Consider the following 144,179-nt stretch of genomic DNA (forward strand, 5'->3'; position numbering starts at 1 on the left):
TCGCACCGGGCGCAACATTGGGGGAGGGCACAAAATACCGGCGTCCGTGTCGCTCTCGCTGCCGTTTTTTTTTTTTTCCTTTGATAAAGTCGACTTCAATACAGTAGGCGGCAGCCATACAAAAGCCCTGTGATTGGCCGGACAGGGTCATGTGCGGCCGCACGCTGTGGAATTCTGGGACATGTAGTCATGATGTGAGGCTCGCATCATGAGTCATGATCCGAGCCTCGCATCATGACTACATGTCCCAGAATTCCACAGCGTACGGCCGCACATGACCCTGTTTGGCCAATCACAGGGCATTTGTGTTGCGAGCGCCCTGCAAATCATCGACGGAGGCGGAGCTGGTCACGTGTGGATGCGGCTGGTCGTGACCACTTGCTGGAGTCCCGCCTCTCGGCCTAGGGCGCTTTGTATTTCTGAGGTCTCTGTCACCATCACCCCCCGTTTAAGCCATTCTCCTCTGTCAAACCACCTCCTCTATGTCAGCCATCCTCCTCTATGTCAGGCAGCCCACACCCCCTTTGTCAGCCCACCCATCCTCTGTCAGCCCACCCCTCCTCTGTCAGCCCACCCCTCCTCTGTCAGCCCACAGCCCACCCCCTCTGTCAGCCCACCCCCCCCTTTCAGCCCACCCCCCCTCTGTCAGCACCCACCCCCTCTCAGCCCACTCCTCCTCTGCCAACACATCTCCCCTCTGTCAGCCTACCCCCCTCTGTCAGCCCACCCCCCCTCTGTCAGCACCCACACCCTCTCAGCCCACTCCTCCTCTGCCAACCCATCTCCCCTCTGTCAGCCTACCCCCCTCTGTCAGCCTACCCCCCTCTGTCAGCCCACCCCCCCTCTGTCAGCACCCACCCCCTCTCAGCCCACTCCTCCTCTGCCAACCCATCTCCCCTCTGTCAGCCTACCCTCTTCTGTCAGCACCCACCCCCTCTCAGCCCACTCCTCCTCTGCCAACCCATCTCCCCTCTGTCAGCCTACCCCCCTCTGTCAGCCCCCACCCCCTCTGTCAGCCCACCCCCCCTCTGTCAACCCACCCACCTCTCTGTCAGCCCATCCCCCCCCTCTGTCAGCCCACCCCCCTCTGTCAGCTCCCCTCTGTCAGCCCCCATCCCCTCTCAGCCCACTCCTCTGTCAGTCCACACCTCCTCTGTCAGCCCACCCCCCCTCTCTGTCAGTCCACTCCTCCTCTGTCAGCCCACCCCCCTCTCTGTCAGCCCACCCCTCCTCTATCAGCCCATCCTCCCTTTGTCAGCCCACCCCCTCTCTGTCAGCCACAGCAGGGAGCCAGGCTAGCCACCTGCAGCAGGGTGCATTGTGCCAGCCACCCACCGACCCACAGCAGGGAGCCAGGCCAGACACCCACCCACAGCAGGGAGCACCGTGCAAGCCAGCCACTGACCCACAGCATGGAGCCAGACCAGCCACCCACAGCAGGGTGCACCGTGCAAGCCAGCCACTGACCCACAGCAGGGAGCCAGGCCAGCCACCCAACCACAGCAGGGAGCACCATGCAAGCCAGCCACTGACCCACAGCAGGGAGCCAGGCCAGCCACCCACAGCAGGGTGCACCATGCAAGCCAGCCACTGACCCACAGCAGGGAGCCAGGCCAGTCACCCACAGCAGGCTGCACCGTGTCAGACAGCCACCCACTGACCCACGGCAGAGAGCCAGGCCAGCCACCAACAGCAGGGTGCCAGGCAGCCACCCACAGAAGCCAGCCACCCACGGTGACCCACCCACAGCAGGGCCAGGGTGCCAGCCACCCATGGTGACTCATCCACAGCAGGGCCAGGGTGCCAGCCAGCCACCCACAGTGACCCACCCACACCAGGAAACCAGCCAGCTACAACGGGGTGCCAGCCAACCACCCACAGGAGCCAACCAGCCACAGTGACCCACCCACAGCAGGGAGCCAGCCACCCACAGGAGCAAACCAGCCACAGTGACTATCCACAGCAGGATGCCAGCCACCCACGGTGACCCACCCACATCAGGGATCCAGCCAGCCACAGCAGGGTGCCAGCCAGCCACCAACAGGTGCCAGCTAGCCACCCACAGGAACCAGCCACAGAGGATGTGGGAGCCAGCCACAGCTACAGCACACACAGTTAAGGTAAGAGTAGCGCTACAATTTTATTTCTACTTTGTGAGAGGTTGGGCAGGGGTGAGAGTCATGGCACACAGAGGGGGTCCCATTAGACTCTGTTGTAGTCTCTAATGGGGCCTAGAGGGGACACTTTCTAATAGACTGTCCATGGGACACTGTTAGAAAAAGACCCCCCCTCCAGGTCCCATTAGATTCTGCTGTTAAACTTTTTTTTTTTTAAGGTAGTACTTTGTACAAATTGAAGTCCAACATGCCTGTCTGCCTGATGCCATTGCCAAAAGCCCCCTCCTGCTGCGGCCTGCAATAATTTGATCAATAACAGAGCTTCATGATCTATACCCTCAGGGCTTTCAGCATGTAAGGGGTTAAATGACTAATCCAGTGTAATGCATCCTTCAGGGCTTTCAGCATGTAAGGGGTTAAATGATTGCAAGATTAATCATTTAATCCCTTACAGTAAGGGGTTAAATGATTAATCCTGCAATAATTTAACCCCTTACATGCTGAAAGCCCTGAAGGATGCATTACACTGGATTAATCATTTAACCCCCTACATGCTGAAAGCCCTGAGAGGGATACATTACATAGGATTAAGGATGAGCTCCAGAGTGTTCGCACAGTGCACGTGCAGAGCCCATTTTGTTCAATACCCTTTTGCACATTTTATTTATGTTCAGTAGCTCTTTCTACAGTAGCTCTTTTTCAGGGTACTTTCTAAGGGTATTTTCATGTTCAGTATTGGGGGGGGGGGGGGGAGCACCGGCGCCTAACAGAGTACCGGCACCTCTTTTGGCCCACTTAAAGCACTGTGTATATATATATATATATATATATATATATATATATATATATATATATATTCACCTTTACCCTCACCCATCCTTGTAATCATCATTCCGTTATATTTATTTAATATAAAATTTCTTCCCCCCCTTTTTTCCACCATATAGTTAAATCCTCATAACCTTTACTCCCATCCGTCAACCCCCTTGCCTTCATTTTCATTTAACCATTGGTGTCTGTCACAGTGTTCATGCCCAGTGTGTCCTGCTCTGGTGCCATATATATCTAGATACAAGTTCTTGGCCATGTATCTTCCTCTGCTATTGAGCAGCTTGTATTGTTTACGTTTTGCTCTGTGGTTACACGCTCCAACCAATCAACGTGCTCCTCCCGCCCCCCTCCAGCTCTGTTTGCAATATATCCTAGCGCCACATCCCTTACCCTGTAGCTTGATGAAGGAGTCATACGCAGCCTGTACCTCACGAAACGCGTCGCATTTCCAGTGACGTCAGTACCCCTCACCTGCCACACCAACCGCGCTCCAAGCCGCGCTCTGAGGTTCTTTCTCCATTGCAGTCGGCTTCATTTCCATCTGTCAGCAGTGTGAGTGGATCTTCAGCAGCACAGCGCCCCAGCAGGACCAAGAATTTACTGACGGACCTCCCTCCCCTCCTTTGGGAATTGTTTTATGTTTAACCCTTACTACTTAAATGTGAGTGGCCTAGGATTACTACTCTATTAAAATTTCTACACCCAGAGGCACCTCTCTCCTGTGCTTTTTCCTATAGAACTGGAACATGGTCTCTGTTCCCCTCTGATGGCAGGCCTGAGAGTGTACCCTTAACCCCTACTATACCATCTTCCTCCAGCCCCTGGACTTCCTATACCATTTGAGCTTGGACTCTCCCTTAATTTATTTACTGATTGTACATATGTACACCAAGTTAATTTAATACTGATTGGATACTTGTTGCTCTGGTAATTTGCACATTTTACTTGTGTAGTGAGCAGACTTCAACCTGCTCTCTGCTCAAAACGCGTCACAGGAGTGCAAAACGAATTGCACTCCTGTGATCCATAGTAGTAGTACAGCCGAAAAAGCTTTGGCTATATTATTTCTTTAACCGCTTGCAGACAAGCCACCACAGCAGGGGCGTTGCTAGGTGGCAAAAAGACCAGGGGCTTCAGCCCGAAGTCCAAGGACAGAAAGCACGCGGGGGGTGTATGTGACGCGCGCAGGCTTTTTTGGGCTGGCCCATGACCTACATACACTGACGGTCGTGACCTTCATACACTGACGTACCTACACTGACAGTAGTGACCTGACCTATATACACTGACCTACCTACACTGACCTATATACATACACATTACACTGTCTATGACAGTGGTTCTCAACACTCTCTAATTAAGTGCCGGTTCACACTGGTGCGATGCAAAAACCCTGCGAATTCACTGTGGGTTCCTGCATCGCACAACAGTTCACACTGCCATATGCAAACTGCTGGGGAGTGTCATTATATGTTAACGACACCCCCATTTCAGCTCACATATCGCACTGCCAAATGACAGTTCGGACATGAATCAGTTTGCATATGTGTGAACACCCATGCGATCTGATCCTAACAGAAAAAAGGTCCCGTGCGTGTTTGGACTGAATGTGATGCGATGCGATATCAGCCATACTATCTGTATGGCTGAAATCGCATCACACAGACATCGCATATGATGTGAACAGAAGTGTGCTGCAAATCACGTGCAATGTCTGTGAACTGGGTTTGAGACTATTGACTTTACATCCCTTTAGAAGTCAACTTATCCTGACAGTATATAGTATATAGCCAACTTCCAGTATATAGCCAACTTCCAGTATATAGTATATAGCCAACTTCCAGTATATAGTATATAGCCAACTACCATATATATAGCCAACTTCCAGTATATAGCCAACTTCCAGTATATAGTATATAGCCAACTTCCAGTATATAGCCAACTTCCAGTATATATAGCCAACTTCCATATATATAGCCAACTTCCATATATATAGCCAACTTCCAGTATATAGCCAACTTCCCCTTGCAAACACCATGCCAAACCACACCCCCACCCTTTTAACACAAGAGCTTACCTAGATTCAGCTGCGGTGGTGTGAGGAGGAAAACAGACCTGACAAGCGCACGCTGCAGGGGGAAGGGGGGGCAGTTCTGGCCCAACCCCCACGCCATTAACATAGAATGGAGAACACTACCATCATCCCCCCCTCCCCCCGGGTGGCAGCTAGGGAGATCCGACGTGTGCAGCCGCAGTGTAGTAATGGCCTAATAGGTTCAGCTGTGGTCTTGTGAGGAGGAGGAAAACATGACAAGCGCGCCGCCGGGGGTGTTCCGAATAAAAAAAAAAACGTTAAATGAGCAGCCAGAGCACTCGCCATACTCGGGAAGCCTCTGACACCCCCGTAATGTATGACACCTGGGGCGTTACGCCCCTGGAGCCGAGGAGCCTGAGAAGAGACCAGCCTCCTAACAGAGTGCCGAGTATTTGTAATTCCCGCCTTCTGGAGCCTGTGATGCACGTCACACGTCCTGCGGCACGGTATTGGACTAGTGGGATGTCCATCACAGGCTCCAGAAGGTGGGACCTGCTGCTATGGCATTCGACCACAATCGGCATTCGGCAGGACTCGGCTCGGGAACAGATCGTTCCCGGGACTCGCCGATTGACTCGGGGCTAACAATGGAAAGCCTGCATGCCTGAGACTCGGGGCTTTTCGGGGACCCATTCGGGGGCTCCAGCCACCCAAGCCCGGGCCTCCCGACGCCCCTGCACCACAGTTATACTGCAGCAGGTTGGTCCCTGCTGGGCGAACCGTCATAGCTGTACATTGGTTGCTTTTATGCGGTGTTAGCTGCATCGCGGGAGTGCTGATGCTCGTGACCGCCGGCCGCGAGCAATCTCCGGGCACGAGAGGCAGAACAGGGACGTGAATACCTACTAGAAACCAATTTTCCTCAACCCTAAATCCTTTTGGTTTACAAAGTACATCTTTGGTATCTCTTACATAAGAATGAAGAGAACCATCATTTTTTATAGTTGGTCTATATACTGCCCCATCCTTTCAGAGGGGCCGCAGACAATTGGTCTCCTTGGGGGATTGGAGAAGTGTTTGTGAAATTTGGAAGTAATATATATCACTGGGATAATATAATCTGAGACCTTCAGCTAGTCCATATACCCAAATTACACAAAGACTTCCTCAATCCTCCAGGGAGTCTCCAGGGTTAGAGGCCCCTTGGAAAAGACAAGGCAGTTTATAGACAGGGTCTTCTATTGTAGTTACATATACATAGTTATATAGTAGGTGAGGTTGAAAAAAGACACAAGTCCAACCTATGTTTGATTATATGTCAGTATTACATTGTATGTCCCTGTATGTTGTGGTCATTCAGGTGCTTATCTAATAGTTTTTTTTAAACTATTGCTGACCCCCCCCCCCCGGGCTGAAACCACCACCTGCGGAAGGGAATGCCACATCCTTGCATCCTTGCTGCTCTTACAGTAAAAAACCCTCTACGCAGTTTAAGGTTAAACCTCTTTTCTTCTCATTTTAGTGAGTGGCCATGTGTCTTAGTAAACTCCGTTCCGCAAAAAAGTTTTTTCCCCATTTCAGGGGTCACCAGTTTGGCATTTGTAAATTGAAATCATATCCCCCCTCAAGCGTCTCTTCTCCAGAAAGAATACGTTCAGTGCTCGCAACCTTTCTTCATAACTAATATCCTCCAGACCCTTTATTAGCTTTGTTGCCCTTGTTTGTACTCACTCCATTTCCAGTATATCCTTCCTGAGGACTGATGCCCAGAACTGGACAGCATACTCCAAGTGAGGCCGGACCAAAGTCTTGTAGAGTGGGAGAATTATCGCTTTATCTCTGGAGTTAATCCCCTTTTAATGCATGCCAATTATTCTGTTTGCTTTGTTAGCAGCAGCTTGGCATTGCATGTCATTGCTGAGCCTATCATCTACTAGGACCCCCAGGTCTTTTTCCATCCTAGATTCTCCCAGAGGTTCTCCCCCAAGTGAGTAGATTGCATTCATATTTCTTTCACTCAAATGCAGTTTTACATTCTACTACATTAAACCTCATTTGCCATGTAGTTTCCCACTCAATTGATTTGTTCAGATCTTCTTGCAAGGTTTTCACATTCTGCAGAGAAGTTATTGCCTTGTTTAGCTTAGTGATGTCTGCAAATACAGAGATTGAGCCGTTTACCCCATCCTCCCAGCACAGAACCCTACTTCCCACCCCTGACCAGTCCGAGTATTCCCCATTTATCACCACCCTCTGATCTCACCCTTGTAGTCAGTTTTCAATCCATGTACTCACCCTATGGTCCATAGAGCAATGTAGAATCATGTTCTCTATTAATTTGTCCAGTCCATTAGACAACAGATAGCAAAATCATATACCACGCCAAGTCAGTCCACACCACTCAGGCCCCAATAAACAACAGGTGCTGATCCAGCTCGTAACTGCCCATAACTCTTTAGTGTGGATCCAAAAATTCAAGACATTACAGCAATTAACAAAGAGACAGGACCTGTTATCGCATTTCATGCCTAATAACGCTTAGTCATAACATATCTAAGGGCATGGCAACAAAAAGCTACAACTATTATGCTTCTGTATTTTGGCATTCATACTTCTGAGAGCATGACAATAAAACAGAGATCAGGGACCTGTGTCCCTCAATGAACTTCAGGAAAATGAGTACATGGGTAAAAAAAATCCTATTTTCTTACTTGTTCATTGAGGGAAACAGGAATTCTTAAAACACAACAAAGGCTAATAGGCCTTGTAAAATGGGGACTGGTAGAACTCAGAAAAAAAAAAAAGACTAGGTGGTGCAGACAGCTGCACAGCAGTGAACATTTGCTGCTTGTCGAGTTTGTTGTTGAACCTGGGAGACTAGAACGTCCATATTTAGTGCCCCCCAGATTTCTGCATGCATGTTCTTAAATGTAGTCCAGTGCATTTTTTTTCTCTTAACCTTAAAGTGGAGTCCCACCCAAAAATGGAACTCCTGTCTAAGTGTAGATTACCACCTGACATGCTACATTTGGCATGTAATTTTTTTTGGGGGGGGGGGACGAGCGGATACCCTCTTTTCAAAAGGGATCCAGCACCCACTTCCTCCCAGGGCACCGCAGCACCAGAAGGAAGTTCACCTTTCCCCACTCCATATAGTTTGGGACACGTCCCAGATGATTGCCTGGCCAGTCACGGTGTGCAGCACAGCTCGCACATGCTCGGCTGTGAAGCCACATCCGGGCGCCCACAGTAACAATGCCAGCGCTGCAGACAGGAGGGGGAGACGAGTGGGGCTTCGTACGCCTGCATCGCTGGAACCTGGGACAGGGGAGTGTCTGATTAATAAAAGTCAGCAGCTACACTTTTTGTAGCTACTGACTTGTATATGGGGTGGAACTCCGCTTTAAATAAGGACATGTGTGTTCCAGTGCGTTTTTGATGCGTTTTACCACGTTACCACTCAGTACAGCCCAGTGCTGAAAAAATGCAGCATGTTCTACTTTTTTTTCTGAAACTGAAACAAACTGGAACTGATCGCACTGGAACTGATCGCACAGGCTCACCAAAATTGGACAATAGAAGATTGAAAAAAAAACGTTGGTATGAGTCTCGATTTCAGCTGCAACATTCAGGTGGTGAAGTCAGAATTTGGTCTAAACAACATGAAAGCATGGATTCATTCTGCCTTATATCAACGGTTCAGGCTGGTGGTGGTGTAATGATGTGGGGGATATATTTTTGGCACACTTTGGGCCCCTAGTACCAAATTGAGCATCGTTTAAATGCCATGGTCTACCCCAAGTATTGTTGCCGACCATGGCCATACCTTTATGACTACAGTGTACCCATCTTCTGATGGCTCCTTCCAGCAGGATAATGGACCAGGTCACAAAGCTCAAATTATCTCAAACTGGTTTCTTGAACATGACAATGAGGTCACTGTACTCCAATGGCCTCCACAGTCAGCAGATCTCTTTCCAATAGAGCACCCTTGGAATACGGTGGAACGGGAGATTCGCATCATGGATGTGCAGCTGACAAATCTGCAACAAGTGCGTGATACTATCATGTCAATCAATATGTACCAAAATCTCTGAGGAATGTTTCCAACACCTTGTTGAATCTATGCCATGAAGAATTAAGGCAGTTCTGAAGGAGCCGGTGAGTATGTACCTATACAACATGCATTTTAGACTGTTGTGGGTCACACGGCCAGGTTATATAAACATAATGTGAAAATGAACATTTGATTAAACTCACAAAACATGAACATGTTAGTGTAAAAGTTTTATTTTTTTCTCTCCCAAACAACAAATTAATTGCTACTGAAAGGGAAATAGGCCAATATATTGCCAACTCCACTAAAATAAATTGTGGTGAACTGGTTTATATACAATTATTTACATTATGCACAGAGTAGTATAACATTGCATACAAAGAAAAAAAAATGATATTAGTTTGGAAATCTACATTCTGAACATTGTATATACATACATTGTCTTTTATTATACATTACATTTTCATGTATAGGTCATCAAAACCAAGGGCTCAAATTGCTAAGTCATGAGGCACCAAGGATCACAAAACTACAGTTTTCAGAGCTCCCCCATGTCATTACCAGGTTTTGTCCAGTGACTGATGTAGGAAGCTCTTCAAACTATTACACCAACTGCTTGATATTTTTAGAACAATTTATTAACACATATTTACAGGCACACAACACAGAGTAAAGGTTATTAAACCCCAAACCAAAAATGTAATATATTGCAGCTTACCAATAGTTAGATGTGGTGGTTGCATCAGTTTTCATTTAAGCCTTTTACCCCTACTTAGTTTTCACTTTGTGATCTGGCCAGTAACACACCTCCTGTATTAGGAGTGCCTCCATTCTGAATGAATGAGCACAGGGGGCACCTTTGAACAGCATCATTGTCAGTCTAGGGGAGGGGAGCATTAGATGTACTAGCAGATTTAAATACACTAACAAATTTAAGCCAAACCCTAGTAAAACATTTATAGCAGTTAGTAGGCTGGCCATAACTTTCCTTTAGATTTACAAAAAACATATATTTATGAAGTCACACCTACACACTAAATTTGTATGCATAGTTGAAGGCAAATCTAAAAGAAATTGAATAAGAATATTGTATAATGAATGGCCAGTCTTGCAGTAAACATTTTTTCCTGCTGGGCTAAAGGTTTTACATAAAAAAAATAAAAGCTGTAAGCACCCCTGCCGGTGCTAAATGGTTGCCTCATCTCTATAACTGATATATTCTGCTGGAAAGCTTGTTCTTTTGCAAAACAACAGACTAATGCAGGCCATACACTGTCGAATTTCAAAAGAATATTTTTTTTTGAAACTCGTATCTAAGAATTTTTGCTCGAATTTCTCACCATTAGTGGGCTGCAGCAACAGCCGATTTTCGTGTGGCAATCAAATTTGAGTAATCAGACATATTGGAAATTGTTAGAAAAACAAACGATTTTCTAATCAATGATGGGAGAATCGGTGTGAGAAATGTAATGCACAAGAAAAGAAAATTCCGGGAAAGAAAAGAAGATTCCGAGCCACAAAAATTATTTTCTGTAGCAACATGAGGTGAAATTGAAGGCTTGGTTGGCCAAATTTCGAAAATCAATGGTGGTGTCATCGGATCACAAAAAAAAAAAAAAATATATCTGATTTTGAAAAGAAAATTTGTTCGAAAATTCGACCAGCCTGCTCAAGGCTCCAGTCACACATGTGTGACTTGTCATGCAACTTTGGACATCAAAGTTGCATGACAAGTCGTTTCCCATGTTTTCCAATGATAACCATTCATATATGTGCAACTTCAAAGGAGTTCATGCACTACTTTGGTCTGACTTTCATGAAACTTGAGGGCCATAGACTTCAATGTTAAACCTCGGAAGTTGCATGAAAGTTGTACCTGAATGTTATACAATGCAACTTGTGTGCAACAGCTGTCCATTATCACTGGTCAAAGACAAAGTCGTAGCAAGTTGCATCAAAGCTGCACCAAAGTTGCATTCCAAAGTCAACGCAACTTTAGAGTCGTACAAGTGTGAATGGAGACACACAATCGGACCTTTGTCCGACCAAATTCACATCGGAATTCCGACGGAATTCCATCGGAGGAAAAAAGAAGATGTTCTCTATGTAATCTCCGACCGTGTTTACGAGGCCTTACTAGCCAGATCACCAGATGAAAATAGAACAAAGCCTAAAAAAGAAAATTAATGCAACCATTACATTTGAGAAATAGTAAGCAGTAGTATAATAAATATTTGCTTTTGGGTTTAATACCACTTTAAAAGATGTTGCCATATCGAGTTGTGATTTCTTTAGTGCAGATTTGAGAAATAAAGAGGAAAATGACTGGTTTACTTTCCTCAATGAGTACAGAATAATGCTTTTTAAGGACTGAAGGAACAGTTGAGGTGCTTTTGACACCGACCAATGGGAATAAGCATTTTGTGGACCGATCTCAGATTCAACCCAATTCCCACAAAGGCCTGAAATCACTGAGTTAAAGGGTTACTAAAGGAAAAAAATGTTTTTCTTTAAAATAACAAACATGTTATACTTACCTCCACTGTGCAGTTTGTTTTGCACATAGTGGGCCCGATCCACGTCTTCTGGGGTCCCTCGGCGGCTGTCTCTGGTCCTCCCTGCAATTACTCACCACAGTCATGCGAGAGCTCGCATGGTGGTCAGTAATTGCGGGCGCGCTCCCGTGATACAGCGAGCGGCCATAGCCGCTCACTGTATCACTCGGCCCCACCCCTCGGCGCGCCGCGTCACTGGATATGATTGACAGCAGCGCCAGCCAATGGCTGTGCTGCTCTCAATCCATCCGCTCTAGCCAATCATCGGCCCATCTGAGCGGCGAAGAGGAGGATCCCTGGACCGCGCGCGGGATTTTCGAGGGGTCGGATAAGTATAAGGGGGGCGGCAGCATCAGATGTTTTTTCACCTTAATGCATAGATTGCATTAAGGTGAAAAAACATTTTCCTTTACAACTCCTTTAAGAAGCACTCTGTAATAACATAGATCCTGAGAAACCGATCAGCTGTTTATGTATAAACAAAATTACTACATCTAGCATTAGTAGGTGACCAGGAAACTTTAGTACCTTGCAGCAATGCTTAGTCACTCCACAAACACATCCTCTATTTACAAAACACATATAATGCTTTGTTTTGGTTGTTCGAATGACCCAAAATACAACATGCAATGTTTGTTGTGCTTGTCTGCTCTATACTTGCTGCGCTTCCCAAAATACCACCTATACCCAGTTTCCTAAAGCCTTCTCTATACCTTACAGACAGTGCCACCTCTGTCAGAGACAGTCATTCTTCTGCTGTACCTTTATCTGAGCCAATCAGAAGGATTGACTATGTAACTTTTCCCATAGAATTTTATGTTTAGTACCAGAGTCACTGTGGTTTTTGACTAGCAGATGTTACTGTGTTTTGCATATGACTAGAGCCAGATAAGGCTATCAGAGCAGGCTGCAGTAGCTGCCTGTTCACCAGTGACTCTCGACTGTGAATTATTGTGCTGCCCTCATCAACCACAGATGGCACTCTGCCCAGACTCTCCACAGAACCAATCATGTGATTTCCAGATGACTTATTTGAATCAGTCTTTGCTAAGATTACAGTCTTTGGAGAAGCTTGCAGAACCGGACCAATCTTAGACAGCACCACCGTACAGGTTGTGTTTGATGTGCTAGCTAGTGATGGTGTTGTAAACGTCACTGTTCCAGGTGCGATACCAGGTGAACTTTGTAAGGTCATAGGCTTCAGTGGCAAAGATGCAAATTCGCTGCCAACAGATTTGGTGAGTGCAGAAAGCTTGGCATCGGACATGACATACAACGTCTTCGGTGGGCTAGTAGTCACTGGGGGGGGGGGATAAAAAAAAATAAAAATAAACAGTAAATAAACTGATAAAGCATATTCACTAAAGACAATCTAGAAGTAAAACTTCAGTCTGATAAAAAAATCTGACACTAACATATCTTCCAAATGTTTATTGGGAGACAAAGCAGACCTAATACCCAAGACAACTACTTATGATAAATTATGGTTAACATTAATGCTGTCACCTTCAGGAGAACTGGGCAGGGACAAGAAATTGTAGACCAGCACAGAATAATTCCTTATACTCCCAGCATGCCTCAGATGGCAAGACTTTGTTCATAAACACAGAGGGGTTGGACCAGTGTTCCTCAACGGACTCCAAGAAAAGCATTTTATAGCACCTACAAAAATCCTATTTTTATTCTCATCCACTGAGGGACACAATAAGTCTAGTACTGTTGGGATGTCTAAAAGCAGTCCAACTGAGGATTTGGTAACAGCACACAAAATGCTAAAAGGCCCCCCACCCCAAAAAAGAAAGAACCGCAAGCTAAAAGATTTCATCAGGTGAGGCCTGAGAATTCACCTGATAAAATATGTGACCAGTAGACCATGTAGAAGCCTTGCAAATCTGAGAAACAATGGTCATCTTTACGGTGACCAACAGGAAATTACAGAGTCTTTCTAAAGGAAACGGTGGTTTGCGCGAGAAAATCACAGCCCTAATTACATCCAGGCAATATAAGGAGATCCCCCTCTAAGGCCCCGTACACACAACCGAGTTTCTCGGCAGAATTCAGACAGAAACTCGATCGGAGCCGTATTCTGCCGAGAAACCCGGCCGTGTGTACACTTTCGGCCGAGGAAACCGACGAGGATCTCGTCGGGCCAAATAGAGAACATGTTCTCTATTTCCTCGTTAAGTCAACGGGGAAACTTGGCTCGCCGAGATCCTCGGCGGCTTCACAATGAACTCGACGAGCAAAACGATGTGTTTTGCCCGTCGAGTTCCTCGGACGTGTGTACGGGGCCTAAGAATTGCAGCTGGACAGAAGGAAGCATTGAGGTGAAAGGTCAAAAATGATCTCTGGATGGAAATTAGGGCCCTCAACAAAACCTTGTTCTAGTTTATGACCAGAAAGGGTTCGTTAGAGAATAAGCCTGCTAGATCAGAAACTCACCTACAGGGTGAGGGTCTATTTTTTGTCATCACCTCAAGATGAGAGTGGGAAAGGGGAATATGCCTGTCTCAAATTGCAGGAGTGTCGAGAGAAACAAATTCAGACCCTTACGAAGTCACCCAACAGAAAAGTCAAAATCAAAGAGTGTACTGTTCCCATTGAGTCATTACTCAATGCTTCCGCTAGAGGATCCCTGTACCTGGGGATGATCAAAAGATGAAATTAAATAATGAATAATAAATGTAATAAATAGTACTCCAATCGCAATCCAAATATATATCTGACGAAACCAAATGAGCCAGATAAAATGTTTCACTCCTAATCAATATCACCGACCATCGATCAACGGGATGATGAGGGGGGTGCACTGAGTGATAATTAATTATAAACGTGAACCAATTGGTGGTATATAAGTGCCACCAACTTCTTAGTGCAAAGTATCAAAATTATAAAATAAATACAAAATAGAACAACTACTAATGATGATAAATATTAATTAACATAAATTGACAATCAGTGAACCACTACCAAAATATGTAATAAAAGTGCACTAAATATAAAATGCAAGTACCAAAACATGCATATAGTTAATAAGTAAATAAATTGTGAGTCTCTGTGCACACTCAATATGTGCAAGAAATATGATATAATCATGTGTCCAAAATAGATCATAACCAAGTGCTTCGGTCAAAAATAATTCTAAAGTGCATATGTGCTTCAATAAAGTGCTTGACTCCTCAATAGGTCCCACAGGGCAAATCAAAAGGTGCTCCGTTTCCCCAAGTCTCTCACCTCAGAAAGGCTTTGTAACAGCCTATAGAGCTCCAATGTTGCTGGCTTAATAACACAGCAGGAGACGCTTACTCCCACGTCACTCCAATCCCCCAGGTATGCAGTCACAATTTATTTATTTATTATTAACTATATGCATGTTTTGGTACTTGCATTTTATATTTAGTGCACTTTTATTACATATTTTGGTAGTGGTTCACTGCTTGTCACTTTATGTTGATTAATATTTATCATCATTAGTTGTTATTCTATTTTCTATTTATTTTATAATATTGATATTTTGCACTAAGAAGTTGGTGGCACTTCTATACCACCAATTGGTTCACGTTTATAGATATCACTCAGTGCACCCCCCTCATCATCCCGTTGATCGATGGTCGGTGATATTGATTAGGAGTAAAACATTTTATCTGGCTCATTTGGTTTCATCAGATATAGAATTTGATTGCGATTGGAGTGCTATTTATTACATTTATTTTTCATTATTTAATTTCATCTTTTGATCATTCAGCAAGCGCCATTACTCCCCCCTATACCAATTTCTGTCAGTGTGTGAGCACTATATTGTCATGGCTACTGCTTAGTTTTTTAATTTATTTTATTATTTTATTTAGTTTATTAGGACCTAGTGTGGTTTTGCACATTTATTTATTTAGTTTATTAGGACCTAGTGTGGTTTTGCACATTAGTTCCCCCCATTATTTGTACCTGGGGATAACTCTGCCTAAAAAGAAAAGGAACAAGGGGGCGCACCAGCCTAGGTTATTACCTCTGCGACAATTTATTATTTTTAAAGCGTATAAAACACTCACAAAGGATAAAATCAAGCAAAATATATCAAATCCACCAGATGGTCCGCTGGTCAGTGACAATTGTGGAAGGAAGAGTTCGAAAATCTGACACTATTTCTCAGAGCTAAATTTGGAGTGCAGGTCACTGGTCTTTATATCAATAAAATGCCAAAATATGCCCATGTGACTTCTGGTTAAAGCCGCCCCCCCAGATAATACAATTAGATAGCATCAAAAGGAATGATATATATCTATATACAAACACACACACACAGGCTCAATAAGACAAAAAAAACGAATTTATATCTTTAACTCTGTATCTTCAAGCACGATGCACCAGGCATTATAAGCGTTTCTATAAGAATGGATACTTGTCATCGAAGGTAGTGCTGGGGTGTACCGAATTCCAGAGTAACAGAGCGTTAAAGTGAGGGCCATGCTGATGATTACCAGATGGAAGGGCTGAACAGGCACTGTCACAGATGAAAAGTGCAATTTCTAACATGCCATACAAATGCTGGAACGCACTCTGGCCGAAACCAGGAAGTATGGCTGCGCTGTGCATTCCAGATGCCGGCCCTGTGACACGCAGACATCACTTTCCGGTGACGCGAGATAGTGTCAGATCTGACACAGCGCGACCATACCTCCTGGTTTCGGCCTGCGTGCGTTCCAGCATTTGCATGGCATGTTAGAAATGGCACTTTTCATCTGTGACGGTGCCCATTCAGCCCTTCAATCTGGCAATCATCAGCATAGCTCACCACTTTATGCTCTGTTACTCTAGACTTGTGTACACCCCAGCACTACCTCAGACGACAGTGAGTATCCATTCTCATAGAAACGCTTATAATGCCTGCGCATAGTGCTTGAAGACACAGAGCTAAAGATATGAAGTTTATTGATTGTGTGTGTGTGTATATTATATATATATATATATATATATATATATATATATATATATATATATATATATATATATATATATATATATATATATATGTAAAATCCTTAGGATGCTTGGTTCTATTTGAGGTTTATTTATATGTGTATTTGTATTATCCGACTGTACCAGCCCTCCCACAGAAGGGAGGGGCTTAAAACCAGAGGTCACATGGGAATTTTTTTACATTTGATTGATGATATAAAGACCGACTACCTGCAATCCAAATCTAGCTCTGAAGAAAAGAGGATATCCCACGAAATGAGTCCATTTTTGGACTCTTCCTTCCACAATTGTCACTGACCAGTGGACCATGCTAGTGATTATAGATCCCTTCTGATTAGTCAATCTAGGTTTGACAAATCAAGGTCACGGCTAAGACAGGTTGCAGTAAAAGACATGTCAGGATGAATAGTGCTAAAAAGGGGCTCCAGTCTTTTGTTGGTGTGGTTATTACAGACATCCTCCACAGGAATAAGACTGCTAAATCCACTGAGGGGGTAGCTGACTTTTTAACAAAGACCTCAAATGGGTGCAGGACTGAAAGGTGCATGGAAGATACAAACATCTTGTAAGGATGTTTCCAGTCTTCATAAAGGAAGACTGCAAACAGTGGGTGCACCAGGAATATATCTGCAGTTTCAGAAGCACTAAAGGATCCCAGACTGGTTACAGTGTTAGTGGCAACAGGCTTTTCCTCAAGATTTTGAGTGGTTTGTACTAGAGCAGTTAGAGTTGAAAACAGTCTTTTTCAGTTTTTGAGTAATGGCAGAACTCTCTTCAGAGGCAAGCTTGTCCATCAAGGACTGCAGACACCCATTGTCAAACAGATGCCATCTGTCGGAGGCAGATGGCATCAGCAGCTGCAGACAAATTAAGCCGCAACCCTCCAAGGGAGGGAGCAAGAGTGTGCTTGAGGCCTTGCAGTCAGGGTCAGTAAACATCTATGCTTTTTCATTGATAAAATCCTGCATGCCTGCAGAACCCTTGCATCATCCAAGGTCAGAGGGGTCTAGATTTAGCTTTCAACAGTCAGGTGGTGGAAAGCCTGATCCAGAAAGCCGTCATGTAACAATTCAAGATTCCTGCTTCATTGCTGCTTGATTGAAGTAAAACAAGGTTAGTCATCTTGCGGCAGAGCTGAAAAGAACACGTCCATCCTCTTAGACACTAGCAAAAGTGGGAGTAGAAGGGTTATTATCGTGGGCTGGCATATAACTTTTTTGTTTTTTGTGGTTTTCAGTGTCTAATCCTCCTGTTTTATCCGGTTTACTGGGGGGGGGGGGGGGGTACAGGACAAATTGTATGCAACACCCATGGATTAAAATCATAAGTGCAGACGCTTCACTTATATCAACACATAAAACAATTATCAAATCTATACCACAATGTTATTCTATGTGTACAACAAATAAAGTCCAACTAAAAAAAAAAAAAGAACACAATGTGGTCCCTTGTGTTTAATCCAAAAGCAAAAAAAAAAGAAAGAAAGAAATTCAACTATACACGATAAAGTCTGATGCAAAATGTCCCAGCAACAGATGAAAAAAAAAAACATGCGCTTGTGATTCTTCCTTCCTCTTCATACATTTGCATGTATGTGCCAGCACGTACAGTAAGTACAACTGCACTCACAAAGATTTGACCCCATTGGTGAAACGTGTTGAGGCGGACCTTGCCGTCACTTCCGGTTCTATAGTGATGTCACATCTGGTGAGGCATATCCAGCTCTTGGAAATGGTGTGGCGGTTCCCTCCAATAATAGCTGTATATGCTTTTTGGTTTAACACTGGAGTTGATTTACTAAAACTGGAGAGTGCAAAATCAAGGGTGCACTTATGCATATAATCCAATCCGCTTCCAGGTTTTATTGTCAAAGCTTAATTGAACAAATTAAGTTAAAAGCTGATTGACTACCATGCACACCTGAACCAGATTTTGCACTCTGCAGCAGTTAAAGTAAATAAACCCTATAGGATCACTAATGGACATTTTGTTTAGTTGGATTTTTTGTTTCACACATAGAATCACATTATGGTATATATTTTATGAATGTTATGTTTTGATACAAGTAAAGCGCCTGATCTTTTTTTATTTAGAAAATCTGGGAAGTGAACAGCAGCCACTGGTGAATCCTTGTTTAAATATGAACAAAGTCTTCTGCACCTTCCCGAGAGGCCATTAACCACCTGTCTATACCAAGAAACAAATGAAAACAATCAGTAAGCTAATAATGTAATCCAGAATGATTACATTTGCTCAACTGCCTTAATCCAATATCTTGGTAACCCCTTTGCAGAATAAGCAAACACAGCTCCTTTGAGGAGGGTCAGTAGGAGTGTGCATTGAGGCCTGGGATTTGTAACTTTCTCTCCACTTTTCAGATCACCAAGAACATTACAACTTCTAAGACAGGTTGAATCTCACTTGGGCCCCGTACACACGAGAGGATCCATCCGCTGGAATTGATCCGCGGACCGGCTCCAGCGGATAGATCCCCTGGTGTGTACAATCCAGCGGATCTGTTTCCGCGGATTTTTATCCCCTGGGATGGATTTCAAGCGGATACAAATTTGAAGACATGCTTCAAAATCTATCCGCTTGAATCCATCCCAATGGATTGATCCGCTGGTCTGTACAGACTCACCGGATCAATCCGTCCGAATGAATCCCCCGCATGCGTCGTAATGATTCGACGCATGCGTGGAACTCCTTATATGACAGCGTCGCGCACGTCGCCGCGTCATCATCGCGGCGACGGCGCGACACGTCATCGCGATGGGATTTCGGCGCGGATTTCGATCCGATGGGGAGTACACTCCATCGGATCAAAATCCTCGGAAATCCTCGAGAGGATTTATCCGCGGAAACGGTCCGCTGGACCGTATCCGCGGATAAATCCTCTCGTGTGTACTAGGCCTTGGAGTATTTACACTGAGGCTGCTTTTGCACTGGGGCGTGCGGACGGTAAAACGCTGCTAGTTTTAGCTGCGCTTTACAGTAGTTTTAACAGTGCTATTCGGCCAATAGGGGGTGCTTTTAACCCCCACTAGCGGCCGAATAAAGGATTAAATGCGCCAGTGTAGCACTTTGGCTTTCACACTGGGACTGCAGGGGAGGCGTTTTTCAGGCGCAGTACAGGTGCTATTTTAGCCCAAAATCGCCTAAAGTACTCCTCAGTGTGAAAGGGGTCCAAGTGCTTTCTAGCATCACTGCATCGCTAATTAAGGGACTGGAGAGGACAGATGCAGTACTGCGATGTTTGGATGGATGTTCTCTGTTTGCATCTCAAAGTTTACTCCTCAGTTTACAATGTTTAGATGCTTGAAATATCTACATGTAGACATTGCTATACTATAAGTGATCATCCAGGAAACTTAGGTGTCTGTTTAAATGACATGTGATAGTATCTGTTCTTCATACATAAGCAATTACAGTAAAGGTCATGTATAGTATAGGTCATATGTTTCCAAGAATGTTGCTCCAATTCAGTAGTCACTACTTCTTCAGTAAAAGTTTACGGTCTTAGTGAGCACAACCCCCTCATGCTACAGTGAAGTTGCTATTTCCTAATGGATCACAAAGTACCTGCATTCTGTGCATACTCTGATGGTAAACTAAAAGGCAAAAAACACTGCGGTTCGTCCACATGCTTCTAACCCTACATGTTGGGGGTAGATTTAAAATAAATCGAGAAAGCAAAGAGTCCGTGTTTCCCAAACGTACAACTCATTTCACAGCAACCTATAAACATGCTACATTCAATTTAAAATGATCGCTTCGGTTTTCTTAAAAGGAGGAGGATTCCAGCAGTCATTCAGTAAATATGCTGTCTGAATTGGCAACAAACACATCTAACAGATCCCAGTGGCTACATGTTGAGATTTATGTGGCTGGGATTTCAGGTTCAGACCTAATAATTATCAATCCTCACTTCACTATCTCAAATCACCTCAATTGATTATAGCAGGAGAAAAACTGGGCTTCTCACCTGCTGGAGGGGTTACCGCACGCACTATGGATAAGGACTTCTCTCCCGGAGTCCTGTCGCTGGCTGTTGCTACCTTGCACTGTTCTGCCACAGTAGGGGGGAGGACTTTACTAGCAGAGACCATGATGGAAGAGGAGTCTGAGGCCTGAAGATCACAGCAGAGACACAAGGTCAGAGACCAGTTCATGCATAGTATACATGTCTTCCCAGGAAAATATACATCTAGACATGTACAGCAGAACATGCTCATATGAATTTCCTTTCCTTATATTACCTCACAAGTTTCAGCTACAGAACGCCTTGCTAAGCAACACACAACTAATAAAAACAAGCAAAGTATATAGATGAAACGTACGTTGGCCAGTGTCGTTTCATTAATTCATCAGACAGGTACAAGAGACATAAAGCAGCCGTAAATAAAAAGTGAACCAAACACAACTGGTTAACAAATATGACCCTCTGACCCCCCCAGGAACATGGTTGTGTATACCAGGGCACACAATTTCAAGGGAAGAGTAGCAATGTGCAAAAAAATCTGATTATTCCAGATTTTGGGGAGCTTATTTCAACAACTTCATGTTACAAAGGCTTCCTTTACAAATAAGAAAATATCTTGTTACACTTAGGAATTTTAAGCATTTTCCGGTTTTGGAGTACAGAATCTAAAAGGATACACAGCATTTTAAAATGGTTCCCATCACCCTCAAACATCAAACAATAAGGAAGCTGAACCAGGCAAGGTTCATTCACACACATTTACCCTTTTTATAAAAGCATAAGGTAAGCAGTATGGAGATCTTAGACATATGTGGGGGTTTCATACCTGTTGAGAGACATCATCCTGTTTGGCATGGGTCCCTGCTCCTATACTGGCCTGACTCAGTGTGGTGACACGGCTGGGCTGGCCACGTAGAGTAACCGTAATGGTGGTAGGTGCCTTCAAGCCTATACAGAAAAAAGGACATGTTAAATATGATGAAGAGTATGGCAGTTTCAGACGCCACTATTAGCTGGGTTACTTGTAGCTGGCCTAAAAAAGTCACTAGGTGTAAACTAAGAATTTTTGTTTTAACCATTTCAATACTGGGCACTTTTACCCTCCTGCCCAGACCAATTTTCAGCTTTCAGCGCTGTCGCACTTTGAACGACAATTGCATGATTATGCAACACAGTACCCAAATAAAAATGTTATCATTTAGTTCACACAAATAAAGCTGGTGGTATTTAAAGTGGTAGTAAACCCTGGCAGTTTAAAAAAAAAAAAAGAAAGAAAAAAAAAAAAAAAAGCAACTGCATAATGTGATAGTATGCATCGAGTACCTCCAATATTATGAAATTATGAAAAAAAAATGTTTTTCTTTGTCTCTGTTATACAATTTTGCAAATAAATAAATAAATATTCCTCATAAATTTAGACCAAATTGTATTCTGCTACATTTCTTTGATAAAAATAACCCAAATCTATGTATATTATTTGAAAAACAGGGGTGCAATCAGCGCAAAAAATAAAAAAGACCATAAAATAGTGTAAAATATTATTATGTTAATAATAAATGTGTTTGATAAGTGTGAAAAAACATCTAGTTTAAATTCACCAGTATGCTAGCTGGACACCAAAGGACATTTACAAAATCCAAAATAGTACAGTATATAAGAAAACAGTGCAACGCAAGACCAAAATTAATTAATAAGTGAAAATCAATAAAGTCCAAAAGGATTGAAGATCCAATCAGGCACTTCCTAGGATTCTTCACCAAGTGAAATTGAGCACACCAAACTTATGAGTTATCAGCCCCGCTGAGGAAGTTGCAACAACGCAACGCGTCCGGAGGATAGGAGCCTGAAATTTTATGTCGCTCGCTGCCGTTTGAGAGCCTAACCATCCGACCTTGAGATTCGATGCCCTGGTTGTATTTTAAATGCCTGATGTTCTTTGGCTAAATGTGAGTAGCCTGTGCTCTTTTATACAGTATTAAATTATCCTTGTCCAGCGGAAGCTCTTAGATTTGTGATTTATTTTTTCATGTCCGGATCAATGTGTATGGCTGACATATGAGAAATTGAATTACCATCTTGCTCCTTGGCCTGCTTTGTTGACATACCTGCCTATCTGGTAACACAGTGGTCTATTGCTGAGGTGAGAGTACCCATCTTTCACTGGAGGGATCACTCATAAGTTTGGTGTGCTCAATTTCACTTGGTGAAGAATCCTAGGAAGTGCCTGATTGGATCTTCAATCCTTTTGGACTTTATTGATTTTCACTTATTAAATTAATTTTGGTCTTGCGCTGCACTGTTTTCTTATATAGTGTATATTATTTAGTCTGTAGGAAAATTATACAGTCCACAAACTATGGGGTATATCTGAAAATTGCTAAATTGATCAATCCTGATGTACTAACAAATCTCATTTCTTGAGGCCCTAAAATGGCAGAATTTTTAATATATATATATATATATTTTATTACTACATTTTTATTTTTCTCTATGTTTTTAACACACTGACTTTAGTATTATTCGGGAAGTGATCAAGATTTTTTTTTTTTTAACACACATTATTTTTGCCTATAGCAATGCATTACATTGCTATAAGCAAGCATTTTACCAATTCATTCAGTCTGTTGTGATTGTTCAAAGCTAATCACATGGTACAAATGGGCTGTGATTGGCCCTGTCTGTACCATGTGATCAAATTGACCAATCACAGCTAGCAACACATTTCTGCACATTGGATGGCTTGAAAGGTAGCCATCTATTGTGTACAACTGTCATATGACCTGCTGTGATTCGTCACGGCGATCACACGCTACCAGCAACGAGCCGGTATTCGGAATGGTCATCACAGACACGGCCGGTGACGGATTGTGCATCCCGAGAGGACGTCATATGATGCCCAGTCAGGATAACTAAAGCACCGCCTGGTCATCATTTTGCTATAGGCTGGGCAGGAAGTGGTTAATTCAGTTAGTTTCAGTGGGGTTTAAGTATAGAGAGGGTTAACGGTCAATCTGCTTTATGCGAACACACCCCTTAGGATATTCTTAATTATTTTTTTAAGCCGACGTTTAGCTAAAATAAAAAGACAGACATCGCTACAACTTTAGTCACATCACTTATTTGTAATGAAGCATGGCCAACTTTGTGCAGGCAGAATGATCCGGCAGAAGTCTTAACTGCAGGGATGCCTGTTCTCTTATTTTCTCTGAAATTCCAGCACTGCCATGGTAAACAGCGTTGGGTCTTCAGCAGTTCAAATTGTCTATCAGGGACATCCTTCATTACAGGTAAGCGATGTGACTAAAGATTTTTGGATTTTTTTCTTTCTTTTAGCTAAATGTCAACTTTAATGTAGAATTAACTGCATGCATTACAGTGAGCTGGGGGCTAATTACAGCAGCTGAGCAACTGAGATACCTGTAGTTGGGCTGGATAACTGTGCCAAGCCAGGAATACTACTAGCCAGTTTTGCCAGGCCACCATTTGTGAGTAGCTGATGAATAGCAGTGGGTTTGCCACCAGCTGATGCCACAAGAGATGAAGAAGCAGTCACTACAGGGATGGTTCGAAGGATTGTCCCAGTTGCTGTGGTTATCGTGCCCAAGCTTTGAAGAGGAGCAGGGGCTTTAACTGCCATTGTCTATGAAGAAAAATACATCATCAAAATTCCTTTTTATTAATACAAATATAAACATCAATAGATACAAAACAAGTTATATTTAACACTCATGTAATGCTGTAAGTTGCCTTGCACTTTAACTTTCACTAATGCTTTACTCTGCAAAGTAGACTGTATTGGGTGGCAATCATTAACAGAAATTTTAAAGAATCACTCCACCTTTGTTGAGAAAAAACAAATTCCCCTCTGGGTAATCCATGTTCATTGCGAGGATTCCAACAAACTTTCTTGCAGATTTCTACCTTGTGTTATTCTGAAGAAATAGCTTAGTGTCCATTAGAGCTGCACGATTCTGGCCAAAATGAGAATCACAATTTTTTTGCTTAGAATGAAGATCACGATTCTCACGGCCTTAAATACTTTTACATTTATAAAAAAAAAAATGGGCTAACTTTACTGGCTAGTTTTTTTTTAATTCATTAAAGTAATTTTTTCCCAAAAAAAATGCATTTAAAAAAGACTGCTGCGCAAATACAGTGCAACATAAAATATTGCAGCAACCGCCATTTTATTCTCTAGGGTCTCTACTAAAAAATGATATAATGTTTGGGGGTTCCAAGTAATTTTCTAGCAAAAAAAATAATGATTTTAACTTGAAAAGAGCTGTCAGAAAAAGGTTTGGTGTTTAAGTGGTTAAACGTTCCTAATTTACATATAGAAGTTTATTACTTTGATGTACAAGTCAATGTGATTCAATGTTTAGACTTAACTTTCCACTGATAAAAAATGTTTTCAAAACTTGGCAGGCTGCCCAGACTTGGCAGATTGCCCAGACTTTGACTTTTGGCTGAGAGCAGACAGGAAATTCTTTGCATACCAAAGTGCAGAGAGAAAATTATTTTCATGTCAAAGATCATGAAACCCTGTGTCAAGAATTGCAATGGAAAAAGATGCGATAACGATTCTTGACGATTAATCGTGCAGCTCTAGTGTCCATGTTCAGAGTGAATTTGTATAGAAGCGGTTTTATAATGATCAGTCAGCAGCTGCATCTGCAGGGCTCTAATGAGCAAAGTTGCAGGATCTGCATCCCTTTAGATGCGATTTCCCTTTGGGAGTATTTTACCAAAAATGGAATTGCAGGGGATGCTGAAAATCTGATTTGTATCTTAGTGCAGACTTCTGGGAAGATCAGTAAGCCAATCACTTAAGCATAAAATGACATATCTGGGGGTGTTGTGTAAACCATCTGTGTACAGAACACCTCCAGGCAGCCATATTGTATTGCATTTATTGAAAATTACAGCTCTGCAGACTGAAAAGGAAAGGTCATTTTTAACAACATTTAATTACAATATGACTTTATTGTATACGCTATATTATTGAAAAATTTTTCCCCCCACAAAAGTGGAGATGCCCTTTACATCCTTGTAAACGGACAATAACCTTCTTATATACACCAACATGTGAGCATTCAGCAGTCTGCAGTGAACCACATAAACAGTGCCAACTAATTCTATTCAGTTTGTGGTCCATTTGTTCAAGCATAAATGGATCCTAAACACAATACAGTGGAAACTTGGATTATAAGCATAATCCGTTACAGGAGAATGCTCGTAATCCAAAGCACTCACATATCAAAGCAAGTTCCCCCCCACAGAAGTCAATGGAAATGAAAATAATTTGTTCCGGATTGACTTCTATGGCATGCAATACCTCATGTGGCCAGAGGTGGGGGGGTGATGGGGGATTATGTCCTGGGGAGCCTTGGAAATACTCAGAAAGGTTCGGGAACAGAGTATTTCCAAGTTTTTCCGAGTATTTTTCCGAGTATTTCCAAACGGCTCCGTTGCCCCTGCAACTCTGACCAAATACTGCACCCCGCTGTGGCTTGATTCCTGCTCATTTTGCGAGACAATACTTGCAAACCGAGCCAGGATTTAAAAAAAACATGCTCATATTGCGAAACGCTCGTTAACCGCGTTACTCGCAATCTGAGGTTTCACTGTATATGATCAGTATATTTCATTATAGCTTATAAATATGCAACACTGAGTGCTTTAAAGGGGTGGTAAAGGAATTTATGTTTCCCTAAATAGCTTCCTTTACCTTAGGTGCAGTCCTCCTTCACTTACCTCATCCTTATTTGTTCTGAGAAATGCTCACTGCCTGTTCTTCGGTCTGTAACTCACCACCGTAATGCAAGGCTTTCTTCCTGGTGTGCAGAAAGCCTCTTGAGGGGGCGAGCAGGAGTGTCAGGACGCCCACTAACACACAGCTCCTTTCTCTATCTGCAAAGTCCTGACTTGCCTGCTCGCCCCCTCCCCCCTCAAGAGGCTTTCTCCACACCAGGAATAAAGCCTCGCATTACGGTGGTGACTTACAGACAGAAGAACAGGGAGTGAGGAATTCTCAGAAGAAATAAGGACATTTAAAAGCAAAATCGAAGGATGAGGTAAGTGAAGGAGGAATGCACTAAGGTAAAGGAAGCTATTTAGGGGGAAAAAAAATCCTTTACAACCCCTTTAATGAATATACATATATCGATTAAATTTGCAACACCGTTGCCAGAGGCCTCTGTTATGGGTTTTGTTAACAGTGAAGTACCTGAGTAGTGGATCCAGAGCTGGCACTGGTGCTAGGAAGAGTACCAGATTTACTTCCTATATCCTGTAAGCTAAAACTTAATCCTTGAAGGAGACTGCTGGCTGAGGCTCCAGGGTTTGTTCCTGCAATCAACAAAGCATGTAAGCATTAGCAGAAAAGTGTAAGTATTAAAGAAAAGCTATAATATTTTGGGATCAACTTTCCTGTGCTTTTATAGATTATGGCTTCTTGCACAGTGCTGCCCAAGGTGGGGGTCAGCAACCAGTAGATCGCGGACAGGTGACTGGTTGATCATGGCCTGGGTTTGCTGACCCATCATTCCAGAGCATTAAACAAAAGTGCAATGCAGGACTGCTTGTAAAGTTGGACTGTAGTAGGTATGAAGAACCACACAAGACGATGCCTCCTCTGTAGTGCTGGCTCACTACACTAGAGTTGAGCCAGCAGCAGGAAAAGAAAGGATCTTCAGGTCAGTGTGAAGCAATACACTGGGCATTATAGTATAGGGCTGCTTCCACACTGATGAGCTGCGGTTTACCCACACCAAGGGTGCAGTGCAACTGCAAATTTCCTGGGTTAGCTGCGCTTTACCATAGACTTCTATTATATCCTGAAGGTTTTGTGCACTTTTTGAATGCGCACCAAAACTCCTGAATGCAGGAGTTTTGGTGCACTTTCAGAAAATTAACCACACCTGCAGTATATAATAGAAGTCTATAGCAAAGTGCAGAAAACCCTGGAAATTTGAAGATACACTGCACTGCACCAGCAGTGTGGGTAAACCGCAGCACATCAGTGTGAAAGCAAACTTATAGGGGCCTCAGAATAGTATAGGTTCATTCACAACTGCACAAATTAAAAGCGATCCGAGTGTGTTTGACGGGTGCTGAGGAGGCGATATGTTGACTCATGACCACAAAATTTAAACGTGAGGAGGTGATAAGTTGCCTCCTCACCACCTGATTTAAACTCATGATTGCCAAAAAAATGCATGCGTTTGCTACATGGTAGCAAGGCGATTAGAGGTTCAAATTCCAAAATTCCCATGTTGTTCAGGTAGATCTCCACCTTTTTAAGGTTGACTACCCCTGGCTAAAAGGGGTTGTAAAGGTAAATTTTTTCCCCTAAATAGCTTCCTTTACGTTAGTGCAGTCCTTCTTCACTTACCTCATCCTTCCATTTTGCTTTTAAATGTCCTTATTTCTTCTGAGAAATCCTCACTTCCTGTTCTTCTGTCTGTAACTCCACACAGATTAATGCAAGGCTTTCTCCCTGGTGTGGAGTGTCATGCTCGCCCCCTCACTTGGACAACAGGAGAGTCAGGACGCCCAGTAACACACAGCTCCTTTTTCTATCTGCAAAGAAGAGAGTCCTGACTCTCCTGTTGTCCAGGGGAGGGGGCGAGCAGGACACTCCACACCAGGGAGAAAGCCTTGCATTACTGTGTGTAGTTACAGACAGAAGAACAGGAAGTGAGGATTTCTCAGAAGAAATAAGGACATTTAAAAGCAAAATGGAAGGATGAGGTAAGTGAAGGAGGACTGCACTAAGGTAAAGGAAGCTATTTAGGAAAACATTTTTTACCTTTACAACCCGTTTAAGGCCATACAGAAATCTGTGTTCCCAGCAAACATTTTCCTTGCTTACGTGGGCAAAATGTTAATTTGAAGAGGTCGGAAATTGCATTCTGGGAGATTAAATTTATTTTATTTGTGTGTAAACAAAATGAACTGAAAGTGTCCAAACATGTTGAAACATACTTTACCATGTGCAAGTATCCTAAATCTTTATTTTACAAAGTAATATTTAACACAGGGTGCATTCTGCTTTCTAAAGAGACTAGAACTGAGACTGTCCTTATTTAATATCATAAAGAATACTACAAAGGAAAATGTAAGAAGAAAATGGTCACTTATCTAGAATTAGACCCAGATACTCTAGGTGCACGGAGGCTTGTGAGAAGATAATAGACAAAAAAGGCAGTGCAACAAATTGAAAATTAAAATCCCCTTAATATTAGCTACTTGATACTACAGATAAATTATTAGGAGTCAAACGAATTTTACCTGACAGTGTACTAGACTGTTGGTTCTGCACTCCAGGGGAAATGCTGGATACCAGCCGGCTTTGGATGGAGTGGAAAGCACTAGGGGTTGATGCGCTGGGGATCAGACCTGAAACAGCTGAGCTTGATGAGGCATTTTCAGAAGCTAGTCTGTGAACATAATTATAAAATGTTATTAAATAAAAAATAGACTTGTTCAAAGGGTCTAACAGAACAGCTAGCAAAGACAAAGAACCTTTACTAAAAAAATAAGCTTAAACATCATCTGTGGGCATGATCCAGAAGCAGCAAATAGACAGAGACTTCGTGACATTCATTTTGCTGCATTTTTGTTACAAGATGGCTTGAAGCAGAGAGTATTTAAAAAACTAAACAAGTTTAATGAGTTATTCACAGATGACCAGATTGGTAGAGCTAGAGCAATAATTCTAGCCCTAGACCTCCCTCTCTAACGCAAAACATGCAACCTGTAGAATTTTTTAACCATCACCTATGGACATTTTAAAGGGTAAAAATTTGTCCCAATTCCACAAGCGGACGCAATTTTGAAGCGTGACATGTTGGGTATCAATTTACTTGGCGTAAAATTATCTTTCACAATACAAAAACAAATTGGGCTAACTTTACTGTCGTCTTATTTTTTAACCGCTTAACATCTGCCCGCCGTCAAATGATGGCTGGCGGAATGCTCTATTGTTCCGACAGGACGTCATATGACGTCCTGTCATATAAAGCCTCTGGCGCGCGTGAGCGCACCAGTCGAGTCACTGGGAACACAGTGCGCGTGATTGCCCAGTAACTGTGCAGGGACGTGGAGCTCTGTGTGTAAACACAGAGCTCCACGTCCTGTCAAGAGGAGACCGATCTGTGTCTCTTGTACATAGGGACACAGATCGGTCACCTCCCCCAGTCACCCCCCTCCCCCCACAGTTAGAACACATCCAGGATACACATTTAACCCCTTCCCCGCCCCCTAGTGGTTAACCCCTTCCCTGCCAGTGACATTTATACAGTAATCAATGCATATGTATAGCACTGTTCACTGTATAAATGTGAATGGTCCCAAAAATGTGTCAAAAGTGTCCGATGTGTCTGCTATAATGTCGCAGTCCCGAAAAAAAAACGCAAAAAAAAATATATTTTTTATTCTAACACCCTAGAGAATAAAATGGCGATTGTTGCAATACTTTCTGTCACACCGTATTTGCGCAGTGGTCTTACAAGCGCACTTTTTTGGGGAATAAATACACTTTTTTTTATTAAAAAATAAAACAGTAAAGTTATCCCAATTTTTTTTTTATATTGTGAAAGATAATGTTACACCGAGTAAATTGATACCCAACATGTCACGCTTTAAAATTGCGTCCGCTCGCGGAATGCCGACAAACTTTTACCCTTTAAATTCTCCATAGGCGACGTTTAAAAAATTCTACAGGTTGCATGTTTTGAGTTAGAGGAGGTCTAGAGCTATAATTATTGCTCTCGCTCCAACGATCGGGGCGATACCTCACATGTGTGGTTTGAATACAGTTTACATATGCGTATGTGTTCGCTTCTGCGCGCAAGCTTGGCGGGACGGGGTGCGTTTTCTGGCTCCTAACTTTTTTAGCTGGCTCCTAGATTCCAAGCAAATTTGTCAAACCCTGTGTTACAGCGTGACGAATGTGCCATCTCCATTACGAACGCTAGTTTTACCGTCTCGCAACTTGCTTCTGAGCATGCGCACTTTTTGCCCCTCGTTAAAGCGTACACATGACCGTTTTTCACGACGTGAAAAAGAACAACGTGAAAAACGACGAGGAAAAAAAAAAAAATCAGGTTAAAAAAATTTTAACGCCCATTTTTCTCATCGAGAAAAATGCTCTGGAGCATACACACGACCGTTTTTCACGACCAATTTTAAAAATTGCATTTTCTCGTCATGAAAAACGGTCGGTTGTATGCACCATTATGCTAATGAGGATGAGCGGTACTTTCACTTGTAGCTCTGCTTTAAGCCATTATGCTGCGGCACAGCCTCTGTGGCTGTGTACAGAGTTTGAAAGCGTATGGATAGGTACATCGGTACACAAGGGAAGTGGAAGGTTATTGGCACAGCAGATAAACACAGTTGAGACCAGAGGAGTTGGGGAGGGTGTTTGAAATTTTTTAATTTTTGGTGTAAAGGTGGAAGAATTAATAATATTCAATATTTTACAAAGGCAGTGATGACCCAGAGACAAACATTAAAATACCCAGAGCAACAGCTGCAAAGGTTTCATCACATTAAAAAAAAAACCTTTATGACTGACATTGAGAATGGCAGTTGAATTACGATGTCTATAAAAACATCCTTTACTAATTATAATGACAGGCAACATTTGAGTTAACACTAATGACGAGGTAGACGCACAAAACCTACTTAGATGAAGTAAGCAGACTGGAGATCTCTTTAGACTGGCCAATCACTGGTGAAGATGAAGACTTTGAGGCTGCATAAAAAAAAAAAAAGAAATCAATTACATCTTACACAGTGATGTTATGACATACATTTACATCTTCAATATTAGCATTATTTTAACTTACTTTGACAATATCTTTTTTTCCAATAAAATAAAAAAAGCCAGTTGCAAGTGCACATTCCCACTGACTGTATTGCAGAATACAGCTTATGGATTTAACCCAATCAGAAGAGGAAAAAAATATAACACATTCCAATGCACAGCCAAGTACTATGGGAAGATTTTTAACCACTCCAGCCCTGGAAGGATCTACTCCCTTAATGACCAGACAGCACCTTGAGGCGATTTAGTTCGCATTTGTAGCGCTATACAAGTTACTCACTCAGACCATTTTTTGCAATACAGCACTGTGTCGATTTAACTGACAATTGCACGGTCGTGCGACACTGTACCCAAACAAACTTGATGTCCTTTTTTTCCCCCCACAAATAGAGCTTTATTTTTCTGGTATTTGATCACCTCTGCAGGTTTTATTTTTGTGCTATAAACAAAAAAATACTGACAATTTAAAAAATATATATATTTTTTACTTTCTGCTAAAATACATATCCCAATTTTTTTTTTTTATAAAGAAACAAAAATGTATTCATTAGTTTAGGCCAATTTATATTCATCGACATATTTTTGTTAAGAAAATAAATCGCAATAAGCGTGCATTGATTGGTTTGCACAAAAGTCATAGGCCCAGATTCTCATACATTCGCGCTGCTCCTGGGCAGCGTAATATATGAGCTCTACGTTACACCGCCGCAGGTCTACAGGTTTACATCCTGATTCTCAGAACACTTACCTGTAAACTTGCGGCGGTGTAGCGTTAGATTGCTCGGCGCAAGCCCGCCCAATTCAAATGGGGCGGGCACCATTTAAATTAGGCGCGCTCCCGCGCCGAGCGTACTGCGCATGCTCCGTCGGGTAAATTACCCGACGTGCATTGCGCTAAATGACGTCGCCCCGACGTCATTTGCCTAGATGTATACGTAAATGGCGTCCAGCGCCATTCACGGACGTCTTACGCAAACGACGTAATTTTTATTCAATTCGACGCGGGAACGACGGCCATAGTTAACATTGGTTGCGCCTGCTAATTAGCAGGGGCAACCTTACACGTCGGGTACGCTACGCAAACGACGTTAATTTGCTGCGTCGACCTCGCATATGTTCGGGAATCGCCGTACTTACCTCATTTGCATAGACGACGGGGAAAAGCGACGATGCGACACCTAGCGGCGGGAAAAAAAATTACTTTTAAAGATCTGACAGCGTAACAGCCTTACGCTTGTCAGATCTAATGGGTACCTATGCGAAACTGATTCTGAGAATCAGTCGCATAGATACCCGGGGCCAGATGAGGTGTTACGACGGCGCTAATGGTGTTGCGCCGTCGTAACGCCTTTGAGAATCTGGCCCATAGCGTCTACAAAATGGGGGATATTTATAGAATTCCATTTTTTTTTTATTGTTTTTACTGGTAATGGTTGCGACTATTGTTTTTTTAGTGGGACTGCGACATTGCGGCAGACAAATATGACCCCAAGTGACACTTTTTGGGAAACACAGTGACACCAATAGTGATCAATGCTAAAAAAAAAAATGCACTGATCAATGTATAAATGACACTGGCAGGGAAGGGGTCAACACTAGGGGGAAATCAAGGGGTTAACTGTGTGGGGGATAGCCTCACTGGGACAACACAGAGATTGTTGTTCATGATCACTAGGAACAGCAGATTTCCATGTTGTCCCCTGTCTAAACGGGGATCTGCCCACAGTATCTCATGCACGAAATGACGTACAGTTACGTCGTTTCGCGCAGCTGGGCTGCCCTGCCACAGTAGAAGAAGGAAAATCACCGCTCAAGGTGGGTCTGCTATAGGGTCATACACAGGTGTAGGATTCCAAGGGTGCTGGCAGTGCACTAGGCAAACATTGGCGTAAAATGAAGGATGGATGGCCGCACTCCAAACCAAACAGGTTGTCTTTATTTAAACGAACAGCAAAAACATACCAGATCACAGCAACAGAAACAGGAGGATAACCGACGTTTCGCACTGACTTAGTGCTTATTCATGGCTTATGTATATGTGTGATCCGAAAGTGGTTAAAGGGGAGTTCCACCCACAATTTCACTTTTTAAATATAAATACCCCTATAATACACAAGCTTAATGTATTCTAGTAAAGTTAGTCTGTAAACTAAGGTCCGTTTTGTTAGGTTGTTACAGCATTTAAATAGTTTATAATCTAGAAATAGACCGTGGCCATCTTAAGTGTGGGCATCATGACGCCAGACTGTATGACTTCCTGGATTTCAGCTTTGCATATATCGCACATGCTCAGTGCACAAGCAATGTAATAGGTTTCAGTCAAGGACTACTGGGAAACATGATGCCTATCCCAGAAACCCTTGCAAATAGCCTAGGCAAATAAGGAGGAGGAAGTAATGAAGGACTACAAAATAAAGGTATTTACAAGCAACAAATTAAATAAAAATTGTCCATTCTGAACACTATGAGATTAGAGCATGCAGCACAGACAAACATAAAAAAATGGGTGGAACTCCACTTTAAGCATGTTAAAGGAAGAATACCTGTTTCTGATGCGTCACTCAGGCTTCAAAAAACCCACTGTCCATGTCTAGGAGCAGCAGTGTTTTGGCAGAAAAAACGCTTGACTAGTGTAAATGCATCCAAATGCACGTTAACGCTAGGCGCGAACGCATGAGCGATAATTCATTTTAATAGTCAGAATACATTATTATTCTGGCCAATGAATTGAATGCCCAAGTACTTGACACCTATTAAACACGCCTAAACTCGTTACACGTTTTCAAGGGTCTGACAAAATGCTGCTGCCAGGAAGAAGGGTTTCCAGGAGAAGTTTGCAATACATCCTGTGTGCATGAGGGCCAATGATTTTCCATCACAGTGAGTATCCCAAAAAAAAAAAAAATCATAAATACAGAGGTGTGGAACCTGCATGGACTGCAAGAATAGTATTTTACAAAAATCCTATTCTCCTTCTCATCCAGTGAGGAACATACCATGTTTCCCCGAAAATAAGCCCGTTAATTTTGGCAACAAAAGACACAGCAGGGCTTATTTTTGGGGTAGGTCTTACCATGTAATGTGCTGTCTTCTCTTCCCCTCTCTCGACCTGCCTGTTAGGAATCCCCAGTGTGAACTTAGTTAAAATGCTTGTAAAGTCTTGTAATCCACTCTATTACTGTAGTATATAATGTACAATGTGTGTATTTCTGTAATATAATTGTGCCAAATACCTTCATTATAGCACCGCTCTGTGCTTTTGTGACCTGCCGGAGCTCTTTTCCCTGCATTTATATTACAGAAACACACACATTGTACATTGTGTACTACTGTAATAGAGTGGGTTATAGGATTTTAAACTAGGGCTTATTTTCGGGGTAGGGCTTATATTGCAGTCCTCCTGGAAAAGTATGCTAGGTCTTATTTTAGGGGTAGGTTTTATTTTCGGGGAAACAGGGTAGACATCTTTAAACTTTGGTAAGCCCAAAAGCAGTCCAAATGAGGGATGGAGAACACAGCAAACAAATGCTTACAGGTTCAGGAAAATCAAAAGAAAGTTCGGGACCATCTGCAGCTTTAAAGACCCAGCTGAAAGACCTTGTGCTCAAAATTTGTATCAGATGAGGACACAACATCCATCTGAGAGAACATGACCATGTGGCAGCTCTGTAGATCTGGGAAACGGTAGCTTAATGTTGAAAAGACCAAGAGGCACTTAAGGGAAAGAGCCACAATGGCCAGAATGGTGGGGGAAATGCAAAAACTCTGGTAGTGAATTACACCTTAGTGATCTGTAAACTGTGGCAGTCTTAAAACTGGGGCAGCTGAACTGTCTGAGCCGAGCTGGACTGCTTCCAAAATGTCATCAACTGCTCAGATCTAATAACGGGAGATGGGGGAAGGTAGTTCTGTGCTTCCTGCAATAGTCATTAGGGTCCCCATGATTACTATGGCGTGTGCTCAGTGGTGAAACGCAGTTAGCACAGAAAACCTTGGGCTGCAGATGAAAGCAAAAACAAAAGGCTGCTGGACCAATGCCCATATTCTCTAGCAGGTCAGTGTCAGGAGAACAGTTCAGTTGGATAGATAAGGAGCCTCATTTCCTGTACCTCTTTTACTAGGAAACAGGTGTGTGAAGCAGCACAAGAGTTAGGCAAAAAGCACGTTCGCAGCAGACAGTATATTAGTCACAATAACAGACCTTCCTGTGAGCTAGAGGTGCCTCCTCCTGCTCCGTCACCATGAGAGACGATGGTCACTTTGATTTTTGGACGCTTGGAAGGCTTCATTCCAGAGCCGTTTCCAGGGCTGGGAGGTCTTTTCAGCTGAACTCTGTTGTCGTCCTTATCGTCTGTTTCTGTAGATACTGGGACTGGGCACAGAAGCGGATAGTCAGTTTAATGAAGTATTTAACCACAAAGCATAATATTTGGTTGTTTACAGTGGGATATTCAAACCAATTTTTGGGATCCTAGATAGGTCAGTCACTGCTTTAGGCGGAACACATTTTACAAGGCTTCCACGACAGCAGAAACCAATGATTCAGGCTTTAGATATGTCCATTACAGTTAGTCATTTTAAAAAGTGGCAACTTAAAGCTGGCCATAGACAGAACGATTTTCTTTACTGCAACCCCAGGTATAACAGCCGCGAGCAAAAATGTAATGTAAAATGCAACAGGCCGGTTGTACCCAAGTTGATTAGTCAACTTGGGCGCATCTAGTCAGCAGGAACAGATCTGGCTGGCTAAAAGCCAGGCGCACACACACTACAGTTTTTTTGTGCAACCCAGCGGGTTAAAATAAGTGTGTTCTTTACTAATAATTTCTGTTTCTTAAATGTGTGTTTTAATATCATGTGATTATTGCATCTAACCCTATTTTATTTTCAGGGTCTCTGCTTTCAGAAAGTATACAACGCTTAGGGTATTTAAAAAATGTTTAGGCCTAAAATGTGCATTTTAAGGCCCCTTACACAAAAATTCTACAGCAGTCTACAGATGGAGAGGGCGGAATATTGTACCAAGTGGTACCTGCATTCTGGGCATTTGTTCCTGAAGCCATAGGGGCCTAAACATGACCTACAATTGCTATAGCATTCAGCCCCCATACCCCTGCCATAGACTTTAAAAGGGTGCAGGCAAAAGAGCTGAATGCTGAACCCGTGCTTCGCAGCAAACAAAAAATGATGTGTGCGAGGCACCTAATGTGCAAAATCTGAAAAAAATGGCTGTGGTAGAAAAGTGGTTAAAGGGGTTGTAAAGGAAAAAAAATTCCCCCTAAATAGCTTCTTTTACCTTAGTGCAGTCCTCCTTCACTTACCTCATCCTTCGATTTTTGCTATTAAATGTCCTTATTTCTTCTGAGAAATGCTGACTTCTTATTCTTCTGTCTGTAACTCACCACCGTGATGCAAGGCTTTCTCCCTGGTGTGGAGAAAGCCTCTTGAGGGGGGAGGGGGCAAGCAGGCAAGTCGGGACACTTTCTACTTTGCAGATAGAGAAAAGGAGCTGTGTGTTAGTGGACGTCCTGACACTCCTGCTCGCCCCCTCCCCCCTCAAGAGACTTTCTGTACACCAGGAAGAAAGCCTCGTATTACGGTGGTGAGTTACAGAGAGAAGAACAGGAAGTGAGCATTTCTCAGAAGAAATAAGGAGGACATTTAAAAAGCAAAATCGAAGGATGAGGTAAGTAAAGGAGGACTGCACTAAGGTAAAGGAAGCTATTTAGGGAAAAAAAAAATGCTTTCCTTTACAACCCATTTAAGGAAGGAGAACATATTAGCAACACAAATCAGATAAAAAAAGAGCACAGCCTGATTTCTATCATTTTTTTGTGACCCGTGCTCCCTTTATTATGTACAGCCAAATGAGAAAGTTTTGAGGTCTGAGACAGATTTGTCACATAATCACGAAGAAGTGGCCAAAAGCAAGTTTTATTCTGTCACTGTGTTACTCCAAAGATGCAGAGGGTTGAATTTATATACGAAGTTGCATACTTATAATAAATCTGTCTTGTTGCTCTTGCTTAGCATTGACTGTGCTGTGTCACATAATTAAATGCCCCCCATTGTGTTTCCTGTTGAATAAACAATGCCCCAAGTAATATTTTCTGTGCTGTGCAAAATGGGGGTATTCAAATGAGAAGACTCACCAAATACACAAGAGGATGAACCTGCAGGGAGAGACTTCCTCACCAACATGTTTTGTTTCAGGAAAGCTGCAAACTGGGCTGGAAGACAAAATGGACAATGCATAAAGGGAGGAGAAAAAAATAAAACAAGTAATTAATTTTCCAATGTCATCCTAAAACAGGATTCTCAAATGGAAACGATCTGCCAAACAGAGTGGAAAAACATGGATATCCTATAGGAAGCACTAAGAGCATCCACCCAGCACAGAATTACTGAAATCCAGGCACAAAACACTTTACAAAACTCAACACAGAAAATATGTTTGTTGGAAAAAATCCTGTCTAAACAAACCATTTAGAGTGTATCCCATACCTTGAGTTTTTGGATTTACAGTGGTTCCTGGTCTCATTGTGGTCTTCAGTGGTAATGTTGTTTGTCCTGGTTTATGGGGTACAGCTGTTAATTTAGTTTTAGGACTGGATGTAGGACTGCTAGACATATCCTTAAAGAAATGTAAAGTAAAAAAAATACTGTTATCCATCACTGAACGAGGAGATTGTCAAATATAATATAATATATAATATAATAGATAAAAAAAAAAACGTCAGAATTTTTAATTTACTATACTTCAAATCAATGCACTCAAACGGATACTAGGACTGCATTTATATTCTTTTTTGTTGAGAACAAAAACTCAGGATAAAAACACCCGAGGGGTTGATCAGTGATATGGAGGTGGCTAGCCCTAGCCCAGCCCCCACTAAATGGCAGTGATAATTTTGTTAAAAGTCCAACAAAAAAAAAGAGATTTTTAATACAGCTTACCTGTAAAATCTTTTTCTTGGAGTACATCACGGGACACAGAGCGGCATATTCATTACTATATGGGTTATATGGAGTACCTTCAGGTGATGGACACTGGCAATCTCAAACAGGAAATGCCCCTCCCTATATAACCCCCTCCCATAGGAGGAGTACCTCAGTTTTGTAGCAAGCAGTATGCCTCCCAAAATGGTCCCCAAAAGAGGGGTGGGAGCTCTGTGTCCCGTGATGTACTCCAAGAAAAAGATTTTACAGGTAAGCTGTATTAAAAATCTCTTTTTCTTTATCGTACATCACGGGACACAGAGCGGCATATTCATTACTATATGGGATGTCCCAAAGCAATGCTTACAATGAGGGGAGGGAGAACATCTCCAAGACAAAAGGATTTAATTTAGAGATATACTCAAATCATAATAAATCCAACTTAGTTGAGAAAAATAATTTTTAAATTTAACTCAAAAGGGAGCCCCCGGAATCCGAGGGTCTCAAACTGCAGCCTGCAGCACTGCCTGCCCAAAGGCTGTATCAGTATTCCTTCTTACGTCCAACTGGTAGAATTTTGTAAACGTGTGGACAGAAGACCAGGTTGCCGCCTTGCAAACTTGAGCCATAGAGATCTGGTGGTGTGCTGCCCAGGATGCGCCCATGGCCCTAGTAGAATGAGCCTTTAATGATAACGGAGGAGGCAACCTCTTCAAGCCGTAGGCCTGAGTGATTAACTGTTTAATCCACCTCGAGATGGTGGATTTTGCGGCTGCCTGCCCCTTCTTGGGCCCATCCGGTAAAATGAACAACACATCTGTTTTCCGGATCTTCTCTGTAGCTTTAAGATAGGCCTTCATGGCCCTGACAATATCCAAGGTATGCAGCAACCCTTCCTTTCTGGAAGTAGGTTTAGGAAAGAAGGATGGTAATACCAAATCCTGGTTTAGATGAAAACTGGATATAACCTTTGGTAGGAAGGAAGGATGAGGGCGGAGAACGACCTTGTCCTTATGTAAAATAAGATATGGTTCCTTACAGGATAAGGCTGCCAGTTCCGATACTCTTCTGGCGGAAACTATGGCGACCAAAAATACCAACTTCCTTGTCAGTAAAACCAAAGGAATTTCAGCCAACGGCTCAAAAGGTTGTTTCTGTAAACTTGACAGAACAAGATTTAAATCCCACGGACAAATTGGGGATTTAACTGGAGGATTAATACGTAAGACCCCTTGAATGAAGGTCTTAACCAGCGAGTGGGTGGCCAGCGGCCGCTGAAACCACACTGACAAAGCTGAAATCTGTCCCTTGATTGTGCTTAATGCCAGTCCTTTATCCACTCCTAGCTGGAGAAAACTTAAGACTCTATCGATGGTATACTTGCGAGAAAGCCATCGCTTGGACTCACACCAGCCTACATAGGCCTTCCAGACCCTGTAATAAATCACCCTAGAGACCGGTTTCCTGGCTCTGATTAGGGTAGAGATTACTTTCTGAGACAGAACTCTACCCCTGAGAATCAGGGATTCAGCCTCCAGGCCGTCAAATTTAGATGCCGTAAGGCAGGGTGGAGGATCGGACCTTGTGATAGCAGGTCTGGCCGTAGAGGAAGAGTCCAAGGGTCTCCCACTACCATCTTCAGGATTAGTGAATACCATGCCCTTCTGGGCCATGCTGGAGCTACCAGGATGACTGGTATGTGCTCCACCCTGATCCTGCGCAGCAGGCGGGGTAGTAACTGGAGCGGGGGAAACGCATAAAGAAGTCTGAACTGATGCCAAGGGCAAACCAGCGCATCGGTTCCGCAGGCCATTGGATCCCTTGAGCGGGATATGAACCTGTCTAGCTTCTTGTTGAGTCTCGATGCCATGACATCCACGTCCGGCACTCCCCATCTTTGGCAGAGTGTCTGAAAGACTTGTGGATGTAGAGACCATTCCCCCGGCAACAGAGTCTGGCGACTTAAGAAGTCCGTCTGAAGGTTGTCCACTCCTGGAATGAATATTGCCGATATGCAGGGCACATGAGCCTCTGCCCATAGGAGAATCAAGCTCACCTCTCTCTGAGCGGCTTGACTCTTGGTTCCCCCTTGGTGATTTATGTATGCCACGGCCGTGGCATTGTCTGATTGAATTCTCACCGGGAACCCCTGCAATTTGGACGTCCAAGCCCTGAGGGCTAGTCGAGCAGCTCTGAGCTCCAAGATGTTGATGGGCAACTGCCTCTCTGGCTTTGCCCAAGTACCCTGGCGAGTGCAACCATCCAAAATTGCTCCCCAGCCCGTCAGGCTGGCGTCTGTGGTTACTATCTTCCAAGCCACTGGGCTGAAAGACTTCCCCTTCACTAGATTCTGAGGGTCTAACCACCAACACAGACTTTGTCGGACTCTTGATGAGAGCGGCAAAGGGATATCCAAGGCCTGTGGCCTCCTGCTCCATGCTGACAAGATGGCTGCCTGCAGGATGCGAGTGTGGCTCTGGGCGTACGGTACCGCCTCGAATGTGGCCACCATCTTGCCTAGTAACCGCATACATAGGCGAATAGTTGGTTCCTTTTTGCTTAGAACCAGTAGGATCAATTCTCTGATGGCTTTGACCTTCATCAGAGGTAGAAACACTCTTTGTTGTTCTGTGTCTAACCTCATGCCGAGATATTCCAACTGCCTTGTGGGCTGGAATGCTGACTTTTCTCGATTTAGGACCCAGCCGAACCTCTCGAGGTATTGGACCGTGAGGGCCACTGCTCGTTCCAAGCCAGGAGATGAGTGATCTATGACTAGGAGGTCGTCCAGGTACGCTAGGATCGTGACCCCTTGGATCCTTAGCTTGGCTAGGATTGGGGCTAGGAACACCCGGGGGGCTGTAGCCAACCCAAAGGGAAGCGCCACGAACTGGAAATGACGCGAAGCCACCATAAAGCGTAGATATCTTTGATGTGGCTGATAAATTGGAACATGAAGGTAGGCATCCTTTATGTCTATGGAAGCCATGAAGTCGTCCTTTTGGAGTGTGGCAGCTGCTGACCGCACGGATTCCATCCGAAATGAGCGGACCTTTAGGTATGCATTTACCATCTTTAGGTCCAAAATTGGCCTGACATCTCCATTGGACTTTGGGACGATGAATAGGTTGGAGTAGAAACCCAGCCCTTGTTCTAGGACTGGTACCTCTATTATTACTTCCTGGGAGAGTAGATGATTTAATGCCGTCATTAATGCGGCTCCCTTCTCCGGATCGTTTGGAATCCTTGACTCCTGGAAATGAGGAGGAGGAAACCTTAGGAAGTCTAATTTGTAGCCCGTGGCCACGGAAGACCGTACCCACTTGTCGGGAATGCTGGCTTCCCAAACCTCTGAAAAGAGACGCAGCCTTCCCCCCACCTTCGTGGGTGGGGGCGCCCCTTCATAAGGTCGGCTTGGGGGCTGGTTTTGCTGGTTTGCGAAACCACTGCTTCTTGCCTCTGGCCGCCTGGCCCTGCGATCTGCTATTGAAGTTAAAGTTTGATCTTGCAGGAGGCCGTCGATACTGTTTGGCATTAGAGGGCCCAGGGGAGTGCTGTCGTTTAAACGCAGGCCCCTGAAACTTCTTCTTAGTTGGCAAAAGAGTACTTTTGCCGCTTGAAATGGTCTGAATGTATTTATCCAGGTCTTCTCCGAAGAGTCGTCCTCCATGGAAGGGGAACCCTACCAGGAGCTTCTTGCATGGAGGCTCGGCCTCCCAGCTCTTTAACCATAAGAGTCTTCTCATATGGATAAGGGATAACGATAAACGTGACGCTTGCTGGATAGAATCCTTAATCGCATCTACCGTAAAGCGTATGGCCCTAGGGACATCCGAAAATTCTTCTGCCTGCTGGGCAGGAATAAGTTTAAGCATCTGCTTAGTTTGATCCGATAATGCTTGTGCAACCCCAATCGCAGCCACAGCTGGCTGCACTACTGCCCCTGCAGTAGTGAAGGAGTTTTTAAGTAGTGCTTCCAAGCGTTTATCAACCGGATCCTTGAACACCTGTATGTTTTCTACAGGGCATGTTAAAGACTTGTTAACACATGAGATGGCTGCGTCCACCGAAGGGGTTGCCCATCTCTTGGAAAATTTATCTTCCATAGGATACAAGGCAGAGAATCTTTTAGGTGGTAAAAAGATTCTATCTGGCTTGATCCAATCTTGGAACAAAACTTCCTCTAGCAGAGGATGGATCGGAAAAACTGCGTTGTTTTGAGGCGCCCTTAGTGAGCCCAAAGCTGAAACAGTCGATACTTGGAGATCTGGTACTGGCAAGTTGAAAGCACTATGGACCAAGTCCGTTAAGGCTTGAACCCACCAGCTCTCCCTTTGGGAGACTGCCCCAGACTCCCCTGTATCCGGATCCTCGATCCCCGAACCTGCTTGGTCTTTGTCCAAGAGGTCTTCCAATTCCCCTGCGGAAAGGACCTCCTCCTCAGAGGGTCCACGCTCGGGCGACGGAGATTTATTCCGTTTTCTGCCCCGCAGAGCCATGGTTTATCATCTTTTCCATTCTTTTTTCCATCTCCTTTAAAGAGGTGGACAATACCTCGTCCGTGAACACCCTAGGGTTGGACTGACCCGAGCCAGCTCCAGCCCCAGATCCCGATGGCCCCAAGGCTCCCTCTCGGGAAAGCAGCGGCATAATTTTTTCCGAGACCTCAGACTCTCTGGGGGAATGCCCACCTCTTGTACCCTCTGACCCGGATGCCATGGTACAATACCGAGGTACGCCCGCTAACTTATCGGTGTTTGGAACTATAAACAATTATTGCCCAAAAACCCGTTTGGGGGAAAAAAAAAAAAATGCCTTCTCTCCCTTTGATGGATTTTTTCTTTTTTTTTTTTTTTTCAAACCCAAGAAAGAAAAAACATTCTGTCCCCCTTAGTAGTATTGCCAAAAAAAACTGCTGAGATAGAAAAGAACAGCCTATTTCTAGGCTTCAAGACAGTCTTATGAAGACTGTAATATCTTTTTTGGCCACTGTGTGTCCTCGGCGCCCCGTGCTGCCGCTCTGGTCTCTTCCTCCTCAGTTCCAGCATAAACTGAGCTGATGGAACGAAAAGGAAGGGCCGCCCCTTCCTTAAACCAACTGACCCGCCCTTCCCCCCTCAGCTAACGGCGCGAAATTGCGCTCATAACACGGGGACGCGCGCGCCCGCCGACAGGGGGGGGGGGGGTGGGGGAAAGGGAGCCCACGAGGAGGCCAGCGTTTGCCTGTCATCCAGGCTAGGAGGAAGAACCAATGCAGCATCGCCTGGAGGCTTGCAGGTAAGCACAGCTCTCTTTAACACACACACACAGCCACTCAATGCTTTTCAATACTACCAGGGAGGTCACCTCTTATGGGGAAACAACACATAGAGCCATCCTATCATTAAGATATGTGACTTACTTTGCCAGATGCAGCGCATAACTTTAGGCATGTCCCCTGTGACCCCCCAGAAAAACCTGCTAAGAACCAAGTTCCGCAAGTTTCCCCTCACTTACCTGCTCCATGCCGCAGGACTTTGCCAAGCAAGAGGCCCAATCTTCCCCCATCTCCGTGGGGCTGTCTAGACCTTCAGGCCCTGGGTTCCTATGAAGGATCCACTGTCCTGGGCCCATATAGCACTCTGGCAACAGAAACATTAGGCCCCCAAAGGTTTCTAAGTTCTGGGCCCAGGGTCCAGCTCTCTAAAAAGAAAAGCATTATGGGCTATACCCCAAGGGTTTGGGGTCCGGTTACTGACCACTTTAGCGCTGAGGCCTTTGGACAGAACCGGTTAGCTCACCTAATCCCAAGGATGCGGAGGCAAGCTAAACCATGACCAACACCTAAGACACTGGTGTAAAAACTGAGGTACTCATCCTATGGGAGGGGGTTATATAGGGAGGGGCATTTCCTGTTTGAGATTGCCAGTGTCCATCACCTGAAGGTACTCCATATAACCCATATAGTAATGAATATGCCGCTCTGTGTCCCGTGATGTACGATAAAGAAAATTGGATTTTTATTACAGATTACCCATAAAATCATTTTCTTGAAGTACATCACGGGACACACAGTTTTAATCATTACATAATGGGTTATATGCACCGTCAGGTGCTGGACACTGGTGTAATCAATTAGACAGGAAGTTTCCTCCCTATATAACCCCTCCCATACTGGGAGCTCCTCAGTTTTTGTAGCAAAGCACCAAGTGTCCCAATATCCCCAAATAAGAGAAACGGGAGCTCTGTGTCCTGTAATGTAACTCCAAGAAAAGGATTTTACAGGTAATTTGTAATAAAAATCCTTTTTTTTTTTTGTGAATTGTTGGACTTTTAACAAAATTATTTAACAGGGAGACATAGTCCAATGCCAAAGCAGAGGTACAAACAATGCATATACTACTGTGCTAGTTTAGCAATCTACATAAAGTATGCAACTAATCACAGTTTCATGCTGAGTAGGTGTCCAGGAGTGCCTGAATCCAACCACATAGAGAAGCTTACCCATGGCAAAGCTTGCAGAGGAAGCAGTGTGCTGTCCGAGGAGGAGCTGACACTAATCTTGGAGCATGGTGAGTGAAAAACTCAACTTTTTACTCCCTCTAATGGTGGATACAGACAAGACATCCCACTCAAAAGGAAAGTCCTTAAGATACTTGCTTAGGTCCTTTCCCAGGCTTATCTTATCCCCGCCGCAGGTCTGCTGAAGACCAGACAGAACCAATCTTCACACATCACGGCGGGTATGTTGTGCCAACCTTCAGGGATATGGGTTCCTACTTAAAAGGAGGCCTCTTCCATGGGCCTTATAAAAGACTCTGCCAGGACTTTTGCGCATATTATAGCGAAAGTGCTGGACCCTAGAGCCCAGTCCTCCAAAGAGAGACATTACAGGCAACACCTCGGCTCCCACGAGGCACGGATACCATCCAGTTTTGGCGTAATTATTAGGCATCTTGGATGGATCCGAAAGCGTAGCTCTTTACACCCCCGGAGGGCTTCTTAGTAGAGCTTTTCCTTCGCACACCTTGTTCGTGACCAACACCTTAGACACTGGTGAAAAAACGGAGGAGCTCCCAGTATGGGAGGGGTTATATATGGAGGAAACGTCCTGTCTACTTGATTACACCAGTGTCCAGCACCTGATGGTGGATATAACCCATTATGTAATGATTCAACCTCTGTGTCCCGTGATGTACGATAAAGAAATGTCAAAAAACAAACAACAAACACAATGAATGTAAAAAGCAGAAAAACATGCATATATGAATGTGCATGAACCACATTAGAAAAGCAAGTTGCTGTATATGCATAAGTATAAAAGGGCTTTTGTTCCCTCGGGTATTAACAACATACAGGAAGATGCCATGTCATACACAGGTATATAGAGCCATGCATATGGGGCTTTGAAAAATATGGGAGACAATTTAACACTGTGATTGGCATGCACATGTAGCCAACTTTAATAAGCTGGGTTCCACCATTGTCCTATAACTGGTATATTTATGCCCAGATGATAATGTTAACTGATTTCCTCACCTCAGAGCCAGAGGGGGAGGCAGGGAAGCGAGCACCAGGTGAAGCTGGTCTGCTGCTCCGCTCTGGCAAATCTAAAGGCAGGTCTCTCCTCAAGAAATCTCTGGACTTTTTCTTCTTCTCTGCATCAAGATCACGAGGATCAGAACCAGAATGACTCTCAGCCCGATTTAAGACCCCTGTGAGAAAGTCAGCAATCTCGTCCTGTGGAAAGAGAAAAATTACTGAAACTATAAAAGCATATATGCATACAATTTATGAGGCTTTGCCAACATTGGTCACCTAAATTGTTTACATTTGAATAGCACAAAGCCACCAGCTATATTGATCACCTTCTATTTGTATATATTCAGTTACATAAAACTGCAGGAATAAAATGGAGCGTATCCATTAAAAAAAATCACTAGGGGTGCAAATATTCAGAGTTATAATTATGTACAGGTGTATAAGTGTTTCGCATAGGATTTACAGGGCACCTCTTTACCATGTTACCAGAACCTGGCAATAAAATGAATGCCATTTATATTTTTGAAGGAACACCACTGAAACAAAAAATTTATGACTCCAAAACAAAAGGTACAGAGCAGCTAGCAACGTTTTGCAAAAACTGTCACCCCTAAAAATAGGTAGATACATTTTGTACTATTAAGTTTCAATGGAAGAGTTTTGATTGTTGCCATTTTTGTGTGGAATTTAATTTTGCAAACCTAGTGCCCAAAATAACCCCTAAAGATTATTTCAAGAAATAACCCATAGCATTTGTTTTCGGGGCACATGCAAATTAGCATTATGACAAACTTGATAAGGAGCCTAAATACAGTTCAAGTTTTAAATTTAAAGTGACACTAAACTCTGATTATCTGTATATGAAGTGTAGACAGGCCACTGAGATAGGCAATTGGGGATTTATTTACTCAAACTGAAGAGTGCAGCTGCCGACTTTTAATATAAGGACACTTACCTGTCCTGGGCGCCCACGATGTCGGCCCCCAAAGCCGATCAGTCCCTCGGCTCTTGGGTGGAGGTTGCGCCATCTTCGGTAAGAGAATCAGGAATTCAGTTCCTGGTTCCCTACTGCGCAGGCGCGAGTCGCGCTGCATGATCCCACTGGTCCCTGCTGTCTTCAACAGACTCCTCCCCCCTGAAAGGTGCCAAATGTGACACCGGAGGGGGGATCCGAAAAGTGGAAGTTCCATTTTGGAGTGGAACTCCGCTTTAAGTAGGAGATGAATATAAATTATTTGAGAATGAAGATAATGTTTAGTGTCACGTTAACAATCAAGGACAACACAGGTTAAAGAGGCTCATATTCAAATATTCACTGGCAGTAATAATGTTTATACTGGATAGATGACAAGCACAAAAACACATTGTCTGTAGTACAGGAAGACTTCGTCCAGAGAGACCTTCTGCCCCTCTAGCCAAACAGTGTAATCGCAAGAACTTAGTTACTGATTATAATCGCACAGAGTAAAGCGCACAGGTCCCTCGGCGTTGAAGGGGATTTCCAAGATACACACACTACTTGTTTAACACTGCTTTTAGAATTACAAGGAGCAGTCCATTGTTAGGCACCTATCCCATTGTGTAAACCCTTATGATTTAACATTTTGCCTGCAATGGTGCCAATGTTAAACCCTAATATTGCAGTCTACCCTTTCAAATATTTAATTGTGTTGTACAAGTGTTATATTTTAAAGGGCCAGCATAATTCACTGAAAAGTTAGTATCAGCTCAACATGGCTCCAAAATACGATTGAAGATCAATTTAAGGCCTCGTACACACGGGCAAACATGTCCGATGAAAACGGTCCGCCGGACCGTTTTCAGCGGACATGTCCGCCCAGAGATTTCTGTATGATGGCTGTACACACCATCATACAGAAATCCGCTGTGACGAGGCCGCGCCGTCGCCGCGACAATGACGCGGCGACGTGCGCGGCCCTGGAAGTTCAATGCTTCCACGCATGCGTCGAAGTGATTCGACGCATGCGAGGGATGGTGGCCGCTCGGACATGTACGGTAAGTCTGTACAGACGACCGAACATGTCCGACGGACAGGATTCCAGCGGACATGTTTCTTAGCATGCTAAGAAACATTTGTACGCTCGAAAACGGTCGGGTGGACAAATGTCCACTGGAAACCTGTCCGCTCGGCTGTACAGACGACCAAACATGTCTGCTGAAACTGGTTCGCGGACCAGTTTCAGCAGACATGTTCGGTCGTCTGTACGGGGCCTAAGACTAATTCTGAATCTAAAAAAATTACATCTATAATGCATATCTACAAACATTCAGTAAAATTGTTACATAAATTAAAATTCCTTTCTCTGATTTTGTTGACAGACCCAGCTTTTCTGATTCTTGACCACAGGGTTTTATAGTGCCACCTGCAGGTGTAGGACACTAGGCAGAAAAAACACAGGCGCCTGTGGGCAGTCCTAGCTGGTATAATCCCCTGCTCTGCAATAGGCAAGCCAATTAGTCACAAAGCAGTGCAAGAAAGAAAGAATACTCAAATAGAGGGATGGCTGCTCTGTAAATGAACTCACAGAGAGAGAGTAATAAAAAAATCCAGTTTCCTCTTACCTTCATTGATGGATACAGCTCTTCTGATTCTTGACCATAGGGATGTCACAAAGCAGTGCCGCGATAAGGAGTGGGCAGACGAAATTAGGAGCAAATGGGCAAATGTTTCCGACAACTGGAAACCGTAGATTCCTTTCATGTCTCCTGTCAGCACGAGGAAATGCCTTGTTTACATAGGCATTTCCCCCATTCTGCCTGTGTACAAGGCAATCGTGGGCCACCTGAGGACATTGAGTCCTCCTGACCCACGGGCACGCTCTCGCAGTGCAGCAACTGGGCCTGCAGGATTCACCATATACCTACGGCGATTCACGCAGGAGAGCCATTGTGCCGCCGTCGACGGCGGCCAGTCTTTAAGCATCAACATTTAAATAAGATACACCATAGGGTCCTACAAAACACAAAGACTGACAGTCTAAAAATATTTTACACACACAATTACACACTATCACCCTGCATTTTAAGCAAGTTGTTTGGTACTTACCATAACAGAAATGTACAAATACAGTGAAACCTCAGATTGCAAGTAACGCTGTTAACGAGGGTTTCACAATACGAGCACTGTATTTAAAAAAATCCTAAGTTGGTTTGCTCTCCGGCACCCCCCACCTCTGGCCACATGCGGTATTGCATGCCATTGAAGTCAATGCCGAACTAATTATTTTGTTTCCATTGACTCCAATGGGGAAACTTGCTTTGATATGCAAGTACTTTGGATTACGAGTATTCTCCTGGAATGGATTATGCTTGTAATCCGAGGTTGCACTGTACTACAGAAACCAAATACAGAACCTAAGTTTATCTTACCTGAATGCATCGGTCTACCATACTTTGGGTCAGACTCTCTGTTTTTTTCTTCATTTTGCTTATCCTGGAAGAATAGATTAAAACAGAAGTGTGTCATTTTCAAATATTTTTTACTGGATATTACTTAACTTAAAAAAAAATGTTTTGTTCAATGCAATATTCTGTTCAAAAAATAAGGGCACTTCTAAATGAACTCAAACAATTCTAGTTTTTTTTTTGTTTGTTTTTTGAGTTCATAGTGTTTTCTGTTTTTTCATGGCCACCCTTAATAAAGAAAACATGAACAACTCACTAAATAATAAAAATTAGGCAAGCTACTATAGTATTTTATTATCTACATTTTTTTTTTCTTATATGCATCTCTTTGACTTAAATTTCCCACGACTTGTATGAAATCTTTATTTTGCAACATTTGACACAGTGTGGTTCTATAACAATTTCCTCACAAAGCATGCTAAACTCTCTAAAATGCAAGTCCAGCAGTGGTTTAAGAGGTAACATTTTTGTACTCAGTAAATATATTTTTCTTTATTGTCAGCTGAGGAACACAGGAAATCATATATTATCAGCATGTCCAAAAACAGTCCATCTGATGGGAGGGCACTCACTTGTATGCAACAGGAACTGGGGATTGCATGCAACGCAGTAAGGAAAGGAAAAATGTCCAAAGCTGACACCAGTCGAGGCCAAATGTCAATATATAGTGCTGTCTAAAGGAGGATTGGACACTGGCAAACAGAAACAGGAACCAAGCCTGTTGTCAAAAGACCTAGAATGCTCACACTACTGTGGAGTCATAGCATGTGGCCCTCTGCGAATGCCTAGTAGTAAAATGCATTTGTTTGCCCCACAGGCCCTATTAGAACCATGCTGATCCTCATCTGCGGCACAGTTCCCTTTAATATGTAGCTGCCAATTCAGTCTTTATCTATAGATGAATAAGAATATCACAGCACTATGCAAATGGCTGCTACATATAGAACTGTTTTACAACCTGCTTGCTGGGACTTGTGGTGCATTTATTCCCCTGTAGTACTTGTTTGCTGAATTAGCCTTCTAAAATGCATTATACATATGTGGCTGCAATCAATTTGCTGGGACTGAGCACATCAGTCTGATGAGATTATTGATACATGTGCGGACTCACTCAATTCATGGATTGTTAAAGTGGTTGTAAAGTTTAAATGTTGTTTTCTACCTTATTGCATTCTCCGCAAGGTAAAAAAACGTTTACGTGCAGCTCCCCCCGTCTCCCTAAATACTTACCTAATCCTGATCTTGGTCCAGCACTGTGCTGGAGAGCAGTAGTGCAGCTCTCTCCCCCCTTCTCATTGGCTCTTGCTGCTGTCAATCAATCCAGTAAAGAGGGAGCAGGGGCTGATTCCAAGCGGCACGGTTTGTCAACAGACGCACATAGTGCAGCGAAGGATTGAGCCCGCAAGAGTAACCCCCCCTAGAAAGCATCTAGGGGGGGTACTCGAAGGCAGGTGGAGGCCAAGAGCGCTGGCGGGGGAACCCAGAAGAACTGAATCAGGGCTTCTCTGTGCAAAACCATTGCAGAGCAGGTAAGTATAACATGTTTGTTATTTAAAAAAATTATAATTTACAATTACCTCAAGTACAATATATTACTATGCAAATGGCTACTATAGCTAGTTAATTGCTTCAGAATTAGCTTACTGCTGCTATTTACCTGCATTTATTTTAGCTAAATCATTGCCTGCTGCAATCAATCTGCTGTGACTGAGCGTATTGGCTTGCTGAGACTTGTGATATATCTGCTGACTCGTTCAATCCATGGATGGTTGAAGTCAGTGGCGGCCCGTCCATAGGGACGCACGGGCGCCGCCCCCCCCCCCTCCCGCAGTCACACACAAAAAAAACGGGCCCTTTAAGAACTTTTATTCGGCTAAAATGTCATTTTTACATTTTAACCGCAGTTCTGGCGGCCGTCTATAGAGGGAGCTGCAGCGCCACCCCCTCTCGCAAATAACACACATTCGTGCATAAATGCACGAATGTATGTTATTGGTTGGTTGCCAGCTGCCTTGTCTATTCATATAACCGGACGTGGGATGCCGGTTACCCCAATAGCGGCAGCTGGTTGGCTGAGGGGAACTGCCTATCAAAGCCAGCGGCTCTGATAGGCTTTTCTCCGGCTCTCAGATGTCTATACTCGGAGCGCAAGCAATCTGCGCTCCTTGCATAAGACAAACGCCGTTTCAGCCAATCAGGTTCCCGAATTCTGGTTATCAGGAACCTGATTGGCTGAAGCTTCACAACAGCGGCAGAAGACATCGAGGGAGGACATGGAATCCTCAGGTAAGTGCTTTTTACAGGGAAAGGGGCACAGTGACATCATGGGGCACAGTGGTGACAAAGGGCACAGAGGTGACAATTGGCACAGTGGCATCATGGGGCACAGTGGTGACAAAGGGCACAGAGGTGACAATTGGCACAGTGGCATCATGGGGCACAGTGGTGAGTGACAATGGGCACAGTAGCATCATGGGGCACAGTGGTGACAAAGGGCACAGAGGTGACAATTGGCACAGTGGCATCATGGGGCACAGTGGTGACAAAGGGCACAGAGGTGACAATTGGCACAGTGGCATCATGGGGCACAGTGGTGAGTGACAATGGGCACAGTGGCATCATGGGGCACAGTGGTGACGATGGGCACAGTGGCATCATGGGGCACAGTGGTGACAATTGGCACAGTGGCAACAATTGAGGGGCACAGTGGCTGCGTTTGATGGCATGGCACAGTGGTGACAATTGATGGAACAGTGGCTGCGTTTGATGGCATGGCACAGTGACTGCGTTTGATGGCATGACACAGTGGTGACAATTGATGGCACAGTTGCTGTGTTGCATGGCACAGTGGTGACAATTGATGGCACAGTTGCTGTTTGATGGCATGGCACAGTGGTGACAATTGATGGCACAGTGAATGCATTTGATGGCATGGCACAGTGGTGACAATTGATGGCACAGTTGCTGTGTTTGATGGCATGGCACAGTGGTGACAATTGATGGCACAGTTGCTATTTGATGGCATGGCACAGTGGTGACAATTGATGGCACAGTGACTGCATTTGATGGCATGGCACAGTGGTGACAATTGATGGCACAGTTGCTGTGTTTGATGGCATGGCACAGTGGTGACAATTGATGGCACAGTGGCTGCAATTTTTTTTTTTCGTTTGCGCCCCCCCAAAAATTTTGAGCACCAGCCGCCACTGATTGAAGTATAACTAAAGGCAAAACTTTTTTTTGGGGGTTTTGGATAGAGTGGGCTTTAGAAACACCTGTCAGGTTTTCATTGCTTCTGTGTGCCCATTAGGGAGTTTCACACTCTTGATTCGTCCTGTTTACTATTATCACTGAGAGTGAAAGTAATATTAAAACCCAAGACCCCAGAACAGGAGCAGAGGGGAAATCTTCCAACGGAGAGACTAGTTCTGACAACAAGGGGTTTTTCCCTCACTTCATGTTCTGGCTAGGGGCCAATAAGTGAAGGAAAATCTCCTCAATGGGACAGATGGCAAAAATAAAGTTAGGAGCAGTGCAAACATTACTGCTCACAATCACTGCCAGCCCCTCTGCTAGGATAACCTGTAGTATATACAGTGGGGATCGAAAGTTTGGGCACCCCAGGTAAAAATTTGTATTAATGTGCATAACGAAGCCAAGGAAAGATGGAAAAATTTCCAAAAGGCATCAAATTACAGATTAGACATTCTTATGATATGTCAAAAAAAGTTAGATTTTATTTCCATCATTTACACTTTCAAAATGACAGAAAACAAAAAAATAGGATTTTTTATTACAGCTTACCTGTAAAATCCTTTTCTTTATCGTACATCACGGGACACAGAGTCTTTAATCATTACTATGTGGGTTATATTCCACCTTCAGGTGCTGGACACTGGTTTAATCAATTAGAACAGGAAGTTCCCTCCCTATATAACCCCTCCCATACTGGGAGCACCTCAGTTTTTGTCGCAAAGCAATAAGTGTCCCAATATCCCCAAACAAGAGGGGTGGGAACTCTGTGTCCCGTGATGTACTCAAAGAAAAGGATTTTACAGGTAAGCTGTAATAAAAAATCCTATTTTCTTTATCGTACATCACGGGACAAAGAGTCTTTAATCATTACTATGTGGGACGTCCTAAAGCAATGCCTACTGAGGGGATGGAGACACCAACAACGCAGACTGCCATCAGTCATGAGGACCTCTAATGCTGCCTGCAGCATATTGTGCCAAAAAAGGCTGCATCCTCCTGCCGTCTTATGTTCACTAGATAGGATTTAGTGAACGTAAGCACAAACGATCAAGTTGCGGCCTGGCAAATCTGAGTCATAAAGGCTTGGTAATGCACCCCGCATGAAGTGCTTACTATCCTGGTAGGGTGCACCCCAGCAGAAACAGAGGGAAGCCCTCTCTTTAACCATAAACCTGAATAATAACCTGATGAATCAACATTTGACAATAGTTGATTTAGACGCTGCCTGCCCCTTGCTGGGGCCTCCTAGTAGCGCAACAACATCAGTCTTCCGTATCCGAGCAGCCGCTTCAGATAGGTCTTGACCTCTCTTACTCTAAAGAGAGAGCGTGTAGCCATATTAATAGCTGATCTGAACACTGCCTGCCCACATCTAGGGTCTTCTGGCAGCAAAACAAAACGTTAGGTTTCTATATCTGAAAACCTTCAGATAGATCTTTAACTGCTCTCATCTCCATTGAGAGAAAAGCAATAACCTTCCTTCCGCGGATCAAGGTCTTGAAAAAAAGGAAAGCAAGAATATCTTGGATTCAAAAGAAAACTAGATCCTTCTAGTAAATAAGGTTGGGTGAGGATTTAACATCACCCTTCTTGTGAAAATAATTAAGTATGGCTCTATACAAAGAAAGTTGCCAATACTTTCTTGCAGATGCAACCGCAACCATGAACACCAATTCCCTCTTTAGAAGAATGAAGGGAATATGGTGCATCAGCCCAAGGTGCTGACCTTGTAAGCTGACACAACTAGATCCAATCTTCCGAGCCTAAGGGCGACCTAACTGATGGAATTATACACGTCACCCCTTGTATAACGGCCCAGGTCAAGAGTGTGACACAAGCGACCTTTGAAAATATTGACAAGGCCGAGATCGGATCCTTGATGGAACTTAAGGCGATCTCCATCTCCTTTCCAATGTAGGAAGGCAAGAATCTTTCCTAAGACATACTACCAAGGATGCCACCCCTTGGTTTCACACCAGGAACTTGGGCCTTCCAGATCCTAGGATATCTGGTCCTGGAGGCCAGCTCTCCTGTATGAATCAAGGTAATTGCCGCTGATTCTGAAAGCCCCGAACCTCAAGAATGCAGGCTATAACAGCCAGACCATTAATACCCCTGTATGCAAGACAGGATGTAACCCTGCGAAGCAGGCCTGGACAAGCCGTAAGGGGCCCTGGTTCCTCTACGATCACCTCTGCTGTCCCTGCACAGTCAGGTCGTATGGGCTATGCCGGAGCAATTAGGTCAGCTTCCGTTCTTCTGATGTAGCATGGAAGCCACGAAAGTTGAGGCCCTGGGGGGAGAAAACACATAAACCAGCGACGACTGGTCCCCTAGGATCACTAACACATATGTTCCGCATGCGGGTGGATCCTTTGTCCTTGACACAAAGTTGTTCAATTTCTTGTTGAACCTGGACGTCAAAACCCCTTATGTACAGGGTACCGTTTCTGTGACATTTGGTCAGAAAAAAGTCGGGGTGTAGAGGTTAATCCCCCGGACATAATTGTAGATGGCTCTAGCGAATCGCCTGCCAATCCAGTATTCCATGAAATGACGATTGTCAGTAGGCAAGGCACAAGCTTCTCCCTGGTAAACAAAGAAAACCACTAGAGAGGCATTGTCAGATTGTATTCAGACAGAGCAACCCTGTTACTTAAACGTTCAGGCCCTTAAGCCAGATGCTCCATCCGTAACTCTAGAAGGCTGACAGATAAGGCTCCCTTGGAGCTTGATCACCTTCCCTGAGCCGTGGTCTCTTCCAGGCCTGGATTCTAACCCTAGAGGCCAGCCCTCGCAACCTGCTCCCAGGTAACAGGTATGAAGGATCTTCCCTTCTGTCCATAATTCAGTTAAGAACCATCCACTGAAACTCCAGCATATCCCTGGGACCAGACTCCTTGGATAATGCTAGGTTAGGATCCACTTGTTCCAGGCCGACCAAATAATGTTTATATCAGCTTTGAATAAAACTGGAGCATAGGGAACTGTCTCTGAATGAAGCCAGCATATTCCCACTAGACTGGGATCCTAACCCAGGAGTTCCAGATATTTAACCATGCTGGACTCCCCTAGGCCCAGCCATGCTACTGACTGATCTGTCAGCAGGAGTTTGTTTCCGTATGCCATTACTGCTATACCCTGGGCCTTTAGACTTGCTAGAGGCGGGCCCTAGCAGCCTTGTAAATAAACACACCTGCAAATAGCTCCCCATATGTGCATGTGGCAAGTTTTTAAAGGCCATATGCCTCTATGGAAGCGTGTGTTCATGGAAGCGTGTGTTCATGGAAGCGTGTGATCATGGAAACATACAAATATGTTTTTGGCAAAAACATAACAAAGGGGTGTGCTGCATACACGCATACATATAGCATGTGAGCTATGAACAAGCATCTTGCAAAACAAGTATGCGCTATGAACGTGTTATGCAGCATTGTGCAACACGTACCCCTGCAGACACGTATTCCTATGTAAGGCCAAGGAATCCTGTATAATTAAGGAAACCTAATTATCAGGCCTCATAACGCAAAATTTAGGCAAACATGCATCCTTATGCGATTCAGCAATTTTCATGCGATCCAACATCTATGCATCTTAAGCACTCCTGTGCGGACAAGTACCCTTGTGTGACCAAGGATTCTTGTATGATCGAGCACCCCTGTGCGATCCAGCATTTTTATGCAATTAAGCATTTTAAAGCGGATGTGCCACAGGGAAAAAATATTAAAAGACAGCAGCAACAAATACTGCAGCTGCTGACTTTTAATATTAGGACACTTACCTGTCCTGGAGTCCAGCGCTGATCGCAGCAGAGCACGGGCGATCGCTCGTCTCTCTGCTGCTCCCCCCTCCATCCACGCTGAGGGAACCAGGAAGTGAAGCGATGCGGCTTCACTGCCCGGTTCCCTACGGCGCATGCGCGAGTCGCGCTGCGCCCGCCGATTGGCTCACACGCTGTGTGCTGGGAGCCGAGTGTTCCCAGCACACAACGGGCGACAGACGGGAAGTCAGAAAAACCCGTCTTTCGCCCGTAGCGTGTGGCCGGAAGTGGGTGCAAATACCTGTCTTTAGACAGGTGTCTGCACCCCCCTCCCCCTGAAAGGTGTCAAATGTGACACCGGAGGGGGGGAGGGTTCCGATCAGCGGGACTCCACTTTAGGGTGGAGAACCGCTTTAATGCGATTTTTAGCATTTCTGCGGCTCTCTGTGTGACCAAACATGCCTGAGTAATCCAGGACTCGGGTAATCAGATAACCATGTGTGATCCCGCATCTCTATGCACTCCAGCATCTTTATGCAATTTTAGGCATTCCTGTGGAAACAAGCCTCTCTGGGTGACCAAATATCCTTGGGTAATCAAGGACTCGGGTTATCAAGTAACCATGTGTGATCCCACATCCTTATGCCCTTAAGCATTTTTATGCGATTTTAGGCATTCCTGTGGAAACAAGTCTCTCCGTGTGACCAAATATCCTTGGATAATCGAGGACTCGTGTTAACAGGTAACCATGTGAGATCCCGCATCTTTATGCACTTTAAGCATTTTATGCGATTTTAGGCACTTTGCTGTGATTAAACGCCCTTATGTGACCATGTAAAATCATACAAACAAAAAAAAAAACATGTATATTTATGTGATCAACAATAAAACATGCTTTGTTACCTGTTTTTACCCCCCATGCATTTTGAACATTTCAAACTCATGTATTTCATGCAAACATGCGGACTGGTAAAGAGGCAGTTATGCTCTGCAGATGTGCGACTCCGCAAACCTGCAACGTTAACCATGTGCACAGCAGCAACTGTGCACCCCCCAGTTGTGCATTCGGTTAGCCTGAAGCCAACACCAGGATGAGGACTTTATAGAGACAGAGGCTCTGGCCGTCTAGGCTGAGGGAAGTTATATGCAGCTTGAATCTCAGAAAAACACTGCAGCTGCAACCAGAGCTTGTGGGCTTCGGATAGTTTTCTCCTCATTAGGCTTACACTTGTTATATGTTCTCTGACAGTGAACCTTCATCCTCAGGTCTTTCAATCCCCTGGTTTGAGGAATTAGAGCAGGGAAAGGGACACACCCCGTTTTCTGCTTGTGAGGATGCTGGGAATATAGCAGTTAACCTCTTATAGACCCATAAATGCAAACAAAACATATGTAGAGTGACTGCACTGTTGGGGGAGGCAGCAATTCCTGACAGGGCTGACAGCTCATTCTGTGAGCTGTTTAAGTCTCTACAGGGGAGGATAGTATCATGCAAGCATTATAAAGGGCCACCAGATTCAGGTGGCGATACCCCTTCCTACCCCTGAACCCTCCTTTACCGGGAGACAAAAAAGTCCTAAGCCAAAAGCCGAGGAACTTAACCCTGGTGCATCAACAGCTGATCTTAGTCTAGAACAGTGTTTCTCAACTCCAGTCCTCGGGGCGCACCAACAGGTCTTGTTTTCAGGCTTTCCATTATTGTGCACAGGTGATTTTATCAGTTTCACTGCCTTAGTAATTACCACAGCAGTTTGATCTGAGGGAAATCCTGAAAACATGACCTGTTGGTGCGCCCCGAGGACTGGAGTTGAGAAACACTGGTCTAGAAAATAATGCCTGCTAATCTGCACAGCCAGATGTTGAGTAGGTGTCTTAGATGAATCTGTATCCAACATCCACAAGGTGTTTACGTGCCCAAGTTACTGTGTCCCCCTGGCTTTACAGAGCTCTGATGTCTGGGCCTATCGAAGCCGCCCTGCGTCTGCACCATGAGCCGGCGCATGTGCGCCAGCGGCAACCACATCGTCCCCCCGCCTACAAAGCGGGCCCCCCCCTCGCGCACGTAGGGGAATGGTGGGGGGAGGGAGATCCCCCGAAGAGCGCCGTAGACGCGGACTACGAGGGACCCCCCCCCCATCGTGGCAGAGCCTGAAGCGGAAGAAGTAAGCCGCACCATAGATCAGCTAACCTTGAGCTTCCGTTGCTGTAAAGCATGGTAAGTGAAACACCAGGCATGCCTTTTACTGCCTTTAGTGTTGGAAAACAGATAAGACACACTCATGACAATCCTTTGCATAGGACTTAGGGGTACCAGCCTCCTGAAGGGGAGATCCATGGGTACTACAGCCATCTTGTCTCACCAGACATAGTGGTTTCTTTGCCCAGGCACACATGCATTATAGGCAAGACCCAATAGCCCCTTCAGCAGAGGACGAGGACTAGGACCCACTTAGGGGAGGTATATGGGTGCCAGAGCCATCCTGTCTCAGAAGACATAGTGGTTAAGTTACCAATGCATAGAAGCATAAAAATAGGCGAGACCCATAATCCCCAATGGAGAACCTACTGTCGGACCAAGTCCCGTAGGTACCTCCGCTTACCTTTCCACGCTGCAGGGTATTAAAAAGCAAGAGGCCCAGCCTTCACCCCTCACCGTGGGCTTTGTCTCAGACCTTCAGGGACTGGGGTCCATAGCAGGTCACCTCTCCCCTTGACCTATATAGCACCCTGGCAACAGAAAAAACATTTGGTCTTTGGCATCTACCAATGCTCCGGAAACCCAGGGTCCAGCTCTCAGAGAGAAGCATTATAGGCAAAACCTTGTTCTTCGTACCGAGGCCCGGGTACCGTCCACTTTGGCAATGAAGCACCTTGGACGGATCCGGATTTTATGGAGGCTATTTAAATCCAGCATGGATCCCTCCAATGAAGCTCCGCAGAGCACATGTTCACTCGTGACCAACACCTAAGACACTGGTGAAAAAACTGAGGTGCTCCCAGTATGGGAGGGGTTATATAGGGAGGGAACTTACTGTTCTAATTGATTAAACCGGTGTCCAGCACCTGAAGGTGGAATATAACCCACACAGTAATGATTAAAGACTCTGTGTCCCGTGATGTACGATAAAGAAAATGGCGTTTGCAAAAGTTTGGGCACCCTGCAGAGTTAATATCTTGTTCTGCCCATTTGGCAAGTATCACAGCTTGTAAACGATTTTTTTAGCCAGCCAAGAGTCTTTCAATTCTTGTTTGAGGTATCTTTGCCCATTCTTCCTTACAAAAGTCTTCCAGTTCATTGAGATTTCTGGGCTGTCTGTCACGCATTGCTCTTTTAAGGTCTATCCATAGATTTTCAATTAGGTTGAGGTCAGGAGATTGTGAAGGCCATGGCAAAACCTTCAGTTTACGCCTCTTGATGAAATCCCTCGTGGATTTTGAGGTGTGTTTAGGATCATTATCCATTTGTAGAAGCCATCCTCTCTTTAACTTCAGCTTTTTCACAGATGGCATCAAGTTACCATCCAAAATTTGCTGACATTTTATTGAATCCATTTTTCATTCTACTCGTGAAATGTTCCCTGTGCCACTGGCTGCAATACAACCCCAAAGCATGATTGATCCACCCCCATGCTTAACAGTTGGACAGAGGTTCTTTTCATTAATTTAAATTCTCTGCCCTTTCTTCTCCAAACGTACCTTTGCTCATTCCGGCCAAAAAGTTATATTTTAACCTCATCGGTCCACAGAACTTGTTTCCAAAATGCATCAGGCTTGTCTATATGTTCATTTGCAAAGTTCAACCGCTGATTTTTGTGGTGAGGACGTAGAAGAGGTTTTCTTCTGACTCTTCCATGAAGACCATATTTGTACAAGTATCTCTTTATAGTGGACCACAACTCCAGTGTCTGCCAGATCTTTCTGGAGGGATCGTGCAGTCAAATGTGGGTTTTGAATTGCTTTTCTCACAATCCTGCGAGCTGTTTTCTGTCTGATATTTTTCTTGATCTTCCAGATCTTGCTTTAACTTCCACTGTTCCTGATGACTGCCATTTCTTAATTACATTCCTAACAGAGGATATTGACTTCTCAAAACGCTTTGCTATCTTCTTATAGCCTTCTCCAGCTTTGTGAGCGTCAACTATTTTCAGTTTCAGTTTTCTAGACAACTGCTTAGAAGAACCCATGGTGCCGATTGTTGGGGCAAGGTCAGATGAGTCTGGGCATTTAAAACCTTTGAGATTGACATCACCTGGTCTTCCCAGACGATGATTGAGAACAATCCATGACACTGGCAGGTCTCAGCTTTGCAAAGCGGGCAGTGCATGCTATAAATTCTGCAGGTTGCCCAAACTTTTGCAGACACCATTTTTTTGTTTTCTGTAAATTTGAAAGTGTAAATGATGAAAATAAAATCTAACTTTTTTTGACATATTATAAGAATGTAATTTGATGCCTTTTGGAGATTTATCCTTCTTTCCTTGGCTTCGTTATGCACATTAAAGTGGAGTTCCACCCATAAATATAACATTACATCAGTAGTTTAAAAAAAATGTCATTAGTCCTTTAAGAAAAAAACATTTTTTTTTAGATGCCTTCAAAGTGTTGTTGCTAGGCAGAATAGGTAATCTTCCCACTTCCTGCACCTAGGTGCTTAAGCTTCCTAACCTACACCGCACAGACTCCTGGGAATGTAGTGGGTGTAACTTTCCAGGAGTCTGTGCACTCCCCAGTCTCGAAAAATCATGTGACTTGGACAGCACAGGTGCTGAAACCTGATCTGAAAACTATTACATTGCTTGTGGCTGAAATCCAGGAAGTCATACAGTATGGCTTCATGATGCCCACACTTAAGATGGCCCCAGTCAATTTCTATTTTTTAAAGTGTCTAAATGCTGTAACAACCTAACAAAACGGACCTTAGTTTACAGACTAACTATACTAGAATACATTAAGCTTGTGTATTACAGGGGTATTTATATTTAAAAAGTGAAATTGTGGCCGGAACTCCGCTTTAATGCAAATTTTTACCTGGGGTGCCCAAACTTTCGATCCCCACTGTACACTGTATGCCGTTTTGTAAAACGAACCTTCTTAAAGCGGAGTTCCACCCAAAGATGGATGCTTTTTGGAACACCCCCCTCCAGTGTCACATTTGGCACCTTTCAGGGGGAGGGGGGTCTAAGACAGGTATTTGCACCCACTTCCGGGCATAGACTCCTGCAGCAGTCACACCCCTACCCGCATCCCCCGCTGTCTTCTGGGAAACACACTACTCATGCATGTGCAGTAGGGAACCGGGCAGTGAAGCCGCAACGCTTCACTTCCCGATTCCCTCACCAAGGATGGCAGCCGAGGGATGAGCAATTGCTCGGCCGCCGACATTGTTGGACAGGTAAGTGTCCATATTTTAAAAGTCAGCAGCTGCAGTATTTGTAGCTGCTGGCTTTTAAAAAAAAATTTGGGGCGGAACCTCCGTTTTAATACCTTATTCCTTCTCGCGATCAGGGTCAGGGTGACCGCCCGCCACGCTCTTCCTCTGATGTTTGCACTACAGAGTGAAGTCTTGTGACTGCCCGGCAAATGCCAGAGGGAGATCTTGGCCCCTCCCTCCCTCCCTAGTACATACATTGGAGGAAGAGAGCGATGGGTGGTCATATATGTATATATAATGCGATAAACACTGGCAGCAAGGCTCTCTGGAGGAGTTTCTGCCAATCACAATGTAAAACACGGCCCAGAACAAGCTTGTGTAATATGTGTCACGTAGGGCAGGGAAAAGAAGATGTCACAGTTATGACGCAGTGGGGAGAGGAGGCGATGGGGTAAATGCTGTGCTGGAGCTGCCCCCATGTCTGATGCGAAGTGAACAGCTTCCACTGGCAGAGAGCATGCACAATGGAGCTGGCAATGGTACAGCCAGAGAATTGGCTGCTCTCCTTGACCGCAACAATGAGGAAGTGAAATGTTACTGCCATGATCACCTGATCAAGTGTGGGAAGGGGTGGTTAAATTTAACTTCCATTTACTGCATTGGTGGTTGGTGGCAGTGAAAATTCGACAGGCCCTGATTCTTTTTTTTTTGTTCAACCAGCTTGTGAAACAATAAATTATATGGACGAGGATGAGGATGAGGAGAAGAAGAAGAAGAAGAAGAAGAAGAAGAAGAAGAAGAAGAAGAAGAAGAAGAAGAAGAAGAAGAAGAAGAAGAAGAAGAAGAAGAAGAAGAAGAAGAAGAAGGAGAAGGAGAAGGAGAAGGAGAAGGAGAAGGAGAAGGAGAAGAAGGAGAAGGAGGAGAAGAAGAACGAAGAAGAAGAACGAAGAAGAAGAACGAAGAAGGATGAAGAAGAAGAAGGACGAAGAAGAAGACGAAGAAGACGAAGAAGAAGCCGCTACGATTGTTCTTATGGTGTAGGGCAGGGATATGCAATTAGCGGACCTCCAGCTGTTGCAGAACTACAAGTCCCATGAGGCCTAGCAAGACTCTTACAGCCACAAGCATGACACCCAGAGGGAGAGGCATGATGGGAATTGTAGTTTTGCAACATCTGGAGGTCCGCTAATTGCATACCCCTGGTGTAGGGAATCGCCGGCTGAAAATACTGATATCTGAATGATGCCTGTAGCTGGAGGCATCATTCAGACATAGCCCCAAAAAGCCCTGGACGATATGACGTCCTCTGGGTGCGAAGTGGTTTAAGGTCTGTGAATATGCAAACATTTTTTTCTGGGTGGAACTCCGCTTTAATACATTTTCCATGAAGGGTAGATTGTTGAAATTTGATCAAAAAGAAAGGAGATGGATAGCACAAACAACCTTCCAACAGGGAAGTACTAACAGCCTAAAGCCTGGTACACACTATAGTTTTTTTTCCATTCAAGTACAGCAATCTCCCCAGCTGAGCTATTGTGTTCTGACAGGGAGACGCGGGGATGTCCAATAGAAGCTGGCCAAACGTCTAAAAAAAAAAAAAAAAACACTAGGGCAGACATCCACCTTGCCAAAGTAAAAAAATCTCAGTAATAATCCTGCTTGAGCAACAGACAGGAGACTTATCAGGATGACGAAGAACATTTGTCTGGGTAAAACCAAACAGGGAGTACACCAGAAGGGCATTCTTCACAAGCCTACTAAACAGTTAAAGCTGAAGTTTAATCTGCTTATATTTCCTGGTTCCTCTCTCCCCCATCAACATGCAAATCACATTTTTAAATAAAACCTTACCGTTTTAAATAAAGAGATTTTTAATACAGCTTACCTGTAAAATCTTTTTCTTGGAGTACATCACGGGACACAGAGCAGCATATTCATTACTATATGGGTTATATGGAGTACCTTCAGGTGATGGACACTGGCAATCTCAAAAACAGGAAATGCCCCTCCCTATATAACCCCCTCCCATAGGAGGAGTACCTCAGTTTTGTAGCAAGCAGTATGCCTCCCAAAATGGTCCCCAAAAGAGGGGTGGGAGCTCTGTGTCCCGTGATGTACTCCAAGAAAAAGATTTTACAGGTAAGCTGTATTAAAAATCTCTTTTTCTTTATCGTACATCACGGGACACAGAGCAGCATATTCATTACTATATGGGATGTCCCAAAGCAATGCTTACAATGAGGGGAGGGAGAACATCTTCCCAAGACAAAAGGATTTAATTTAGAGATATACTCAAATCATAATAAATCCAACTTAGTTGAGAAAAATAATTTTAAATTTAACTCAAAAGGGAGCCCCCGGAATCCGAGGGTCTCAAACTGCAGCCTGCAGCACTGCCTGCCCAAAGGCTGTATCAGTATTCCTTCTTACGTCCAACTGGTAGAATTTTGTAAACGTGTGGACTGAAGACCAGGTTGCCGCCTTGCAAACTTGAGCCATAGAGATCTGGTGGTGTGCTGCCCAGGAGGCGCCCATGGCCCTAGTAGAATGAGCCTCCTAAGACACTGGCGTAAAAACTGAGGTACTCCTCCTATGGGAGGGGGTTATATAGGGAGGGGCACTTCCTGTTTTTGAGATTGCCAGTGTCCATCACCTGAAGGTACTCCATATAACCCATATAGTAATGAATATGCTGCTCTGTGTCCCGTGATGTACGATAAAGAAATATATATTTTAGATCCAGTGACGTCATCACTGGGCCTCTATACTAGCAGATCATGACTGGCGGGAGGGACCAGCAGGGTGCTGTACCTACTACCTAGCATTGTAAAAACATCAGAGCACCCACAGTACTCCATATAAGGCTGCTGCTCATAGATGGGTCTTTTTTTTGCTAACCAGCCAGCGGTTTCCCCCATCCACACACACACAAACAAGTTGGATGGAGGAATCCTCCATGCTGTACTATTGTATTATGACAGTGGGGACTATTCCACTGTCAGAATATTACTGTCTGCAGCCACTGTTCAAATAAAAAATTTCCAACGTTCCTGTTCAAATGAATCGTTAGATCAATTAAGCGGTGACGGCCTTGGATGAATCAAAATTTTGTCAGTCCTTACTGACCTGGCAGAATTTGGATCCATCAATGATCAGCTTAGGAGCGCTCAGCCCAAATGCAAGCGGCGAGCTAGCTCTTGGGAGACATTATGCAAATAACAAAATGACTAGATGGTTGGAGGAGTGGGTGTTCTCAGGCAGGTTGCATTTGCATGCAGACCATCCCAGGTAAGACCCACATGTGAGGAGGATCCTCCATAATTGAAAGAATAATGAATGAAATCGAACAGTCAGGTTGTAGAGGATAAGGCTACCTTGCTGGACATCCTCCTGTAAGGAAATAAATACAAATACCATAAATATATACCCTATTTTGTAGTTGCTATGACTTTTGTGCAAACCAATCAATATACGCTTATTGGGATTTTTTTTTACCAAAAGTATGTAGCAGAATACATATTGGCCCAAACTGATGAAGAAATGTGATTTACATTTTTTATTGGATAGGTTTTATAGCAGAAAGTAAAAAATATTAATTTTAAAAGGATAAGTTCACCTTTTGCCATAAAAGAATAAATACACATTTTTTTACAGGTAAATGTGAATTTATTATTTTTTGTTTTGGGAGCCTGTAAAGCATTGAATAAGCGTGCCATGCAGGTCTCCTGCAGATCTGTCAGCGCATTTGTCTGCAAAAATGGGGTTAAAACACAGTGAGCAGGTGTCACATCGCTTCCTCATCGCTTGTCAGTAGCCTCTGAAGCACTTTTTTTTAAACAAACATATACTTATCTGCTTTGTGCAACGGTTTTTCACAGCGCAGATCCCAATCTCCCCTTTTGGGGTCCCCCACTGGTGCACTTGGCTGCTTGCTATGGGGGCACTTGTGCGGGCACGCTCCTAAGTAAGGCTGTGTGTGTCTGTTGGCACACACAGAGCAGCTTGACTCAGTTTCCTCCTCACAAGATATGGTAGGTCGAGCAAGAGTGGTGCCATATAGCAATAGTAAAAAAGTACATTTCCCGAAAACATTTGCCATACGATTGAATACGATCACTGAAAATAACTGCATGAAAATAGCTCAGCAACAAAGCATTAAAAGTCTTCTTGATTCTTACCGAAGATTATCATCAGCTCCTCCCACAATAACAAGACTGTTATCAGATCTTAGCTTCTCTCGAAAATCTTCCATTGCCTCTGGATGACACTGAAGTGAATTCTGACCAATCACAAAAAGTACTGGGGTCTTCATATCAATGAGAGGGTCATCAACATCCTGAAGAAGCAAGCATTTAACTTTATAGCCAGCTTAAATTTTGGCAAAAAATAAACACTCTTTACTATCAGTCACAGTAATAAAATATATATATAAAAAAACACACACACACACTTGTAAATGTATTATACCTTAGAGCATTATTTTTTAAATACTTCAAACCTGGCCACTGCACATAAACGGCCAGGTGGGCGCCTCCTCTCTCTCAGTGGACAAGTTACTGTACATCCCTAAAAAAAAAGTGGGATTGTGCAGCCGCGCGATCTCAATGTGCTCATGTCACCCGGACACATCGCATCTCGGATCGGCAGGAGGGCTCTGCGATTGGCCCTCCTGATCACATGAGCCTCCACTGAGAACCTGTATTGAGGTGGTTAAAGTCCAAACAGCAAACCGCATTGCCCAAAGCTCGTCACCCCAAAAAGAAGCTCCTGCGGCACAATTAATTGTGCGACAATCGTGGCAGAACTGCATCCGCATTTAGGAGCTATTGAAAATGAATGGGACTTTGACAAATCTTGCCACACTTGTTTGTCTTTACAATATAATAGAAATAAGCATACTTTAAGCAGAACTGCAGGCTTACTATGACTTTAAATAGCTAATTTGGGTCAAGTTGGCACAAACAAGCTAACAGATGTGCCCGCTGGGAGTGCTGTATGAAATGCACGTAGATTTAGCTACATAAAGTATACAGTGCTGTGTTCCAGCAGCCGTACATCATCTCATTCCCAGAACTAAAACAAGTTAGGCTGAACGCGGTTCAGTCTAGAGGTTGACCAATATGGGTTTTTCTCTGGCCGATGCCGATATTTAGAAATTGGGAGGCGGCGGACGGCCGATATATGTTGCCGATTTTTGCGGCTGATGTTTTAGGCCGATTTTTTTTATTTTTTCCTTCATCTCAGAAAACCTAGGGTGGAGAGGTAGGTAGGAGATTATTGTTTAGGGTGGAGAGGTGGGGTGCAGCCCATTAGTGCCTACCAGTTCAGCCTGTCAGTGTCCATCAGTGCAGCCCGTCAGTACCACATCAGTGCCCACTGGTGCAGCCTATCAGTATCAATTAGTGCCCACCAGTGCAACCTCATCAGTACCCACCAGTGGAGCCTATCAGTGTCCATCAGTGCCACCCTTATTAGTGCCCACCAGTTCAGCCTGTCAGTGCCACCTCATCAGTGCCCACCAGTGCAGCCTATCAGTGTCCATCAATGCCACATTATTGGTGTCCCATCGGTGCATCTCATCAGTGCCCACCAGTGCATCACATCAGTGCCAACCAGGGTATCACATCAGTGCCTCACATCAGTGCCAACCAGTGCATCACATCAGTTCCAGCTCATCAGTGCCCACCAGTACAGCCTAATGTCATTCACTGCCACCTCATCAATGCCCACCAGCGGAGCGCTCCCCGCTCTGTTCCATCTCCTAGCCTAGCCAAAGAAAGCTCAATTCGTCCCTGGCCCTGAAAAGCTGTGCCTACAAACCCCAGAATGCAGCAGGGGCCGGTAACAGCCAATCGGCGGCCGCTGCTGCCGACTTCCTCCACTGGAAAAAAGGGTATTTTTATAAACAGCTTACCTGTAAAATCCTTTTCTTGGAGTACATCACGGGACACAGAGCGGCATAGTCATTACTATGTGGGTTATAGAGCCTACCTTCAGGTGATGGACACTGGCACTCTTCAGACAGGAAGTCCCTCCCTATATAACCCCCTCCCCTACCGGGAGTACCTCAGTTTTGTAGCAAGCAATATCAATCCCAAGATTCCCCAAGAGGGGCGGGTGCTCTGTGTCCCGTGATGTACTCCAAGAAAATAATTTTACAGGTAAGCGGTTTATAAAAATCCCCTTTTCTTTATCGTACATCACGGGACACAGAGCGGCATAGTAATTACTATGTGGGATGTCCAAAAGCAATGCCAATGAGGGGAGGGAGAACTTAAAGAAGGGCCAACAGGTGCCACCGGACGCTAGGATCTTAAAGGGCGGCCTGCAGGACAGCCTGCCCAAAGGCCAGGTCCGCGCGCCTCCCAACGTCCAACTGATAAAACTTTGTAAACGCATGGACCGATGACCAGGTTGCCGCCCTACAGACTTGGGCCATGGAGACCTGGTGCTGAACTGCCCAAGAAGCCCCCACGGCTCTAGTGGAATGAGCCTTGATTGACGTTGGAGGGTCTTTACCCCTCAGGCCATAAGCTTGAGCGATTGCCTGCCGAATCCACCTGGCTATGGTGGCCTTAGATGCCACCTGACCCTTTTTGGGCCCATCTGGCAGAATGAACAAAATGTCCGTCTTCCTAATCTGGGCAGTGGCCTTCAGATAGATTCTAATAGCCCTTACTATATCCAAAGAATGCAACAACTTCTCCTTAGAAGAACTTGGGTTAGGGAAGAAAGACGGGAGAACCAAATCCTGGTTCAAATGAAAACTCAAGACCACCTTAGGCAAAAAGGTAGATAGAGGCCGTAAAATTACCCCGTCCTTATAAAAAACTAAGTACGGTTCCCTACAAGAAAGAGCTGCCAACTCTGAAACCCTTCTGACTGAAGCCATGGCAGCCAAAAACACCAATTTCCTAGATAGCAAGATCAAGGGAATCTGGCCCAAGGGTTCAAAGGGCTGCTTCTGTAGGGCCGACAGGACCAAATTCAGGTCCCAGGGACACAACGGGAGTCTGACCGGGGAATTAATCCGCAGGGCTCCCTGTAAAAAAGATCTGACCAGAGAGTGAGTGGCTAATGGTCTCTGGAATAGAACCGATAAAGCCGACACCTGGCCCTTAATGGTGCCGACAGACAATTTCATGTCAACCCCCTATTGTAAGAAATCCAGGATTCTACCAATGACAAATTTACGGGGATGCCACCCCCTGGCCTCACACCAAGTGACATAGGCCTTCCATACTCTGTAATATATTTGCCTCGAAACTGGTTTTCTGGCATTGATTAAAGTAGAGCACCTGATTCGAGAGCCCTCTTTTCATTAGGATATAGGATTCAGTCGTCAAGCCGTCAAAATTAGCGACCGTAAGACAGGATGGAAGATCGGGCCTTGGGAGAGTAGGTCTGGGCGGAGCAGTAGAGGCCAGGGATCTCCGACTGACATTTTGACAATCAGTGAGTACCATGACCTTCGGGGCCAAGCCGGAGCTATCAGGATTATGGGCCTGCCCTGCAATCTGATCCGACGAAGTAGTCGGGGTAATAGCTGTAACGGCGGGAAGACGTACAACAGAGAAAACTGGTGCCATGGGCACACTAGAGCGTCCGTTCTGCAGGCCCACGGATCCCTTGTCCGGGACACAAACCTGGGTAGTTTTGTGTTTAAAATAATATAGCAGAAAATGTAATAAAGGACTCCCACAGAGTCCAACACAGTCCTGCAGCAGCGCTGCAAACTCTACGCTTGCTGTAATCCTAGTCAGTGTTGAGGTAAGATAGAAGTGCGCCAATCACCACTGCTGTTCACCACGTGGGGGGATAAGAAGTCCCCTTCAGGGGATGCACTTACCAGATGGTAGAAATAAAACAGCATGTAATCCACCTCCTAAGTATCCGTCAGACTTTCACCATATCAGCAATATTCAGCAAACATGAGGGGGAAAAAAGCCCATATAGTGCAATAACGTTTTGATAATTTTATTGAAAAAATCCCCCAAACAGATATCCCCTTCTATATCTATGCGTACCACAAATGGTAAAAAACAGGCATAAATAGTAGTTCATTGCCTCACGGTTCTGGACCCTAAGACCGCTCTGGTTAATTTCCTATGGCGACTTCCTGATTCCTTCCCCGTGGAGTTTTGTGTTTAACCTCGATGCCATGAGGTCCACATCCGGCGTACCCCACCTCCGGCAGATGTCCTGAAAGACCTCCGGGTGGAGAGACCATTCCCCTGGAAATAATTGTCTGCGGCTGAGATAATCTGCCTGCCAATTTTCTATTCCGGGAATAAACACTGCCGATATGCATGGGATCTGGGCCTCCGCCCAAAGGAATATTTGATTCACCTCCCTCTGGGCTGACCGACTCTTCGAGCCTCCCTGATGGTTTATATATGCTACCGCTGTGACATTGTCGGACTGGATTCTGACAGGGGTTCCCTGCAATCTTGCCATCCACGCCCTTAGAGCAAGCCGAATAGCTCGGATCTCCAAGATATAGATAGGCAGAAATCTCTCTGAACTTGACCATCTCCCTTGCTGGGATAAGTCCCCAACCCGTTAGGCTGGCATCCGTAGTAAATATCTTCCAAGACACCGGACTGAAGAACTTTCCCTTTCTCAGATTCCGGGGTGCCAACCACCAGCACAGACTCCCCGGACTGATGGGGATAGAGTCATGGGTAAATCCAAGGCCTGAATCTTTTTGTTCCAGTTCGACAGGATGGCGCCCTGTAACCTTCTCGAGTGGAACTGGGCGTAGGGTACTGCTTCGAACGTTGCCACCATCTTCCCTAATAGTTGCATGCAGAGTCGAATAGTTGGCTTCTCTCTGCCTAGCATCGACTGGATAACCAACCTTAAAGAATCGATCTTTGCCTGCGGCAAAAATATCTTCTGCTGGTTTGTATCGAGGAGCATACCCAGGTATTCCAGGGTTCTGGTTGGCTGTAAGGTAGACTTGTCCCTGTTTATAATCCATCCTAATGCCTCTAGATACTGAACGGTGGTAATAACAGCCCATCTCAGACTGGGGGCTGACCGATCTATCAGCAAAAGGTCATCCAAATATGCCAGAACCAGGATTCCGCGGGTTCTCAAATTGGCCAGCACAGGTGCTAGGACCTTCGTAAAGACCCTGGGAGCCGTGGCTAACCCGGAGGGAAGAGCCACAAATTGAAAATGGCGCTGGCCTATTGTGAACCGCAGGAACCTGTGATGACCTGGAAATATAGGGACGTGGAGGTACACGTCCTTGATATCTATGGACGCTAGGAAGTCTTCCCCATGTAGGGAGGCGGCTACTGAACGAATGGATTCCATTCGAAAGGACCGAACGGACAGGAACTTGTTTAGGCCTTTTAGGTCTAAAATCAGCCTGACATCGCCGTTTGGCTTCGGGATTATGAACAGATTTGAATAAAATCCCCGACCCTGTTCTTGAACAGGTACTTCCACAATTACCCCCTGGGCCAATAGGCGATCTAGGGATGCCAAGAGAGATGCCCTTTGTTCTGGGTTGCTTGGCGCGCTTGACTCCAGAAAACGAGGAGGAGGAATGCCCCGAGACTTCAGCCGGTAACCAAGAGTGACCATGGAGAGGACCCATTTGTTGGGGACCCTCTCTTCCCAGATGCCTGAGAAAAACTGGAGTCTTCCCCCCACCCAAAAGGATGGGGGCGCCCCTTCACAAGGACGACTTTGGGGGCGGGTTCACCCGGCTTACGGACCCAGGGCCTTTTGTTCCCTGGAAACTGGCCCTGCGGTTTGCTACCATTGCCAGGTTGGCTTGGCGGCCGTCGATACTGCCTGGGGGTCGAGGGCCCCGGCGCTGGTGAGTCTGGACGTTTGAACGTGGGGCCTCTGAACCTCTTCTTTACAGGCAAAAGAGTGCTCTTCCCACTTGAGATCTTCTGTATGTATTTGTCCAGATCCTCACCGAACAACCTTTCCCCATGAGCCTCTTGCAAGGGGTTTCGGCTGTCCAATTTTTCAGCCAGAGGAGTCTGCGCATATGCACTATAAACAAAGACAGACGAGATGCCTGTTGGATAGAATTCTTGATTGCATCTACTGCAAAGCACAGAGCTCTGGGTAGGTCCGCCAATTCTCGTGCCTACTGGGCTGGAATGTCCTTTAGGACCTGCTTGGTCTGGTCCTTTAAAGCCTGACATACGCCTATGGCAGCTATAGCCGGCTGTACCACTGCCCCTGCCGTGGCAAAGGAAGACTTTAATAAAGTCTCCAGCCGCTTGTCTACCGGGTCCCTAAACATTTGGACGTTTTCGACCGGGCAGGTTAAGGTCTTATTCACGCAAGAAATAGCCGCATCCACAGCCGAGACAGACCATTTTTTAGAAAAATGTTCCTCCATTGGATACAGTACTGAGAATCTTTTAGGGGGGACAAAGATTCTATCCGGTCGTGCCTATTCCTTATACATTAGGTCCTCTAAGAGAGGATGGACCGGAAAGAAGGAATTGGTCTGTGGGGCCTTCAAAGAACCCAAAGAAGACACCACACCTACTGAAGGCTCCGGTAGGGGTAGCTTAAAGGCTGAGCGGACCATGTCTGCCAAGGACTGGATCCACAACTTCTCAGCTTGAGAAGCAGAGAAAGGCTCTTCAATAGTAGATTCCTCTGAATCTGACCCCTACAAATCCTCACGTGATGCCCTAGAAATTCCATTTCATCAGGAGAGAGGTTATCCAAACTTGGGGATTGCCCTCTAGGAGAGGGGGATCTAGCCCGCTTCCTCTCTGGCAAAGAAGCAGCAATTAATGCCGCTAGTCTACTCTCCAACCCCCCCAGGGTGGAAGCCAGTACCTCCTCTGTCACAAAGACAGGTGCTGGCTGGCTAGGCCCTGCCGCAGCCCCGGGCAACTCCAAAGCTTCGCCCTGGGCGCCCAACTCTAATCTTTTAGGGGAGGGAACTGCTGAGGCCTGGGCCAGATCCTCTGAGCCCGATTGGGACCCCTTTGGCTTCTTTGCAAATTTAGTACCCTTGGCATCGCCTGCCCCTTTCGGAGCCATTATACAAACCAAAGGCACCCCCAACTGCCCTGATGATACAGGCAGAACTAGGATCTAGGCCAAAAGAAAAAACAAGTCCTTCTATAGGCAGCAATAAAACTACCAGGACCATCGCTGGAGCCGCCTTCAGGTAGAGGCTTACGCGATACTGGAACCTAGTGTTGAGCCTGTTTTTGGGGGAGAGGAGGCTAAAGGAGGTACCTGCCGCTGAGAAGCGTGTTCAGATCTGGGCGCTCAGCCCCTGAACTGGTGTATGCTAGAGTGCCTTTGAGTCCACCAAACCTGTAACTCCTGTGGGAGTGAAGTCAGTAGCTGGCCGTCTGAACCTGCACCGCGCTGTGTCCCCTTCTCTGCAACGCCTCACTGCTCGCACTTACCGGCTTATGCCGATGTATCCCACGTGAGGAGCGTCGCCACGCTGTCCCGCCCCCCCGCCGGCAGACACTTCCTGAACACGTGTGCACGGACGCCACGGGACGACAGAGGGAGAACGCATGCAGGAAAGGTGAAGGGACAGCCGCGCTAACAGGGGGGACTCAATTGACACCCAGGCCGACAAGAAAGTCTACAGGCCGGTAAGCCTATTACATGCTTAATGAAAAATGACACACCCAAGTACCTGATAGCCCTAACAGACACTAGAACCAGTCAGGGGAGCTGTATGGGTGCAGAAACCATCCTGTCTCAGCAGACATAGTGGTGGGATTGCCCATGCATAGCAGCATAATACAGGCTAAACCCATAGTCCCCTTCAAAGGAGGACCTGCTGACGGACCAAGTCCCGCAGGCCCTTCCACTTACCTGTCCACGCTGCAGGGTATTGCGAAAAAAAGAGGCCCAGCCTTCACCCCTCACTGTGGGCTTTGTCACGGACCTTCGGGGACTGGGGTCCATAGCAGGTCACCTCTCCCCTGGACCTATATAGCACCCTGGCAGTAGAAAAACATTTGGTCTTTGGAATCGACCAATGTACTGAAACCCAGGGTCCAGCTCTTCAGTGAGAAGCAGTATAGGCAAAACCCCGTTCTTCCATCCAGGGCCCGGGTACCGTCCACTTTGGCTATGAAGCACCTTGGACGGATCCGGTAGACAGCTTAGCTCAGCCACAAAGAACCTAGAGCATAGCTTCACAACGTGACCAACACCTAAGACACTGGCGAAAAAACTGAGGTACTCCCAGTAGGGGAGGGGGTTATATAGGGAGGGACTTCCTGTCTGAAGAGTGCCAGTGTCCATCACCTGAAGGTAGGTTCTATAACCCACATAGTAATTACTATGCCGCTCTGTGTTTCCCGTGATGTACGATAAAGAAAAGGTCCCCCGACACGCCCCGCCTCTGCCTACAAAAACCCCAGAACGCAGCGCGGGCTGGTAACAGTCAGTCAATCGGCAGCCGCCGCTGCCGGCTACCTACACTGAAAAAAAAAAAAAAGTCAACAGACAGTGGCCGGCGGGCAGGCAGGCGGAAGAATTCCACCCAGCACGCCCCTGCCTCAGATCCCCGACAATCTGCCTTTTTGTTACATAATAATCGGCCGATGCCGATTGCTTTAAAAAGGCAAAATATCGGCCGATATACCGGTCGACCTCTAGTTCAGTCATTCATAGAATATTTTATGAATGAATGGCAGAGTTTTTGACGTCATCTGCCTGCCTCTCCACTTCAGCTATGCATTCATAAAATGAATTTTGTCAGAGGAAGCCTTGTATTCAATCATAAAATACAAGGCTTCATATGAAAGTCTGTGTGTACTGCTGTCTTTCAAAAGTTCATGCTGGAAAACCAGCATTCGATTAGTGCTTACAGCCATGTGGCAGCCTTACAAATCAGTGAAACAGATGCTTGATGCTGAAAAGCCAAGACCTAGTGGAGTGGGTCAAAAGGAAAGGGAGGTATCTTATCCAGTATTCTCATGCAAAAGCAAAAGCATGAGGAGCAACTTCTGGGTAGGAGTAGCTAACCTTGAGCGTGCAAGGTCCTGATCTTTTCCAAGGAAAGAAGGTACCAGGCCCAGGATCTGTCCCCAAGCATTTCCGAGGAAATAAGGAACTAGCACAGACTTCTGAGGATCCACCCAAAATTTGAGTCTACAGTCTATTGCATGCTGGCTTCTGCGCGCGAGCTTGTCGGGCGCTTAAAAAAAAAAAAAAAAAAAAAAAAAGATTTTACTTTTATTCTTTTTTTTAAATTGGGTAACTTTTATTCCTATTACAAGGAATGTAAACATCCCTTGTAATAGAAAAAAGCATGACAGGTCTTCTTAAATATGAGATCGGGGGTCAAAAAGACCTCAGATCTCAAATTTAGGCTAAAATGCAATAAAAGAATGTAATAATAAAAAAAAATGCCCTTTAAGAGCATTGGGCGGAAGTGACATTTGACATCGCTTCCATCCTGCAGTGGTATGGAGACGGGTGGGGGGCCATCTTCCCCTCACTTGTCTCCATATCCAGCAAGGAAACAGATCCGATTGCCTCTGCTACAGGAACCTGCAAAGCATTGCATCCACGATCAGTGGATCACAAATGCAAGGTCAGGCTCCTGCAGACTCATCTTCCAACTCTTTGCCTGTTCCTCTGTACAGGCTTTCAGTCCGAAAGCTGGAGGAAGTGTCAATGAACTATGAGTGTGCTGGATTCGTATTCCATTGAGAACTACAAGTCTGTCTGCTGTGGTGGCAGACAGGACTTGAATGATGAGGCTGTGTGGGCAAAGCATCGATTTTAAAAGCAAAAGTGGCTGAGGGATGGCGGATGAGTGGAAATACTTAACATGTTACACCCCAAATATGGGTGTAACATGTTGCTAAAGGCGAAGCTGGCCTGCTTGCAATAAAATAAAAATTAACATTATATTAATGAATACAGAGCTGCATTAATTTGTCTTACTGGAAACTTTGCCTAGAGTTTCCGGTGATTGAACATGTTTTATTTTTTTTATTAGTAAACACTTACCCCTCTAGGTCCATCCATAGTCATTAAAGGGAATCCCAGGCACACCACAGCTGTCACATATTCCATTAAAGACACCTAAGCAAATAAGACATAAATGTTACAGTTTGTCTACTTATCTAAATAACACAAACAATGAGACCGATCAAAATTAATACATTTGGCACTACATCTTTTTGGTTCCCTCTGAATACCGGTTTGCCAGAAAGAACAGCACAGAATAAAAAAACAGGAAGCCAACAGAATAAAAGGCAACGTGCTCATTGGAGAGCTTGTAACTCAAAGAATGTTGTGTGTTCAAACTCCGCAGAGAGACCACTGCTTCCGCAAAGAAAGCAAGGGTCCCAAGGATCGTTCTCTGCAGCTTCAGTAAATATGCTTTTCTAATTAAGCTGTGGCTATATCTGAAGAAAATAAATACATTTTTACAGACTTTTTGTTTTGATGTACATAAAATATATAGTATTAAGCAAATTTTAACTGAAATCCAGCAAACTAGTACACATTAATATTCAAGGCAATTCTTAGGATTCATTTGTCATTATGTATCAGAGTTTGAGACTTCAAATCTTTGATCGCAACATGTATTTTAGGTTTAGGGTGGAAATATAGATTTCTCAGCCACTGGGAAGGAATACAAATGTTTTTAATGAAAAGGGGGGGTTCTTATATGTGGCATGACTGGAGGGATCTCCTGTTTTGGTGAACACTATCAATGGGATAAAGAAGTGAGGGGAAATACTTCCTAGTATGAACAAATAGCAATAAGAAACAGCATAATTTACTTTTAGCCAACTGCTTTAATAATGCTAATGAAAGAGTATAATAAATGTAATTTTATTTTTCCCATCCATAATAATAATAAATAAATAAAAAGAAAAGAAAAAAAAAACACCCTATTTTCCTTACTTTCCGATTTAAAACATAACAAATAAAAATGCCCAGACAGAAGAAAACACACCGAAATGGACCATTTTTGGAAGGTAAACCCCCCAAGATGATCTTTTTGCCGCAATTTTGAAATGAGGAAGTGTGCTGGTATTGAGGGGGTTAAAATACGTACCTGGGCAATAGTGCACTACATACAATAAATGTACAGGTCATACACAGAGGGATCAGGAGATGAAGGGGTTAATGTACAAGTCACATATAGTGGGAGAATGGAGCTGAAGGGGTTAGGATAAGGTGATTGGGTTTTTATACATGCTGGGATGGGGATGACATACAATGTACAGGGGTGAATGACAGTAGAGGGGTAGATTTCAATATTGTTGGCACAGATAATATATTGCAGTGCTGCTGGTCAGAAAGCTTCTTTTCCTCTCACCCACTGATCAGTGTGTGAGATAAAGCAGAGCTTCCTGATCACCAGACAGGAAATGAGGCATAGCTGCTAACAGCAGCCTTTGTTGGCATTCTATGACTGGTCAGTGATCACATGGTGCAGAGCCACTCCTCATTGGCTCTGTATCTATCTTTGCCTGTGGTCTGCTGTATCCAATCATATCACAATCACAGTATTGTGCTTGTGCAGGTGCACAGTTCCTGAAGGATGGACTGGTAACAGGCCAGCAATACATATACAGTGGCCAGACCATGTAAGGTGAAGAAAATCTTTTTTGGTTCTTTGGTTGCTAAACTTTCTTATCTGGAAAGCTTGCCAGTATTGGCAGGTGCCGTTACTGGCTAACAACACAAAGCCACCGTTTTGCAAATTAGCAGCAGTGTTGTGAGTTTGCCAATGGATTGTCTGTAAAGATCGCAGGAAGCACAATGGGCAAATGAAGGAATACAAATGTCAGGCTGACTACGCCAACTGTGAGGCAGAGGCTTACACTAGAACTACGCTCACCTTCTATCCAGTGTCACAGTCTTTCTTGACGGACATTGTCATCTGCGTCTGGACTGGCTTCTGAGTATCGAAGCTCGGCCATTTTCATTGCCCTGACACAGATTACATCATACCCGCGCATGCACAAGAGTTCACTCATCCCAACATTGATTAAAATTGTATAGAGTCGTACGTGCACAGCTCAATGTATAATGCAGGAGACATAGTATGTATTTTCTGCATTAAAATTCTGCCTGTTTGCCAATGTTTTTTGTGTATTATACACACACACACACACACATTATATATATATATATATATATATATACACACACACACACACACACATACATACATACATAAAGTTCTACTTCAATGTTGGCAGCCTGCAACAAGAAGTCCTGTTACAGGCAGAAGCTTTGCAACAGATATATAAAGTTTTAGCGTTTATATACACTTTAAAAAGGTACATGGCTCTGTCTGACAGCTCATTAACCCAAAAAAATAAAAATACAAAAAGATCCTATTCCCTTAAAGCATGTTATACAGCACAGTGCTTGTGCTGTGTCATTTAGCCCCCTCAATCACCTGTAATACCTGTCTGATCCTGCCAGTTTCTACCCTCCCCCTGTACACTGACACTGATATATCAGGGCTGCTCTCTGTCTCCTGTGTCCTCTACCCCCTCCCCTCTTTAAGTGTCTGCTTGAGTCAGCGAACCCCCTCCCCCCGCTGCTCTCTCATAGTTAACTTTTATGGCCCCCATCCCTTCAGTATTAGAACAAGACGTTCCCCTGTGTCTGTACTATATCATAAATATGCTTAGCTGCACTGATAACACAGCATCTTCCTATGATCATGCGACTCCTCTGCTCTTTCTCCTCTCCAGCTGACTTTAGCTGCAGTGCTCGGCCCCGCCCACTTGAACTATCAGCTAGGCAGAAGACAGGAAAGAGGAGGCAACTGATCGCAGGAAGACGTTGGGGTTAGAAGTACAGATAAACATATTTATGTTATAACACAGACATGGGGGAACTTATTGTTATAATACAGAGGGGATAGGATCATTTTATAGAAGTGGCTTAACAACCACTTTAAGGGCCAGTTCACACCAGATGCAGTTCCGTGTGCTTTTTTTTCTGCACAAAATGCATGCAAAGTGTTTTCCATGTATTCAAATGGCTCTAGTTCACACCATGCAGTCAGTTTCTACACCGGAAACTGACTGCATGGTGTGAACTAGAGCCATTGGAATACATGGAAAACACTGTGTATGCATTTTTAGTGCAGAAAAAATGCACACAAAACTGTACGGAACTGTGTCTGGTGTGAACTGGCCCTAAGTGAATGCTAGAACATTTACCAGGAAATATGTAAAGTGAGGGTCTACCTTACTGGATACAATTTACATCAACAGATTTGCTGGTTGGAAGCTGAATAGTGGGAACTTTGAGTGAAGAGTGAGAAACGGTTTTTGATTGCTACTTTTGCATTTTTAGATTCTTTCTGGGGTCTTTCCTTTGCAGCTTTCTTAATACCTTTTCTGCCACTTTTTAACAACTTAAGGACCGTGCCTCTTTCTGAGATTTGGTGTTTACAAAATCTGTTGTTTTTTGCTAGAAAATTACTTAGAACCCCCAAACATTATATAATTTTTTTCTAACACCCTAGAGAATAAAATGGCGGTCATTGCAATACTTTCTGTCACACTGTATTTGCACAGCGGTCTTACAAAGAACTAATTTTGAGCTTGCCACCTTTTTGCTTGCTGGAACGCTGACCAAGTGGAACTGGATTAAGTGGAAAGTTAAAAACAGGAGTCTTTTTTCAACCCGACTACCTATGTAATTATAAACTGTTTAGACAGTTTCACACATGTGCGGCTCAGACCACGAGTAAGGCACCCACTGTGTGCTGTGGTGAAGTGACTCCTGCATGGAAGTGACATCTTCATGGCATGGCTATTGAAGTGACCGGAGAGCGTGAACTCGGAAGGAAGACTGGCCAAAGATGGAAGTGGTCAGGACCTGCTGGAGAGCTGCGTTTGACAGATGAGTTTGTCAAAATGTGAAAATATGCGGTGCAATACTAGCACATTATAGCATAAACCTGCAGGAACCCATTTTAAATTAACATTTTTTAATTGAGTTTACTACCGCTTTAAAATCATTCTGAAGATTTTTTTAAACTCATTGCAAAATGGAAATAAAAAATAGCTTTAAAAACAAACCGTTGAAAATAGTAATGAACACAATGTCCCTGCCATACATGTTTAAAATATAAAAGTGCCTATACAGTTAACAAAGAAAACATTTTATACACACACATTACATTTTTAAATAGAGATGTAGTAACACCATCACTCAAGTAGTCAATACTCACATGACACGCAATTAATGCTCCTGTATTCCATCCAAGCAGAATGACAGGCTTGTGAGGGAAATGATTGTGAATCTATAAGCAGAAAAATGCAAGTATTTTACCATACTAGTTCATTAGTTCAGTTACACTAAGAATAAACATGGCTATGTAGGGGGGACAGTGTACATCATCATATTTAGTTAGCAAGTTTTCTCTTACGACAACAATTCTGCAAGGCTTACTTAAAAACTTAAAAAAAAAAACCTTTGTAACAACAAAATAGGCATTGTGCTCTAAGTACAACATTATGTGTGACAAGGACCCCTTTTTCTAATAATTTCTCATAACTTTACATACCTCAACTACTTTGTTGCGCAGTCCACCAATCATGTTTTCTAGGCATTGTATGGAAGTCACCCCACTGCCACTGTTAGCCAGCTGAGAACCAACAGGAATGACCTTAAAGAGACATTTAAAAAAATGTTATGCTGTAGAACAGTAAAATGGTTTCTAATAAGGATTTTCTAATGGGAAGATGGCCAACAAATGTGTTTTTTTAATATACTTTCATATAAAAATATCATTACAGGTTTTATGCTGAACTTTGGTATGTAGAGCAGCTTTGTATTCTTTAACCACTTAATAACCGCCGCACGACTATATACGTCGATAAAATGGCATGGCTGGGCACATGGACGTATATATATATACGTCCTCTTTAAGAGCCCAGCCATGGGTCGCGAACACGCCGCTGGTGGCACGCTCGCGACCCGGTACGAAGTTCCGTGACAAAACCCCCGATCGCCGCCGGTGTCCTGCGTTTGGGTCACAGGAGCTGAAGAACGAGGAGAGGCGAGTGTAAACAAACCTTCCTGACATAGGGAACGACGATCAGTAACGTCACACGTCCAGCCCTGCCCCCCTACAGTAAGAAACACACATTAGGTCACACTTAACCCCTACAGCGCCCCCTAGTGGTTAACCCCTTCACTGCCATTGTCATTTTCACAGTAATCAGTGCATTTTTATAGCACTTTTCGCTGTGAAAATGACAATGGTCCCAAAAATGTGTCAAAAGTGTCCGATATGTCCGCCATAATGTTGCAGTCACAAAAAAAAACGCTGATCGCCGCCATTAGTAGTAAAAAAAATAAAATGTATAAAAATGCCATAAAACTATCTGCTATTTTGTAAACGCTATAAATTTTGTGCAAACCAATCGATAAACTTTTATTGCGATACGTATCGGTTTAAACTGAGGGAAAAAAAGCTTTTTTTTATATTTTTTTGGGGGGATATTTATTATAGCAAAAAGTAAAAAATATTGCATTTTCTTCAAAATTGTGGCTCTATGTTTGTTTATAGCGCAAAAAATAAAAACAGCAGGAGGTCATCAAATACCACCAAAAGAAAGCTCTATTTGTGGGAAAAAAAGGACGCCAATTTTGTTTGGGAGCCACGTCGAACGCAATTGTCAGTTTAAGTGACGCAGTGCCGAATCGCAAAAAGGGGCAAGGTCCTTAACCTGCATAATGGTCCAGGTCTTAACCGGTTAAAACTGAACTCCAGGAAGGATGCTTATGGCATACTTACACTGGTCAAGCTTGGCACAATGTAAGTATGCATATATCATACCCGATTGGCCGCTCATTTGTTTTTTTCAGTGAATACAAAGTATTCGCTGATTGGATAAGGTGGAGATCTTGATGTCACCATCCCTCCCCTCTACTTTATCCAATAAGGAAAGACCTGGTATTTATTTATAGAATTAATGGTGGGCGCTTGCACAGATTCTCAGTAGGACCTGGAAGATAAGGCTATCACTGGAGTAGCACTGTTTACTAGAGTGACTGTCAACTTCCCCAGCAGCCCATCAGATATGAGATATGCATACTTACATTGTGTCAGGCTGAACCAATGTAAGCATGCAAATAAAGATCATTCCCAAAGTTAAGCTTTAATGAATCATGACATTTTTTATTTTATTTTTTATTAAACTGGTGTATGCACCTCAGTCTGACTTGACTTGAGACTCTTGCAATCCCTTATATAGAAGCAAAAAAAGGGAAACACTGGCAGCCAATCAGTTGTGTTGTATGCATACGTGCTGAAAAAGAACATTCTGATAGGAGAGGCCATAAGGGATTACGTCATCACTCTGCTGATACCCTTTCACTGTCCACTAAGTACACAGGGGGAGGAGAGAGGATAACCAATTTCTCACTGCCACAAAGAAGGTAGTATCCATTACCTGACTGTGCAGTCTGGCAGGGCTGCATATTTAGATTAGATGAACAGAATTACAATTCCATTTGTAGGTAGAACAGCTCCCTGTGTTTTTAACAGTTTTCCAGGTGTTATATAGTAGGTGAGGTTGAAAAAAGACACAAGTCCAACCTATGCGAGTTCAGCTTTTGTTAAATAAAGGGCACTTTCATTTTCTTTTTTTCAACTAATGTTTTTGCTCACATATTTAATGAAATGCAAGTGGCCAGCCAGCACAATAAAAGATAACGGTTGTCAAATGTAAGTGATTCTCAGGGGCAATTCCAGGCCTTGGGGTTTGCCTCTAGAAAAAAAGAGATTTTTAATACAGCTTACCTGTAAAATCTTTTTCTTGGAGTACATCACGGGACACAGAGCGGCATTCATTACTATATGGGTTATATGGAGTACCTTCAGGTGTAGACACTGGCAATCTTCAAACAGGAAATGCCCCTCCCTATATAACCCCCTCCCATAGGAGGAGTACCTCAGTTTTGTAGCAAGCAGTATGCCTCCCAAAATGGTCCTCAAAAGAGGGGTGGGAGCTCTGTGTCCCGTGATGTACTCCAAGAAAAAGATTTTACAGGTAAGCTGTATTAAAAATCTCTTTTTCTTTATCGTTACATCACGGGACACAGAGCGGCATTCATTACTATATGGGATGTCCCAAAGCAATGCTTACAATGAGGGGAGGGAGAACATCTCCAAGACAAAAGGATTTAATTTAGAGATATACTCAAATCATAATAAATCCAACTTATTTGAGAAAAATAATCTTAAATTTTAAATTTAACTCAAAAAAAGAGGAGCCCCCGGAATCCGAGGGTCTCAAACTGCAGCCTGCAGCACTGCCTGCCCGAAGGCAGTATCAGTATTCCTTCTTACGTCCAACTTGTAGAATTTTGTAAATGTGTGGACAGAAGACCAGGTTGCCGCCTTGCAAACTTGAGCCATAGAGATCTGGTGGTGTGCTGCCCAGGAGGCGCCCATGGCTCTAGTAGAATGAGCCCTTAATGATACTGGAGGAGGCAACCCTTTCAAGCCGTAGGCCTGAGTGATCAATTGCTTAATCCACCTAGAAATGGTGGACTTTGCAGCTGCCTGCCCCTTCTTGGGCCCATCCGGTAGAATAAACAGCACATCTGTTTTCCGGATCTTCTCTGTAGCTTTAAGATAGGCCTTCATGGCCCTGACAATATCCAAGGTATGCAGCAACCCTTCCTTTCTGGAAGTAGGTTTAGGGAAGAAGGATGGTAATACCAAATCCTGGTTCAAATGAAAACTGGATATGACCTTCGGTAAGAAGGAAGGATGAGGGCGGAGAACGACCTTGTCCTTATGAAATATAAGATATGGTTCCTTACAGGATAAGGCTGCCAGTTCCGAAACTCTTCTTGCGGAAACTATGGCAACCAAAAACACCAACTTCCTTGTCAGTAGAACCAAAGGAACTTCAGCCAACGGCTCAAACGGTTGTTTCTGTAAACTCGACAGAACAAGATTTAAATCCCACGGACAAAGCGGGGATTTAACTGGAGGTTTAATACGTAAGACCCCTTGAAGGAAGGTCTTAACCAGCGAGTGGGTGGCCAGCGGCCGCTGAAACCACACTGACAGGGCAGAAATCTGTCCTTTGATTGTGCTTAATGCCAATCCTTTATCCACTCCTAGCTGGAGAAAACTTAAAACTCTATCTATGGTGAACTTGCGAGGAAGCCATAGCTTGGACTCGCACCAGCCTATATAGGCCTTCCAGACCCTGTGATAAATCACCCTAGAGACCGGTTTCCTGGCTCTGATTAGGGTAGAGATTACTTTCTGAGACAGACCTCTACCCCTGAGAATCAAGGATTCAGCTTCCAGGCCGTCAAATTTAGATGCCGTAAGGCAGGGTGGAGGATCGGACCTTGCGATAGCAGGTCTGGCCTTAGAGGCAGAGTCCAAGGGTTTCCCACTACCATCCTTAGGATTAGTGAGTACCAAGCCCTTCTGGGCCATGCTGGAGCTACCAGGATAACTGGTATGTGCTCCACCCGGATCCTGCGCAGCAGGCGGGGTAGTAACTGGAGCGGGGGAAACGCATAAAGAAGCTTGAACTGATGCCAAGGGCAAACCAGAGCATCGGTTCCGCAGGCCATCGGATCCCTTGAGCGGGACATGAACCTGTCTAGCTTCTTGTTGAGTCTCGATGCCATGATATCCACGTCCGGCACTCCCCATCTTTGGCAGAGTGCTTGAAAGACTTGTGGATGCAGAGACCATTCCCCCGGCCATAGAGTCTGGCGGCTTAAGAAGTCCGCCTGAAAGTTGTCCACTCCGGGAATGAATATTGCCGATATGCAGGGCACATGAGCCTCTGCCCATAGGAGAATCAAGCTCACTTCTCTTTGAGCGGCCTGACTCCTGGTCCCCCCTTGGTGATTTATGTATGCCACTGCCGTGGCATTGTCTGATTGAATTCTCACCGGGAGCCCCTGCAATTTCGACGTCCAAGCCCTGAGGGCTAGTCGAACAGCTCTGAGCTCCAAGATGTTGATGGGTAAAAGCTTCTCTGGCTTTGCCCAAATACCTTGGCGAGTGGAACCATCCACAATCGCTCCCCAGCCCGTCAGGCTGGCGTCTGTGGTCACTATCTTCCAAGCCACTGGGCTGAAAGATTTTCCCTTCAGTAGATTCTGAGGGTCTAACCACCAACACAGACTTTGCCGGACTCTTGATGAGAGAGGCAACGGGATATCCAAGGCCTGTGGCCTTTTGCTCCATGCTGACAGGATGGCTGCCTGCAGGATGCGAGTGTGGCTCTGGGCGTATGGCACCGCTTGGAAAGTAGCCACCATCTTGCCTAGTAATCTCATACATAGGCGAATAGTCGGTTCTTTCTTGCTTAGAACCAGTAGGATTAATTCCTTGATGGCTTTGACCTTCCTCCGAGGTAGGAACACCCCTTGTTGTTCCGTGTCTAATCTCATGCCGAGATATTCCAACTGCCTTGTGGGCTGGAATGCTGACTTTTCTCGATTTAGGACCCAGCCGAACCTCTCGAGGTATTGGACCGTGAGGGCCACTGCTCGTTCCAAGCCGGGAGACGAGTGGTCTATGACTAGGAGGTCGTCCAGGTATGCTAGGATCGTGACCCCTTGGATCCTTAGCTTGGCTAGGATTGGAGCTAGAACCTTCGTGAACACCCGGGGGGCCGTAGCCAACCCGAAGGGAAGCGCCACGAATTGGAAATGACGCGAAGCCACCATAAAGCGTAGATATCTTTGATGTGGCTGATAAATTGGAACATGAAGGTAGGCATCCTTTATGTCTATGGACGCCATGAAGTCGTCTTTTTGGAGTGTGGCAGCTGCTGACCGCACGGATTCCATCCGAAATGAGCGGACTTTTAAGTATGCATTTACCATCTTTAGGTCCAAAATTGGCCTGACATCTCCATTGGGCTTTAGGATGATGAATAGGTTGGAGTAGAAACCCAGCCCCTGTTCCAGGACTGGTACCTCTACTATTACTTCCTGGGAAAGTAGATGATCTAGAGCCGACCTTAATGCGGCTCCTTTCTCCAGATCGTTTGGAATCCTTGACTCCTGGAAATGAGGAGGAGGAAACCTTAGGAATTCTAGCTTGTAGCCTGTGGCCACGGAAGACCGTACCCACTCGTCGGGAATGCTGGCTTCCCAAATCTCCGAAAAGAGTCGCAGCCTTCCCCCCACCTTCGTGGGTGGGGGCGCCCCTTCATGAGGTAGACTTGGGGGCTGGTTTTGCTGGCTTGCGAAACCACTGCCTCTTGCCCCTAACAGTCTGTCCTTGTGATCTGCTGTTGAAGCCGAAGTTTGTTCTTGCAGGAGGCCGTCGATACTGCTTGGCATTAGAGGGCCCCTGCCCAGGGGAGGACTGTCGTTTAAACGCAGGTCCCTGAACCCTCTTCCTAGTTGGCAAGAGAGTACTCTTGCCGCTTGAAATGGTCTGAATGTATTTATCTAAGTCCTCTCCGAAGAGCCGTCCTCCATGGAAGGGAAACCCTGCCAGGAGCTTCTTGCATGGGGGCTCAGCCTCCCAGCTTTTTAACCATAAGAGTCTTCTCATATGGATAAGGGATAATGATAAACGTGACGCTTGTTGGATAGAATCCTTGCTTGCGTCTACCGTAAAACATATGGCCTTAGGGACATCCGAAAATTCTTCTGCCTGCTCGGCAGGAATAAGTTCAAGCATTTGCTTAAATTGATCCGATAAAGCTTGAGCGACTCCAATCGCAGCCACGGCTGGCTGTACTACTGCCCCTGCAGAAGTGAAGGAGTTCTTAAGTAGGGCTTCCAAGCGTCTATCAACTGGATCTTTGAAAACCTGTACGTTTTCTACAGGACATGTTAACGATTTGTTAACACATGAGATGGCTGCGTCTACTGCAGGAGAAGCCCATCTCTTGGAAAACTTTTCTTCCATAGGATATAAGACAGAAAATTTCTTAGGTGGAAAGAAAACCTTGTCTGGTTTGTTCCACTCTTGGAACAAGACTTCCTCCAATAGAGGATGGATCGGAAACACAGCACTGCTTTGAGGCGCCCTCAGTGAGCCCAAAGCTGAAACCGTCGATACCTGGAGATCTGGTACAGGCAGGTTGAATGCCTTATGGACCAAGTCCGTCAAGCCCTGAATCCACCAGCTCTCCCTCAGGGAGACTGCCCCAGACTCCTCTGTATCCGGATCTTCGATCCCTGAACCTACTTGGTCTCTGTCCAAGAGGTCCAATTCCCCAGAGGAAAGGACCTCCTCTTCCGAGGGTCCGCGCACGGGTGACGGAGATCTATTCCGCTTACTACCCCGCATGGCTGCGGCTATCATTTCTCCCATGCTTCTCCGCATCTCATTTAAAGAGGCGAGTAACACCTCCTCCGTGACCACCTTAGGGTTGGGTTGACTCGCGTCAGCTCTAGCCCCAGACCCCGATGGCCCAAAGGCTCCCTGTGGGGAAAGCAGCGGCATAGCTCTATCCGAGACCTCAGATTCTGCGGGGGAATCCCCACCTTTTGTACCCTCTGATCTTGATGCCATGGTACAATACCGAGGTACACCTGCTACTTATTGGTACCTGGGACTTATAATAGTTAAATGCCCAAACACCTGTTTGGGGAATAAAAAATGTTTCCTCTACCCTAGATGACACTTTTTTTTTTTTTTTTTTTTTTTTTTTTTAAAAGAAAAACTTTTCTTCTTTTTTTTTTTTTTTATTTTTTTTTTTTTTTTTCAATCTAGGCAAGAAAAAACATTCTATCCCCCTGAGTAGTATTGCCAAAGAAAAGACTATGAGATGGAAAAGAAAACCAGCCTATTCCTAGGCTAAACCACAATCTTCTGAAGACTGTAGTATTCTTTCTGGCCACTGTGTGTCCTCAGCGCCCCGTGCTTCACTCCAGTCCTTCCTCCCTTAAGCCAGAGAAATGAATGAGCTGTGGCATCTAAGGAAGGGCCGCCCCTTCCTTTAAACCACTGACCCGCCCTTCCCCCCCCAGCTAAAACGGCGCCAAATGCGTCTATAACACGTGCACGCGCACCGCGCGCGCGCCCGCCGACGGGGGGGGGGTTGGGAGGAAGGGCCTCTCTGTTCCTGCAGCCGCAGGCCTGGAACACACGAGGAGGTCAGCGTTTTGCCTGCCTTGCAGGCATGAGGGAGAGGACTGGATAGAGCATCGCCTGGAGGCTTGCAGGTAAGCATAGCTCTCTGACACACACATACACTTGTACATAAAAGGCCCCATACACAGCTTTTCCAACACTACCAGGGAGGTCACTTTTTATGGGGAAATATAACATATAGAGCCATCCTATCTTCATGATATGTGACTGGTTTGCCAGATGCAATGCATAACCTTAGGCATGTCCCCTGTGACCTCCCAGAAAAAACTTGCTAAGAGCCAAGCCCCGCAGGTTTTTCCCCTCACTTACCTGCTCCATGCCGCAGGACTTTGCCAAGCAAGAGGTCCAATCTTCCCCCATCTCCGTGGGGATGTCTAGACCTTCAGGCCCTGGGAACCTTCTTCTTCCATGAAGGATCCACTGTCCTGGGCCCATACAGCACCCTGGCAAACAGAAAACATTAGGCGCCCCAAAGGTTTTCTAAGTTCTGGGCCCAGGGTCCAGCTCTCTTAAAAAGAAAGCATTATGGGCTATACCCCAAGGGTTTGGGGTCCGGTTACTGACCACTTTAGCGCGCAGGCTTTTTTGGACAGAACCGGTAGCTCACCTAATCCCAAGGATGCGGAGGCAAGCTAAACCATGACTAACACCTAAGACACTGGCGTAAAAACTGAGGTACTCCTCCTATGGGAGGGGGTTATATAGGGAGGGGCATTTCCTGTTTGAAGATTGCCAGTGTCTACACCTGAAGGTACTCCATATAACCCATATAGTAATGAATGCCGCTCTGTGTCCCGTGATGTAACGATAAAGAAAAACTTTTTCTGAGCACTAATAATAAAAAATAAAAAGTTAAAATTCCTGCTTCTTGAATGCTACATTTGTTTTATATTATCTAGTTTTTAGCCAACAAACAAAATAGTGATGTTTGTGACCTTCTCATTGCCCAGAAATCTACAAACAGCATGTTGGTCAGCATTGTGTGCAATTAAAGTGGTTGTAAAGGTAGAAGGCTTTTTATCCTAATGCATTCTATAACATTTAACAAGCTGGCACCTCAGAGGAGGAAAATCATTATTAAACTTTATGAAGTTTTGAGACACAACGTGCAACACATTATCTATTCTTCCTTTTTTCATATTACCAAAATCCTATTACCATATACAATAAAATAGGTATATGTACAAGTAAATAAATGACCCTTACATACACGTAGTAAAGTGACTAGCCTCAGAAGATACACAGAAATTAAACAAATCCTCCTACAAGTTGTACCTTTTTATCTGCTGTCTTTTATTGTTGGCATCCATTCAAAGTGCAGAATTTATAAAGCTTGCCTGTGCGTTCAGGAAAAAAAGGGGGTGGAGAGCTGAAGATACATGCTACGGAGCTCAGCGAGGAGAATGCTGATTGGGGGGGGTTTTCACACAGCACATTCTCTTGAGACAAGCACACACTATAGAGGGATATGCTTTGTTCGTATTTCATGTCTGAGGTTTACAACCACCAAAGTAATAATCAGTGCACTAAAACAAACCTTAGCTAAACAGGAGAGCTGGGATTGCCAGAACCGGTGTCGCCGCGAAGTGGGAAATATTGAATTGGTTGGTCCTGATGGAGCAATGAGGATGAGAGGGGAGCCTGGGAGTTTGCTCTGAAAAAAAAAAAAAATCAAAGATTTCGTTAAAAAAAAAAAAAATAGATTTAGAAATAAAATCTGAAAAAAGCAAGACACAAAGTGGATATATTTACAGGCTTGTTATGGGATAGTACTCCGACTGCTGGATCCCATGGTCTCTTCAATAGTAGAGATAATGCTTCTGCACTGGCTCCTCCTGATCTGACAGTCGTGGCTAGTAGCATGCGATCAATAAGAGCTGGTACCTATAGAGAGCCACAAGACATTATCTCCTTATTACAAACACTGAATATATGTCCAGCTATATACAACATGACTACAAACACAGCCAAATCTTCATCTTCCAATACCACATAATTTGGACAGACATTATTTACATACATTCTTATCCATGCCAAATGAAGCAGTACCTTGCCTTTCAATGTCTGCAGAGCATCCAGATATGCAGCAAGCAGTGGTAGGCTGAGGGTTTCCACCAGTGTGCTATGCAGCCACTGCACTAGTTTGGTGTCCCATCCTACTGAGGCTAGAGCTTGACGCACCCGACGGGCACACTTGTCCACAGCAATTCTTCTCAGCACCGGCTCATTGGTTGCCTGAAGGGACAATAAGCAAAGATTGCTTCCATGATACAAAATTAGGACAATTAACTAAATTTAACTGCTAAAATCTGGCTTGGTCAAAGCGCTATACAAGTTCAGTGAAAAAAAGGCAGAAAGAAAAACAGCACATGCACTTACACCATCATTAGCAAGTCGAGCAAGGCGGTCAGCTTGTAAAGATTTCAGGACCTTGTTAAAAAGCTTATTCTGTGAGGTACTCCAACCAGTCCTAATAGGAATTTAGAATAAAAACACATTAAAAAGGGTAACAAGTAATTAACCAAAATGTGCTTGTTCATTTGAAAATCTGCTTTGCTACAACAGCAAGGACTAACCTATTAAGGTGATCTTCCCAGTCATCAGGTGGTGGAGGAGCTTCAGTATCTGTTCGCACAAAGATCACATGACGTTCACACTCATTCATAACACTTCGAGCCTTCTGGTTATCATATAATGGCATGGAAATGGGAGTGACAGTCTCAACATCAATTGGAACATCTGCCTCACTGCAAAGTGGTAGAATTAACATGATCAGGCCAACACAATTACAGCTATTAGCATTAGTACTACTGTATTTTGATATATTGTTTTTTGCACATTTATAGTGGCAAGAAACGCATGTGAAGCCCATGGAATTAACTGTTTTTCTGCAGTAATTTCCATAAAATGTGCTGGAGGAAAAAGGAAGTGAACCCTTGGAGGTAACTGCTGGTCAAACTTCCTTAGGCAGCAATGACTTCAAACAAGCACTTTCAGTAGCTCTGGATCAGACCCGCACAGTGTTCAGGTGGAATTTTTGACCATTCCTCCTTACAAAACTGCTTCAGCTCAGAAAAAAATGTCTCTCCGACTCTTTTTCTCAAGCCAGTCTGTGGTGGATTTACTTCAATACTTAGGGCCATAGTCCTGCTGCACCACCCAACTTCTACTAAGCTTCAGCTGGCAGACAGCCACTTTGACATTATCCTGTTATGATATTTCGGTAATCAAGGGAATTCACTTTTCACTCAATGATGGCAAATGGCCCATCATTGGGATAATGTGTTTGACGTTGGTAAGCTGTGCCCTTTTTTGTGCCATGCTTCGTGCCGAGTACTTTTCCTGAACAATTCAACTTTCGTTTCATCAATCTAAAGACATTTTCTCAGTAGCGTTGCAGTTTTCTAGGGTGCTCATTAGCAAACTTTTGGCGCACAGCAGTAGTCTCCTCTTTGGGGTTCTGTCATAGACATCCTGCCTGTTCAAAGACTTATATATGGTAGACTCATGAACAAGGATGTTTGTCAGTTTCAGGGATGTCCTCAAACCTTAAGCTGTTTTGTGATTCTTGGTTTACATCACCTGATGTTTCTTGTGAACAGCAATTCTAAAATGTTTGAGTGTCTTTTATGTATCAAAGTAGCTTTATGCCCAGGTTCACACTGGGCTGCGGGAGTGAAGCCGTGCGAGTTCAGCTGAACTCGCACGATTTCACTCCCGATTTCGGCCGCGATTTAAGAGACATCTGTGCAGGTTTCTGCACAGATGTCAATGTAAATCGTGGCCCGAAATCGCAAAAAGTAGTACAGGAACTACTTTTTGAAATCGGCACAGCACCGCAAATACGGCGTCGCACCGATTAGGACGGTGCCATTGCCAACAAAAGCCGCCGATTTGAGATGCGATTTGACATGTGAAATCGCATCTCAAATCGTACCAAGTGTGAACCTGGGCTAAACCACACCTCTAAGCTCATTAATTGGACTCAGGTGTGCAAACTACAGACTCCAAACAACTTCTGTTGAAGTAATCTATGGGTTCACTTAGAAATGCTATTGGAAGGATTGGCATTGGACTTTAAAGGGACTGATATGGTGAGGATGTACAGTATCTCAAAAAAGCGAGTACCCCCTCAAATTTTTGTAAATATTTTATTATATTTTCATGTAACAACACTAAAGAAATGACACTTTGCTACAATGTAAAGTAGTGAGTGTACAGCTTGTATAACAGTGTAAATTTGCTGTCTCCTCAAAATAACTCAACACACAGCCATTAACCACTTTAGCCTCTGGCCTGTTTTTCAGAGTCGGTGTTTACGAGACAAAACCATTTTTTTTTTGCTAGAAAATTACTTAAAACCCCCAAACATTATATATTTTTTTTCTAACACCCTAGAGAATAAAATGGAAGTCATTGCAATACTTTTTGTCACACCGTATTTGCGCAGCGGTCTTACAAGCGCACTTTTTTTGGAAAAAATTCACTTTTTTAAATGAAAAAATAAGACAACAATAAATTTGGCCCAATTTTTTTATATATTGTGAAAGATAATGTTACGCCGAGTAAAATGATACCCAACATGTCACGCTTAAAAATTGCGCCCGCTCGTGGCATGGCGTCAAACTTTTACCCATTGATAGGCGACGTTTAAAAAATTCTACAGGTTGCATTTTTTGAGTTACAGAGTAGGCCTAAGGCTAAAATTAATGCTCTCGCTCTAACGATCGCGGCGATACCTCACTTGTGTGGTTTGAATACCGTTTTCATATGCGGGCGCTACTCGCGTATACGTTCGCTTCTACGCGCGAGCTCGTCGGGACGGGGCGCTTTAAAAAAGTTTTTTTGCTTTTCGCATTTATTTTTATTTATTTTAGAATTTTTAACACTGAAAAAAAAAAAAAAAAAAAATTATCACTTTTATTCCTATTACAAGGAATGTAAACATCCCTTGTAATAGAAAAAAGCATGACAGGTCCTCTTAAATATGAGATCTGGGGTCAAAAAGACCTCAGATCTCATATTTGGGCTTAAATGACAAAAAAAAAAAATGTTTCTTTAAGACGCTGGGCGGGACTGACGTTTTGACGTCACTTCCGCCCAGCGGAGCTATGGGGACGGGCGAAGGAGATTTTTCCTTCAGTCTCGTCCCCGCTCAGCTGCCGGATGGTCGCGATCTCCTCCGCCGCTACCGACGGCTACGGTAAGCGGCGGAGGGCGCGGGAGAGCAGCGGGAGGGGGGGGCCCCTCTCCCGATAACGGCGATCTCGCGGCAAATCCGCCGCGGAGACCGCCATTATCGTTAACACGGCCGCCCACAGAAGAGATGAATATCTCGATTGTGGCAGCAGCTGCTGCCGTTACCGAGATATTCATCTCTAAAGTGAGGACGTATAACGACGGTGGGCGGTCGGCAAGTAGTTAATGTCTAAACCGCTGGCAAAAGTGAGTACACACCCCTAAGTGAAAATGTCCAAATTGGGCCCAAAGTGTCAATATTTTGTGTGGCCACCATTAATTTCCAGCACTGCCTTAACCCTCTTGGGCATTGAGTTCACCAGAGCTTCACAGGTTGCCACTGGAGTCCTCTTCCACTCCTCCGTTATGTTGGAAAACTGCCCTGCGGCCCAGTCGTCGAAGGAAGGGGATCATGCTCTGCTTCAGTATGTCACAGTACATGTTGGCTTTCATGGTTCCCTCAGTGAACTGTAGCTCCCCAGTGCCGGCAGCACTTATGCAGCCCCAGACCATGACACTCCCACCACTATGCTTGACTGTAGGCAAGACACACTTGTTTTTATACTCCTTACCTGGTTGCCGCCACACACACTTGACACCATCTGAACCAAATTAGTTTATCTTGGTCTTATCAGACCACAGGACATGGTTCTAGTAATCCATGTCCTTAGTCTGCTTGTCTTCAGCAAACTGTTTGCAGGCTTTCTTGTGCATCATCTTTAGAAGAGGCTTCCTTCTGGAACAACAGCCATGCGGACCAATTTGATGCAGTGTGTAGCGTATGGTCTGAGCACTGACAAGCTGACCCCTACCCCTTTAAATTCTGCAGCAACGCTGGTAGCACTCATATGTCTATTTCCCAAAGACAACCTATGTATACGACACCGAGTTGGTGAGGCCTGTTCTGAGTGGAACCTGATTTGTTAAACCGCCTTATGGTCTTGGCCACCGTGCTAAATCAGAGCAGTTTCAGGGTCTTGGCAATCTTTTTATACCCTAGGCCAGGGGTAGGCAACCTCAACCCTCCAGATGTGGTGAACCGACAAATCTCATCATGCCTCTGCCTCTAGGAGTTATGCCTGTGACTGTTAGGGTCTTGCAATTCTAAAACCGCTGGAGGGCCGAAGTTGCCTAGCCCATCTTTATATAGAACAATAATAATTTTTTCAGATCTTTAGAGAGTTCTTTGCCACGAGGTGCCATGTTGAATTTCCAGTGACCAGTATGAGAAAGTGAGAGCGATAACACCAAATTTAATACACTTGCTCCCCCATTCACACCTGAGACCTTTTAACACTAACAAGTCACATGGGGAGGGAAAATGGCCAATTGTGCCCAATTTGGAAATTTTCACTTAGGGGTGTACTCACTTTTGTTGCCAGCGGTTTAGACATTAAAAGGGGTTGTAAAGGTACAATATCCAAGCATTAGCGGGCCCCCCGAGCCCCAGTTTACTTACCGGACCACTTTGAAAGTCCTGCGCCGTGAACTGGTTTCTCGGCTCATTTATTGGTTGATTGAAAGCAGCGCAGCCATTGGTTCGCACTGCTGCTGTCAATCATATCAAATGACGCGGCGCGCCGGGGGCCGAGTGATACAGAGAGCTTGCATGAAGGTGGAAAGTTCTTTTGGGGGGGTTTGCAGAGACAGCCGCTGAGGGACCCCAGAAGACCAGGTTCGGGGGCCACTCTGCAAAACAAGCTGCACAGTGGAGGTAAGTATAACATGTTTGTTATTTAAAAAAATAAAAATAAATTCTCTTTAGTGTTCTTTTAATGGTGTGTTGTGTTATTTTGAGAGGACAACAAATGTACACTGTTATACAAGCTGTACACTCACTACTTTACATTGTAGCAGAGGGACATGTATTCAGTGTTGTCACATAAAAATATATAATAAAATGTTAAAACAATAAGAACCACATTCTCAAACGGTCTTCTTGGAATTATTACAAGGAATCCAAAACTCACATGGCACTTTCCTGCTGTCTACGAGGTGTGATGAAAAGGGTACGGGTGGGACGGGCATTGCTGGCATCAGGGTGGGCACTCCAAGGCTTGGCATAGCTGTGATCAAGAAATACCAAGTCCAACTCTCGTTCATGCACAGACAACTGGAAAAGAAGGGATGTGCCCATTCTACGCGCTGAAGACTGCAGGTCTCGCTCACTTGTCCTGTGTGACATTTTTGCCACACCACCGACCCCAGGCATGGGGCACAGTATAAATAAACCTGTAAATGAAAAGAGTATATACACTTTATTATGCTATCATACTGGTAACTACCACTTCTGCCAAATATGGCTTGGATATGGACATCATATCTCATCAGCTAAACCGAGTTCATACCTACTCAACTTAAATGGCTTAGGTTTTCATTCATGCAGATCGCTGCTCCATTCAGCTGCTGGGAACAAGGAAAGGGAGCCCTGTATAACGTTAAAGCCTGGTAATCGCCTCTGGTTAATCAATGTACATTGCAAGCGTTTTACCAATTTTTTTTGTTTCCTACCGGTTTCTGCTCTGAAGGAATAGTTAAACAATCTCTTGTGTAGACTGATTTTGAGTGGAGGTGACAAATTAATTTTAAATCAGCTGATGCACTGAATGTTCTGATGGGAAAATTTGCAGTATCTGCATCCCTGCAGTGATTAAAGCGGAGTTCCACCCCAAAATGCAACTTCTGCTTTTCGATATCCCCCCCCCCCCCCCCTCCGGTGTAACAGATACCAGTATAATGCAGGTATTTGCTCCCACTTCCGGGCATAGATAGCTGCAGTATCCACAGATATCTATGCCATACCCCCCCCCCCACTGTCTTCTGGGAGACACACAGGTTCCGGGAGACACACAGGTTCCAGAAGACAGCAGGGACCATTCAGATAGCGCATGCATAGTAGGGAACAAGTTTTCCTTACCAAAAATCGCGACAGCAGTACCCGAGAGCCTAGTAAGTGTCCATATTTTAAAAGTCAGCAGCTGCAGTATTTGTAGCCGCTGACTTTAAACAAAAAAAAAACGGAGTTCCGCCGAAAATTAACACATAGGGAGTATCTCACAATAAAATAAAATTTTTGTTGCGAAGGATACCTACAATCTGACTTGTATCTTAGTGTAGAGTTTTTCAACCAAGCAGGAAATTCAATTTTCAAAGATGTTCTGCATACCAATTCATTTTGCATTGAATTTCCCCAAAAATACAGCACTACAGTATGTAACGTTTAAAGTGCTAGTGTGATATTTTTACCGGCAAGTAAGCTTATAATAAAGCTTACTTGTAGGTAAAATTAATATCGCCTAACCGTGCATCGTTTAGGAGATATTCCAGCGAGCAGCAGCCGGTAATGTCACTGGCACATGCGCTCTAAAGGAACGGCATACCCGTGCTGTTCCTTTAGAGCAGGGGTGCCAAACCAGTGGCCCGCGACCTCCTGCTCTGGGATGGTGGTTTGGCAAGCCCAGATCGCATGTTGCTGACCCGCCATCCTAGAGCATCAGTGTTGTGAATGAAGCTGGCAGTAGAGAAAGAAGCTGCAAAGCCGCATAAGCTGATGCTTCCTGTATAGCGCCAACTCCTGTCACAATCGATACCAAATACACTCTTCTTGGGACAGCAACAGCTAGGGAAAACTGAATGGAAGACTGTTATTAAAGGTAAGTTTATTACTAAAATCAGTGCATATATGGGCATATCTGTTCTGCAGCAGTTACTGGGCTGCTTTCAAACTAATCTGCAGATGCAGCATAGTGCACCTGAAGGTTACCTGCACTGAGCCATACACTTCTGTTATTACGGGTTTGCTGCGCTTTCAGAAAGTGCACCACACCTGCAAGATATAATGGAAGTCTATGGCAAAGTGCAGCTAACCTGCAGGAAAGCTACAGGTGCATCAGTGTGAAAGCAGCCTTAGGCCCCACTAGCGTGGGCTGTGTCCTTTCTGCATATGCAGCGTGGCCGCAGATCTGTCATTCGGCCATTTTGGTCCGCGACCGTATACCAAGTCGCTTTCATGGCCCTCGCTCTTCAAAAGGTTGGGCACCCCCTGCTTTAGAGCTCTGTGCTGTGCCTGGGGCTCCTGCGCAGGAGTGATGTCATCGGAGCTCAGCCAGACAGTAGGTCGAAGCTTGCGAACCCGAAAGGAGGACGGTGAAGATGAAAGCCCTGTCAATGGTGACAGAGCGTCGCTGGAGGGCTTTTTTTTTTATAGGCATTTCATAATGCAATAGTATTCGATGCATACTAGCACATTATGACATTACCTTGTAGGGGGGGGGGGGGGGGGGGACATTTTTTTCCCCCAGAAACTTTACTACAGCTTTAATAACATTAACTTGCAATATGGCTTATGTAGCAATTGTATATGATGAATAATATATATATATATATATATATATATATATATATATATATATATATATATATATATACACACACACATACATACACACACACACACACACAGGGCTCAAAATTTCAAGTCCTGAGCTACTAGCCAGGCCTTAAGGGTTACTCGCCACAAGTTGCCCCACTCAACCCCGCCCCTTGTAAATGATCATTTGTTATTCAGATCATACATGGTATGCAGGGTCGTCTAATGTTAATTGGACCCTGGGAAAACATTTCCGTGCCCACTCTAGAAACACTACAGGAGAGGGTCAGAAAAACTGCAGACATTGCAAGGCGAGGACCAGAGAGACTGCAGGCATGGCAAGGAGGGGGTCAGAGAGACTGCAGACATTGCAAGGCGAGGACCAGAGAGACTGCAGGCATGGCAAGGAGGGGGTCAGAGAGACTGCAGACATGGCAAGAAGAGGTCCAGAGAGACTGCAGACATGGCAAGGAGAGGTCCAGAGAGACTGCAGGCATGGCAAGGAGAGGTCCAGAGAGACTGCAGGCATGGCAAGGAGAGGTCCAGAGAGACTGCAGACATGGCAAGGAGAGGTCCAGAGAGACTGCAGGCATGGCAAGGAGAGGTCCAGAGAGACTGCAGGCATGGCAAGGAGAGGGTCAGAGAGACTGCAGACAGGGCAAAGGAGAGGGTCAGAGAGACTGCAGACAGGGCAAAGGAGAGGGTCAGAGAGACTGCAGACAGGGCAAAGGAGAGGGTCAGAGAGACTGCAGACAGGGCAAAGGAGAGGGTCAGAGAGACTGCAGACAGGGCAAAGGAGAGGGTCAGAGAGACTGCAGGCATGGCAAGGAGAGGGTCAGAGAGACTGCAGGCATGGCAAGGAGAGGGTCAGAGAGACTGCAGGCATGGCAAGGAGAGGGTCAGAGAGACTGCAGGCATGGCAAGGAGAGGGTCAGAGAGACTGCAGACATGGCAAGGAGAGGGTCAGAGAGACGGCAGACATGGCAAGGAGAGGGTCAGAGAGACGGCAGACATGGCAAGGAGAGGGTCAGAGAGACTGCAGACATGGCAAGGAGAGGGTCAGAGAGACTGCAGACATGGCAAGGAGAGGGTCAGAGAGACTGCAGACATGGCAAGGAGAGGGTCAGAGAGACTGCAGACATGGCAAGGAGAGGGTCAGAGAGACTGCAGACATGGCAAGGAGAGGGTCAGAGAGACTGCAGACATGGCAAGGAGAGGGTCAGAGAGACTGCAGACATGGCAAGGAGAGGGTCAGAGAGACTGCAGACATGACAAGGAGAGGGTCAGAGAGACTGCAGACATGGCAAGGCGAGGGTCAGAGAGACTCCAGGCATGGTACAGGTACTGTGGATGGTGTGGTGATGAATAGCTCCCCCCATCCCTCCACATTTCTGTAGAGGGGGAGATGTTGCAACTCAGTGTACACAGCTCTAGCACCTGGAAGAGCATGTCCTCCCTCTACACTTGTTCAGTGTGATCCCTGACCTCTCCCCCTGCTGAGTGCCGGACTTCTCTGCTCAATTTCTCCTCACTCAAATCATCAGCAGTGTCCAGATCCAGACAGCACAAAGGTCCCCTCATACTCCCAGCCAGTCAGCTCGGAAGTGTCCTCTCCTGTTCCGTGCCATTGTCAGCAGGTCGGAAGTCGGGAAGGAGGAAGTTACATCTTCCTCCTCTGAATGGCGGGTCCTCCAAGCACATGATTGGTTTCTAGCATCCTAACAACCAATCATTTTAACAGGCGGGACTTGGGAGACAACAGGAGAAAGACAGTAGTTCCACTTGATTGGGCAACTCTTCTGCTACTCGCAATCAGTTAATATGTACTCGCCAAATGCAAGCAGGCGAGTACAAATTTTGAGGGCTGTGTGTGTGTATATATATATATATATATATATATATATATACATACACACACACACACACACACACACACACACACATATATATATATATATTTTTTTTCACAATAGTGGAGTTACCCTTTAAATATGAAACAAATCAGGTATGAATGATATACTGCGAGCATACTGCGAGCATACTGCATTTGCTCCTTTGGCAAAGACCTACGGTACTTTTTTTTTTTTTTTAAATCTACTGCAGTTTCTTTGCAAAGCTTTTTCCGTACCTGTCTTTGGATGCATATAAACTGACTATCTAAAATCAAAATACAGACTTAGATAACAATGGGGTCCATTCACTAACATTTACTGCATGCGATAACGCAGCCACGTGACTCATTTGCATAAATTGTTGTATGCTGTAAATTACATCCAATAAAAAAAATAATAATTATGCACCATTTACCGCAATAAAAATGAAATAAAAATGTGACGGTAAATAGCACTTTAAAAACTCAAGTCCAATTCACAAATGAACCAGAGAGTAAAAAAACATGCGATATTTACCACCAGGGTTTTGTTGGCGTTATCACATGCGGAGAACCCTCACGCTGTTTTTTGCCAAATAGCTGGTTGCTAAGGAGCAGGCCAGAAAGCCAGCCGCTGTGCCTTTAGACCCCTTTCACACTGGGGCGGTTTTCAGCCGCTTTGGGGTTAAAAAAGCGCCTGAAAGAAGCTGCATCTGCAATCCCAATGTGAAAGCCCTAATACTTTCACACTGAGGTGCAGCGCTAACAGGGCGTCAAAAAAAGTCCTGCAAGCACCATCTTTGCAGCGCTGAATACACAGCTCCTAAAAAAGCTCCCTCAATGGGAAGGGGGCTTTAACGCCAAAGCGCCCGAAAAACTCCCTAGTGTGAAAGGGGCCTTAACAACAGATGACTCATCAGCTGTTAGCGGAAGGGGAACCCCACGCCAAAATAAAAAGAAAGTGTGGGGTCCCCCCCAAAGTCCATACCAGTTCCCCTGGACATGCGACTTAAAAAACAAAACGCAAACACGGTGCATTTTTGATGTGTTTTCTATTTATTTCAACAGCGAGCTGCGTGTTTGGTCCGGTTTTGAAAAGTGCACCGCAGTGGTGTGAATAGTTCCATAGGATTTAGATGGAAATATTTTTCTTGCGATTTTAGCAAGGTAAACAAAGCCACAAAAACGCCTCACTTGAGCCAACGCTGTGCCCATCTGTAACGGCTCTCTCCTTGCATTCAAAGGATAGAGTAGCAGCAGCTCCTGTTTATTAAATCCTGTAAGCTCGGAGGGGGGGGGGGGGGGGGGGTGTTTTCCAAGCCACACTGCGGGTGTCTATGGAAGCACACATCCCGGCTCAAACATGAGCCCACACGTTGGCCCCCCCATAGCAAGCAGCTTGCTATAGGGGCATACCTGGAAGAGAAGGACCTGAGAAAGCAAGCGGGAGACCCCAGAAGAGGAGGTTTGAGGACCCTCTGTGCAATTCCAGTGCACACAGCAGGTATGTATAACAGGTTTGAGATTTCAAAAAAAATAAGCTTATAACTGCTTTAAGCCTGATATGGTGAAAGACTACAGAGCGGTCTCTCCCGGAAAGGACTGTGACTATCGCTGGAATAAAGCCTTGATTACCTGAACTGTGTATGGCTGCTGTGCTTATATAATGAGAAATGCCTTATTAAAATAGGAAACTCAGCTTAGGCAGCATTCTATATTAGCAAGAAGCCATAGAAGTGTACAAAACAGAAACACACACTCTATACATGGGCTGGACAGGACAGGGAGAGGTGGAGGAGGACAGGGATATGCTCCCCACTACACCACAGCTACCCCAGCCAGGGTTGTACTGGCTCCACACAGAACCGTGTTGACATGGCAGTGCATTGTGCTTTGTCACGGCTCGTCTGCACTTCCCCCCCAGAACCGCACTCACCCGTCTCACTGCTTCCTGTAGTCTCTATATTTATCCCTCCTCATCTTCCCGGCTACCGTCCTGGGCTCCGCCCACTCCTCCCCGCTCTGGCTGCGCCCCCTCCCCGTTCTCCGGTGTCTCAGGCCTACAACGTGCTGCGTACGTGCGCGCCTGTGTCTGCGCGTGCTCGCAGCGTCACGTGATCAGTGCGCGGGAAGTTGGAGGGGAGGGGTGGTTGAGCTGTAGAAGTGATGCTGCGGTTGCTACCAAACGGTGACAGGAGAAATGGTGGTCAGGTAGAGTTAAAGGGGTGGTTCACCCTAAAAACTACTTTTTCTTATTCCACTGCCCCCCCCCACATTACAATACGATTAAGGCTCTTATTATTTTTTTCATGCTGTACATACCTTAGTACAGCATATTCACCCGTGCATCCGGGTTGCGAGTCCCGCGGGAGTGGGCGTTCCTAACATGTGTGTGATTGACGTTTTGCCCAAAAACGAGCTCCCCCCGTCGCGTAAGCTGCGTCACGATTGGCGAAAGGAGCCGAACGGCGATGCGCATGTGCAGTATAGCGCCGACTCGCCGTTCGGCTCCTTTCGCCAACCGTGACGCGGCTTACGCGACGGGGGGGAGCTCGTTTTTGGGCAAAACGTCAATCACACACATGTTAGGAACGCCCACTCCCGCGGGACTCGCAACCCGGATACACGGGTGAATATGCTGTACTAAGGTATGTACAGCATGAAAAAAATAATAAGAGCCTTAATCGTATTGTAATGTGGGGGGGCAGTGGAATAAGAAAAAGTAGTTTTTAGGGTGAACCACCCCTTTAATATCATCCATTTGCTCAGATATGAATAGAGACACTGGCCCAGATTCAGGTAGCTTTGCCCATTTTTTACGGAGGCGCAGCGCACCGTTTTGCCGCTGCGCCTCCGTAAATTTCCTGCGCTACGCTTGATTGACGGAGCAGTAGCTCCGTAAATTGCGTGTGCGCTCCGGAAAACTGCCCGGCGTAAGGGCGCGTAATTTAAATGATCCCGTGGGGGGCGTGGATCATTTAAATTAGGCGCGTTCCCGCTCCGAGCGTAGTGCGCATGCTCCGTCGGGAAACTTTCCCGACGTGCATTGCGGTAAATGACATCGCAAGGACGCCATTTGCTTCAAAGTGAATGGCGTCCAGCGCCATTCACGATTCACTTACGCAAACGTAATTTTTTAAAAACGCGACGCGGGAACGACGGGTATACGTAGCATTGGCTGCCCCTGCTAATAGCAGGGGCAGCCTTACGCAAAAACCGACGTACGCAAACGACGTAAACTGCGTACGCAGGGCTCGCGTAGGGTTGTGAATCGGTGTTAGTATGCAATTTTGCATACTATACGCTGACCACTATGGGAACGCCCCCTAGCGGCCATTGTAAGAATGCAGCCTACGATATGACTGGCATAAGAGCCTTATGCTAGTCATATCTTAGGCTGCAGTCGGCGTATCGAGGTTCCTGAATCAGGAGCATTTGAAACGCCGGCGCAAGTAAGCAATTGCGCTGCGTAACTATGGTTACGCAGACGCAATTGCTCTCTGAATCTGGGCCACTCTAATTATCACATTGAAGACATACCTCCCAGCATTTTGAGATGGGAAGGAGGAACACCTACTCGCAAATGTATGTAAACATAGGACATGCCCCCTGCCACACCCCCTTAAAGGAGAATTAACCAAAAAAAAGGTTAATTATTCACTTCCCGACTGGCTCACGCCAATATACGTTGTCAGAATGGCTCTGTTGGGTACGTTGTTCCCTTTATAAGCCGCCAAAGGGGGCCCGATGCACGTGAACGGCGGGTGCGATCGCGGGCACGAGTGCTAGCACAGGGATTTGTGTGTCCGATCTGTCCTGTCGGAGTACTAGTAAAAAAAAATGCCATAAATCTTTCCCACAGTTTGTAGACGCTATAACTTTTGCACAAACCAATCAATATACGCTTATTGTGATTTGTTTTTACCAAAAATATGTAAAAGAATATATATTGGCCTAAACTAATGAAGTAATTTGTTTTTTAAAAACGTTTTTTGGGATATTTATTATAGCAAAATTGTCGCTCTTTTTTTGTTGATAGCGCAAAAAAAAAAAACCGGCAGAGGTGATCAAATACCACCAAAAGAAAGCTCTATTTGTTTCGGTACAGCATTAGAGGTCAACAGATATATTGGTCGGCCGATATTTAGCCTTTTTCAAGAAATCGGCATCGGACGATTATTATCTAAAAAAAGGCCGATTTGTTAGGATCTGAGGCCCCGCCGGCCGCCACCTTCTATTTTAAACGGCTATCACGGCCGCTGCCTGCTGACTTTTTTTTTTTCCCTGTGCAGGGAGTCAGCAGCAGCATCCGCCGATTGGCTGTTCCTGGCCGCGCTGCATTCTGGGGATTGTAGTCTGGCGGCAGAGGCAAAGGCAGGCCTCTACAGCACGTCAGGGGACAAATGAAGCGCTTTTTGCCATTCCAGGTGGACAGAACAGAGCCAGGAGCGCTCCGCTGGTGGGCACTGATGAGGTGTCAGTGTGAAAGACAGCTTGGCACTGGTGGGCACTGGTGAGCTGGGCACTGGTGGGCGCTGATGAGGTGGCAGTAAATGACAGCTTGGCACTGGTGGGCACCACTGAGCTTGGCACTGGTGGGCACTGATGAGATGACAGTAAATGACAGCTTGGCACTGGTGAGCACTGACGAGGTGGCAGTAAATGTGAGCTTAGCACTGGTGAGGTGGCAGTAAATGACAGCTTGGCACTGATGAGGTGACAGTGAATGACAGCTTGGCACTGGTGGACACTGACAAAGTGGCAGTGAATGTAAGCTTGGCACTGGTGGGCACTCACTGGTGAGCTTGGCACTGGTGGGCACTGGTGAGGTGGCAGTAAATGACAGCTTGGCCCTGGTGGGCACTGAGCTTGGCACTGGTGAGCACTGAGCTTGGCACTGTTGAGGTGACAGTGAATGACAGCTTGGCACTGATGGACATTGGTGAGGTGGCAGTGAATGGCAGATTGGCACTGGTGGGCTGCACTAAGGGGCACTAATGTAGTGGCACTGAGGGGCATGAATGAGGTGGCACTGAGGGGCACCAATGAGGTGGCACTTACAGGCTGAACTGGTAGACACTAATGAGGTGGCACTGACAGGCACGAATGGACACTGATAGGCTGCACTGGTGGGCACTAATGAGATGGCACTGAATATGATGAGGTTGCATTGACAGGCTGCACTGGTGGGCACTAATGGATACTGATAGACTGCACCGGTGGGCACTGATGTGGCACTGACAGGCTGCACTGATGGACACTGGCAGGCTGAACTCGTGGGCACTAATGAGGTGGCAATTATGGGACACTGATAGGCTGCACTCCACCTCTCCACCCTAAACAATAACCTCATCCCCACCTCTCCAACCTAGATTTTCTGAGATGAAGGAAAAAGGAAAAAATAAATAAAAAATCGGCCTAAAATATCGCATATCGGTCGACCTTTTTACAGCATTGCCCGACCGCGCAATTGTCAGTTAAAGGGATGCAGTGCCAAACTGTAAAAATTGCTCTGGTCAGGAGGGGGGTAAAAGCTTCTGGGGCTGAAGAGGTTAAATCCACAAGGACTTTTTTAACACTAAGGGCCCTTTCACACGGGGCGGATCAGTAATGATCTGCCTCCGTGTATCCGTAAGCTCAGCGGGGATCACTCCGTATATCCCCGCTGAGCCGGCGGCTGACAGGGCGGTCCCCGCACACTGTGCAGGGACCGCCCTGTCTTTTTTCCGCTCTCCCCAATGGGGGATCGGATGAACACGCACCGTGTGTCCGTGTTCATCCGATCCGCAGACGGAAGAAAAAATAGGGTTTTCTTCCATCCGCAAAATCGGATCTTTGCGGAGGCGGGTGATTACGAGTGTCAGCGGATGTTTATCCGCTGACACCCGCAATCACATAGGGACCAATGTATGTCCCTTTTTCATCTGCAAACGGATGGTTGAAAAAGCGGACATACGGTCCGCACATGTGAAAGGGGCCTAATTTTTCTTTATATTGGCTTTTAACCACTTCCATACAGGGCATTTTCACCCCCTTCCTGCCCGACCAATTTTTAGTTTTCAGCGCTGTCGCACTTTGAATGACAATTGCGCGGTCGTGCGACGTGGCTCCCAAAAAAAGTTGACGTAGTTTTTTTCCCACAAATAGAGATTTATTTTGGTTGTATTTGATCACCTCTGCGTTTTTTATTTTTTGCGCTATAAACAAAAGAAGAGCAACAATTTAGAGAAAAACACAATATCTTTTACTAAATATCATAATTATTTTTTTAAAAATTTTTTTTCCTCAGTTTAGACTGATACGTATTCTTCTTCATATTTTTGGTTTAAAAAAAAAAGTCGCAATAATTGTATTTGATCGGTTTGCATAAAAGTTCTAGCATCTACAAAATAAGGAATAGATTTATGGCATTTTTATTTTTATTACTAGTAATGGCGGCGATCTGCGATTTTTATTGTGACCGTGACATTGCGGCGGACATATCGGACACTTTTGACACAATTTTGGGACCATTCACATTCATACAGAGATTAGTGCTACGAAACTGCAATGATTAATGTGTTAATGTGACTGGCAGGGAAGGGGTTAACACTAGGGGGCGAGGAAGGGGTTAATATGTTACCTAAAGTGTGTTCTAACTGTAGGGGGAGGGTGACTCACAAGGGGAGGAGACTGATGTGTGTTCCTCTGTACTGGGAACACACATTGGTCTCATCGCTGACGGGACATGGATCTGTGTGTTTACACACACAGATCCATGGTCCTGCCGTGATTTCGGGCAATCGCGGGTGCCCGGCAGACACGCACCGGGTCCCGAGCAATGCGGGGGGGTCGCTCGGGAATGCAAGTACGTCATATGACGTCCACTCTGAGGGAGGGAGGGTTCCCGCCGACGTCATTTTACAATGACTTGGTAGGGAAAGTGCTAAAATTTACAAATGCAGCAATTTAGAAATTGGATAAAAGGTTTAGCACTGGGAAACACTTTCTGAAAGATAAAAAGTGCATTTTATATACAGCTATATAGATCAGACCAAAATGAGGGACAAATGAGGCGGAAAGAGGGACAGAAGGATTTTGTTCCAAATCAGGGACAGTCCCTCGAAATCAGGGACAGTTGAGAGCTATGAAGAAGAGAGTGGTGAGAAAGCAAGATCATTTTGAGGGAGGATTTGTAGCTGTGTAATGTCTGTAACCTGTGCCCCCGTAATAATTCAAGATTTTCCTAGCTTGTGACGGAAAATATTAATTATATGAAGACAGGAGGCGAGTATCTTATGCATTATCTTTCTTTAATAATGCCCATAGCAGAAATACAGTAAACATTTATTGTAACTTAAAAAATTCAAAGAACTACGCTTCCCAGCAGTCCCTGGGCCAGTGTAGCCCCTCCCAGACCGTAGCCTATATAAGGGACTGTCTGAGGTAACCTATTCCTCTTTCTTCATGCGAATTAGTGTAAACAGGAACCAAAAGTCCAATTAGACATCTCCGCGGCTGCCGGAAACCTTCCGACCGGAACACAACATCCGAATCTGGAGGAAACGAAAGGACAAGGCCAAGACGGACCAACTTCATCCGGACCAACTTCATCCCAACGGGGACTATAGGAAACCCAAACCATTCGGAGCCGACCGGTCAGTTGTCCTCAGGAACATGGACCAACGGATTCAGTCAACGGCATCCCGACTCCGGATCTGGAACGCAGTAGGAACCTCCATCTGCGGTGAACTAAACCCATGGATCGAAACGGACAGCAATCCCAACAGGGATAGTGAAAACGAACTCCCGGGGCGTACCAGCCTCCGACTTGCAGGGTGCGTGGTTCATCAGTCTAGAACGAGAGAGAGACAACCTCGTGACAGGGTTGGGTTGGGAGGGAAGATACTCGCCTCCTGTCTTCATATAATTAATATTTTCCGTCACAAGCTAGGAAAATCTCGAATTATACATCAGACAGGAGGCTCATATCTTATGCAAGTTCAAAGCTATAACAATGCATATGACCAATAACAATCAAAATAATCCACAACACTGACATAGATATGTGTACCTCCTGTTCAAAGCGGGATTGGCGGAAAAGCGGTCGCTGACAACAGTCCGCCGCTATAGTAAGTCACAGAGGAAACCGGGAAGAGAGGATTAACGTAGGAAACGAGTAGTTGAAAGACTTGCGAAGATCGCAGCGAGGCTGTCAAGGACATATAAGTCTGTAGACCGCGGACCACATACAGTTGTGGATGTGCGGGGAAGAACGGGTAGAAAACCGATCGAAGTACCGTCTGGTCCAACGCACGACGGAAAAAGACTTGAGTCTCTGAGGCGAGGAATGACGCCTGGATATGTCCAAAGCCTTGACGTCTGACCCACGATGATGGAAATCAGACACAAGAAGACAGTAAGCTCGAAAGACAGTAACCTCAAACAGAGTGTCAACGTCCCCCAGCCCGAGAACATGATCATGACCTTGGAAAAAATCCCAAGTGTGCTGGTACATTGGGTGATTTAAACTTAACGCCTTCAAAATTGACACACCAACGGATCCAAAGAGTCCGCCAGATAATTGGCTATTACAGACCCTGGCGCATGAACGGGGTCGACCCGTCGTTGATCACACCAAGTAACCCAGAGTCCCCAGGTAGATCGAGATGCCGATCTAGTCCCGGGGCCCAGTCCAAGGCAGGGAATCCCTAGCTGTTCCCGAAAGGTCGTAGACTGCGACCGGAACCCCGATACTAACCATGTGAGGAGAGGTAGGATGTGCTTCGTGAGTAGAGGGTGCAGATCCCCGTTCGGACCAGCGAGGAGGTGGGGGGAATGAGGGAACAACCTGGGGAGTTCCACCGTCATCCTCAGAAGGAGGGGAAACTATGGCTGCGTCGGCCACCACGGAGTGAACCGCACGACTGATGCCCTCCGGCTCGCTAAGTGAAGGAGGACCCTGAGGGTCACCAGGAACAGGGGAACGCGTAATGTGTCCCCTGTGACCACGTTTGGTGGAGGGCGTCCACATGGTGCGCCTCCGGATCCGGCCTCCGGTTGTAAGAGCGCGGAAACTGGTGGTTGATACGGGGAGCGAACAGGTCCATAGAGAAGGATCCGCAAAGTGAGCGAGGATCAGGGACCCTGACCGGTGCGGTCGCCAATCGTTGGAATCGGTCAGGTAACGAGAATCCAATCTGCCACCCTATAGGGATAGTCTGTGGCATATCCCGCAATCGGGACGATGTTGCATTCCGGGCAGAAGTGCCCGAAGCCTTACTAGATCCGCTAGGATTCTGGATCAGGGGCCCACCAAGCGATCGACGTACCGGACTGCGGGTACGTTGTCCGAACGCAATAGCACACAGCAGATGGACGTGCGTGGCAACAGACTTCCGATGGCAAAAAAGGCCGTCAGGGGTGTACGTGTTGATGTGCAGCCGAGGGTTCTCTGCGGACCACGTCCTCTCTACAAAACGGGTGGCACAGATAGCAAAGTGGGAAAAACATACAGCAAAAACTAAACGTTTATCATTTTTAGAAATATCAGTTGTGCTTCATAAGACAGAAGGTTGATAGAACAACACACAGATGAAGGTCTGAGGGGATCAGAGGGTATATACAGATACAGGTGGAAGTTGAAGGGAATAGCGGAGGAGGGAAAACCTCCGTAGCTGTAATAAAAGCCGGGGTGGGAGGGGGGGGGGATCCCCAGCACCCTGTGGAAAAACGATGTGACATTAGGATCTACACAAATTAAAAAAGGCTGCTGATAACCAAATAACAAGCAAGCCTACATACAAATTATAAACATAGAGTAATGTACTTATCTGAGTTCTGGCTATAAGCAGAAAGAAAGAGGAATAGGTTACCTCAGACAGTCCCTTATATAGGCTACGGTCTGGGAGGGGCTACACTGGCCCAGGGACTGCTGGGAAGCGTAGTTCTTTGAATTTTTTAAGTTACAATAAATGTTTACTGTATTTCTGCTATGGGCATTATTAAAGAAAGATAATGCATAAGATATGAGCCTCCTGTCTGATGTATAATAATGATTAAGCACTGTAGGACAGTGTGAAACGCGTCAGCTGTGTTTTTCTTTATTCTGCTGTGACATGTCAGTTTTGTGACCTATTTTATTAAAAAGGAACGCTTTTTCGGAGTGCGGCTGTCCTAGTCTTCCTCATCAATTTTAACCTGTGCCCCCGTATTGGGATAGATACACCAGTGTTTCCCAACCTTTATCTAGTCATAGCGCCCTTGAGAAGTGTTGTGGCACCCCAGTCTAATTAGGCCTCGTACACACAATCAGATTTTCATTTTTTGTTTCATGCTAGTCTCATATGTGAAGAGGTTACTCACCATACGAAAATTCTCGTATGGCAGAATACAACGTCAGAAGTAATGTGTTGGATATTTTTGTATGTAATCTTTTGTTTCGGAGCATGCATAGTCTTGCTCTTACGATTTTTTTTGTTCAGACTAAAACTGTACTAATTAAACGAAAATCGGATGTTGTGTTCACGTACGAATAAAATGTTATAGTCTGCGCATTCAGTTTTTGTCGTACGAAAATTCAGAATCAGCTTTCGAAAGCACCGTACTATTAATCCAAACATCGACAAATCGTTCGTCGGACAAAATTTAACTTCCAATTTTCTTATTGTGTGTACAGTCCTTAAGGCTTGGTTCACAGTACAGACTGTTGGGGAATCTGTACAAAATCCATACACTCAGACGGACAGGGGTGTCATCATTTCTAGGGTTGTCTCGATACCAGTATCGGTATCGGGACCGATACTGAGCATTTGCGCGAGTACTTGTACTCGCGCAAATGCTCCCGGTGCCAAACCCGATACTTTTTTTTTCTTCTAGAGAGGGGGTGGGGAGGGTGCGGTGAGTGGAGCCGTGCAGTCCTCAAAGAGAAAGCCCCCCCGCCGATGCGTTGATCAGCGCGGGGAACATTACAGCTTTCATTTGAATAGCTGTGTGTTCCCCGCCACGCCATGTATAGACACTCCCCCTTGCTCGGATTGGATGGGTGATCTGTCTATCAAAGTGCCCGAGCAAGGGGGAGTGTCTATACATGACGAGGCGTGGCTGGGAACATTACAGCTTTCATTTGAATAGCTGTGTGTTCCCCGCCGCGCCTCGTCATGTATAGACACTCCCCCTTGCTCGGGCACTTTGATAGACAGATCACCCGTCCAATCCGAGCAAGGGGGAGTGTCTATACATGGCGCGGCGGGGAACACACAGCTATTCAAACGAAAGCTGTAATGTTCCCCGCGCTGATTAATTAGATGGCGGGGGGCTTTGCTTTCTCTGTGGAGACATTTATGTCGGGACATGGCTGCATTTATGGGGGGGACATGGATGCATTTATGGGGGGGACATGGCTGCATTTATGGGGGGGACATGGCTGCATTTATGGGGGGGACATGGCTGCATTTATGGGGAGACATGGCTGCATTTTTGGGGACACATGCCTGCATTTGTGGGGACACATTTAAAAAAAAGTATCGGTATCGGCGAGTACATGAAAAAAAGTATCGGTACTTGTACTCGGTCCTAAAAAAGTGGTATCGGGACAACCCTAGTATTTATAATATAAAACTACATGCAGGATACTGAGCAGACCACTAGTGACAAAGGGGATGTGTAATTATTTCATACAGTACTGTAATCTGTAAGATTACAGTATACTGTATGTGTACTGTGTTTCACTTTTTGAATTTGGCGCCGAACTCCGGCCCTGTGCGTCGTAACGTCGCAGGGAACGGAGTTCGACACTTGGCACTATGAATCGAGCGAGGAGACACAGCGGAGGAGCCCCGCACACACAGCGGGGACACATTGCAGGATCCAGGGACAAGGTAAGTAACTTCCCCCTGTATCCTGCAATGCGATCCCGAGTCAGGCTCGGGGATACCGCTTTTGGTATGAAAAATTCACCCCGAGCCAGACTCAGGAATACCGCTAAGGAGGTTAAAAAAAAACTAGCTCCTAACATTTTTAGCTGGCTCCTAGATTCTAAGCAAATTTGCAAGCCCTGCTTTAATGTGTGTTGAAGTGGAAGGAAAAGGGGGGCCCAAAGTGTGGTACTTTTTTAAAACAAAGTAAACGGGCAAAAGGTTAGGGGCATTCCTTGATCCTCTCTTTGAGGCAGATTGCCTCACCACTGACAGAACGGGATTTTGTGTGTTTATACACACAAATCCCTGTTCTGGCTCTGTCAGGAGTGATCGCAGGTGCCCGGCAGACATCGAGGCTGCCGGGCACGCGCATCGGCTCCTAAGTAATGTGCCGCGCATGCCCCTATACACCTTAAAGCGCCCACTCTACAGCTAAGGCAATTTGCGCAGGGAAGCCATTCTGCCGCCTTTAAACAAGGGTGGTAAGGCTCCACTGCCTGTTTCCCTCAGTAAGGATGGCGGTGCTGCCAGGATCGAGCGATCGGCCTCAGAGGGGCCGACATCGTGGGCACCTAGGACAGGTAAGTGTCCTTATTAAAAGTCAGCAGCTACAGTGTTTGTAGATGCATTGCTGACTTTAAAAAAAAAAAATTGCGGGTGGAACCCCGCTTTAAATTGTCTTGGTACTGAGCATTTGTCTTTGTCGAGAGGTACGGCCGATGTACATGAGGCCACATTGGCAAAGTAGGCCATATATGACGAATGGAGTACCGCAGTTTATAAACTGCTTTATCTTATGGCTCCTCCCGTCTACCCCAACTACGTTTTTTTTTCAGTGGCACATGTGTATACAGTTCCCACAATTCCCACAATACTCCTGAGGCCCCGTACACACGAGAGGATCCATCCACTGGAATTGATCCGCGGACCGGCTCCAGCGGATAGATCCCCTGGTGTGTACAATCCAGCGGATCTGTTTCCGCGGATTTTTATCCCCTGGGATGGATTTCCAGCGGATAAAAATTTGAAGACATGCTTTCAAATCTATCCGCTTGAATCCATCCCAACGGATTGATCCGCTGGTCTGTACAGACTCACCGGATCAATCCGTCCGAATCAATCCCCCGCATGCGTCGTAATGATTCGACGCATGCGTGGAATTCCTTATATGACCACGTCGCGCACGTCGCCGCGTCATCATCGCGGTGACGGCGCGACACGTCATCGCGATGGGATTTCGGCGCGGATTTCGATCCGATGGTCAGTACACTCCATCGGATCAAAATCCTCGCAAATCCTCGACGGTCCGGTGGACCGTATCCGCGGATAAATCCTCTCGTGTGTACAGGGCCTTAGATCTTTTGGTCTCCTAAGGGTCAGGGGGGAAGAAAACAGTAAGGCACTCACATTGGCCCACATCCGAAGTATAGGTTCAAAAAGAAAAGAATTGTACTACAAAAAAAGTAGCGACATGGCGGACTTTAGAGGGCAATCACAGGGACGTATATTGTTATAAAAATAAAGTTTAATTACAGAATAGTACATATACAGAAAAATTCATATAAAAAATGTTGTCAAGAAAGAGAACATAGATACATATTCGAGCAATAAAACGTCTCGTCTCGTCTCGTTGGCGAGACGTTTTATTGCTCGAATATGTATCTATGTTCTCTTTCTTGACAACATTTTTTATATGAATTTTTCTGTATATGTACTATTCTGTAATTAAACTTTATTTTTATAACAATATACGTCCCTGTGATTGCCCTCTAAAGTCCGCCATGTCGCTACTTTTTTTGTAGTACAATTCTTTTCTTTTTGAACCTTTTGGTCTCCTAAAGACTAGATTGGGATGGGATGAAAAGGCATGTCTTCAGGAATGGATCAGATTCCAGCATCTTCCAATTTTTCTTGAAGATTTTCTATATTGTTGGGACCTTGTTCTCACTTGGGTCTCATGGTGGTTCAACTTTGTCATTCTTTGTTGTTTTTTCACTTCCTGCACCGGCATCTTCATACAACTTCAAATATTTTTGGAAGGCCTCCTCAATTTGCACTTCTTCATACCCCTTTTCCTTGAATGTATTCTTTAGGATTAGGCTTTGATCTTCATAGTCCTTTTTTAAGGTACAAGTCCGCCTGAGTCTACAGAACTGGCCAAAGGGAACATTCTTGATCCACCTGGGATTAGGGTTGTCCCGATACCGATACTAGTATCGGTACCGATACCAAGCATTTGCCCGAGTACTTGTACTTGGGCAAATGCTCCCGATGCTTCACCCGATACTTGTACAGTCAGCGGTGATCAGTGCGTGGGGAAGTTACAAGCACCGATCACCGCTGTATAGATTTAAAAGTCATTTTGTGGGGGGCGTGGCCTGGAGCGGCATGGGATAGGACGCTAGCTAGCTGAGCTCCGCCGGCCGTTCATCCTATTTACCCTATCCTGTGGATACATCCGTGACTTTTCTCGCCAGAACGGTCCAGCAGACCCCGGACTATCCAGCGGTCATGGCCCCACCTAAATCGAACAAGTCGACAGGCCCGAAAATCGATCAATATCTCCGTCAGGAGAAGGACCCCCGGCGCAAGATGGCGGCGCCACGAGGACGGAGGAAGCAGCGGTCGGCGCGGACATAGCCAAGGTACTACTGGCTATCACCTCATGCCGTGAAGCTGTGGCAGCCTGTCAGACTACCCTCACAGCGAAAATAGAGGAGGTGAAGGTGGACATCTCACTGGTGCGCCAAGACATGCAGAAACTGCGGGAACGGGTGTCTGAAGCAGAGGTGAGGCTGGGCGCCGTGGAGGACTCCCTCCCCCCTATTCAACAATCCACCGAGGACATGCAGCTACAGATTGACCAGCTTCTGCAAAAGCAAGACGACCTCGAGAACAGAAGCCGCAGATGTAATTTAAGGTTTGTCGGCCTGCCCGAGGGGGTGGAAGGGAGAGATCCATAAGACTTTTTGGAAAAGCTGCTCCGGGACACCTATGGCAGAGAGGCCTTCTCCCCCATGTTCGCGGTGGAGCGCGCTCATCGCATGTCAGGCAGGCCGCCGCCGCCCGGAGCACCCCCCCGCACGTTCATAGCCAAATTCCTCAATTATAGAGACAGAGACGCTATCCTACGGCTGAGCAGGGAGAGGGGAAATATCCCGTATAATAACAAGATGGTGGCGGCCTTTCCTGACTTCTCGGCCGAGGTACAGCGCAGAAGGAAGACCTTCATGGAGGCCAAGCGGCGTCTACGGGTCAAGAACATAAAATACGCCATGCTGTTCCCGGCCCGTCTGCGTGTGGAGGGGGAGGAAAGGGCTCACTTCTTTGAAGACCCGGAGGAGGTGCTGGCCTGGCTGGAGCGCCAAGAAAGAAACAGATAAGTACCATGTCTCCTCCAGCTATGTTACTGTCCCTGATGCCCCAGCCCCAATGTTTACTTTGATTCTCCCTGCGGAGGCTCTGGGCCCCGGCCGCCTCCTTACCCTGGGAGTCTCCCCTCATCTCTCCCCCTGCTGCACCCATGCGGGGTGCTTCCATCTGACAGCTCGTGTCCCCCTGATTCCCCCTAGCCGGATGCTCACCCCCCTCTCAGTGCGGTGTCGAGGGCTCCGGACTGCATCCTGGACATTGCTCTCTGACACCCGGAGCCCCGAGGCACCCAGAACGCCTCTGCAGGGAGTGACCCCCCCCTCGGGGGGCTACGGTATGCAGGGAACTGAGACTCTTTACCCCTCACATAGACAGATCCTCTCCTGGGACTGCGGGCTGCTCATTGGTACGTCTGGGGGGGACGAATACCTGGGAGGGGGGGCTCCCCCTCTGGGGTTTATTTTCTATTCTGATTTTTGATCGCATTATTCCTTTTTGGGAGGTGTTGTCCCCCTTTTTTAATTTTTTTTTTCTATTTTTATTGTTCTAACCCTTTTCAATGCTGGACCCTTCTGGTTGGGGGTCTAACCCACATACAACAATGAATAAACACCTTTTTATTATTTACTGACCTAATTGATGCATAGTCGTTTCGAATTTGTAATTTCTCCTCTCCGGCGGAGGGAGGAACGCTACTTAGGGGCTCGCAACGGACAGCGGGCAGAGTCCTACACTGTGCGTATGCACGCAGCGGAATTCCGCCCTACCGGCAGCAACCCACTCTCGAGTCTGGGAGGCCACTGCCGCATGGTCGCACCCTGAGCAACCTGGTTGGACGCTATCCGGACCTGTGCTGGTGGTCTATGTGTATCCTTGGTATTTGTATTTTTTCACACTATACATAGGGTGCTGCTCTTGCCCCGTTGGCAGTTAAGGGTTCAAGCCTGCACCAGTTGGGGACAGTGCAGGGCTGGGTGGGGGGAGGGAGGGATGCACAGGTTGTGGGTTACTGTTCTTTTTCATCTATTTTCTGTTCTATTTGAGCAAATCGTGTCTGAAGGGTATTTCAAGGAGTCACTATTAGGGTATAGGGCTATGTTTCTGTATGGTCATGGGGGAATGTGGTATGCAACGCTAAAGCTATTGACTTGGAATGTCCGTGGGATGAGGGACCCTATTAAGCGTTCTGCAATATTTGCAATACTTAAAAAATTGAGAGCGGACGTCATGGTCCTAGTGGAGACGCACGCGGAGGGCTTGGCCCAGCGGGCGCTCGTGCGATCGTGGGTGGGCTGGAGCTTTCACTCAGTTCACACATCTCATTCCAGGGGTGTCTCTATATTAATAGCCAAGACGGCGCACTTTGAACTCCAGGATTCAGTGATAGATCCACAGGGCAGGTATGTCTTTTTGAAAGCTAAGCTATACGGGGACCTGATCCTCCTTATGGCATTTTACGTCCCACCACCGTTCCAGTCTACTATACTGATTGCAGGATTTGACTTTATGGCCTTGCACCCTGACACACCAGCGGTTTGGCTGGGTGACTTTAACAATGTATTGGACCCCTCCCTGGATAGGATGGGCGGGGATCAGCCGCCATCGGTAGAGTCACACCCCACAAGATTCGCAAGATTACTCACGGATTTCAATCTTGCGGATACCTGGAGATATAGCCACCCCATAGACAAGGCATACTCATGTTTCTCGGCCTCGCACCGCTCAATGTCCCGCATAGACCTCATATTGGTGTCCACAGCCCTTCTCCCTAGAGTGAAAGACGCGGGTTTTTCCCCTCGGTCCCTCTCTGACCACTGTCCATGCTGGACGACATTGTCCCTGCCCCGGGCTCGTCCGCCCCCATCGTGGCGGTTGAATCCGTTCTGGCTGACCCTGCTCCCGGAGGACGCGGATCTGGCAGGAGAATGGGAGCGATATTTTGCGGATAACTCCGGCTCCGCGTCTCCCCGGGCTGTTTGGGAAGCCTTCAAGCTACATGCACGCATGACGCTCTCATCCCGTATAAACTCTATTAAGGCCACGTCTGCGGAGGCACTAGATAGGGCTATGGAACTTGCCGCGGTAAAGGAGAGGCAGTACGCAGCCAACCCGTCGGCTGACCTGGCTGCCGAGCTCAGGCTCTGCACCAGGGCGGCCGATCAGCTACACTATGAGAAATCGAAGCGAAAACTCTTTTTTCTTAGGCAGCGGACGTTTGAACATGGAGAGAGGGCGGGGAAGTTACTAGCCTATTTGGTACACTGTGAAGAGAGACCCCCAGTGGTGATATCCCTGCGCTCCCCGACTGGGGATTTGGTAACTGACCCGGAGAAGGTGACCACTATGTTTCATGACTTTTTCTCCTCCCTATACGACACGGTGGCCCCTGACTCTGACTCCCTGACAGAGGACTTCTTAGCAGACCTACTGATCCCCCGACTGACTGCACAGCAGACCCAAACACTTGAGGAACCACTGAAGGCGGAGGAAATTTCCGCCGCTCTGGCTGGTCTCCCGAAGTCCAAGGCACCGGGGTCGGATAGCTTACCAGCCGAGTTCTACTCCACCTACGCTGCGGCATTGGTTCCCAGGCTCCTCACCCTCTATAATTCCATTTTTGATGGCTCAGAGCTCCCGCCCTCGATGAGGGAAGCCACCATAGTACTAATCCCCAAGCCAGGAAAGGACCCTCATCTGCCGGAGTCGTATCGCCCTATTTCCCTTTTACAAGTAGACATCAAGATTCTAGCCAAAGTGCTATCGGCCCGCCTTAATACCATGATCCTTTCTCTAGTACATACAGACCAGGCAGGCTTTATGCCCGGCCGGAAAAAACCTCCTTCAACCTCAGGAGGCTGTTCATTAACCTGCAGGCCAATCACGACAATCCAGGGTCCAGGATAATAGTCGCCTTGGATACTGCCAAGGCGTTCGACTCGGTGGAATGGCGGTACATATGGACATGCCTTGCCAAATTCAGGATAGGTCCCAAATTCATACAATGGGTGAAGCTCCTCTATCAGGCCCCCGTGGCTAGAGTTCTGGCCAACGGGTGGCCCTCGGATCAGTTTCCTCTGCGGCGTGGCACGAGGCAGGGCTGCCCCCTGTCGCCGCTGCTGTATGCTTTGGCGGCAGAACCGTTGCCAATTGCCATACGCACGCACCCAGGGATAACGGGCCTCCGGAGGGGGGACGTCGAGGAGAGGATAAGCACATATGCGGACGACACACTTCTTTACCTGGACGACTCCACTGACTCTCTCTCCCTGGCACTGGCCCTGATAGAGCGTTTCGGCGCTTTCTCGGGACTCAGGATCAACTGGGACAAGTCCCAAATACTCTCTCTAGATAGCTATCCAATGACCAGGGATGGGGCCCTTCTCCCATTACAGAGAGTGGCCGAGATCAAGTATTTGGGGATCCGGACCACTAGAGACCCGGCGGACTACGTCTCATTGAATGTCACATCACTGTACGATATGCTGAAGTCCAGGACTCAGGTATGGGCCAGACTCCCAGTAGGGGTCATGGGCCGCGTAAATTTAATAAAGATGGTCCTGCTCCCTAAGATTCTCTACATGGTGTGGCATTCACCGGTGTATCTGGTGCTCAGGTGCTTCAGACTACTGGAAACCCTTCTTAAGCCATTTGTGTGGGGCTCCGCGAGACATAAACTCCCCTGGCATAGACTAAAAAACCCGACCGACCTGGCTGGACTGGCGCTACCCGACTTTAATGCGTATTATCTGGCCGCCCAACTGTCACAGCTCTTCCACGTGGACAAGATAGATAGGACTAGGTTCCTCCGTCTCCTGTGCCCTGCGTGGACTCAGTCAATAGGCGACCCTATGGTAGCAATAGCGGGGGGGGGGAAGTCGGTGGGAGGCCGCCACTCACTGCTGCACCATTACAGGAAGGTGTGGAGCGTGGTTTCAGATAGGCTGGGCATTTCGCCCTTACACGGATACACCTCCCTGTGGCACAATTCTGCCCTGCCGGAGCTGGAGCGCATTAGGGACACCGAGGTGTGGAGTTCCAGGGGAATCTACTACTTATCTCATGTCACCAGAAACGGAAAACTCAAGCCCTTCACCGCGTTGCAGACTGAATATAACTTGCCCGACCACATGCTATTCCGCTACGCCCAACTACGACACGCCTTTCAGGCTCAATTCCCCCAAGATGACTTGGCCCTAGCTGATAATCCCCTCATGGCTGCAGTTAAATGCCCGGACCCCAAAAAACTGATCACTCAATTTCACGCTATGATCACACTTCCGAGTGCAACGGTGTCTGCCTATGCCCTAAAGTCCAGGTGGGAGGGGGAGGTGGGCCCACTGGAAGACGACGAATGGAGCGACGCTCTAGACGCTTGCAAACTTGTATCCCCGAAGTTGTCAGATCGCCTTACGCAAACCTTTATCGTGAATAAAGCATACCTTACACCTCTAAGGATCTCCAGGTACAAGAGGGACTCCCCTGCTACGTGTCAGATGTGTACTCAGGATACGGGCACCTTCTTCCACTTAATTTGGCAGTGCACTAAGGTCCAGGCCTACTGGGAACAGGTGGTAAAATTCCTCCATGACAAAATGGGGTCCCCTATCACTCTACAGCCCAAACCATGCCTGCTGGGAATTTTCCCGGATGTCAGCATAAATAAATCCCTTACAGTGTTCCTACATGAGACGCTATTTATAGCCCGAAAGGTCATAGCACGGGTGTGGATGAGGCCAGAACCCCCAGAACTGTCCCACTGGCTGGCAGAGGTCAACAGTGTACTGCCGTACAAGAAACTGGTCTACTCACATAGGGGCTGTCCGACCAAGTATGAAAAAATTTGGGGGAAGTGGCTGAACTCCTCTGCAACCTGCACTCAGGAGAGGTAAAAATAAAAAAAACGTTCGGGGAGTCTCCGGTCGTGTGGAGGGGAGTGGGAGACTGGGAGGGGCGTGGGTGGCCTGACAGTTAACTCTGCTGCAATGTATCTACATTCCGGGGCAATTGGGTTTAAAATGTTGTTGCGTTCCATGTCACCTATGTTCAGTGTACCTATCGCTGACACTCCTGTACCTGTATTCTACCTGTAACCACCAGACATGTACTGTACCCGTATGCTATCTGTATGCCCTGTACGTTGTTATTTTGCTCAAATAAAAGCTCTTTGATTAAAAAAAAAAAGTCATTTTGTGTCCCCCTCCGTGCTGCCATCTCCGTCCGCGTGTCCCCCTCCGTGTTTCCGTCTCCCTCCATGTCCCCCTCCGTGTTTCTCTCTCCCTCTGTGTCCCCCTCCGTGTTTCCGTCTCCCTCCGTGTCCCCCGTCTCCCTCCATGTTTCTCTCTCCCTCTGCGTCCCCCTCCATGTTTCCGTCTCCCTCTGTGTCCCTCGTCTCCCTCCGTGTTTCTCTCTCCCTCCGTGTCCCCCTCTGTGTTTCTCTCTCCCTCCATGCTCCTCCTCCACCCCCTGGAACTGTCAGGATGGAGAGCGGTAAATCCGGCTCCTTACTGTTTCGAATGTACAGAGTCAGTGATCACTGACTCTGTCCATTCACATAACTGAAATATCGTAAACTGTGTTTACAATGTTTCAGTTTATGAATGAAGAGAAGCCGCTGTCTCCTCTCCATTCATTTTCAGCGCAGCTGAGGCTGCTGAGAAAGGGACTGGGGAACATGTGTCTCTAGTCTCTTTCTCTGTCTCAAAGGGGAGATATCAAAGGTCTGTTAAGACCCCTGATATCTCACCAAAGCCCCCCAACAGGGCTGATAAAATAAAAATGAATAAAAAAAAATTATTGTAGAAAATAATAAAAAATAAAATAAAAAACACACTGACACGGTTCACCCCCCCCTTAAAAAAAAAAGAAAGCATTATAAATAAAAAAAATGTAAAAAAACAAAAAAAAAAACGATTGTAAAAAATTTAAAATAAAACTACTGACACACCTGCCACTGTCACATGAGATTAAAAAAAAGTATCGGTATTCGGTATCGGCGAGTACTTGAAAAAAAGTATCGGTACTTGTACTCGGTCTTAAAAAAGTGGTATCGGGACAACCCTACCTGGGTTGATGGTGGCTGGGGGCGTGCAGTTAGGAATTGCCCGCACTCGGCTTAAAGTGGGTTCTTCAGGGGTCAAGTCCTGGGAAAAAAAGTGTGGGAACTCACCCAAGATTCCCCACCTCAAAAAAAGTGCATGTGTGTATATATATCAGGGCCGGCGCCAGACATTGTACTGCCTGGGCCCAGGAATGAAATGCTGCCCCCCCTCCAAAAAAATAATCTTGCCCACCAAAAGGCCCCCACATTAATTTATTTATATCATTACAATTAAAACCCAAATAAAATGTATCAGTTAGTCAGATTTACATGCAACAGTGATGGTGGGGTTCAGACACAGGCAGCGGTGGTGGGGGGGTTTAGATGCAGGCAGGGGTGGTATGGGGGTTTAGACACAGGCAGGGGTGGTATGGGGGTTAGACAGAGGCAGGGGTGGTGGGGGGTTTAGACTCATGCAGGGGTGGTAGGGAGGGGTTTAGACTCAGGCAGGGGTGGTAGGGAGGGGGTAAGACACAGGCTAGGGAGGGGGTAGACACAGGCAGGGGTGCTAGGGAGGGGGTAGACACAGGGGTTGTAGGGGGGTTAGACACAGCAAGGGGTGGTGGGGGGTTAGACACAGCCATGGGTGGTAGAGAGGGGGGTTAGACACAGCCAGGGGTGGTATTGAGGGGGGTTAAACACAGCCAAGGGTGGTATTGAGGGGGGTTAAACACAGGCAGGGGTGGTAGGGAGGGGGTTAGACACAGCCAGGGGTGGTAGGGGGGTTATACATAGCCAGGGGAGCAGTTTGTCGGGGGGGAACAGTGTGACAGGTGGGGGAGTAGTGTTCAGGGGGAGCAGTTTCTTGGGGGGGGGGCAGTTGTGCTTCACTCCCGTTCACCGTAAGCTTTAGGGCTAGGGCTTGAAGGTATGTTGTATGTTGTAATACGCTATAAAGCTTACGGTGAACGGGAGTGAAGCACAACTGCGTTTAGGAAAAGATTTCAATGCACTTCTCTATGAGATGTGATTTTTCAGTACTGGACCCCGGGCGTCACTCTAATCAGAGAAAAAGAGTTTGGGGGGTTCACTACATCATATCTCTCACATATAGGATTGCATTGAGCTACTAAGGGAGGAGATATCAGAACATACCTTCAACCCTTAGCCTTAAAAAGACATAGCGAACATGTTCAGTATTTCAGGCAGGAAAGCCGTATACTATTAACAACAAATGTCAAGCACGTAGCATATGAGAATACTGTATGCAGATAGTATTAACTTGAGAAGAGGCAACTGAAGATTAAATGCTTTAAGAGTGTATGTCCCTTTAAGATATTCCACAACTGTTACATGAAGGCACATTAAAGCGGGGGTTCACCCTATAAACCCCAAAAAAATAAAAATAATTTCTTCTAACATAAAATCAGGCATTTTAGCGCGAGCTACAGTATGCCTGTCCCGATTTTTTTATCCCCGTACTCACCGTGTACTCGTACATCGAAGATACCGACTCCCCTCGGGGAATGGGCGTGCCTATGGAGACGGAGGATGATTGACGGCCGGCTCTGGCGCGTCGCGCTTCTCCGGAAATAGGCTTGGCTCTTCACGGCGCCTGCGCATAGCCTGTGCGCAGGCGCCGTGAAGAGCCCAGACCTACTCCGGCTGTCTTCGGGGAGAGTGACGTGCCAGGGCCGGCCGTCAATCATCCTCCCTCTCCATAGGCACGCCCATTCCCCGCGGGAGCCGAAATCTATAATGTACGAGTACACAGTGAGTACGGGGGTAAAAAAATCGGGACAGGCATACCGTAGCTCGCGCTACAATGCCTGTCTCGATGGTAAAATTGTGTCACTGAGGGTGAACCACCGCTTTAAGTAATCCCAAGCAGCACGGTAGTATAAACTAGAGCCAGATTCAAATACAGTACTTAGTAAAGGCTATATGTGAACCGGGTAAATCAAGAGCAGTAAATGTAACGTAGTAATGGTACTTATCCGTTTGCAGAGGATGAGAGTTCTTCAGTAAGCAGAGTATTGTAGCAGCAATGGGATTCTGTAATGGAGGATCTCTTGGTGGAGGATATCTTAGGGTGTCCCCAGCATCTGCCGTAAGGATGGCAGCATGGATCCAGGTAGTGAAGCATGGATCCAGCATGCAATGGTGTTCTGCTGAGGGGCGTCTAATGGCAGTAGTTTGGTTGTAGCGTGGTCCGGCTATGGCCGACAATAATAGAACAGCGTGTAGTACACATGCTGTTCTGTTTATAAGACCCAGGCATGTGTGCCGAATGAGCATTGATTACGCTCGGCACTTCCACGTTCCACGCTGGAACGCAGGTGGCGCCGGGCGATGACGTCAGTGCGCGGTTGCCGTATGCATCCCATCATTAGTTAAGGGTACATTCGTAAGTAGTGAAGACTCTGGCAGAATATTAGGGTTAGGGGTGCAACGGATCAAAAAACTCACGGATCGCATCGATCCTCGGATCAGAGCCACGGATCGGATCATTTTTCGGATCAGCAAAAAAAATTGCAGCCTCACTCTCACCTCTACCTGACCCTCCTCTCTTCCTCCACCTTCTCGCCCTGATGCTCATCTCCTCCCCTGACCCTCCTTAGCCCATGAGCATGTCTCCCCCCAGGTGGTGGAGGACAGTCGGGTCACACTTGGCTCCTATGATGGGGTGGAGGGGGGATACACTGATTGTGGGTGTTTATACCTCTATATTCCCTCCATATGTCTGTCACACTCCATGCATCCCCAGACATCAGCTGAACCTCACCCCCCAGGCTGGTGTCATGTGCCCTCCACTCCCCCTCTCCTTCCTGAGGGATAAACAATCCCCCCTGGGAGGTAAATTCTTCCATACCTACGCGACCCCGCACACATGGAGCCTCACCTGCCGCCATGCACCGCCCCCCCGGCTTCTCTCAAAGCTCACTGCGGGACAGCCGCTCACCTGCAGCGGCGTCCATCACTCAGCAGTTATCCACGCTGGGGGAGTGGCCGGACACGCCAGAAGGTGATTGGCTGCGGCGCACATTCTGTCCATAACAAGCGCGGGGTAAGGAGGAGGTGGGGCTGTGCGAGCAGAGCGGAGACTATTTCAATGTCAGCCGTTACAGCATGTTTTACCGCTCTGCTCGCCCCCCTCCACTTGCACCGCGGGTCATGTGTGTGCCGATCCGTAGTCATTGATCTGTGCGAATCATGGATCAATGACGATCCGTTGCACCACTAATTAAGGTGAAACCCATAGTTTGCATAAAAAGGAGAATAGCCAGTAGAAGACCTAGTTAAATTCAGCAAGAGGAAGGAGGGTAGTCCAGTTATCCTGAAGATGAGTGCAGTAACCTCTGAGATATTGTTCAAGACATTGGTTTACACGTTCTGTTTGCCCATTTGTTTGTGGATGATATGCACTGGAGTATCTATGGTCTATTTGAAGGATATGACATATAGACTTCCAGAATTTTGAAACACATTGGGAACCTCTATCAGAAATCAGACATGAAGGAACACCATGTAATTTAATGACATGATCAAGTAGAGTTTGCGCTGTTTCTTTAGAAGAAGGTAATTTTTTAAGTAGGACAAAATGAGCCATTTTTGTAAGCATATCAACTGTTACCATGATGGTATTATAACCGTTGGAAGGGGGTAATTCAACAATAAAATCTAGGGATAATGCTTCCCAAGGTTTAGTAGGAATAGGTAAAGAAATCAATAAGCCGTAGGGTGGTCTTCTTTCATGTTTGGATCTTATACAGACCTCACAGGTCGAAACATATTATTTTATGGTTGTTGTCATATTGGGCCAGCAGAAATAACGTTGGATAAGATCAGTGGGCCAAATCCACAGCCAGCGGCGCAAAATAAGTTTTTTCTAACTTATGTCATTTAAGTTACGGCGCCCTAAGTTGGTGTCGTAATTGCCGTATCCACAGCGCATTTGCGCCCAAAAGTGCGCCTGCCGTAACGTAAATTCGGAGGCGTAAGGCGGGGTTATGGCAAGTGGGAAGGAAGTGGGCGTGCTTCATTGTAATGAGCCGTGACCCCATGCAAATGAAGGTCCGGCCGTACTGCGCATGCGCGCACGAATCTGCTGCTCACTGCGCATGTGCAGAACTTTGCTTGGCGCAATCAGTGAGATAGGTAAAAGGCCAAGTGTACTTAGTTTGAGGATCGCACTGTGCTTAACTAGCTCCAGTCAAACACACTTCATTTGCAAAAGTATTTCCCTGTGTTCCCTTCCATGAGCAATTTGCTTCTGCTCTTAGTTTGTCAGTGTTTGTTGGTAAGTTGTGTTTGATAGAGAAGTGTTGGAGGAGTAGTAGATAGTAGTTGTTGTTTGTTTGTGATAAGTGTAATTTTTGTTTGATTGTTTCTGCTATTTTTTTTTTTTTTTTTTTTTCTGCTTGGATTTTGTGTTTGGTTTTTGTGTGTTTGTATTTGACTTTGTAGTAGCTGTCTGCGTCTGTGTGTATTTTTGTGTATTTGTTTGGTGTGTATTTTTGTGTGTTTGTATTTGACTTTGTAGTAGCTGTCTGCTTGTGTGTGTATTTTTGTGTGTTTGTCCTGTTTGGCTTCTTGTTGCTGGGTGGTGTCTGTGATGGCCCCCAAACGCAGGAAGCTGATTTTTTCACATGTTGAAAAGCAAATCCTGGCCAGGTATGTCATACAATATGGAAGATATCTACATGGGCCTGATAGCCGGAACACCTCCCCGGCCCAAAGGAAGAGGATCTATGCCAAAATAACAGATCACATAAATGCGGCGGGGGGAGGGGAGACGAGGACCCCCGCTGGCATTAAGAAAAAGATCAATGATCTGAGGAGCGTGGTCCGCAATAAGGTGGCCAAGCTCACTGCGCATAGGAGGGGCACTGGAGGAGGGGGACCATGCCCCATCCGGCTGACTGAGGAGGAATGGGCAGTGGCCCGGTGTTTCGAGCCAGAGCAGGTGGTGGGCCTGCCTGGTTATCAGTCTGATGTTCCTGTGAGGCCAGGTAAGGTTATTTTTTTTTTATTTGGTGATTAGCATGTGTGGGTGGGGGAAGGGAACATGTGCCAAGTGTGTGGATCCTCAAACCTGTGATTGTTTGGTGTCTTCCACAGATGACCAGGAGATTGCTGGGCCATCAGGCCAGGCTGCTGCACCACCCCAAAGACAGGAGGCTGCTGAGGAGTCCCCAGGGGAGGGGAGTGGCCAAACCTCCCCTCATGAGGAGGCTGAGGGGGAGGAGGCTGAGGGGGAGGAGGATGAGGGGGAGGAGGAAGAAGATCTCCAGATTGGCCGGGAAATCATTATTGCCACTGATCTGATGACCTTTGATGATACCCTTGAGGCTAGCCTTGAGGCTCCCCTTGAGGCTACCCCAGAGGCTCCCCTTGAGGCTACCCCAGAGGCTCCCCTTGAGGCTACCCCAGAGGCTCCCCTTGAGGCTACCCCAGAGGATCCCCCAGAGGCTGGCACCAGTCAGGCCACCATCAGGGGTAGCCCCTCCCACTCCTCCCACAACATGCCGCAACCCACAAGGGTCACTCTATCCCCTCCTACCTGGCCACAAGCCTCAGGGGCAGGCAGGATGGAGACCCAGGACACCAGGGTGGGGTCTGAGCATATGCCGGCCAGTCTGCTGAGGGACAATGCCAAGCAGACCCGCAGTCTGGGTGACATCAAAAAAACTATGGCCAAGATGGAGCACAGCCTGGATGTAATGAGGGAGTCACTCAGTGATGTGGCCACCAATTCATTGGGTGTCATCACCTGTTTGTGGTCCCTGCATACCGCCACAACAGGCGTGGGCCAGGAGGTGACTGCCCTCACCCGGGCTGTGCAGAACAACACCCGGGCTGTGCAGGAGAACACACGGGCTGGCCAGGCCAATACGGCTGCCATCACTGCCTGCCTGACCAGGATAGCAGTGGCCTTGGAGGGCAGGCCAGCCGGAGGTCAGACACCAGGGGAGGCTCCTCCCTCCCCTGCTCCCCCCCCAATGAAGATACTCCCTCCCCTGCTCCCCCCCCAATGAAGATACTCCCTCCCCTGCTCCCCCCCCGTGAAGATCCTCCAGGTGGCCGTGCCCGTGGCCGTGCCCGTGCCCGTGCCCCTGCCCGTGGGCAGCCTAGACGGAGCACTCGCCGCCGGACTTAAATACCAGGGGTACTTTTTTTTTTTTTTTTTTTGCTTTAAAAAATTTGGTTATTATACTGTACTTATGATTTGGTTTATGTGTGTGAATGATGTGTGAATGTGGGGGGGTGGCATTCCTGACAAAATAAGGGTGTCACCCTCAGTTTTGGTGGAGAAGGGATCCCCAGGACCAGGGAAAAGTCATCCTAGGTTCCTGAATGGTGTATGAATGCACAGTGACATAATTGGAGCCGTGGCGGGGCGTTACTGCTCCCAAGTACCAAAGGGGGGGGGGGGTACTTGGATCTAATCCAATTCGATGTGCATGTGATGTGTTTGTGCTAGGGACCACAGTGGTGTGCATTCATGCATTCTCATTGTGACATAAATCATGTGCGTTTCCAGAGACAAAAACATTCTCAATGTGTCATTAAACATGTGCGTTTACTGTGCAAAGCAACATTCTCATTGTGACATAATTCATGTGCGTTTGCAGTGAAAAGAAATAATAACATTGTGACATGATTTCTGGCCATTTACTGAGAAAAGATGCCTTCTGCCAGGCGTCTCCTGGCTACTGTGCCCTCAGTAGACCGGGTAGAGTGGGCTAGGGGGGGATTGCCTGGGTGGGGGGTCAGGTCAGCACGTAAGTTAATCTCCAGTCCCCTTCTCGTTGCAAAGTTATGAAGAATGCAACAAGCCCCTATTATTTGGCACACAAAGTCTGGGGAATACAGCAGTGTACCCCCAGTCTTGTCCAGGCATCTGAAGCGGGACTTCAGCAGGCCAAAAGTACGCTCCACTACTGCCCGGGTGCGAATATGAGCCTCGTTGTAGCGTTGCTCTCCTGGGGTTTGGGGGTTCCTGAATGGGGTCATCATGTGAGGGCCCAGGGCATATCCAGAGTCACCTGGAAGGGAAAAGACAGGAGGATATTAGTCATGCATGTGCCCCATGTGATGTCTGCATCATGGGGGGGGGACAGTCATACCTGACACACATGTCACTCACCAACCAGCCAGCTGTCTCCATACACGTTCTGCTCCAATTCACGTGATATGTTGGTCTGCCTAAAGATGTAGCTGTCATGGCACGAACCTGGAAATTTGGCACACACATGCCAGATGAGGCCATGGGCATCCACGATTACCTGGACATTGATGGAATGCCAGTTTTTGCGATTCCTGAACAGGTGCTCTGTATCATGGGGGGGCTGTAGTGCCACATGGGTACAGTCAATGGCCCCGATGGTCCGTGGGAATCGTGCAATCTGATAGAAATCAGCCATGCTCTTCATTCGCTGGTCCTCCTGGGTGGGCTTTTCAAATTGACTGCCCATGCGTCTCAGTATTGCAGGGACAACCTGGTGCACACACCTGCTCATCGAGGACTGTACCATCCCAGCCAGACCTCCACATGTTCTCTGAAAAGACCCAGTGGCCAGAAAATGCAGGGTGGCCATAACTTTAATGTGAGCTGGCAGGGCATGGGTCGTTGGGTTGGGGTGTTCAGATCATCCTGCAGGATCCTGGTTAAGTCCAGGATGGCTTCCTGGTTTAATCTGAAGTGGCCAATGACCTCAGACGCAGTCATGCCAAAGAGATCTTGGCGTGGGCGGTATATCCTCTCCTGTGCCCTCCTCCTCCTCCTCTGTGCCCTCCTCCTTCTCTGCGCCTGTAAAGTGGCGAGTGCCGTTATAATCATTGATGGCCCAGGCATTTTGGCAGTCACAATGAAGTCAAGCAAAGAAGTGTTGGCAGCTCTTCCTAAATGGTGTTGCTTCAGCAGACCTTTACAGGGCTGGTGTAAAATTAGGGCTGCTTTTATAAAGTCTAATTTTGCTCCAGAAAACTAACAGGTGCGCACAGGGCGTTATCTACGGCGCACAGGGCGTAATCTACGGCGCACACACTTAATTTTGAGGATCGCCCTATCTCCCTCATTTGCATCTTTGCCTATCAAATAAAGCGGCGTGACTAGCGTAATTTGCGTCAGAGGATGCGCCAGAGTAATTATTTTAAGTAGGACGGAAAAACCGGATTTTTCGTTTTGAGGATCGGGCGCAAAGATACGCGCGGAGTAAAATTAGAAATCTCGAGTTAAGTCGGCGCATCTGCTTTGTGGATTTGCCCCAGTGTTTTTTTCTATTCCAGGATGACCAGCTAGGGGAGCATCATGTAGAACTTTTAATATGTGAACAACCATAGAAGGAGGAATATAAAGTTGAGTATGTGTAAGAAAAAGGGGGGTAAATTCTGCGCTAATGGTTAAAAATTGATAAACATGAATTGAAAGAAAAGCTGCAACACAAAAAACATGTGATAACCATGTGAAAATAATAGAAAGAAATAATATAGTTGCGCTAATTAAACTCACTAAGTGAATAGACCAAAAATGGAAAACAATTATTGAAAATGCAAACAAAAACTAGTGATAATGAAAATCGTCGTTCATTGAAGTGCCAAAGGGTGAAAAACCTATTATATGAATAATGCTGTAATACACAAAAAAACACAATGAAAATCTAAATAGTGGGCCAGATTCAAGAAGCAATTGCGCCTGTGTAACCATAGGTTACACAGCGCAATTGCTTACTTGCTCCGGCGTAGCGAATGCTCCTGATTCAGGAACATCGCTACGCCGACTGCAGCCTAAAATCTGCGTGGCATAAGGCTCTTATGCCACGCAGATTTTAGGCTGCATTCTTGCGTTGGCCGCTAGGGGGCGCTCCCATTGTGATCTGTGTATAGTATGCAAATTGCATACTAACACCGATTCACAACGTTGCGCGAGCCCTGCGTACGCAAATTACGTAGTTTGCGTACGTCGGGCTTCGCGTAAGGTTACACATCCTAATAGCAGGCGCAGCCAATGCTATAGGATACCCACGTTCCCGCGTCGCGATATTTAAAATCTACGTCGTTTGCGTAAGTGAATTGTGAATGGCGCTGGACGCCATTCACGTTCACTTTGAAGCAAATGACGTCCTTGCGACGTCATTTGCCGCAATGCACGTCGGGAAAGTTTCCCAACGGAGCATGCGCTCAGTGCGGGAGCGCGCCTAATTTAAATGATTCCCGCCCCCGGCGGGATCATTTACATTGCGCGCGCTTACGCCGGGCATTTTTTCCGGCGCGCCCTCGCAATTTATGGAGCTACTGCTCCGTGAATCGAGGGCAGCGCAAAATATTTGCGGGGGCGCAGGGCAAAATCGTTGCCCTGTGCCTCCTCAAATAAAGCGCAAATGTACCTGAATCTGGGCCAGTGTCTCTCAAACATATGTGATCATATCACATTTCAATTGAGCAACAAATGTCCAAATAAAAGTGAAAAGTCCACAGATGAACATACAGATGCCTCTGTGTCCCAAGGGAAGTGAAGGTGCAGGTTGCAGGGAATGAGCATCTGTCAGTCACCACCACTATGGATACTTCCTCAAGTGCCACACACAAATGAAAGAGGGGGACCCTTACCAAATGGGTTGGACCTCAGATGACAAGGTCGTGAAGGCTTTGCAAAAGTGAACACCCCGTGTTTCCAGGGTCACGTGGGGACGTGGTGACGTCGATACGTAGCACCGCCCTTTGAGAACGTAATTTCTGACTAAACTGGTCAGGGCGGTGCTACGTATCGACGTCCCCACGTGACCCCGGAAGCACGGGCATTCGCTTTTACTACAGCCTGCTGGCTGCTTTTTAAAATGTGTTTTTTATCTGGACTGTTCCGTTCTATGTATTGTTTTTTTGGTGTGATATCCAATAAATGATCCACCATTTAAGAGGTAATACACATTGTTGCTTATTTTTTCTTCACACTGTCTCCGGCTTTGTCCGCTCCTGGAGCGACCAACATTATTGAACCCCAGCGGCTCTCCCAGATATCAGGAGGAGGAATTTCGAGGAGCCCAACGGTGATATCCCGGTCTACCATATAAACCCTGCAGAGGTTATCTGCAAAGCCTTCACGACCTTGTCATCTGAGGTCCAACCCATCTGGTAAGGGTCCCCCCTCTTTCATTTGTGTGTGGTACTTGAGGAAGTATCCATAGTGGTGGTGGTTGACAGATGCTCATTCCCTGCAACCTGCACCTTCACTTCCCTTCGGACACAGTGGCATCTGTATGTTCATCTGTGGACTTTTCACTTTTATTTGGACATTTGTTGCTCAATTGAAATGTGATATGATCACATATGTTTGAGAGACACTATTTAGATCTTCATTGTGTTTTTTTATGTATTTCAGCATTATTCATATAATAGTTTTTTCACCCTTTGGCACTTCAATGAACAACGATTTTCATTATCACTAGTTTTTGTTTGCATTTTCAATAATTGTTTTCCATTTTTGGTCTATTCACTTAGTGAGTTTAATTAGCGCAACTATATTATTTCTTTCTATAAAGTTGAGTATGTTTGTAAAAAAAACCTTCTGAAAGTCTAGAAAGAGAATCCGCTTTACCATTTTTTGCACCTGGCCTGTAGGTGATCAAAAAATCGAATCTATCAAAAAAAAGACTCCAGCGTACTTGTCTTGAGGAGAGGGTTTTGTTAGACTTGAGATATTGCAAATTGCAATGATCAGTATAAATTATTATTGGATTTGTTGATCCTTCTAGTAAGTGCGGCCAGTTCTCTGATACCACGTACACACGACCGTTTTTCGGGTTGTAAAAAATTACGTTTTTAATGGTCTAGGAAAAACAACGTTTTTTTCAACCTGATCATTAAACCGGCCTTGCCTACACACGATCGTGAAAAAAAATGCTCTAGCAAAGCGCGTGACGTACAACACATATGACAGCACTATACAGGGGAAGTTCCATGCGGATGGCGCCACCCTTGGGGCTGCTTTTGCTGATTTTGTGTTAGTAAAAGTTTGGTGAGAGATGATTCGTACTTTTCAGTCTGTTACAGCGTGATGTATGTGCTATCTCCATTACGAACACTAGTTTTACCAGAACGAGCGCTCCCGTCTCTTAACTTGCTTCTGAGCATGCGCGGTATTTTCACGTCGTTAAAGCCCACACATGACCTTTTTTTACGACGTTATAAACGACAACGTTAAAAACGACGTGAAAAATTTGAGCATTTTCGAAATTTTTAATGCCCATTTTTTACATCGTGAAAAATGCTCTGGAGCCCACACACGATCGTTTTTAATGACATTAAAAAAGAACTTAATTTTTTACAACCCAAAAAACAGTTGTCTGTACGCGGCATAAGGCGCATTTGATTGCAAGCAATTCTTTTTCACCAATAGGGTAGTTACATTTGGCTAGATTAAGGTCTTTGAAAAAAATGCAACAGGATGAAGAGGTGAATCGGAAGCAGGGCGTTGAGAGAGTAGTGCGCCTAGGGCAGTTTGTGAAGCATCAACTTCCAATACGAAATGATAATTAGAATTGGAAAGCTGGAGAATAGGAGCAGTAGTAAAGCGATGTTTTAATTGTTCGAAAGCCGTCTGGGCAGCATTTGACCAGGTAAAGTTTACCGAGGAACTGGTAAGTTGGGTGAGGGGTTTCACGAGTAAGGAGACATTTGTTATAATCTTTCTGTAGAAGTTAACAAACCCCAAAAAACTTTGTATGGCCTTTCTGCAAGTAGGTGTAGGCCAATTCAAAATACAAGTTACCTTGGACTGGTCCATATGTATGTCTTTTGGAGAGATAACAACGCCAAGGAAAGAAATAGTGGTTTGTTCAAAGACACATTTCTCAAGTTTGGCGCAGAGAGAATGAGCTCTGAGTCTTGCAAGCACCCATCTGACATGTTTTCGATGTTGCATCAAGTCGTCTGAGTAAATACTGTCAGTATGTCATCTAGATACACCACTGCGCATATGTCCAGAAGGTCTCTGAAGATATCATTCACAAAGCTCTGAAAGGTTGCTGGAGCTTTGCACAAGCCAAAAGGCATGACAGTATATTCGAAAAGTCCGTAACGTGTGCGGAAGGCGGTCTTCCATTCATCGGCGTATTTAATACGAATCAAATTGTAAGCGCCTCTGAGGTCGAGTTTAGTGACTGTGGTAGAAGCCTGCAATCTTTCAATCAATTCGGGAATGAGTGGAAGAGAGTACCGATTCTTCATTGTGACTTTATTTAAGGCGCGGTAGTCTATTGTAGGTCTGAGACTAGCATCTTTGTTCTTGACAAAAAACATTCCAGCACTGGCAGGGGAAGTAGAAGGTTTAGGTTGTCCTGTAAATATTTCTTTAAGTGTTGGAGTTCAGGTTGGGAAAGTGAGTAGATCCTGCCCCGTATGTATAGGGCTACCTGGCAATAATTCAATATGACAGTCATATATCCTATGAGGGGGTAATGTCTCCGCATTCTTCTCACTGAACACATCAGTAAATTCATGATACTGAGATGGTCTGTCCTGCGGAGCAAGAGGAAGCAGAGGAGCAACTTGGTAACAAGTCTGTTTACAGTAAGGAGAATGTAGAGCTACAGTTGCTTGGTCCCAGAGAATAGTAGGCATATGCAGCTTAAGCCAGGGTAGACCCAATACAACAGGGTAAAGAGGAGAAGGAATAACGTCAAAAGACAAAAATTCACTGTGATTATCTCCACAAGTTGTCAATAGAGGTTGAGTTTGGTATATGATAGGCCCTGATGCAGAAGTTGTTCCATCAATAAAACTCACAGATAGAGGAGACGATTTCTTCAGGTGTGGAATTTTTTCTGAGAAGACAAGGCCTGAATCAATAAAGTTACCACAAGCGCCTGTATCCAACATAGCTTTAACAGGAATTATAACATGGTCCCAGTTCGTCTTTTTTCTTTTTTACAAGAGGACAAGAGGAGATTGTATGGTCCGATGAGGCACAATAAAGGCAAAGATTCAATGAGCGACGACGGGCCCTCTCGGATGAGGAAAGTGGAGCACGCACAGTCCCAATGTCCATTTTTTCATCAAAAGAGGTCAGACTCAATTTTTGAGGTGTAGGGACAGGTGCTGTGGAACTTGATTCACGTTCAGCACGTCTCTCTCTTAACCTACGATCTATAGTGATAGAACATTGTATGATGTCATTAAGAGATTGGGGGAGATCTGCTCTAGCCAACGCACCCTTGAGTGGTTCGGAAAGGCAGAGACAAAATTGGTTTACGGAGTAACATCATTCCACTCAGTCTCGAGAGCCCACCTCTGAAATTCCTCTATGAAGTCCTCAACTGGTCGTCTACCTTGTTTGAGATTCCTAATAGCATTTTCAGCGGTGAGTTGCTTATTGAAGTCATCATAGAGCAAAGACATAGTCAGAAATTGTGGGCAAGAATTTAGGATTGGATCCTCTTTTTCAAGGTAGGTATTTGCCCAAGCATGTGGTTCCCAACTTAAATAGGATATAAGGGTAAGGACCTTGACCCTATCATTGGGGAAGGTGCGAGGGCGTAATTCAAACAATTTACATGCATTAATGAATTCTCTGTAGGTCTTTCGATCACCAGTGAAGGGTACAGGAGGATTGACCTTAGGTTCAGGAGCAACACAAAGCGCATTTGGATTCTGAGCAACTAAGTCTTGCAGGGTTTGGTTCTCTACTTGCAGAGTTTGTACAGTATTAGCAAGAGCGTCTACCTTTTGAGCGACAACATGGTTAGCAAGTTCTGCTGGCCTGGATATATTCGAGCTCCCAGTAACCCATGAATAAATTTGCATAGCTGGGAGCGAACCTGGCACCCATGGTTGTGCCCCTCATCTGCCTATAAAAACTGTCCATAAATGAAAAATAATTGTGAGTCAAGGTGAACTCTATACACTCGTAGATAAATTGGGCCTGTTTTGGGCTAAAAAGATGTGCTTCTGCCAAGTAGTGCTCTACGGCTAAGGCCAAACTGGTGCTGGATAGACGTGTACAAGGATGCTACATCGAGCGATAGCCATCTGTATCCCTTCTCCCATTTATATGCAGTTAAAATCTCTAAGGCATGGCCCGAATCCTTTATATACGGTGGCAGGTTTGTTACTAGGCCTTGCAGGAAGTGATCAATGTAGCTCCCAAGGTTGCTTGTTAAACTGTCAATTCCTGCAATAATGGGTCTACCAGGTATTTTTTTTCCATGTCCTTATGCACCTTAGGTATATGGTAGAAATGACGGACCACTGGATGTTTTGCGTAAAGAAATTGGTGCTCACTTTTGGTCAGGACCTGACTTGATAGTGCCCTGTCCAATAGTTTTTTAAGATCATCATTATAACTAACAGTGGGGTCCTATAGAAGCCTCTCATATGTGTATGATAGCCAATTAGTCTGAAAGCTTCCTCTAGGTACTGGTCCTTATCCTGTATGCCAGACCACCACCTTTGTCCGCTTTTCTAATTATGATTTTTGAATTTTTCTTCAAGCATTCTTCAAATGCCATAAATCTATGACCTATTTTGTAGACGCTATAACTTTTGCGCAAACCAATCAATATACGATTATTGTGATTTACCAAAAATATGTAGAAGAATACGTATCGGCCTAAACTGAGGGAAAAAAATGTTTTTTTTTTTTTTAAATTGTAAAGTTTATTAAATAAAAAAGTAAAAAATATTGTGTTTTTTTTAAATTGTCGCTGTTCTTTTGTTTATAGCGCAAAAAATAAAAACCGCAGAGATGATCAAATACCACCAAACGAAAGCTCTATTTGTGGGGGGGGGAAAAACATAAAGATTTAGTTTGGGTACAGTGTTGCATGACCACGCAATTGTCATTCAAAGTGCAACAGCTCTGAAAACTAAAAATTGGTCTGGGCAGGAAGGGGGTGAAAATGCCCTGTATGGAAGGGGTTAAAGAGGTTAGGGGGGCTCTCCGGGGCACAATTAAGGCCCCTTCTAAGAATCTTGCGTTCTTTTTCAGAAAAGACGCATTTTGAGAAAATAAATATTTTTATAGTGGAGTGACTTTTTTAACCACTTGGCGCCCAGGGGACTTCATATGACGTCCTGGGCTTTGTGGTACTTTGTGGGGCTATATCTGAATGATGCCTGAAGCTACAGGCATCATTCAGATATCTGTATTTTCCCTATACCATTTTCCCTACACCATAGGAATGATCACAGCGGCTATTCCGCCGCTTGAACGTTCCTACAGGCGGCAAAAGGGGACGTTCCCGCCTCCCTCCGGTGCTTCTACCGACTCACCTGTGCGATCGGTGAGCTGGTAACAGGAACCGCCGGCTCCCAAATGCAGATCACAGAGGATTCCGGTGGACCAGATGGTCGCCAAAGTCTCTATGATCTTCGGAGGCCGGGCGCGATGTTATGACGTCATGCCGGGCCTCTACATTCAAAAAAACGGCGCCGCTTCGGCTGTGAAGCGGTGATGTTTCTCTTCCGTTCATAGACGGGCACAGCCTTCTTTGACATTAGGGTTATGCTTCTTCCTACCAGGAGAGTTTAGGCAGAATTTAACAGCACTTAAAGTGTTAAAACCTTTCCTTCGTGCCGCTCCTCCCAGGGGGCGTGGCTCCCCCAGGCATAACCCACACCCTGCTCTAGGAGCCTCAGTCTTTTTCTGCCTAACGACAGGAGAGGAGTCAGGCACTTCTGGAGTCCCTGTACTCTGGAGTTTTTTTCTTGCGATTTTTCTCGCTTTTATTATTTTGTTCCTGCATTTTTGAATCCTGTGATTCTTCTATCAACAGCCGACTGGGTGACAGGCTGGGTCTTGACTCTTGTAGTCCCCCCATGTTCGGCCATCGAGCGTGTGCCGGCCCTTAGCTCAGCTTTGGGACGTCCACGACAGGCCCCGTTGCTCCAGGGGCGGCCGGGGAACTTCGGTTCTAGGGCACACATATGACCGGTCTCTATGGCCTTGTCGCAGTGTGTCTGGCCGACAGCCATGCTGTTTACGGACGTTGGTTCTGTCTGGGATACCTCCAGCCGGGTAGTCGCAGGACGGGTAAGTAGTGGCCCCTTACTCAGGTAAGTGGTCTGGCTGGTGTTTTCCCTGGGGAGGTCGACTGAGGGTCCGCCCTGCTTTCCTCTCTCCCCTTCCTCTCCCTCCTTCCCCTGACTGGGTAGTGGCTGTGAAGGGGGGCCTCCTGGGTTTTCTTTATTACCACCGGGGCCCGTGTGTTTTTGGGGGACTGTGTTGTTACTCTGGGGGGTGCTGCTGTGTTCTATGAGGTGATTTTTACCTCAGACGGCGGCCATCTTGGATTCTTCCCTGAGGTGACAGACACAGCACAGCCTCTGGTCTGTGGGACAGTTTTAGTGCTGTGAAACGCTGCGTTTCTTCCCTGATGTGACAGACACAGCACAGCCTCTGGTCTCTTGTGATGATTCTTCCCTGAGGTGACAGACACATCACAGCCAGCACATCAGAGCACACCTCAGGTTTTCAGCTCTCTCTGCAGCTGGGTGGGGTGGTGAGTACCAGGGGCCCCCATGCTCTGCAATAGCAGCAAGGAGGTGACCAGTGTTTTTTTTTGTCCTTCCTTGCAGGGTGGGTGACTCAGCGCTGGCGCTATGGAACCTGAGCCAGGTCTCCCTCTCCACTAGGCCTGAGTTAACCCTTAACGCCCCTTCCCCTGCCACATCTGTTATGTTGGCTGTCCTGGGTTTCTTGCCAGGTTTAAAGCAGCTAGTTCCCGGATGGGGGGTTAAAAAGCGCCCCCTCCCTGAGCCTGCTTCTGGGGATGTCTCTGACATGGAATCTGGTTCTGGTATGTCAGTGGCTGCGGGCTTGACCCACATGGATAGTGAGGATGTCTATGCTGCAGTGTCAGTTGCTGGAAAGATTTTGTTGGAGCTCTTGTTTCTGCGGTGCGTGAGACTCTAAAAATTGAGGATGTGGCAGAGACACCACCGTGTCAGTACCTTTTGGGATTTCCGCAGGCCGCCACGCACCGCTGAAGTGTTTCCTTGTGTTCCTTATTTGGACAATATGTTATACAAGGAATGGGATGCACCGCAAAAAGTTTGTCAAAAAACTTTGCAACCCGTAACCCCCTTGAGGGGGGCTTTTAAAAAATAAAAAAAAATAAAAGTAGGTCTGTCCTCCGCCAGTGGACCTCCCTGTGTCCAGACTGCGCAAGGCCACCACGTTGCCTGTGGAAGGGGCTCCTGCATTTCAGGATCCCGCTGATAGGAGAGTGGAGGCCGTGGCCCGCTCCCTATTCACGGTGGTGGGTTTGGCGGTGAGGCCGGCTCTGGCCGGGGCCCTGGTCAGGCCCCGACTAAAAGGGCAAAGCTCCTGCTGCAGGAGATGGAAGAAGGGGCTTCCGAATCCTCTAGGGACCTGGCTGAACAATTGGTTCAGGGTCAGAATTTTCTCTGCGAGGCAGCCATGGATACGATCCGGGGCTTCCGTCTATGCAGTGGTTCTGCGCCGCCTTGTGTGGCTGAAGAACTGGTCTGCGGACTAGTCCTCTAAGGAGGCCTTGGTGATGGCCTTTAAGGGTGAACGGTCCTTTTGGGACTTCCCTGAATGGCATCATTGAGGATGCCATGGGTGGTAAGCGCATGCTGTTCCCACAGTCTGGGAAGGGCTAGGGACCTCGCCCTGTGCAAGGACCCTCCTTGCCTACCTCCGAGCGTTTTTTCGCCCACCCTGTGCGGTGGGGGTAGGTCTACATGGTGCTTGAATCCCCGCTGCGGGGTAGCAGCGCACCTGATACCGCATGCCTAACAAGTCTGCAGACATACCTGCTTCCGCCTGAAGGTCTGCTTCCGCCCGTGTCTCGGGTGGGAGACTGGCTTTGCATTGCGAAGTGTTTTCCTTGGGGTACAAGATTGAGTTTCTTTCTTGTCTGCCATACAGGTTTTTTCCCTCCGGCCTCTGGCCTCCTCCGGTTCCCCAGTTGGCTCTGTCAGGGGCTGTCTTGGATCTTCTGGTCAGGGGAGTGATTGTGCCAGTTCCCTCGTTGCAACGGTCTCAGGGTTTTACTCCATTCTGTTTGTGTCCCCACGGAGGATGGGGCCCGGTCAATCCTGGGCCTCAAGTCCCTCGTTTGTTTTGTCAAGGTGCAAACTTTTAGGTGGTGTCGATTCGCTTGGTAATAGCGGCACTCCATCAGGGGGATTTTCTGGCATTTTTGGATGTCATGAACGTGTACCTGCATGTTCGCATATCCTCAAAGCACCGGAGATTCTGTGCTTTGCGGTCGGGGGGACCATTTTCAATTGGTGTCCTTCCCATTCGGAGGGTTTTCGCCAAGGTGCTCGTCCCGATACTGGCCCGGCTGTGACAGCGGGGGTTTGTTATCATGGGATGTCTGGAAGACATTCTCCTACGAGCTTCTTCGAGCTCTGCATTGGTGGAGCCGTGTCTATCACGTGTCAGGCTCTCCGAGTGTTCGGCTGGTTTCTGGATTGTCCTGAAATCAGGGTTGATTCCGTCTCAGGGACTGGAATACCTGGGACTAGTCCTGGATTCCGCCAGGGCGGGAGTGTTTTTCTCCTAACGGAAAAACTTCAGACTCTGCTATCTGCTGTGCAGCAGTTGCCGACCCAGAAGCGGTCATCTCTGCGATTCTGCAGGAAGGTTCTGGGTCCGTTGGTGGCCTCTTTCGAGGCGGTTCCGTATGTCCAATTCCACACCAGGGTACTACGGTGGGAATTGCTGTCACGTTGGGACAAGCTTCCATCATCTCTGGATTACCAGATTTAATTGAGTCATCTGCTCATGTCTCCCCTGGTGTGGTGGCTGGCGTTTCCGGTGCTTCGGGCCGGAAAGTCGTTTTTCTGCAGGCCACTGGACAGTAGTCACGACGGATGCCAGCCTCTCCGGTTGGGGAGGGGGCACCCAGTCAGCCCAGGGGCACTGGACTCAGGTGGAGTCCTGCCTACTGATCAACGTTCTGGAGCTCCGAGCAATCAAGCTTTGCCTTGCCAGGTTGTCCCTGGATCTACAGGGCCGACAGGTCGGGTTCCTGTCCGATGACGCCACGACCGTGGCGTAGGTTGATCATCAGGGCAGCACACGGAGTTCTGTTGCAGCGACGGGGGTCGCGCACATCCTTTCGGTGGGCCGAAGGGTCCGTTCCGGCTCTATCGTATGGGTACATTCCGGGAGTATGGAATTGGCTAGCCGACCTCCTAAGTCGCACTACACTGGGCCAAGGAGAGTGGTCTCTCCACCCGCAGGTGTTTCGGGGTCTGTGCCAAAAAGTGGGGCACTCTGGACGTGGACCTTCTAGCGTCCCGTCTCTATAGGTAGGTGCCACGGTTCGTGGCCAGGTTTAAGGACCCGTGGGCGGACGCGTCAGGCGCGTTGGTGGCTCCTTGGGGTCACTATCGTCTACTTTACACCTTCCCTCCTCGGAAGCTTCTTCCTCACCTGCTGCGCAGAGTGGAAGCTGTAGAGATTCTATCAATCCTGATTGCCCCAGATTGGCCTTGTCGCTCCTGGTAAGCGGACCTGGTGCGTCTGGTGGCAGACGCCCCCTAGCGTCTTCCCCTGGGCGTTGATCTTCTGTTATAGGGTGCGATCTTCCACCCTGTTTCACAGCCAACGGCTTTAGCGGCGTGGCTGTTGAGAGCCAGGGGCTAAAGGACCGAGGCCTATTGGGCTCGGTGGTCTCTACCGTGCTGCCTGCACGGAAGTCTACCTCACGTTGGATTTACCATCATACATGGAAGGCCTACATCTCTGCGTGTGAGGAGTGTACAGGGTTCTGCTGTCTTTACAGCAGGGAGTGGTCCGGGCTCTCGCCTTAAGTACGGTTAGGAGCCAGATTTCTGCTCTGGCTGTTTTTACTTGCAGCGACCCTTGGCGTAGCACTCCTGGGTCAGGGGGGTCTGGCAGGTGGCCCCTCCGGTGCGCCCTCCATTACCCCAATGGGACTTGAATTTAGTCCTTTCGGTGCTTCGGGATGCTCCCTTTGAGGACATTCGGGAGGTTTTTTGTTTATTGTCACAAATGGTGATTTTATTTCTGGTAGCGATTACCTCGATCAGACGGGTGTCTGTCTGATCTGGCGGCCTTGTCTTGCAAGGCTCCCTACTTGGTCATCCGTAAGGATGAGGTGGTGCTGCGGCTGCAGCCGTTTTTCTCCCTAAGGTCGTTTCGGCTTTTCACATTGATGGGGACATTGTTCTTCCATCCTTATGTCCTCGGCCGAAATGCCAGGAGGAGGCCACTTTGCATCCTCTGGATGTGGTTCGGGCCCTACAAGTGTACTTATCTGTTACGGTTCCGTTCCGGAAGTCGGACTCACTGTTCGTGTTGGTGGCTGGCCCTACAAGAGGGCCTGGCGGTCTCGTCGGCCACCGTTCCTAGGTGGTTCCGACGGATTGTGCTTCAGGCCTATGCCCTGAAGGGGCGTGCACCCCCCCTTTCGGGTTATGGTGCATTCGACCAGGGCGATCGGGGCCTCTTGGGCTTTCCGGCATCATGCCTCTGTGTTACAGCGGTGTTAGGATGCATCCTGGTCGTCAATCCACGCTTTTTCAAAGTTTTACAAGGTGGATGTGTGTGCATCTTTTGATGTTTCCTTCAGCCGCAGGTGTTACGGGCGGCAGTTTATGATTGGAGTTTCTCCGTTGAGCAACTCCGGTTTTTGTTTGGGGTGTAACCTGGTTTGCTGTGTTGTTTTCCCACCCCTCTAATTTTTTTCACACTGCTTGGGGACGTCCCTAATGTCAAAGAAGGCTGTGTCCGTCTATGAACGGAAGAGAAAATAGGATTTTTGTACTCACAGTAAAATCCATTTCTCTGAGTTCATAGACGGACACAGCACCCACCCCTCCTTGGTTTGTACTGCTTGTTACAGACTGAGGCTCCTAGAGCAGGGTGTGGGTTATGCCTGGGGAGCCACGCCCCCTGGGAGGAGCGGCACGAAGGAAAGGTTTTAAGTGCTGTTAAATTCTGCCTAAACTCTCCTGGTAGGAAGAAGCATAACCCTAATGTCAAAGAAGGCTGTGTCCGTCTATGAAATGGATTTTACGGTGAGTACAAAAATCCTATTTTTATGTTTTTATTTTTTTAGCCTTCCCAGCCTAGTGGTGAGATGTGGGGTCTTATTGACCCCATATCTCACTGTAAAGAGGTCCTGTCATGCATATTCCTATTACAAGGGATGTTTACATTCCTTGTAATAGGAATAAAAGTGATCAAAATATTTTTTTTATTATTATAAGTGTCAAGATGTAAACAAAATAAGTAAAATTAACAATAATAATAAAACATTTTTTTTAAAGTGCCCCTGTCCCCGTGAGCTTGCACGCAGAAGCGAACGCATACATAAGACGCGCCCACATATGAAAATGGTGTTCAAACCACACATGTTAGAGCGAGAGCAATAATTCTAGTCCTAGACCTCCTCTGTAACTCAAAACATGTAACCAGTAAAAAAATGTAAAGCGTCGCCTATGGAGATTTTTAAGTACCGAAGTTTGGCGTCATTCCACGAGCGTGTGCAATTTTGAAGCGTGACATGTTAGGTATCTATTTACTCGGCGTAACTTCATTTTTCACATTATACAAAAACATTGGGCTAACTTTTTTTTTAATCTTTTTAAAGCATTAAACACGTTTGAAAAATTGCTGCGCAAATACTGTGCGAGATAAAAAGTTGCAATGACCGCCATTGTATTCTCTAGGGTCTCTGATAATGAAATATATTATAGTGTTTGGGGGTTCTATGCAATTATCTAGCAAAAAAATGCAAAAAAAGATGATCTTTACATGTAGAAACAAAATCCTTTGATTTTGCAGCTCTGGTGCTAGTCCGATTAGATTATTTGATCTCAATCTTAGGAGAGACTCCTGTTGTTTCTCCAGAATTTCGGGATTTGAATGTATCGCCGTCACAAGGATCTGTTACGTACCTTAGGTGTGAGCCTGCCGCCCGGAGGGAGACCTCCTGTACCACTCCGGCTTGGAGACCACTGGGGTGGAGACAGTGTTGGTAAGAGCACGGTGAGGTAAGTAAGGGTGCCTGTTCAGTCCTCACTGCTTGGAGTAGTGAAGCCAAGAGGAAGCTGGAACGGCTTGTACAGGGAGCAGGGGACGTAGGTCAGCAGGTGCAGGTTTGCAGAGCAGTGGATGCAGGTGCATATTCCATTTTCCATTAAGTAAGGCAAAAAGCAAGAAAAAAGCATGCTCCAGGTGAGACTCGAACTCAGAACCTCAGCATTGCTAAACAGATACTGCCATATAAGTACCATGTGCTGACCGATTGCGCCACTGGAGCACAGCCGCCATTTGCAAGATTCTTCATCCATCTGTCTTCGGTTTAAAATAGGCCTCCAGGTGATCCAAAATCCCTGGCTTAGAAGGCCAGTGCCTTATCCAATAGGCCACTGGGGCTTGCCTCAAGTGGCAGCTAAGCGTTTTTTTTTTACTTTTAGAAGTCATCCGTTCTCTTACTTTACAAGGTTAGGGTGGCAAAATCTTTGTTTTTATTTTCCCTTGCAAACTTGCTAGAGAATTGCAAGCGGTTTGAGCTACAAAGTCAGAAAAATGAGTTTTCTGAAAGGGAAAAGCAGTGTCGTTGCTCTCCACACCTCTTTTCAACAAGTAGAAGGCGCACATTGTCGTTCTCAGTTTTGGTCCACAATTTAAAGAATGTGGTGAGTGTAACCGAAAGACAGCTCATTCAAGCAAGGACTGGGGAAAGAACCTTGAGCTTCTTTGGGCGCTTACTGCCTTGTGGTAAAGTTCTCAGGCCATAGGGTGTAGGTCCAGATTCCATTTTCCATTAAGAAAGGCAAAAAGCGTGCTCCAAGTGAGGCTCGAACTCACAACCTCGGCATTGCTCAACAGATACTGCCATATAAGTACCGCGCGCTGACCGATTGCGCCACTGGAGCGCAGCCGCCATCTGGTAGATCCATCATCCATCTCTCCTTCGTTTAAAATAGGCCTCCAAGAGATCCAAAACCTAAAATTCTGCCTATCCCAAAAGACAAAAGAAAATAGTTTTTTTTCTCATAGCAAGAAATGGTAGCTTATAAGTACTCCTAGAGAAAAAAACTGCCAGAGCCACTTGACTGAGGCTCAAGGACAGTTTAAAAAAAATTAAATGTAGAACTTTTTGGAAAGAAAACATGATATCGCAATGTGTCAGCTTTTCCTTTGTGTGGAGTGGAACCCATTGTTTGTCCGAAACATTGCGGGAGATTTGGTTTTGGACAAGAGGACTGGTAGCCCTCTTGGCAGAAGATTGTGTTCAGCTGATAGCATGATGCTCAACTAATTTGAGTTCCACTAGTAAGAGCAACACATATTAATTAATGCTTCAGGAAAGGGAATTTCTAAAGGTTTTCTTTTAAAGCCTTGCTTTAGGGAGTGCCTAGAAAGAAGTTGCCCAGTGAAAGAGACAAGCAAGATCTCAAGCACCCCAGATGGGACTCGAACCCACAATCCCTGGCTTAGGAGGCCAGTGCCTTATCCATTAGGCCACTGGGGCTTGCCTCAAGTGACAGCTAAGCGTTTTTTTTTACTTTTAGAAGTCATCCGTTCTCTTACTTTACAAGGTAAGGGTGGCAAAATCGTTGTTTTTATTTTCCCTTGCAAACTTGCTAGAGAATTGCAAGCGGTTTGAGCTACAAAGTCAGAAGAATGAGTTTTCTGAAAGGGAAA

At 45.9% G+C, this 144,179-nt stretch overlaps 1 protein-coding gene and 2 non-coding genes across 7 annotated transcripts; all 3 read right to left on the bottom strand.

The window, feature by feature from the left end:
* Positions 1-11,829: 11,829 nt before the first annotated feature.
* On the bottom strand, positions 11,830-101,304 carry KANSL3 (KAT8 regulatory NSL complex subunit 3). 5 transcript variants are annotated; one of them, XM_040345941.1, is made up of 24 exons: positions 101,151-101,303; positions 95,328-95,381; positions 94,946-95,207; positions 90,314-90,484; positions 90,117-90,207; positions 89,787-89,972; positions 89,490-89,621; positions 89,275-89,391; positions 80,193-80,294; positions 79,857-79,928; positions 75,647-75,721; positions 65,836-65,993; positions 49,236-49,299; positions 45,843-46,043; positions 37,890-38,019; positions 37,538-37,615; positions 35,587-35,757; positions 31,244-31,313; positions 28,844-29,004; positions 26,778-26,899; positions 23,969-24,191; positions 21,378-21,499; positions 20,555-20,699; positions 11,830-12,894 (listed from the first exon to the last, which is right to left on the bottom strand). In XM_040345941.1, the coding sequence occupies exons 3-24, from the start codon at positions 95,185-95,187 to the stop codon at positions 12,428-12,430; spliced, it is 3,300 nt and encodes a 1,099-aa protein (XP_040201875.1). In that variant the 5' UTR covers positions 95,188-95,207; positions 95,328-95,381; positions 101,151-101,303; the 3' UTR covers positions 11,830-12,427. The 5 variants fall into 5 exon arrangements, with proteins under 5 accessions (XP_040201875.1, XP_040201874.1, XP_040201877.1 ...); XM_040345940.1 differs by having other exon boundaries at positions 95,324-95,381; XM_040345943.1 differs by lacking the exon at positions 95,328-95,381 and having other exon boundaries at positions 28,844-28,992.
* Positions 101,305-143,314: 42,010 nt separating this feature from the next.
* Positions 143,315-143,407, bottom strand: TRNAI-UAU. Its single transcript is given in 2 exon segments — positions 143,315-143,350; positions 143,370-143,407. It is a non-coding gene; the product is annotated as a tRNA-Ile (tRNA).
* Positions 143,408-143,933: 526 nt separating this feature from the next.
* TRNAR-CCU lies at positions 143,934-144,006 on the bottom strand. The gene has a single exon. It is a non-coding gene; the product is annotated as a tRNA-Arg (tRNA).
* Positions 144,007-144,179: the final 173 nt, after the last annotated feature.

Source organism: Rana temporaria, chromosome 3, assembly GCF_905171775.1.
Source record: "Rana temporaria chromosome 3, aRanTem1.1, whole genome shotgun sequence".
In the NCBI taxonomy this organism is placed as follows: domain Eukaryota; kingdom Metazoa; phylum Chordata; class Amphibia; order Anura; family Ranidae; genus Rana; species Rana temporaria.

Bases quoted from the DNA above. Each gene is read 5' to 3' on its own strand.
- KANSL3 (XM_040345939.1), bottom strand. From the start codon at position 95,187: ATGCCTGGGGTCGGTGGTGTGGCAAAAATGTCACACAGGACAAGTGAG. The intron at 80,295-89,274 runs GTTTGTTTTAGT...TGTCTCTTTAAG, and splicing joins AGCTCTCCTGTTTAGCTAAG to GTCATTCCTGTTGGTTCTCA. The intron at 29,005-31,243 runs GTAGGTTTTGTG...AACATTTTATAA, and splicing joins AGTCTGCTTACTTCATCTAA to TTATGTTCACAGACTAGCTT.